The sequence below is a fragment of the Rissa tridactyla genome, chromosome 2 (genome assembly GCF_028500815.1).
Source record: "Rissa tridactyla isolate bRisTri1 chromosome 2, bRisTri1.patW.cur.20221130, whole genome shotgun sequence".
Classification (NCBI taxonomy): Eukaryota; Metazoa; Chordata; class Aves; order Charadriiformes; family Laridae; genus Rissa; species Rissa tridactyla.
In genome coordinates this window covers 49,918,185-50,062,363 of record NC_071467.1, presented here as the reverse complement: position 1 = coordinate 50,062,363, position 144,179 = coordinate 49,918,185, and the positions used below count along the sequence as shown (strand labels likewise).

Here is a 144,179-nt window from a genome sequence, read left to right as displayed (position 1 = left end):
GCAGGGGAGCTGTGGGAGTGCTGCAGTGGAACAGGGGGCGCTGAGGTGGTGAAGGGGGAGGTTTGAGAAGTAACAAGGCAAAACATCAGAGGAGAACAAGGTACCAGAAGCAGAGGGAAAAGAAACCATGGGAACGCAATCTTCAAAACAGGTCTAAATATAGAATATTTACGAAATAATGACAATACTTTAGTCACCCTCTTACTCGAAATGCTGTAGCAATACAGAGCAACACGTGCAGAGCCTGGCTTGCAGTGGAGACAGCACAGAAACGGCCAACTAGCTGTTATCTGTTAAATGCTGCACCTTTGATCAACAATCCTCTTTCACTTTACATACACCTTGGCATGAAAGCCATATGTGTCATCAGCAAACACTAAACCTGATGACATTTAGCCTCTTTTTTAGTTTTGTTCACTATTTCATCTTTTTTTTGTTAGATGGGGCCCTGCTTGATGCTCTGGACATGAAGCCTCAAGCCTGCTTTCTAAACACGCCACAGCGTACAGAGTTAATGTTTTCTTCCCGTGTCTCTTTTTCAGGGAAAAGAAAAAGAGAAGAACAAAAAAAATCAAAGCAGCGCCTCCCCCAACCCCTCCTTCCCAACATCAGTGTGCGAAACAGAGGGAAGGCAACTGGTGTTGCCGTAAGAGGGCACACTGCCGCTGTAGCTTCAGCACAGCCCAGCAAACCTCTCCCGGGAATGAGAAGTGCCCGTTGCTTCCCCTCGGAGGCTGTGCGGTGTGTGCACAAGGGAGAAAGTGCAGGAGGCGTTCTGTTAAGTTTCCCAAATGCTTGTTTGCCTGCTGGCTTCTCCCTCCCCACCCTGCCCCTCACCATCGCGGTCTTTCTTTGGATGGCTTTTAAGCGACCGTTTCAAAGCTTGCAGGACTGTTACGCGTCAAGCTAGCATTTCTGGGCACAGTTTTAATGAATCTGTAATTTCTCTTGCTTAGTGTATTACATCCAGGGAGCGCACAACACTGCTTTGAAGAGTGTGCTATAGTAAGTGAGCAGAAGGCAGCAGGTACATCCAAAGACATCCCATCTTGGGGTGAAGAGATGCAGATCTCTCAGAGGATATCACAGAAGCCATGTCAGCAGCATTTTTGCAATGAGGACCAGGCTTTATATTGTTAAAAAGATTCTGACACTATCGTTATCAGGGCTGTGGACAAAAATAAGAAAAATGATCAATGAGGTGAAGGGATCAACATGTAAATCAAGAAGAACAGGTGTTCTTTGGTTAAAATCATATTACCAAACCCACATGATATTTGAAGGCCATAAACTTACCGCATAGAGAGAAACTACATAGCTCAATAGAAACAGGGCCTAGGAAAATAGAAATAAGCAGAGGCTACTACAAATCTACTCCTGACTTTCAGAGCAAGAACAGCAAAGTACTTTTGCAGGTAGGGTGGAAAACTATTAATATGTGAACTGTTCGAAACAGTCTGTCCCTGACAGATGTACTCAGCATTTTTTCCCTCTACTTAGTGACTTTGATAAGTATACAGGGAAGAGATTAAGGATGAGTTGTATTCAAATGGTACTTAGCATAATGATAAAGGATAACATTTTTTTGCAACCGAAAGCCCAAACATATTCTGTGTCATTCCCTTTCATTTTCTAAAAACTCTGGAAACATATCAAATTCTTACGTGTGTCCATAACATACACATTGAACTTAGAGTAAAAGTTCAATCTATTGGAAGATTTCTTGTATCAGTAAGGCATTTCAGAAAGTTGAAGAGAACCTCCTGCAGCTCACACCTGGTTTGATGTGATCCATGTTTTCTTGTCTGCCTCTGCACTGCTTCATTTTCCCTCTGCTCCCCAGGGCTGTTTGTTTTACCACCGTTCCAGCCGATAGCCCACTAGTTTGGATGTCAGGCTTCTGGGACAAAAACCATTCTTTGTTATACCTCCACACTTTCTAGCACAGGGGAGCCCTGACCTCCAGGTTATCACACAGTGGTGAACTCCTAATAAGGATAATCTGACCAGCGGGTACAGAATTGCATGTAATAAAAAGTGATAGACATCTATGTCAAAGAGCAAAACTCACAGCCTTCCTAAATAAGTTTACAAGGCTATTACCATGTGTCTAATTGCTAGAAATGCCACAGCCCCTGTATATTGTTTTCAGCCTTGTTGTTCTCAAGAAGATGAAACTATCTGCTTTCAAGTGTTATGACACTGGTGCTCTATATCAGGGGTCCCATAAAAATACTTGGATAACACTTGCTGCTTGCAGACATTGCATGCTATTAGCACACACTGCATGTTGCTTTTCTATCCAGCTGGCTGTGGCAATGGTCAGACAACCTCTTGAAGAAGACTCTAAGAGTTATTGGACATCACTGGCATGTCGTCCCTTTGCCACCTCCTGAGCAAAGCTCCTAGGACTCATCATGTGAATGGTCTTCAAACGTATCAGTGCAAACTCTGTCAGCTTGCCATAAATAATTGTCATAGATCGCTCAACCAAGGTTCCACTGAAGAGCACTCACTTGCTCTTTTCCAGGTTCTGCGGGAGATGGGTAACCTGGAGCAGAGTGAAGGAAGAGGATAGTGATACCCAAATCCCACCATATCTCTGCAAACATGTCCAACTATCTGCTGAAGTCCCTTAGTAGTCATTGTTACTCCTATGAACACTGGAACTATTTCAATCTGTGGCGCAGCAAGTACACTCAACAGCAGCATACACAAAGGGAAATGGCTTAAAAAACAGTTGCCTGAAACCCATGCAGGTGAGCACAGACCGTGCCTATCAGGTCGGTCATTGAAAACACACATGTTGACAATTTCTTCTCAAGATCCCACATCCTTTGCCTGTGTTGATAACAGAGGAAAGGACTCACAGACCTTTCCTTGCAGCTCTAGAGCCCTGACACCTAGGTTCAAGAGGCTTGCTTCTTCCAAGGAGCTTGGCTGCTTTACGGAGCACACTTCAATTGGCTATAACCTCAGTTCTGGTAACAAGGACTTAAGGCACATCATCTTGTCATTTGAATAATTGATTTTTGCTGTTACTGGAGAAGATACTGACTTCTCCTCACAGCACAACGTTACAGCTTTGTTTCCATACATTAGTTTGACTGAGTAGGTGACATCCAGCAGAAAAAGGAGATCTCATTTCTTAATAGAGATTAGAACAACCTATTGCTGCCTCTGGGACTGTGAGCTCATCTTTGAGTTGGCCTTACTAATTAGCAGCATAAACTCCTGCCTCCCATATGAAAGGTTTGCAACTGGATTTTGACAGAGGCTCTGAGGGTAGCATAAGGAATGTTCTAGGGGACTCTTTGGGATGATAGATTGAAAAAAAAGTACTAAAATACAGTGCAATTCCTAATGTGAAACACTTAATGTGAGATATTGCTTGCTGTGAAATGTCTTTTGAAGTGCCTACTTTCATGCTCTTTATTTTACCATCTATTTTTAAAACAAATTTTATTCTTCACGCAAACATTTTTCCCATAGTCTCTTTGAATTTATGTTAGCAGGGTCATGCTGCACAGAGCACCACCACTTCCGCAGCATCTCTGGCAATTTCTGTTAACTATTGCCTGAGACAGCTTTCAAGCCACCTGAGGCCACCACCAAGTCCAAGACTTCTGGTATCAACAGATCTATCCCCCTCCAGAAGTTTTTTGAGCTCCCCTGCATTGCTGTGAGAGGAATGGCCACCCTTATCCCCTAACTGTATTTAATCCCAGAGTTATCCCCATCCCTATCTCCCCGTTGGAGATACCTCTGCTTCATTTGTTACAGAACCACATCATTGAAAAGAAAGGACTGATGCAAGTGTATAATAACATCATTGCTACTTGTAAATTGTTTCACTATCAGTGCATGATCACATGAGGTTTTAAAAAACAGAAAACCAATATGTTTTTAATTGAAAACTTGTCTGACTTTTGAAAGAGAATATTGGGATTCTGAGTCCTACTGCACAACTGGTAATATTTCGGATTTGGCACACCAGTCATTGTAAAGCTTTCCCAATGTTACTGCAAATCCGGTCTTCTTGTCTTGTTTTCGCCACGTAGCACAAATCAAACTAAACTAAGACAAACTGAACCTTCCCCCTATTTAACAGCAGCTATATGTCCCCAAGTACTCATTAATGCTCCTGTTCATCCCCAAACTCATATTTGTGGGTTTGGGGCAGCTCAATAATATCAGGCCACTCACTGCAGCCTTTTCAGTGGGGAGAGCTGGCAGTAGTGAGCAAGGGGAAGGGAGCTCACTCTCATCAACCAAAAAGTCACACCTGTGACTGAGCAGGTTTTTACAGCCCTGCCACTGACGTTAAGGAGGGACAGGAGAGGCACAGCCACAATGTAAATGTATATGATCAACATTGTACTTTTGGCACCGCCCTTCCTTTAGGTTCCTATGTAGGTCGGTGAAAGAAAAATAGCTGACCTACAGAAATCACCATACAGATGTCTCAAGCATCAACCTCACTAGTAAAGTTTGGTCTGTAAAAAAAGGCATTTAAAATATCCCTGGGGTTATTTTTGTTAAATGGATTATCACCACTAGAGGCGCTCCAAGCAGACAGAAGGATCCACACACAAAAAGAAAAAAGAAAAAAAAAAAAGAAAAAAAAATGGAAAAAAGAAATGTCTGTATTAGATTAGTTGATGTTCTGAAGGAAAGGATCTGGTAAGACCTACAACCGTGGCTGGAAACAAACTGGCTGATCTTCAGGACTTCCTGACCTGGTTTGCCTTCGAGAGGGTACAAAGCAGGCAAGACAAAACCATCATGTTTCTGCAAAACCAAGTTGTGTTATGTTTACTCAGGGCAGGTGTTCTGATTCAATATTTACGGAGAGCATTTGTGACTTCATGTTAAATCAAAGCACAAGGAAAATGCTGTAGCAACCATGAGAGCAGACAAAGATTCCCCTTTTCAGATTTATCTGCAGAATAAGCACTTTATGTGGGCTGGAGAAATGTTAACACTTGTAAGAGCAAAAATACCAATGCTCAGAAAAGACGAATGGGAGTCAGGGTGCCTGTGTTATCTTTCCTGTTAAAGTTAAATATTAAATCTGTGGGGTAATGAGAGCACTTCAAGACTGCTTAACCATTTGTAATATATGCATATATATTATTTACATGTACACACATATATGTGTATGTATATATATGTAAGAATGTATAAATATACATAACATCTATATTATATACATACATATATATCTCTAAATGTAAATATTAATAGTAATAGTGAAAATACTTTTAACCGTTTCCTAGAACTGCAGGACTCAGTACTTGAAAGCTGCTTCAGCTACAGGATTTTCTTCTGGAAACTGGAAAGGTTATTGTTATTTAAATCCTTCTACCACAACCTTTCTTGGAGGTGGAGGTAAGAACTCGGTTTGCACGGCACTACAGGAGATGTCTCGGGAGCAGCCCAGAGCAACGCAGGTCACTTCTTGATTTGTCAAGTGTTCGTCCCCTTCTCTGCCTGCCCTCAGCTTGCCTCCTCATCGACTCTGGCCATGCATGACCCTACATCTATTTTTCCACTGTTGCATCAAACCCACAAATGAGCTCAGACATGTGAAGTCCTGCTTGCTCTGAATCTTTTGCCTATGGAGAAACTCTGAAGAGAAAGTACCTCTGGTCTTGGCGATGGCAAAAGAACCTTCTAACATTTAGATAGATGTATCCTCTGAGCTGATTCAGCCCAAAATTGTACATTTGGCAAAGGCAATTTTTTGTACATGACAAATCACTTGGGAGCCCTTTCCAGGGTTTAGGGATGTGACCTGGACTTCCCACCCTCTGACTGCAAAACTGGAAAGTAGCATCCAGGTTTTCACCTCCTGTTGTTAGGAGTATACCTTTCCCAGTTGACCCTGAAACCTATGTTTCACTGTTGACTAAAGTTTGTGTTTGCAGGGGTATAACATGACAAATTTCAGGCTCCTTCCAGCACACGAAACTCCAGCTATGCCATATATGACTGCCAGAATGTGAGTTTTCTCCCTTTACACAATGTTTATATGTTGTTGGCATAGGAACTGCTAGCCCCTCAGACGCTGAAAATGAGAAACAAATGGAAGGGAATACAAGAAACACAAACATTATTTAGGCAGTTGTCTCAAATATGGAGGTTTTAATGATAAATTCTAAATAATTAGATAAATTCTAAATAATGAGAAAATGGATTAAAAAGGCTGGACTCAGAAGAAAAATGTAGGTCCATCATGAAATAAAGTTAATGGAAACTGTGTATTTTATTACAAAAAATACCATCTAAGGTGAAAATGAAGAACCTGAATCAGAAATTCAGATGCTTGGAGCTTTGTTGTAAAAACCTCAGCAGTCCCCATAGGGTCCCAAATTCCTTGGAGGGACAGCTGTCTATGCAGGAAGTATAGACAAATGAAGACCATGCGATGGAGGCTGCCATCAGAGTAAAGACATCAAACAGCCAGAAAAGTTAAAGCATCCTCAAATGACATTCTTTTTGACAAAGGAAAAACAAAAGGATAGTGAAAGACTTTGCTAGATGAGAAAACGAATTGTTCTCCTTGATTCCATAAAACGTTTGAGGATTCAATCTGTAGAAAAGATAAAATAAAGTGTGGACGACCTGAAAGAAACAGAGCTATATAAGAGGAAAAAAGAACAAACTTCCCCCACCTCCAAACACACAGACCAACACACAAAGCAATTTTTCTAACTGGGGAGAGAATAAAATCATTTTGCTTTGACCTTTTCCTCACCACTCAGACACAATAGCGATAGCTGCTATATATAAACCTTAGATGCTCTTCATCTGTGCTCAACCAAAGGATATTTATTTTAACTCAGAAAGGCTAGTGGTAAAAGAAGTTGGGGGATATTTTATTTACACAATGATAAATTAACCTATGGATCTCTTCTCTAAGGGTAGCTCTAGGAATGACTAGGATGCAGAGAGATCCAGATGGACTTTTTGACCTCCTTTGTTAAAGCTCCCTCCATGGTATTTGCTGGGCTTTTTCAGAGCTAAAAGGTTGGAGGACACAAAGCTTTATTCTCACATTTTAGTCTTGACGTTAGATAAGCTTCTGCATTTATGCCCTAGCAACGTTTGCCTCCAGTAAATCTGAAGTATGCTGGGCAGCTGTGGAAGAAGGGAGAAAAACAAAAAAGCCTTGTGTCTGAAACATTTGTGTTTGTGTGCATCCTACCCTGTACAGCTGGTCTGACTCAGCTCTGAGAAGAGGCTGTGCAGCTGTTTCTCTGGAGCAATACCGGTGGGCAAACAGCAGCAGAGTCCAACATCTATGTACATCTTCCTGATCTCCAGAGTTCATTTTGTCCCTGCTCTGTCATCTTTAATCATGAAGCGTTAGACTTTTTCTTACTGGATATTCATGTGCATATGTTCAGAACGCACAAGGCCAATCAGCCATTGTTCCAGTTTTCCTATTGATGTTTTTCTTGCAAATCAGAGCCCAGGGACTTGCCACAAGCCCAAATCCCATCTTTTCAAAATTGATTACTTCTTTGCTGGGTCACTGTTTACTCTACTGGAATTGTCTGAGACTGGGTTCGTCTGGTGCAAACTGACTTCATGTCTTCTGTGAAGCTAAGGCGGGATTTAGCCTGTGCGCCGTACAAGGCAAGTACGGTGGCAAGTCAAGGCAGATGAGATGTCCCCGCTCTGGGACAACTCTGCTGCTGCCTAGGGAAAGTGGCCCCAAGTCCAAAGTGGCAGTAGCAGCTTGAAGAAGCTCGGAGAAGGAGGCTCTAGAGACTAAACCGTCTCATTCTAGCTCTGATGAGCTCATTCAGCTGGAAAGGCAGGGAATAAAGCAACACAAAACAAAATAAGCATGAATTCTAGTCTGAAGATGGGACCACCAGGCAGATAGGTACTGAGATACCACGCAAATGGAAATAATTAGGCACTGGAAGAGAATAGTGGAGATATCACTGGAATTATCAAAGGATTTTTTTGAGGAAAAATGGATGAATCTCCAATATCCTGAGATTTGCTGTTCCAAAGTAAAACAACAATCCCCACAGAATAGATGGGGCTAACCCTAAGGTAGCGTGGGATAATGGTAAAATATTTCTCATGCTAGAGGGCTCCAAAATGTGTAAGGTAATCAATTTTTAAATGCTTTGAGTGTGGGGAAAAAAAAAAAAAGCCTTATGGCAAATGAAACTTGGGCAGAAGAGCAGCAAAACCCAATTGGCTCCATGGCAGTAGGAGACAGCCATGGCCCCTCTTCATTCAGAAAGCCATATTGCTCACAAATAAGTGGAAATCAATGACCAAGTCATTCGGATCCCAGTGGGGCATGGAGCAATCTGAAATGGCAGCTGATCTCCCATGGTTTTACCCATGGATCTTGTCCACTGCTGGGAAGAAGTAAATGCAATGGCTGTGCACAGTTGTGCATCTCTGTGCATCTTTTACACACATGTGTGCGCACACATAGAGTCTATTAATATGACCTTTGAGACATATTGTGAATTCCAGAGCTTTCTATGAAGATTCATATCAAAAGGGAAGTGGGGAGGGAACACCACAGGCAGGTCGTTGCTGTGCGTGAGTGGAGAAGAGCAGTTGGGAGCTCTTTGTCAGGTGCACCCACAGAAAGCCTCTGCCTCTCCCCATCACAGGTGGTGAGGTGAGAGACAAATAGTACAAGCTCCTTTCGCCTTTCAAAAGAACCTTGTGATAGCTTTTTTAGCTAGATTATGCCACAGCCATTGTACTTGTAAGGATTGCTTTTCTAATGAGGCAAGGAAGGTCAAAAGAAATTAATAGCCAAGATAACAGTTATCAGTCTGATATAAATAAAGCGGCTTATAACGTTTGCAGTACATCACAATCTGCAACAGATAAAGAAGTCTAAAGGCAAAGGAGGGTTTAAAAGCAAGCTGATATTGGGAATATCTGCACTCTAAGTTCTCTTTTTAAGCAGATAACTGGGCCAGAGTTGCTGTTTGTAGTTGTTGCTGCTGAAGCCAGACCTGCCACTGAAGCTTAGTGTATGGACATCACTCACCCAGCATGGCTCAGCCTCTCCCACTTGATGGCTCACATGTGATCCACAAGCCTACGCACATGTCCTCATACAAAAGGAACTATGTTTTAACCCCATAAGTGGCACCACAGGGCCAGTAACCACTGGGTAAGAGGTACACTATAAAGATCTCCCTTACCTGCACTGTTGCTTTCTTGTTCTTCCCAGGACGCTTCTTCATCTTGACCCTGCAGACATCTACATCGCTACTTGTTCGCCCTTCTAACTCTCCAGACACCTAGATTCCTGTTTTGTGAGTGTCTCAAAATGTCCAAGGGGATCCTGCCTTATGTGATTGTGACTCCAAAATAATTTTACTAGTCCTGCCTAAATTCCCTTGGGAACCTGTTTCAGTAAGGTACAGATCACATATGTAATAAATTATATGCCACGCACACACGTCCCTGTCCCTCCCCCCCCGCAAAGTCTCTTGAGAGGTGCCTCTGGAGCTTGGATATGAAGAAGCTGAAAGCAAGAGCCAAATCACTGCAAGGGGTGAGCTTCAGGCATGAGCCTGCTCTCAGCCCTTCCTGCTGATTAGATGCTATCCCAGGGGATGGGTTTTCATATTAATAATTTTCAGGATCCTAATTTACCTCCATGAATGTCATACGTGTCTTAGGAGCTAAACTTTGCATTCCAAGCAAGGAGCCAGACAACCAGAAATGTAATTGCTACAGGACCCGATTTCCATTGTTGAAGTTCCTCATGGGAGCTTGGTCTCACAAGCCAAGCTTTAGCGAAAGGACTCTGAAGTGCCAGTGTCATATTGATCACTTTTCAAAACCTCAGCTCTCCACTAGTCCTATGAGTTTTAAAACCATCTGGCAAAATCAGTGATGTACGTCTACCAGCATAATTTTTGCCCTATTTGGTTTAGCTCGTTTTCACAAAGATATTAAATCTATTTCACAATCATCTCTCTTCACTGATGAATATTTTTCCACAGTAAATCATTCATTCTCAGTTGCGCACACTTCCACACTTCTCTTGGACATGTTCTATTGGCTGGATTGGGATTTTTCCTTATATTTCAGTCCTGAGCTTTAGGATCATTAAATGTTTCCAGTGACCACAAGATGCTTTTTTTTTCATTTTAACAGAAAATTTATTTGCAACAGTAGAGTGAGATACAGTAGAATACAAGTGGGAACCAGATAATCATGTATTATTTTATAGTGTATTTTTCAGTAGATTATTGCAAATGTTACATATGGAAACTTCAAGTCCTATAACATTAGTTCTGATATCACGGTGACTAAGCACTTCAACAATAAGCAGTCTTGTGGAAAAATCCATGTACACTGTTTGCTTTACCTCATTTGTCCCAAATTACAGACCGCAACAGCATGATTTAGATCATGTAAGCGGATAACAAATAGTTCAGTCTATATTTGCATCTTGTCTATTTAGTAAGTCCTTGAGAAACTCAGACACACACAGGTTGATTTGAGATACAAAAAATTGTGCATGGTGTTTTCATCTCTCACCTTGGAAAGAAAGGTTCACAATGTAAACTCTCACATATTTTATTTAGATTAAAAATATTGGATGGTGTATAATATCCTGAATGTGTTACACAGACTGCAGAAAAAATGTTGCAGAGCACAGCAGCAAATGCTCTGCCACCAAGCACTAGAAAGGTGGAAAGATGAAGGCTATCTAGCTTTCTGAGCAGATACTGTGGCAACTATTAATAATCAGAAATAAAAAACATTTTGAAAAGCTCATATGCAAATACACGTGACGAGCCTAAACACTGCATGAGACGGGTCTCGGTCCTGCTTCCACTGAATGAATGAAAGACACAGCTCCCAAATGCTTCAACAGGAGAAGGGTTATGACGACAACTCAGATGCTGCAGGGTTTCTTTTTTTTTTTTTTTCCTGAGAATAGTTAGAATTTGTTTGATAAACTCCTCAGAGTTCACACAACCCAAAAGGTATTTGTGTGCCTCAGTGTAACCACCCTTAGCTTCCATCCATCCCTTCTTTTCTGAAATCCAGTGACTAAATCTTTTGAATGTGTTTGTTAAAGTGCAAATATAGCATTGGAAACAATCGTGCCATCATGGAGGAGTGAGAGACTCATTCGTGTTTTTTTTTAGGACCTCAGAATGATGACGTGCCTGGCAGACTTCCTGTGATATCCATTCACCGTCATAAACAAAACACATTTACCATTTCCTACCCCAACGAAGAAATACTTGAAGAGGACACCAAGTTATGTTATGAGGTGCAATTTCGAGTTGAAGGTCCTTAGAACATAAATCTCACTCGAACAGTATTAAAGTACATATTTTAAAATCATATTAAAGCAAAAATATTTCCAATCCATAAAAAGGTCACGCCAGTCAATTATTTAACCAAATGTGACTATGGTACAGTGATGATACCACTGCAAAACAACCAGGAGAAACACATATCCCTGCAGGTCAAAGCTGAATCAAGTCCTAAGGGATGCTGAAGAGTGACATTCCCTTACATGAATGGTGATCTCTTGTGGTGGGGCTGAACCATCTGTGATGATGGCCACTCCTAAGCATTTACTTCAGGGTGGGTCATAAACCTCAAGTTGAACGCATGTCCTTCCAAAACTAAGTATCTTGCTGAAAGACGCTGATTTTGGAAAATGCACAGTGAAGCACATGAGAGAAGCCATCACGCCCCCCAAAAGCTTAGGATCATTTCCACTGTAGTCAATGACAAACTCCTCCATGAGTCTCTTTCTGTGGGAGCAGGAGCAGACTTCTCTTATCTTGCTTTCCTACTAATGTCCTATGCCATGGCAACATTCTTTACTGTCTAGTGGTTTCTATCTCAGCTTCCCTTCTTTTCCCTAATCTTCTCAGAAGCCTCAGTACCTTATCTCTGATAGTCTCCGAGCGAGGAGTTCTCCTGGGACTGGTTCTGAGTGTTTGCTACACTTCATTAATACAGAGTGTTTCAAGGAAAAAAGTCCTCCTAACTGGGGTGGCTGGTGCTGTGCTTGTGTTATGCTCACCTCGGCAAGAGAATCAGGCTGCGTGAGGAAAATACCCATCAAGCCATTTGTATAAAGGACCCTTAAGCATAAAACAAATCACAGCTTCTTATTTAAATAACACAGTACCATGCAAAATTCACAAATCAAGAGCTTCTAAGGAGTGTCTTTAAATACAAAAATGCAAACCTTTGCTTAAAAATCCACCAGTGCTATGTGTATTACTCTTTATTTTACCTGTTTAAGCCATGCAAAAGGTTTAATCAAAGTGTCCCTTTAACAAATACAGCATTTGAAGGGAAAAAAAAAAAAAGAAGAAAAAAAAGCCAGAACAAACGTCGAGATCAAAAAAACCAACCAAACCACAAGTTTTGATCTTTCTCATTGAGTCTATTTAGCATGGTATTTACCCATCTGAGCAGAGGTATGCAGGGGTCTAAACCACCACGCCTCTGTTGCCCTTCCCCAGGAGACTTAGCCCTTGCTGTGGGAAGGAGCCCTTATCTGCTATTTGACATTGCCCCTTGCCAGTCCCTAACCATGCTCGTGCCCTTGAACCGTGATGCTGCCGCTGTGTCGGGCCACAGCTGAAGACAAATATCAGCTGTTTTACTAGTCTCAACAGGCAGCCACTGCTGTGATGCTGCAACAAGTATGTGACGGGGACCGTGCCTGGCAGTAGGGCTCACACGTCGGGAGCGGGGCTGTTGTTGGGTCACCCAAGGAAGCCCTGTCCCACACCCATGTGTGGTGCCCAGGGGGTGCAGGGGAAGGGAGCGTGGTCCAGCTGCAAAGGCATGGAGGAGTCATGAGTTTCATGCTCCATGCGGGGAGCTTGCGACACACTCTAACAGGGTTTAAGACAAGAAAAGCGTGAAACTAAGAAAATGAGTATGGCAGGACATGCTGGGAGTTGGGGTAGTAGAATTGCCTTTGGATCATAGTGCACAGATTTGAGTGTAGCAGTGGTTTATTATCTCATTAGAAACGTCTAATTCCCTGTAATAAAGATTGCACGTAGAGCATGTCAAAGAGCAGACAAGGCTATTACAGCCCACAGCCAGGACTAATGCTTTTTTTTCCCTCTTATTGCTAAATAGGCAGAAGTAGCTTTTCAATTTCAAAATAAAAACTATACAATTACAGTAATAGTACCATGCTCCTGACTGCTCTGCAGCTGCATATTGTAAAACTCGAAGCCACTGATCAGAAACAAAAGCAGTAAAACACAGTAACAGCTTTACAGAAATGTTCTGCTGGGGTGAGTACGTCTGTCAAAATACTTGTATACGGGAAAGATTGATTACTGAACATATTTCGTGTTCCTTTCCCCCTAAAAAACCCTGCAAGTGCTCGCATCTTTTCCTAACGACAGATAAAGAAACCTTTGCCAGAGGTGTAATTAAGACCATATGAACAGTGGAACAAGCATGAACCCTGTTCAAATAGTTAGGCATCGGTTACAACAAAAAGCCAGAAGCAGTCATATTTTTATCATCTGTTATAAAAAAATATTTCCCAATCAGTGTTTCAATACAGTTAAAAGTTAAAAACCCTCTACATTACTAATAAATTAAAAACCCATATCTCCAACCATCTTGTAAGAAAGTAGGTAAGTAATTTAAACCCTTAGTTTACATAAATTAGCACAGAAATGTGTATTTGAACAAGCGCACTGAAAACAGATATGCCTTCTTTTCTTCTGATATCTTTTATTTAAGTTATTAAGTAACAGGAAAGCCTTTATATTCTTTGCATGACCTTCAGAGTCTGCTTACACTAAATGGTCAATAGTCAAACCCCAGGAGAATGTTTCACCAGATAGACAATGACAAGAGGGAGCAAGAAGTACAGTTAAATGCTTTGCAGCCTTATTACAGTTCAACATTCAGTTTGAGCGTATTTACTCCCGGGAAGGGATGAAGGTAATATATTTATACTGCAAATCACAGGAGTGAGATGTGATGGGTTGATAGAATTTTTATTTTTTTTTTTTTAAACGTATTAAAGTATCATTTTTTCAGAGGTAGTTTGCAAGGCAACAGTGATGTACCTGAATGGAAACAATACTCCTTTGCTTGACTGTGGATAAAACTCTTAAATACTGTTGGTGCTGTCCCTGAACCTCGCTTAATGGATAAGATGTTCTAATCGGAGCTGACAACAGCCAATTAAGTGTCAGAAGAACAATCTGATAAGTAGGTCTTTATGTCTATAGGCATTTCCTGGTATGTCTTAACTGTCAATCTGAATGTTAAACATCTCTATCTTTATCTCATTATTGACTGATTTATTAAAGGAGAATGCTTTCATCTCTTTTTTTTTTTGATTTTGGGGTTGCTCCAGAAAGAAGGAAAGGAAAATACTAGGAACACCTCTCGATTTGGAATAATAGAAGGGGAACACTAATTATAGCAAAGGCCTAATCTTCCAACTGAGCCAGCGTATGGTTTGGTGACACCACTACCACGCACACCATACCTGCTAAGAAATGGTAGACACTCAGTCTAGAGGAGATCTGTTTCTTTAATAGGTGGAAGGATATCTGTGGACGTGCTAGCAGGCTGCTCTCTGCTTTCAGTGCTTCTTGCTAGTCATACAGAAGACAACACCTCGCTGGATGGATCTCTTCCCTTCTTGTCCTCACCCCTGTCGATATCAATCACATGAACTATGCCAGGCTTCAGGATCAGGTCGTCGGTCTCTACGTGGCTCCTGTTATCGTCCACCTCAATGTACTTCCCTTTGGACGGCTGGGTAGCCTTACTGAAGACATCTTTAAAACGGCGCTTGAGTTCAACGTCTGGGCAATAGACGTACTCATAAAGAGCACCAGCAAGGACTGCTCCTATTATTGGCCCCACCCAATACACCTGCAAAAAGAGGTGGAAAAGAGACAGGCATTAAGCTCTACAGCAAATGAAAAAGCCAGGGTACCACAGAAAAGCATGTTACTACAGACTTCACTCGGAAAACTTTCTGCAAAATATCCTGGCCCAATCGTTCAAACTGACTCTCCAGAAATGCATGGTCACATAGTTCCCTGGCTTTCATGAATGAACTGGGATGAAATATGCCATCGTACCAGTTTATGTGACAGAGAAATGTAACTACCATAGATGGTGACCGGGAGCTCTGCAATTAAGTGACTGCTCTAAAAAATCACATATGAAATTGGTCAAAAGGCAGTCTCTTAGGCAGTTAATGGCATTAGTCCTAGGTCACCCCTTTGTTTTTACAAGAGGTCTTGTCTAAATTTTCATTGCTTATTGCCAGCTCTAGATAACCTATATGGACTGTTTGCAAAGATGACACAAAATAAACATCAGTGCAGAGAACTGATTTCCTTTTGCATTTTCACCCAAGACGAGAATGAAATTTTAAGGAAACAAAACCTTTCCTAGTGTATAAACAAAAAATTCTACTTCAGAATTTCAGACTCACATTTCCAAAATAATCCAAATTTGGCTTCTGATCCTGCCGAATCCAACAAGCAGTCAGCTACCTGATTATCTAATTTGAATAAGCAAATACAACCAACAGACACAACTTTGTAGGGTACCTATCTATTTCTGCGTGATGGGCAGCAGTTCTATAACATTAGTAAGTGCAGAAGCCCATGTCAATGGTATGCCAATGTCACTGCACTGGAGGAGGAGAAAAGGCCATCTTTCCAAGGGACTGGGACAGTAGCTAAGCTTTTCCTACAAGTTTCTCCATGCTACATTTGTTTATTGTTTATGGCTTTAGTTATAAATTACAGGCTCCCTCAGAGTATGGATAATTAATCTTGTGAAAAACTACAGCAGTTTTTCGTATGAACAAGCCATTCACTGATAACTGGGTAAATCTGCCTCAATAGGATAACTCTTGGGAACAAAGTTACACATGGTATCGTGTTTGCAGAACTGGAGCCTTAGGGCCTGAAGACAACGCTATTTCTGTTATTAGCTGCAGCGGGAGCAATGTGGGCTTCGTACTTTAAAAATCAAGAAAATCCTTATATGCACTGTAATATGCAGCTCTTACAGCTAGCATTGAAAGCGTCCCTAGAAGTGCCTTCCCTGCCTTTAATTAGGTGAGGCCGAGCTGCAATCCATCTCTCTCTTATAAAATGTGAATTAGTTTTTAATAAGTTTAATAGTGGGATGCTATAGAAAAATGACTGCATCATTCACAAGCTGTTTACCAAATTGTTTCCTGCGCAAATGCTCCTAGTTAAGCTGACGCTTTCAAATTGAAGCAGGTAACATCTGGTCTGGTCTGCAAAGACCAGACTGCAACCCCTTCATCTCTCACTGCGGGCATTTGCCGAGGCAGGTTCTCCCCTGGGAACCAGATCACAGAGGGTCCCCGCTCTCATTTTACACGTCTGCCCCAATTTGCCGCAGAACCAGGTGAAACGTGAAGCCGACGGAATTACTTCCATAACTTCTCATCAGCGTGGCCGACGGGTTTGCAATCTGCCTCGGAGGATTTTTCTTTCCAGCAGTTCAATTCTTTCAGTCTCGCTGGATTGCTTTTTTTGTTTTGAGCTTTTTGTACGATTTCCTTTCTACGCCAGCTACTACCTCCACAAAACGGCCCCTGGACAGCAAGATGCTATTCCAGCCCACCGCAGTCCTGGGCGAGGAGCTTAATTACACCAAAGCTTGTGGCAGGTCAGCGCCTGTCTCCCTCAGTGATGGTCTCTATGGGACATACTGGAATAGATAACCAAAAGCAAAATGATGTATGAAAAATCCTGATAGCCGTTTGTCGCTATGGCGAAGGAAGCATGAAAGCAGAGTTACCCATTGGTTTTCCCATCTCCCCATGATGACGGCAGGCCCAAATGATCGAGCTGGGTTCATACTGGCACCAGTGTAATTGATCTAAAGCAGAGACAAAATGTTACCTGTTATTAAAGTCATGAAGGTAGTTATTCAATTTCTGCTGGTCCTTGTACTATGGGGACACCCTGGCTTTGCACGGCTTCTAGTCTCGACGGCGAGTATTGTCACTCTCCTGAGTCTTATCACAAAATTAACAAAGTCATCACATACATAAACAGGCAGAAAAGCTCTGATGCAACACCCTACCCAAAGGGACCCTCCTGCTACTCCAAAGGGTTTTGGCGTGGATCCATAAAGAATATAGCAGCTATATAGCTACAGCAGCCATAAAGGCCACGGAAGTTTCCATTTACTTCTGAAGTAGTCATAAAGGGACAAAGGGTCTATTTTTTAAAAAGAAGCCATTAACTTACAGCAAATAAATGTCCAATTGCAACAGAAAATCCAATTGCTAAAGCTACTGAACCAGTGACATCACTTCGTTTTGAATCACAGCTGGCAAAAATAGTAAAAACCAGCTGGAATGTAATTATCAACTCCACCAGGAGTCCATGGCCAGCGGAAAGATCCCCATGTACCTGGAAGAAGGGAAAGAAATACCGGAGATGAAGCAAAGGTGATTTTGTATGTGGTAGCTTTCTGATTTATGTTAATTGTATTTCAATGAAAGATATTTCTAAATGGTACACAGTGAAAGTATACAACAATGAACTTTTGGAGGTACAGATTCTCCCCCAAACACCCTTTTCTCCCTTTTTTCCTAATTAAATTTTAAATTTTTTTATTTTATTTTGAGAGCCATGGAAAATTACTGCTGGACTGAGAACAGAAGGCTCAACAGTAACACCCAACAAGAACTTCAAAGTTAGACTGCAGAAGAATAGTTTATTTTTACACAGGGATTTGCAAATGCTGCACTTCCCCTTCACCTTTTTTTTTCTTGGGAGCACTGTAATTTACTATTCAATTATAAATTCATTAATTAGCCCTGACTTAATTAATTTAAATTTCAATTAAAAATTAAGCAGTGTGCGGCTCAAGTGCATTTTTAATAAGTCCTGCAACAGGGCTAACTGATGGCATTCCTTATTAGTTTAGAACAAAGCTGAAATCTAAGCCACAATCTATTTCAAAAGTATGTCATTTTAAATTGATGTTTTTTCAATCCCCATCATAATGGCATAGAATTAATTTCCCCCTCCCCAGCCCATATAAAAATGGCATTTCACGCATATATTATTTAAATTGTGTATGTAAATTAACATTACCTGCTGTCATCAGATTTGGGGAAGTTCTAGGAAAAAGAACTTCTATTAAAAGAACAGCTATAGACATTACGCTGCATAAACCCATCCTAAGGAGAGCTTTACGCCCTGTCTAGATGTCGTAAATAAACCAGCAAGCTCTTAAAAATCTCTACTTGAGCTCTCTTTATTCTGCGTGACACTGATTATGTTTTCTTAGGCGCTAAGCTAGTCTAGTTCAAGAGCCGGAGGAGAAGCGATTACCGCAGTGACTCCCAGGCCTCCTACCACGCTTGGCGGTGTGACGAGGTAAAGGATGCCTGCGCCCACGATGGCTCCCAGGCACTGGGCAAGAATGTAGAAGACGGACTTGGCGAGGCTGATCTTCCTTGTGCAGACCATTGCCACGGTCACAGCAGGGTTAATGTGGCCTCCGCTGATGTGTCCAAAGCACTGCACCATGGTTGCAATGCTGAGTCCAAAGCAGAGGGAGATAAGGACCATGTCTACAGGCAGGGGCTTCTCTGCTCCACCCCAGTTGATCGTGGAGCCGAGGCTCAGGAGGACAAAAATGAGCATGGCCAAAAATTCTGCCGAAACGGCTTTCCAGAAGGGCTGTGTCCAGACTCCTTTAAAGGCCACCATGATGCTCTCAAACTTACACAGACGTCCACACTTACTGAAAAGGAAAACACAGCTTCATCAGAAGTCACCAAATAAGCCTTATGCTCTCCTGTCAGGGAGCTGCTATCCAGCAGACCTTGGAGAGAAGGTGGCGACGCTGAGTATCCTCAGGCTGGGACAACCAGAGACTGAACTCTCAGAGCAGACTGCCCTTAAAACATAACCGGTGTTCGAGTGTCTGCAGGACACTGGGTAATCAACCACCCCTTGAGAGAACTCTGTCTGTGCAGCTTCAGTTCACAAAAAGCAACCTCTGTATCTTTTGAAATAGTCAGCAGAGGCTGACCTCTGCCTGACTTAGAGTCTGTACAGCCCCACCACTTCCAGGGGCCTCTTCACCATCATGCTCATTACATGGGTAGGTATCCTCTTTTTCTAAGCAAATCCGTACTTTTCAGAAAGCAGGTACGATCAGTCAATAAAAACCCAACATCTTAGTCAAACCCTAGTGGTTTTGATAACGGTATAGTATTGGGAGGTTGTCCTGGGAGCTGTAAGAGAAAGTCTATTTGTTTGAACACTCGCACACACCAATATTTCAATTTATATTTATGCAAAGAGCAGTTTCTTCACTATGGATGTAGAGTAAAAATTGAATTCCGACAGGAGAATAGATGCAACCCTAAATCCTGACCTTTAAATCAATCACACAATCAATAAAGCGCTTTCTTTTTGGCTATGGGTGCTGAGTAAGCTGTGGAATAGAGCAATATTTTCTGTATGTGTGGTGCGTAGAACTCTGTGTGGCAAAGAAAGAAGTGTCTTGATTTTCCTCTCTGTCTGGAGATTCTATTTATTAGTCTACACTGCCTTCCTGATGAGTTGCAATTTTGCTAGATGTTCAGATGCCTATGAAAGTGGGTCACCAAAGAAAAGTTATTTGTGGTATTAATAAATGAGGAGAATAAGCCAAAAGGGAAGCATTTTAATGAGTTTCTAAGGAATGCTAACAAGATTCTTCTCTAAAAACAAAAGCAAAAATCCTCCAACCCCTCCAAAAAGTAGAAAACAAAAGGAAGAATATTCAGCTGCTACATTTGGGAACAGAATTTCAAGTGGAAGACGGATGAATTTATGCTCAGTTATCTAAGGTAACGGAGATACAATGCATATTTAATACCACTTACATCAGAAAGAAGCATAAAAGGCATGTCTGCCCTTTTCAAGTTATTGCAAGAGGAATGGCCCATGAATTTCTTAACAGCTGCAGTGAGTTAGGGAAAGGCAATTTAATCCTGTGACTGGAGCAAATAATTTGTTTCCCTGTCTCATTTCTTATGCTAATTTACTGTGTATTTTGGATAGGTCATTTGAACTCTATCTCAGTTCTCTAGACTCTCAGATGAAAACAAGAATTACATTATCTCCTGCAAATGGCTGTTGTAAAGTGCTTGTGAAGTGATCTGAGAGACTTGAGCCGGACTTGCTCTGCTAGAGAAGAACTGAAGACAAAACCTCAAAAGAAAATAAAACCATCCCCCAAATCTTCTGATTTTGGGTCAAACTCAAGACAAACGGAAAGATGTTTTTGTAAGATCTCATACTAACAGTCAGTTAATGACCAACTATCTAGACTAGACCTTTTGTTCAAAATGGCCCAAAATCATTGCCTCCCCCAATGCTGAAGCTCTTGGGTATTTGGTCATCCTTACCTTTGAACCCTATGCCCAGATGCTCACTGAAACCTAAAGTCTTACCTCTGACAGCCTTACTATTTTCTCACGAATAATTTATTTTAGTGGCCCGAGTACAATACAGGTGCTATATTCATACTGAGAAAAGCTCATTTTCCCAGGGCGTGTCCAAGGTGAACATTTCATATAGGGATGAAGCATATCCTGAAGCCCATGGAAAAGAAACCTGGATGCACAGGCAAGGGAAGCAGCACTCATCCACCGTCTCACCCCCAGCCCAGCTGGGATGCAACCTGTACTTCCCCAACCTTTCGCTCGCTAAACAAAATGCAAGCCCCGGTGTTACATTCCAGACTTCTGCAAAATTTCCAACCACAAAGGGCACTATGGGGGGGAATGTAGGGTTTTGGAGCATGGGAGAGAAGGTATGGTGACTCCTGACCTCTTTGTCCAGCTGTGCCTGACCATCTCTTTCTGTACGCAGAGAATAGCGAGATCTGCAAATGAATTTCATTTGTTCATCCTGTAGAAGTGGATAGAAAAGGGTGTCTGTATTTGGTATTAAAATAGTGCAGCATTAGCTTCCTTCTAGTTGGGGAACATCTTGGAAGAACATATTAAGAATATGTGTATGTGCCCATGTATGCAAGAGAGAGACAGGGAAGATGCAGAAGATCCCACCTAGTGAACTGCTGATGGGCCTGTCTAGAAGGAGGCTACCACTTGTGAAGGACGTACCGCTACTCCAACTGAGACCATGTGCAATTAATTCAATCAATATTATTTGCAGCCCTGAAAATGCAAAAATGTTGCATGCAAGCCAAAAGCATCATAGCTCAAACACAAAGGCTCGCTCATCAATATAAAGAAAGTTTCTGTTCTTCTAAAACAGCGTTCTACATGGGGAAAAAAAATCAAACTGGCAGAACTACACTGTCAGCCATACTTTGATAGTTAATGATCTAAACATCAATTTTTAATGCACACATGTTTTTCTTAGAATCATAGAATCTTCATGGTTGGAAAGGACCTTTGAGATCATCGAGTCCAACCAAATAACGTACAATCTCTGTCACTAGAGCATGCCCTGAAGTGTCAAGTCTAGACATTTCTTAAACACCTCTAGGGATGGTGACTCAACCACCTCCCTGGGCAGGCTGTTCCAGTGCCTGACCACTCTTTCAGTAAAGTAATTCTTCCTAATGTCTAATCTAAACCCCCCCTGCCGCAACTTCAGACCAGTCTGTTTTTCTATGATTTCAACACCCAGCAAAATGCCCAGCTGTCACAGCCAAATTTTTCTTTCCAACTGTACACCTTTTTTCCTCACAGCAAAACCCCCTACAAATGTTAATAAAAGCTTAATACTGTGCTTGAGCCCTGAGTCCAAGTTTTCACTTAAATCCAAAGGCTATCAGCAACTTAGAAATCAACACCATCCCCAACACCCACTAGTTTTTCAGCATGCATGCAGTTAATTTAAAGGCTTGAGATGAGACAGAGAGTGATGGCTGTGCCAGGTGTGAGACCAAACTGGGACTTTCCAGCAGCTGAGATTTGCCATCAAAGTTGCAGAACAATTTTTTGGAGTAGTTCATGTTTGCCTTAGATAAATACAAAATACAACAGAAAAAGAGAAAGACACTTCCACGTTATGGTCACACATTAACTTCACGTGTGGCCACAGCTGAAATTCCCTGGTCTGGACTACAAGATGACACAGTGGACTGTGTCTGATAGGATGCAAGGTAGGTTTTTACAGGTCATGTTGCCGTCAGGGCTGCAGGCACGATTACGGTTTCAAAGCCGCAACACTATCAATAATAACAAAGGCTTCACTACAAAAGTCGAATGCTATTTTAAAAATTCTTGCTTTTTCTCCCCAGTAGCATGTCAAGGAGCAAACAGCCGGGAGGTGGGCTGGCAGCCAGCCGCTCCACACGACACCGCTGTGGCACAGGAGTTTCGTGCGTGCGGCGGCTATTTCCAGTGACATCTTCGCAGCAGACCCAGCTACTGCCCGACCTGCGCTGGCACCGCCGGCGGTGGCTCAAATGGACACCGGGCACCCGCTCGCCAGCCTCGGGGCCGGCGGGGGGGGGCACAGGCTACTGTTGCAAAACAAACGCACCACCGCAGGGCTCGCTTCTAACCATTGCGCCTCATTCTCCAGCACGATGCTGAATGAGCGACTGACATGGATGTCTCCAGGAGGTGGGGAGAGGGAGGCTTGGGAGCCCAGTGCCGCAACTTTCCGGCTGTGCGGAACCTGGGCTTTCTGCACGCACCTCTCCCCGTCCCAGCACCGCAAGTGGCGAATAAAACAAAGTTGTAGGGTGGGGGAAAGGAGGGGGGGTTGCAACCCTCCACCCTCCTTCTCACCTCGGGTGTGAAAACCCAAGGATGACTGAAAGGCTCCGGTAGTGCCTCCGGGGAGGGGGAGCCCGCTGCCCTGCGAGCCGTCCCTCAGGGGCAAAACACCGGGGAAAGGCAGCACCCCCGAGCCCCCCGACGGCGGGCAGGACAACGGCGGCGGCGGGGGAGTGTGTGTGGGTGTTCTCCGCGGGCGCGGAGAAGGGGCGCCCCTCCCGCAGCCGCGCACACCCACCGTCCCATAAAGTTATCTTCGGTTTGGGATGGGCTGCCCCCTCCCTTCTTTCCCTCCTTCCTTCCTTCCTTCCCTCCCTCCCTCCCTCCGTCTCTCTCTCCCTCCGCGCTCGCGGAGGGCCGCGCACTCACCCGCGGCGCGGAGCGGCCGCTCCGTCGCTCATGCCTGCCCGGCGGGCGCGGAGCCGCGGCGGGGCGGGCGAGCGGCGCTCGGCGGGGTGGGCTCGGGGGGGGTGGTGGTGGTGGTGGTGGTGGTGGTGGCACGGCTCCCAACCATGCGACTAGCCAGCCCCGCGGTCCCCTACCTGCTGCTCGGCGCGGGCGAAGGGTACTTGAGAGCCAGGCGACCGGCTGCGGGTCATTTGCGATCATGTGAATATGCAGATTAATTCAGGGGGGTTTCGCGGCTGCTTCTTAAATGAAGAAGCCCGGGGCCGAAGCGAGCCCACTGTGCTTCTGCAGCGGGGGGCTGCACAGCATGGGGAGAGACTCACAGGTTTCTCGGTTTCTTCTCTCTGCCGCACACTGTATCGAAGGGGAAAAAAAAAAAAAAAAGTCTAAGCAACTCTGCAGCCAGGGAGCTTTATCCATCATTTTAGATGGATATTAGAGCCTATTAGAACTCTACTGGTGACAAAAGTGTTTAATTTGTTGGAAGCTGCTAAATTCAACAAAGTTTTGCCCAGCATGGAAAGCCAATGGAGGCCACTGAAAAGAACTGTTGAAATTAGACCATGATGCTGCTGAGGACATTCAGATGGTCCTCACCTTGAGCGAAACCCATTGAATCTACAGCATGAACACAAGCAAATGAAAAAGCAGCCCTTTACATAATAAGAAAAAATCAAAGTCACCTAAGTTGCCAGGCACAATTATTTTGTTAGAGAATGCATGGAAACTGTCACTTAAAGGAGGCAGGCATGAAAATGGAACAAAGTATCTAGAAAATCCTTTTTTCCCCCCCCCCCACCCCCCCCCCCCCCAGTGGCTTAGAACTTTGCATACGGTAAGAGTCTGTGTGTAAGTTATATACAAAATATTTTAAGGGACACGTTGTTCAAATGTTAAAGCAGGTTGAAATGGCATGTACAGAGAAACTACATCTCCTGCCATGTGTCCATGCAGCAAGAGAAAGAATCAAAATTTGGCATGATGATCAGCCAGCCTGTACTGGATACACTGTACCAGATAATCTTTCTGAACATTCAAAAACAGTGCAAGAGCTGAAGATCTTCTTTGGTCGTGGAAACCATGGACAGAAAGTCCTCTCAGCTTCTGCTAGGAGATTGTAGGTAATAATTTACACCAGGAAAAAGAAAGTATAACGTATAACACTATCAGTTCAGGATGCCCTGGGCAAATTTGTACACACAGCAATAAAACAAGTCATGCCCCATGTGTTAAATACTTACCAATCACAGTTTATGGTAAATGCAAGGTGATCATAAAATATAAATGTAGGTGTTTCTCACGTTTGCCTGCTCTTTCCCTAAAGCCGTGTCATAAAGGAAACCAAGAGATATTCACAATTTGATAGCAAAAGAAAAACAGGCAGCTGGATATTTGCCTTTCTTGTTTTCAAGCTTTGCTTCATTTGCTTAAGTCTTGAGCTTAGTCAAGAGGGGGTGCAGTCATAATCATGCAGCTCTGCTCTTTCATTTGATGTGTTTCGTTTTTCAATCTACTCCCTTCACAACCTGCTACAGTGATTCCAGAAGTAACTTCAAGCCCTCACACTGTCTTACTGACACCTAAGCCCATCGTATACTTCATAGACTCACAGACCGACTTTTTCTGTCAAGGCTGGAGGAGGAGTTCCTCGCAGTGAGAGGATTTCAGTTAGGATGTTCCTCTGCAGAATGTTTGTTTACCCCTATTCCCCTTTTCCCCTCTGCCAGGAATTACTGTACAAAAAAATCTCCTTTTTAGTGCCCTGTTTCAAGCACACGTGCCTTCCCTTGGTGTGGCTTGAATGTGCCATATCCTTTCCCACTTGCATTTAGTGAAGTCATTATCTGATTATTTCAGCCTCTTACGCCATGGCTACTTCTGTCATACAAATCCTTTCCTCTGTTGTTCCAAAAGCTACAAAAGGCATCCCTACAAACCTCAAATTTCTTTCCAGTTTTGGAGCTGGCTATTTCACATCAGGGCTGAGTTTGCTTTCAGAGCTTTGCCCTGACAACACACTTGTTCTTTGGCACCTTGCAGACTCTGCTCCTGCAGCCCGTTTGTTTGTTCACAAACAAAATTCACTTAGCAAGACCTCTAATTGCTTTTCCTTTTATTGCAGGTAGCATATATCTGCTCTTTTTTGATCTGCAGAGCAGATCACTGCCACATGGAGAAGCCAGAACATTAATACCTTCTGTCACTGCTACCATTCTTATTATGATAGATCTTCTGGAGGATTAGGCAAAGATTGTGGCCACATAAACAGAGAAAGGCAATGCTTCGGGCGCAAACCTGGAGCAAACTGCACTGTGCCAGCTCTGATCAAGCAAACAGAGTATGTTCTGTTGAAAGCACAGAAGGCAAGGAAGACATCCCTTGAGATGGCTCTGAAAAACAAAGGAAAGCTGCCCCAGTTTGTCTAGGGATAAATTTGGTGATGTCGGGAGTTGGGAATACATAGGTTCTTTTTTTTTTGGCTTACATATTTTCATCTTTTTAAAACCTGGGTTAACTCATTTTGGACTTCTGCCCAAGGATGGAATATTCCTCCTGCTGCTGTGCTCAACACAGTTAAGGGAATAACTTACAAAAGAATATAAAAATGGTGTTAAAGCCCAATCCATGTCTGGGGAGGGAAGGGGGGGAAATGTGCAGTAGAATCTCGCTATGCCTCTGCTTCTCCTTCACTGAACATTAAATATGAGTTTCTACAGTCATTTTTAGGGCATCATGAATTAAAGATTTCCTTAGGAACGTTAGCCATGGTGAGAAGATGCTGCAACACGTAAGACACATCCCCATTCCGAACAAGGACTTCCCAGACAGTTGAAGCGTGCTGGATCTGGGATTTCGGTTTGGTCTGTTATGGAGGAGAGGGCACACTGCCAAAGTCAGAGAGGAATGTGCAAACAGCTAATTCCAGCTAAAACAATATGAGGGAGAGAGGCAGAAAAACTCCCAGCACTAGATTCTGTCACCTCAGTGAATAGCAGTGTGGGAAGAGTTCCTTCGCTCCTACGGCGAGTCTGGTGGATATCCATCCTGGGCAACGCCGTCAGACTGTGGGGTTTGTCAGACAAGACTGAAGAAGAGAAAAGAAAGACCAAAATAAATAACAAAAAAAGACATAATTTATATTCACTGCGTGTTTTCTCAGTGCCTTAGCCCTTTTTGACTTGTACCCAGCAGATCTGGACTGTTCTCCACTACGTTGTTGTTGTTCAGCTCCTCAGCTCGCTGGGCTCCTCTCGCAGCACTTCAGGCTTTCAGTTTGCAAAAGCATCGAGGGCTTACACGCGCGTGCTCTCTCTCTTCCCCTCTTTTTCTCTGGGTGTTTCTGCCTTTTCCAACAGATCTTGAACCCACCAGCCAGTTGCAGCTACAGTTGATGAAGGATGAGAAATCCCAAAGTTGTTCAGGCTCCTGCCAGCCCCATGACTGTGAGTGACTGCAGGTAAGCGCAGGGAAAGGGACGCTCGCTGCCGCTGGCAGGAGAGGCTCCAGGAGGATTTTCAGAAGTGCCTGAGTGATGGAGGGAACTTAGCTGCTGTTTTCAAAGTGGTGCAGGCTCCTAGGAGACTAAATTCCTTTGACCTTCCTTAGCTCCTGTCGGCAAGAGCATTTGAGAGCAGGCTGTAAGCCTTTCAGAAACCATGGACGCTTGCAGAAACTCTCAGACTTTCTTTTCTGACCGACTCAAAGTTTCATTCTGTTGCCACTAATAAATCCCCCTCCCCTCACCAATTTATGTTTTATAAATTTGGGTTAAGCTTTGTCTACTAAAAGGATCTTACATAAAACACCGCTTACTGAAATGTGATCTTTGCACATTTCTGAAGTTTTAATTTTCCTGCGGTGTAATCTTGTTACTTAGGTCATTCATTTTGTCACGCCCTGGTATCAGCCTGGTCCAGATTTGGCTGCAGGGCTATGTTCTCCTGACATTTAGAGCAAGAATTCCCTGGGAAATCAGTCAAGGGATTTGACATTGCTGCTGGCCAAGCTCCAGCGGGTTTAGTTTTACTCTCCTTCTCTATTTATTGTGGAATCTGTCTGTCCACAAGCTGCACATTGAGTTCCATGCTAGAGAAGGAGAACTGAAAGGGACAAAATGGCCATTCATTTGGGGGATTCATTGAGGCTTTTCAGAAAGGTTTTGCAAGAAGCTGTGCACTTAGATGACTGCTGAGCTTCCTTAGCCCTGCGCTATTACCTCCCTCACGAGACAATTTGGATTGAGTGCTTTTTCTTTGCTCTCTCCCCCACCTCAGTAGGCAGCAATTACAGTTGGAAAAGCGAAATTAAGATCTAGGTAGTGTAGGAACCACCTGGAGGCTTTTCATCTTTAGAAATAGTTTAATTTCAACATGGCATGGACAGACCTTTTGCTGGGAATATGGAAAAAAAAAAAGGCCTTTTTCTCCCCTCCTGCCACAAACTGCGGCAACTCCTGGTGCAAAAGGCTGCCTCAGTGGCAGAGACAGCCAGGATTTGATGATCTGGAGAGGAAGAGCAGGAAAGCAGCCCTGGGCACTCATGGTGAGGACAGGAGAGTCAGGGGAAGAATCCCAGGTCAACTGGAAATGAGGGAGAGAAGTAGCTGTCTTGTGGATGGGGGCAATGACATGCAGCAGCACAGGGCAGGATGCAGGAGGGTCTGCATGTGGCAGGAGGGAAAAAACAGCCCAACATGCTGGTGGTCTGTGTGCTGAGGGTTGTGCAGTCTTAGCCAGTGGGGCCAAAAGAGATTTGCCTAACTTTGCTGGGGGAGACACTGAAATCCGGTTAAGCGCTTACAGATTTTATCAGCCACAGAAAATGTAGTACTCCACTTTGTATATACCACTGTTGTGTGCTCTTTAACATCCAACCATCTTTTCCTGACCAGTCTGAGTTGGTCTCCCTTACAGTTCTGCTGCTGTTTCTAAGCTCCTCAGCTCCAAATGCTCAGCCTCTTCCCTCATTATCGCTTCAGTTTCCTACAGAAACAAAGCTCAGTCAAAGAATCATGGAGTTTAAGACTAGATGGCAACATAACATTTTCTACTTAATATATCGTAGACCATTATGCTTTACCTCAAGACACATTTCATGAGTTCAGTAACTTATATTTGGTTAAATCTATTCTGCAAAAAGCATCCTTGCTTGATTTGAAAACTCATGGGATAGAAAACCCACCCGTTCCCTTGGTAGCTTATTCCCAAGACTAATCATTTTCATCACCAAAAATGGTCTTTGTCTCTAAACTGAGTTTGTATGCATTCATCTGCCATATAGTGGTTCTTATTATGCTGTTCTCTCTCAGATTAAAAAGCCTCTTGTACTTCTACTGTCTCCCCATGAGGATACTTATATAATGTGAGCAAGTCATCTCTTCATCATCCTTTTGATAAGCTAAGCAGACTGAGCTCTCAAAAGTCTCTCACACTGAAGAAATTTCTCTAATGTTTTTTTTTTCTTCATCTCGTGTTTGTGCCTTCACCACTTTTTCAACATGCTTTTAAAAATGCATTTTTGATATCGGACTCCCATCAGGCATATTCTGAAATGAAAGCATTTCTTGTAGCACACCTGGGAACTGAATTAGCCATTCTTACCTCAGCATCACATTGAGGAAGCATTCTTCCTTGCTTCTCCGCAATAACTCCTCAAACCTTCTCTGGGTAAGTCTCGGGATAAGTCTTGTGTCTGTAGATAAGTCTTGTTTCACTCGGAGACGTGAAATTTTGCAGACGTTCTGTCTGAGAGGCATCAACGCTAGAGAACAATCCAGTCGGCTGGATTTGGCCATCCTTTTCCCAACCTACTAATTTAAGTCATGTTCAGATGATACTGGCAGTGATTCTATATTTACTTCCAGATCTACTCACTGAGGAAAACCCTGAAGCACATGAGGCCTCACAGCAATCCCTTCAGATCCCTGCCAACTGCTGCCATTACTCCTCCATTAACTACTTTCAGAGATCTGTCAACCAGGTCTGAATCCATTCACCGTTCTCTGGCTAATGCAAGTGTCACTCGGTATTGTGGTAAAGCCTCTAGAAACACTCAAACGCATTGCTCCATACAGATACCTCTGGCAATCAGCATGTAATTTTAAAAATTAAATCTATTCTGTGTTGTTATTGGTTGGGGTTTTTTTTTGGCAAGGCAGAGGCCTGGTGGCATAGTATATTTGACATGTGGGGACAATGCTAGGAATTTGTTTGTTGTCCAAGCCATCTGCTGTATGTAATATAATGATAATATGTACAATACACATATAGTTCATAGCCATAGGATTTATACACCTAGTGGAAATATATGCCATGAATGGGCTTATGCAGCATGTTCTGAGAAAGACAAATTTGCTTCAGATCACTCAGGCTGTCTTTGTAGATTACAATAGTAACTGTCTTCTTAATACTATGTATTTTACAGGGTTTTTCTTCCCTCTCAACAGTAATACCTTCTAAAAGCTGAAACCTCAGGCCACAGAAGTGATGTTCATTTTTTTTTCTATGCAAAGGTTCATCTTTCATTGAACTAACTGAAAGGCAGGGTCTGACTATGAATATTTACAAGTTCAAGCTCTTTTGTCCGTAAGCTTCTAAAGAAAATCTGACAGCATGTTTTTCTCAAAATCCTTTGTAGAACGCTAGTTTCATTTCTGGCAGTTTTTCATGTTTACAGCTTGGAAAAAAAAAAAAAGATGAAGCCTAATACCTTGTGATACAGACGCCACGTTTTTACTGGACTAGGAGAATGATTTTAAACTCAGAAATGGCATTTGGAGTCATTCAATCTCTTTTATGGCAGAAGTTGTACTGTTTTGGAGATTCTTGTGTTGGCTCAGTTGCCAACAAAGATAATGGAGATTAATACAAAGAAACAAACGCTTCTTGCTGCCATCTTCAGCTTTACTCATACCAGCTTATAGCCACTGCATGGATGGATGGACAGTTGGCTGGTGAATATATGAGAACTGATCAGTTACCAATGTTTTGTCTTCAGCTACTGAATTCCAGTGAGCGTGCGCCGGGAGCACATGCAGCCATAGAAAACAGCCTTTTGAGGCCCATAGCTCTAGTCCAGTATCCACACTTTTCCTGGCACCCAACAGGAGTGGAGAGTGAGTGGTGGATGCAATCTGCAAAGACTGGATGAAATCAAGCACGGGGCCAGAGGACTCTCCTGCTTTATGGGCTACTTTCACATCTCCTGTTTCTTTCTAAGCAACGTTTTCTGGTCTAACCCCCATGACTGCCTTCTACGGGCACTTATAGATCAGCAAGCTGCTATTTTGCAAAGCCAACTGAGGGAAAACAATCTGTAAGCTCTGTGAATAACTAAAAACAATACCAAAAGACATTAATTCCAGAAGACTTTGGGGATAAGAAATACTTTTTTGGCTTACTTGCAGACTTATCTTATTAATACAGAGCAACTAGTCTGACACCATTCTTCGTGGCTTACCTCTTTAGACTCATGTGTCTTCTCTTTTCCTGCATCCACACTTTGGATAGACAGTAGATAGCCATGTTATAAGTTGCTGTTTACAGTGGATTTCATGAGTTTCGTGGAGAGAACTATTTTTGTGAAGACAGGCATTGTGTTAAACTACTGTTAAAAAAGGAGGCAAATATGGCTGATGATACCTCTTCAAGGCTTCACACCAAAAAAGTCTGATCCCTGTTAAAAACAGAGCTACCTTTATAAGAATGCACGCGGAGAAAGGGAAATTTCTGAAGGGTTTATGGTTTCATATATCCCCTTTCGTACAAGCAAAACATCTGCAATACCCATCTGAATTTCAGTCTCACCCTGCATACTTGACTGACACGAGCACAATTTTCTTACCAGCAGTGCGGCAGAACCAACACGCCAGTGAAAGGGATTCTTTTCAGCTACACGCCTCATCGGCACCGTTATCGATGAGGCTCCCGCCGCAGCGTGGCCGGTCCTTGGGGTGCCAGACAGGGCAGAAAACCACCCAGCCTAGTCCTGAGTGTTGCAGGTTGGAGTTTGCAGAACGGGCTCTTCCAAAATGATTTTTGACTTCTAAATTGAACCTATTTGGTAGGAAAGGCACAGAAGGGCACGTCCACACGGTCTCGCAATGCAGTTTTTGCTGTCCAATGTCGAAACTCGTAATCCATCCTTAAAAGGTCACCCTAATCCCAACTCCATTGCCTCAAAGAGCTGACAGTGTACCTCAGAAATTCTAGATATTTCCAAGTTTCCAAAACCATGAAGAGTTATAAAATGCATATAATGTTCTAATAGCCGGTAGCCAAGAAAGCTTAGCTTTCCTTTTTCCTTCCCTTCCCTTCCCTTCCCTTCCCTTCCCTTCCCTTCCCTTCCCTTCCTTTCCCTTCCCGAGGATGCTGAAGTGGAAGAATGACTGAGTCTTGGTGTGTGTGTGTGGGAGAATAACGACCTGAGTTACAGGCAAGGGTAATTTATTGAAAAAATGGAGAATTTAAGCCACATACAGAAAACAAAGTGAATGTAAAGCAAGAGAGATCATAGTGTAGCCCAAATGTCAAATAATTAGAAAAATGTGTCAGAGATTTCTATGATGATCCAGAGCAAGGAATTTTTAGACAGGAGTCTGTCCTGATTAAACACTGAATACGTAAAATACACATCTTTCCCTACTGTTTCTTTGTGTGTTGGCGATACTGAAAGTCCTAGAGCGTTTTAGAAGTTTGGGCACACCATTGATTGACTTGAGTTTTGTGATGAGGCCAAAAAGGAAAAAAAAAAAAAAGGAAAAAAAAAAAGAAAAAAAAGAGCCTGGGAAACCCTTTAACTGTCCAGTCTCAGTGGTTTTGTTACTGCGCCAAAATAAGGGGTCAGGACATAATAGCACTAGAAAAGCTCACTTGCTGTAGATTTTACATAACGAGTTCCCAGCTTCTCTCATTCAGCCTGTGCCCGGTTCTGCAACCAAGACAGCACAGAGAGCAGATTTCAGCTATAAAGATGTCAGTGGAAGAGCTTGTTTTCCTTTGGTATATTGCAATAAATTAAAGGAAAAAAAACCCACAACAGTTCTGTAAAGCAGAACTGAAAATGCTAGAAAGAAGCTCTCAAAATGTCCTGCAATAGTCCCTCTCCTCCACGGCTCGCTCACAAAGGTATGAGTTTGGCAAAGCAGCCTCTGCTGCTTCCAGTTAAAGTATGTTTAGGGATATCTTTTTACACGAAAAAGCTGTTAGGCATTGTTTCCTAAGTCAGGTACTTCAGCCACACTTAGGAGTCTCCCTTGGGGCCACCCGCTTCTCAGAGGTGCCCCTTGCAGCTCCTATTGATGTGCCTGGCAGCGGCGGCTGCTCAGCCCACCTGAAAAGCTTTGCCGGCTTCCTCCAACCGCCGACTTGCGGACTGAATAGACAAATGTGTATCAGCTTAAGCTGGAAATTGCAGCCTTCGCATGACTTTTAAGTAAAGCAGGGCAGAAAACACATTGTGAGCCAGATTCCGGCTGATACCAGCACTTCCATGAGGGGAGTTTCTATGTGCAGGGGCAGTGCGGTGTCCTGGACCCACTGCGGCCACCTGGTTGGAGACAGCCGAAAAGATTCAGGGGGAAACTGGAGAAGGGGATTTTTTGGCAGCATGGCTGAGACACAGAACAATTTTGTCTAACTGTGGTTCTGTGTTTGTGTTTTCCCTGCCATTCAGGAGGACCTGCAGGGATCACGAGGGTTTCGAGAAGCACCACCCTCCATTGGAGCTGAGCTTTTGCAGTGCTGCAGTCTTGGGGTACTTTCATCAGAGATACAGTAGCAATGCAGCAATTTCTTATTGTGCACTGTCACCTCCAGACACAATTAACATCTCCTTTTCTCATTGGAGGCTTTTCCTCTGTCCATTTTCGGTTTTTCTTTCTTTTTCTCTTTTCTTTTTTTTTTTTTAAGAGAATAGCAGAAGTCACAGCAAAGGTGTCAGCTGATGTCTATTGCTTGGAGTGCGTTATAGGTGGTAACACCATAACAGATTCCTTGAAAGCAGAGAGATGCTGCAAACTCTCGCCCACTTCCTCCCCTCCCAAGTTCCCTACTGTCCTCAAACCAGGACACCCACCAAAGAACACCCCCCCCCCCCCCCCCCAAGACTTGCAGCTGTACCCATGAGCAGAAGCAGGTGCAGGTGCCCAAACCATAGACCCACAGACCTGGTAGCACCCTGTCCCTGACAAGCTGACGAAGCAAAAAGAAAAAACCTGCGCAAGAGGTGAACTTGCAGTCCCTGCCAGCAGCTTAGGTTCATTCGGAGTAATGTCGTGGCTCTGCAACACGCTAATAAAACATTTACATGCCTATACAGCATGTGATACCTTTGCATATATAATGCTACCATATTCATTCTCTGCTGTAGCCAGAGATGAAAACTGAGTTAATCTAAGTTCTGTCTGTACATCCCAAGTGATGAGAAGTCCGTTTCTTGAGAGAATATATCTCTCAATACACACTTAAGATCTTTAAAGTCAAATGCAGGACTTAAGCTAAAGCGGCCGCACGACCATTGTTGAGAAACATTTGGCTGAACGTTAGGATTCACACTGTGTGTGTGCACCTGCATTTATGAAACATGTGCGTGCGTTTTTATACATGCGTTTGTGCAAGTTTGTAGGGGGGGAACTGCTACGCAGTTGAACTCATCTCTCTGAACACACGTTGTTTCTCAGATGAATTGTAATTCATTATCATTCCTGAAACTTAAAAATTTGTCCCAGCATGCGTCTGCTTTTATCAAGGATGAGATAATTCAATAGGCAGGTGCTAGTCTGCCCACATCCAGTTTTTATACCAAAGTAACTAGCTTGGGAAAATTAAACCTTTAGCATTTAATATCCTACTGACATGTATTTACAATCCATGGAGTGTTGATTTACATCTCTGTGTGCTCAAATGCGCAGATAAACCTGCTCTGCTCCTACACCTTATGTCTCCAAATGCTGTTTCTTGAATGCAAATGACACGGGACGCTTCAAATTTGCCAATCTTGGGAAATGAGCAGTATCGGGAGGTTCTGTGGAAACTGCGCTTTCTGGAAGAAATTTAAGGGAAAAAAGATCTGACAGAGGAGGCACTTCTACAGGAAAAGGACAAGACAGATATGTGTGCACAGATGGTGAGTGACAGTCCCATACTCTCAGGCAGGCTTATTAGTGCAGCCTCAGTGCCATGATAACATAGATGTGCTGGACCAGAGCTGGCTTACGCTCGACAGCGGAGAGGGAATCGGCATTTGGTCGCACCGATTTGTGCCGACATACTTACAGAGGGCAGGAAATTGTAGGTGAGAAGACAGAGGAAAGGAAGAAACAATTATATACATTTTTAAAAAAAGTTATGATTGCGGCCTTGAGATTTTCCCCTTTCTTCTTGTAAGGACCCTTTCCCCTCTCTCAGGGTTGTTAATCACATCACTTTTAGAAGGCGAGTAGAAGAAAGCAACATAGTCTGCATCAGTACAGTCTCCCTCTTATTAGTAGCCTCCTCAGAGCCTGTGGAGTGGCTATCGCAGTAGGAGATAAATCCTGAGGGTCTCTAGCAGCCAGGTGAACTGGAGGCTGTCACAAGGGTTGGCAGGACCTCAGGAAGGGCTGGGGGAACGTGGCCCTGGGTACCGGGTTATGCAGCCCTGGTGTTTGAGAGAAGGCAGGAGTTTGCATACATAGATGGGATCCACGGCTTCTGCAGAACCCTCCAGTTGAGCATCGCTTTATTTAGGGCTACTGCACCAAACTAAAATAGCTTCTCTTTATTTAGGCTCAGAATAAAATGAGACAACAAGATTCTCAGCCTGTTCCTGTCTGCTCTCCTCTGTACAAAAGGAACCGGAGGGGCACTTTCCCCTGGTCAGACAACCTGGCACTGGTTTTCTGCTGAGGCAGTGCCTGGGCAGGCTTGACAGATGCACAGTGTTTTGAAACAGAGCTTGCATTCTTAAGGCTGCCAACTGCCCAGAACAGAGCTGAATGATGCACTTCTCGGCTGGAACAAAGCTGGGAAGTCCTTGGCTTCCTCTGAGCCATTGGAAACAAAACATAAAGAAAGGGGATGATCATCCTATGAGTTAAATTCCATACTAACACCTATAATCTAAACGTGGCTATTTATTCACAGAGTTCAATGATTTTAGCAGAAGCCACATGGTATAATTACCTTCCATTCACTGGACCACTTTACCAGTTGGGAAACTGAGGCAGAGAACAGTTCCAGTTTGTCCAACAAGTCCGTGAAGTTAGAGGATGTAGAGGAGGATCCAGGTGTCTGATGGATCCAGCCACAAGAAGAGCTACAAGAAATCTGTGGGACTCACTGCAATTAGCTACAGCACCAAGAGCTCAGCAGTTCTCCGCCAAAATATTTTTTTTTATGAATTCTCATTAAATTAAATAATATAAGTGTTTCCCCCCAACCACCCACATTTCAGAAGGCAGATCAGTCCCAGGCATCTGGGGTTATGGACTGATTCCCTTTGCAGAGTCAGGCAGTAACACTCCCTGGAACTCTGTTCCTGCCCTGCCCTCTGAACTGTAAATGATGCAGGACAAGCGCATCTGTATTTTTTCATAAAGTGTAATAATTTATGGTCTGACTTCAAACATTAGGTTCCAAGGCCAGATTCATTTAGTTTTAAAGGCATCACAGCAGGTTACACAGCTGATAAAATTGTATTAACGTTACGGTTAAAAATACTTATCTGATGCATTGTTAGCCTGAAGGCACATAAAACAAAGACTTTTATATATAACCTACATCGACAATACAAAGCTCTATTAAAATATTTTCCTCTCAAACTTTTGCAAAGTATCATATTGTAATTTTCATTTAAATTCAAACTACAGTTAAAATTAAAGTGGTGATCTCCAATGACACATCACTAAGATAGAAGAGCCCGAGGCAGGAGTAGCTCCAATAAATTTGGCCTTTTGGGGCACTTACACCAGAGGACATTTCAAGAGGATGGGCCATGCTTGATTGCACTGTAGCTGCACACCTCTGACTTCCAGCAAGCAACAATTTTTAGAAGAGATGAGTGTAATGGCTCTGTCTCAGTTTTGCAAGCCAAATCCTACGTGGAAACAGGAAACTGCCTTATATGGGCAAATATATCAGAATTTGAGAACGCACACCCATGCAGTTTATTTTATATTTTTATTTATATTTAATTCTTGATTCGTTAAAATATTTCAACTTTATTATTAAATAAAATAATTTAATTTTATTTAACACTGATTCATTTTAGAAGAAAGGCAAATATGGAACTATCTTTTCCAAAAATCAAGTTTTGATTTCAGGAGGTTAAGCACGACTGTCTGCTGTTTGGAAGAGACAAATGAGCCAAGGGAGCACTCTCATCCCCCTCCAGCCCTCCCGCGGACTCGCTGTAATGCCTTTACAGCACATTTGACTTGCCCTGACAACTGACCTGCATTAGAGAAGTGCTCAGAGATCTTCAAATGAAGAAATGTTCATAACTAAAAAGCATTTACTGTAATGAAGCCCCTCAAAAGAGGCTCTGCATGCTGCAGCTGATCTTTCGTGTAAGCGTAATTGCACCAAATGTTGCGGAGTGTATTTTCATTCCTCTTCTGCACACGTTCAATATAATTTTCTGAGTAAAACAAACATCTGTGCACAGTTGTGGAGGTGGGATTTTACACTAGTTATAGCAGATGACCTTCACTTTTTGTTTTTGCCTAGAAGTTTTACAAAACATAAGCCAAGTTACAACCCAACCTCACACTTTGACCTTTTAAAATTTACTTTTAAAAATAGAGGTTATCTTTTATGCCGCAAATTATGCCTTTATCTCTTATAATCCCATAAGTCAGATATCACAGTCCCACTTCAATTATGCTAAACTCTTATGTTAATTTTAAATCATGTAACTTAATTCCTGGCAAAGCAGGCTGGTGATTTTCAAAATGTGGTTAATGAGGCAAAGTACAATCTAGATTCTGCTACTGAGATCATCTGAATCCCTTAGGTCGCTGAAGATGACTATGGAGAGGCTCTTCTTTACAAAAGTCTGGGTTAGATTTTCAAAAAATGAATTTTTAAGTGCAGTTAGGGGCTATGAAATTTGAGGTTGAGCACACAAAGAAGTCAAATTACTTTCACCAGAGCCATAGAACAACAGTGCGGCTAAAACAATTACACTTCTGTGCACATACATGCTTTAAAGTCCTTAAGTAGTGTCCTCCCCTTTTAAATCACAAATGCAAACTCTACCAGATTTTCAAGATGACAATCCAGGGACCTGATGTCTACGTCCACGGATGCATGCAAATCAATCTCATCTTCCCTCTCATTTGCAGAAGCCAAACATTTGCTAATAACTTCTTTCACCCCTCCCTTGACTCAAACAATAGTTTTTTCTAAGATCAGTTAGTAGATGAAATCTTATGAGACTGTACAGCTTTTTCGATACAATTACATCCTCCCCCTGAAAAATCTCTTTCATTCCCTGATCAGATGCTGAAAGTTTGTCACTAAAGAAAGCTCAAGGTTAAGCTTAAGTTCTTCAGAGACTTTGTCATTTACTACTATTTATTTCTCTGAATTAAAGAATTAATATGAAACTTATATATAAATTGACCTCCATTCTTTATTAGCATGTTAAACTTTTTTTTTCCTCATATATTGGTACATAAGCCATCTTTTCATCTGTAAACTAACAATGGATTAACACACATCCACCACAGACAAGACAAAGAAAATATATAGACATCAAAAGTTGGTGTACACTTATTTTTTATTTAACATCTTCAATGGCCTCCCTACAAGGCAAGTGAGATTCATTCAGGACTTGAGGTGGGAATCAATACTTACAAGAGCAGAGGATCTAGAGAGCTCTGCTGCGTCAACGGAAAAGATGCTTTTTACACCAAGGTCAAATCTAAGTGAAATCTAAGGCAGTTTTCACATGAATTTGGAAGCTGGATGACACAAAATCAAAACTCTGGCAGGAGCCGCTCTTTAAAGTCCTAATGCGTTGTCCCACTTGAGAAAAACAGTCATGATATTGCATGGCTAAATTAAAAAAAAATAATAATAATTTGTGGTGGGTAAAGATACATGGGAACTCAATAACAGCCATTAACTGGCACAGCGCACAACACTGCAGCAGCAGCGTACTAGAGCCCAGCGTGACAGCTGCTGCAAGGAGCCACTTCTCCAGCATGGTGGCCTGGGGACCAAGCCTTCAGCCATGTCCTGTCCTGGTTTGAGATGCCCTGGGCAGAGCCGCACAGCTCGGGGGCTCCCTGCTCTGGGATGGAGCCCATAGGAGAAACAGAAGTGGTTTCTCTCAGGGGAGGTGGGAGTCAGACACCATCTTGACCGTAAAGGGGGAGATTTAGGGACACCTTGTTCACCTGAGGAAAGGCATGCATCAGGGCAGTTCAACAGTTGGATATCCCATCCCAGACACTGCTGGTATTGACACCTAGGGGTTCTTCTAGGCACACCAACAGCTACCTATCCGGGGCATCCCTGCACCTCCACATTGGTGCTGAACACCTGCACCTCTCTCCACATGGTGGAGATGGTGGTGAGGGCTTGTGGGCTTTTTCCTTCTCCTCGTGAACAGGCTGGCTTTGCCTATAGGTGCTGCTGGTCACATACAGCACCACCTCTGACTTGGGCTGCCCAGTATGCTTTTACTTTTCCCCCCCAGCGCGGCTTGCCCTGATGCAAAGAGAGACATGCAGAGTCTGCTTGGTGACGGTCTGGCACTGCAGAGGCTGGAGGTGATTTTTTTACCTCTTCTGAGGAGAAAACTGAGGGAGAAACAAGCAGCGAGAGTACGTAGGAAATGGTTTCTCCTTTCGGAAGGGACCCACAATTACTCCTTTGGAAGGACTGAAGCCGTACGTTTGCCTGAGATGAGGGAAAGGACAGCAATAGGGCTGGTTGTGATCACTGGTTGGGAATAGAGGAAAAGGACATTTTGCTTGCATCAGTTTTACTTGCATAGTTTAGAATTTGCTATACCAAGACGCTGGAGCAAGATGCTCCAAACCACCCCAGGAAGCAAAGAATAGGTGTCATCTTTACTTTGGAAGGGCACAGGGATTTCTCCCTATCCATTCTACAGGGATTTCTCCTCCTCCTGGGACACCCTGGCCACCCATCCTACAACACCGTGTGCAACTGTGGGTTGCAGGAATGACTGCCTGCATTGGTCAGACAGCACTTGAGGGAGGAGAGGGAAGAGGACTGTGGGACTCCGGACACAACCACCTCTAGGACAAATCACCAATACTCGTCCCACCAGACTGCAGCACCCTCCCCATCCCTGGGATTTGCTGGCTGATGACAAGGCAGGAAGGACAGCAAACCCCACATGACTTCAGGGAGCTCTGGGGCAAAACCAGTCCATGGTCTGGGAGGCAATGGGTGCACACACCTTCTGTGCAACAAATTGCCAGGAGCCGGACTGATGACTGGACACTGGCAGACCAAGAGTGGTCACAGCAGTTGCAATGAAGTTGATTCTCAGTACAGACCTTATAATGATCCATGGCTACCACCCTCAGACTTTGCCCTGCCGCTAAAGATGGAGACTATCTTGAATATTTGGACCAGGGTATGCATTGTGTGGTTGACTCCACTGTAAATTAAAATGTTAATTTTAATGTATGTGGCAATTCTCTGAAAGGAGGGTCATGTTTGTCAACTCTAATGCATCCATCAAAACGGGATAGTGGAGTGTGACTCCAGATCGCAGGCTTACCCAAATTTACTCTGCTCTACAGTTAAGCTGCTGTGGTATTCGTAGTTTTATGCATTTGTATTCAAGAGCACCCTTCAATAAAAACCAATCCAGTCTAAAACCAGCTACAGTCTAATGGTAATCAAACAACCAAGCCTTGCAACTGAGAATGCTGCAAACATTTTAGAAAATTAGCCAATGCTTCTTTATTAATAAGTGACAGAAAGTAAAAAATACATTCAAAAATAGTTTCAAAATCAATTTCTAAAGCAGACACACCGAAAAAGAATCATGCTACTCTGAATGCTTTTATCTTAAACCATTAAAAGAACATTAGGTAAGCTAATGCAACAGCTGGCTGTGATACCACTTCCACAGTATAATCCATAATAGTAAAAGTAGCTTTTTCAGGCATTTTAGTGCAATTTCTGCTGTTTACAGGTCTTTTTTTGGTGCATTCTCCTATAATTTAATGTCGATTGATGTCACTCTAGCTTATAAACCCCCCACTAAGTCAAGACAACTCCACTTAGCAGTAACTTTGTTTTCTTTCAGGGCTAATATCAAAGTAGTTGTTTTGAATCCCAAAATGATAAATATCTAATAGAAGCCCGAAGCTATACAATTGGTGATGTATAATTGAACATTAAGTAATCCAAGTAATAGAAGTCGTAGGTCAGCTGTCTCTCCTCCTTAGACAATTCCTTTAAGTATTGCCTCACTACTTCTGCACTTGTTCTCTCATCAGAGGAATGTCTGTCTTTGAATTTAGGAAACTTCAGCTCAGCTGGAGCACCTACCAGCTGCAAAAAGTAATTGGCGTCTTCTTCCAGGGTTTCAAACTTTCCTATAAAATCATAGTTGATAAGGCAGGGATAGCAGAGGTTACTGACTTGCTCCCAATGAATGTCCATTCCTACTGGGCGATGGGAATCTAACAAATATTGGATAAACTCCTTGAACTTAACCCCTGATCCTGTTTTCAATGCCTCTTCATTTGCATTATGTCTATACTTCTTTATTATTGCCTTCCCAAATACTGGATGGTAATAGCTGTTTGGATGCTCAAACTTATCCCTGAAGGCAGATACCAGTCTTTCCATAGGATCACGTACAAATATAGTCTTGGTGTACGTGTTCAAACGTGTGTATATCCCTTTTAGGTCATAACTGTCCAGTTTCCTTAGATGCTTTCCATAGTGCACATCATCATGGGAAATGTTGTGTGCTGAAGCGGCGAGACCATTGAGTACCATGAGGACCCTTTTCCAATTGGAGCAGCCTGCTTTCGGTACTTCGCAGTACAGGACCTTGTGCCTGTCCTCCACATAAATTCTTGACACCAGGTGCACGAGGTGAGTTCGCAGCTGCTTTCTGCTGTTGTATTTCTTACAGAAGTCATGCAGGAAGGACCTGCGCTTTTCCTGGGCGCTATCCACATCCTTCCACTTGCCACCCTTGACTAACGTCTTGTTTAAAGGGCGCAGAGCAGGAGGTAAATACACCCCTCTGAACCAGCTGAGAGGTGACTCGCTCATCTTCTGCTGGTCAGACAGTTGGCTCACCAAGGATGCAGCCACCACACCGAAAGGGTCAGCCTTGCCCCGCCAGTTCCTGCTGCCCAAGGCGGCCATCTCGTGCTTACTGAGGCCAGGAGGAGCACTCCTGCTCAACGCAGCTCTCCTTGGCATTCCTGGAGGTGGAAGCGTGAAATCCTGCAAACATGGAAAGGATCAGAGCTTACAGCACAGCGACAGCCCAGCCCAGCCCATTCACATTGCAACAGCAGCAGGATGGTGGTGCGTGCTCAGGACCAAGCCACGTTTAGTACTATAAAGTCTTTTCTGAACCACTTGACGGATACATCTAATTTAGCAACATGCTGGGCTAATTGCTGAAATACATGCTTCTGAAGCTTACCCGTTAGCACACAGTAGGTCTTCCTACAAAAATAAATAGCTTAAGACACACCTTTTAAGAAATCAGAAGAGGTTCACATAGGGAGGGTGACAGTCCTGGTAGGTGTGGCCAGGTGCTTTTCTCTACTGAACACATTTTCCCCCTCGATAGCACTGGTTGAGTTGCACGGCCACTAACAGCTCTCTGGAGCACACTGGCACAGTCACGCTAACAGCTGCTGGATCTGCTTCCACTGCTGTGACTTGGAGCAGACCTTGTCCCCCAGTGGTGGTAGGGGACGAACCCAGGGCTCCTAAATAGCTGACATCAGTGGGTTCGAGTGGGGTGTGGTGACAGACGAAATCCTCCCGCCAAAAAGGTCCCACTCCTGTCCTCCTACAGATAGATCATGGAAGTGGGATACATCAGACTGCATGCACATACAGGTGTTTGCAACATGGATGTCTGCACCTGAGCTGGCTACTTTCACAACTGCTAAGGCAAAATAGGTGCCTTTAGAGCCTATTCCATCTGACTTATTTAAACATCAACATTAATGACATGAACCAACTAACCATCAACTAGTGACCCTGCGAAGAATGTGAAAAGTTGAGACTTTCCTCCCAAACATCTCTTTTAATGTCCCCAGTCACCATGCAGTCCACAAGCTGCAGAAATGGCAAAGCTTGGATCTCTGTTTCGCCATCAAATTCTTTACAGTCTTGTATCACGCAAGTTGACTGAAGAGTTTCGTGCAGTTTGGGGATTTTCACTCTCTGATTCCCAAGTGGATTCTTGTATGTCTACTACAGCTAGTAGATTTTTTTCTCCTGTCAGTAGCCAAGCCTGCTGCATTGGGACATCGATGCAGCTGCCTATTTTCATTAGACTTCTGGAGAGAGGGGACGCTGATCAACAGGTTTTTAAACATCCTGTTGCAAATACCGCATAGCCAAATGGTTAGATGGACACATGTGCACAGGCTGCCTGACTGCTTTTGTAAGTCTAACTTTTTTGGAAATCTACATGAAAAAGACTCTTCTACCATAAACTGATTAAACATTTACTGAAAAGTTGATTTGTGGACTGGCAGACCATAAGTGTGGATTTGGGAGGATGTGAAAGTTCATAGGCCGACTCAAATAAGACTGTTAAAAATTCAGAGGAATAATGTAAGAAATGGTAATGCATGGAACACAATTTGAATTCCAGTTTGAAACAAAGCCTATGCAAAACCAAGCAGTTCCAGGAAAAGTTAGCCTATCTTTGCAGTGTAATTATTTCCAATGACAATAACAAAACTGGGGGACCAGGCTGTTCTGTATTGCTGCAAACCACTGAAGATCAGGTCTTTGTTTTCACTGAACTGAGTAAAATGATTTTTTGTATTGGTGAAAGCAAATGAAAGAACAGAGCCATGCAGGGCTTGTACATCTGTGAGAGAGGGCATGTTGGTGTTTTTAGAGATGCAAAAGGATACTTGAATTCTTTCAGTTTGATGTGGTCAGGTTTTCTAATATCATTTGGTTTTTTAATTCTGTTGTCTAATATTTAATTCTTTAAAACAAACGAAACATATGTGCCTAGAGATTTCTCCCTTCTGCCCTAGGACAGAAAGAGCATAGTTAGTGTGTAATAACCGAAGGTAGTACTAGTAATAGAACAGGGCATGACTATAAACCTAATGGGAATTTCAGCATGACGGTGAATGGCGACTTACTGCAGAACCACAGACTTACAAATAAGTTAAATTATTTGACCTTTAAAGGAAGACCTGGAACTTAAAAAGTTGAAAATGAAAAATATGGGATACACAGAAATCAACCCCCAAATACCAGGCTCAGCAGAAGTAGCAATAAAGTTATACTACAATGCTAAAGTAACCAAAGATTGTAAACTCATCAGTGTGGCTCTGGGAATTTTATAGTTTAGAAGACAGTCTCCAGTGATATGTGACTGTACTGGTGTTCCCCAATGCAGAGAAAATTCAAGAGAGAGCAGCAGTACCTCACGACTTCCTATGGCATGTAATCTGAATTTAGCAGTCTATTTCAGGAGATATTTCAGTGCTAAGACACTTAAACCATCTGAATTTCAAATTAAAGCCACCAAAATGAGCCCGACACTTCAGAGGAAAGTTCAGCCTCCTGAATTCAGCCTGCCATCCTGAACTAGTGGAAGATGCCTTGGTTCCACCAGGCCCGAAGGGAAAAGGACAGACTGAAAGGTGTGTGGTCTCGATTTTGTTCCATTTCAAACAGTCCGCATGGGATCCAGGACCAACCTCAGGCGATAATCCAAGGAGATACCAGAAGAGGATTGCATTTCAGTCTCAGAAACTGTGAATGCAGCTGTAGGAACCACTACTGAAGGATTTTTCATGGGATTAAAGACTTCAGAGAAGGATGGGCAGAACTATTCAGAGAAATCTCAGGTAACACCCTAAAGGAACAACACTGCACAGTGGGAGTCACTTGAAAGGGGCTCCCTCCAAGCGAGATGAGGCAAAAGAAGAAAGAATTTATCAGGAAAAAAAAGCCCCAACCAGAAAAGTAAAAAAAAAACAAAAAAAACAAAACAAAAAAACACCTAGGGGAAAAACAATGACACAGGAAGTTCTGAGGACAAAAAAATTATCTAAATATGTAAAATACTATTAGTCGCTTCCCCTCTCCACTTCCCCTTCTCATTGAGACACATATCCCGTAGTGAATACAACAGTATTGGCTAATAAATGTTATTATAAGCTCCACGAGGGATAGTGTGCTTGCAGTAAATGCTGGCTGCAACCTCCTCTAAGAATGGCAATGGATAATGACGATTTTCAAAGGCATAAATGGCTGTTACATTGCTATGGAAGTTTTCCAACTCAAAAAAAATATAATAATCAAACCTTCCTGTACCCTTGCCAGGAGTAACTAGGTTAATAGCTAGTCATGATAAAGGGATGAATCAGCTGTTACTTCTGATGAGAAATATTTAATTAGAAAGTTTTCTTGGGAACTAACAGAAATTGTTTAATAGATAGTGCCATATTTCTTAAGCGAAACTACCTGACAGTCTGGCATATTTAGCTGCTACCACTGTTATGTGCATGAGAGCTGAAAGCCACACACTCTGAAAGGATTTTAATGTTTTATGATACTAGGTTTACACAAAGTGAGGAGCCTCCTTTGGCTTCCTCTCCATGTACATCTTCATGTTTTGTTGATTTTTTTTTTACAGCGGGAAGAGGAAAAGAAGAAACTTGTAAAAGCAATAAGCATTTTTTTAACAAACCCTCTTCCATTATATCTACGTTGCTAACAGGCCACCTCACAAGCTGCTGAGCACTATTATTTTGGAAAATGCCTGAACATACAAAAAACAACAGGCAGCATGCTGGTAATCCCATATCAGTCACTGACTCTGGATACAGATCTTCCCATACAAGCAGTCGTTACCAAACTCTTCAAGCCAAGTGTCCAAGTACAGGGATGACCATTCATGGCTTTCCAAAGAGCTGCTAAGTTTGGGAACCAGCTGCCTGGCATGGGAGATGAACTCCATGGTCACCTTGGTTAGACAGTCCTTGAGCCATGCTGACAACCTACGCAGCACGTTGTGTACATTTCATCCGAGAATGAAAATCCAGTGAAGTGTTACACCCTTGCCAGTAATTACACAGAGTGCCTTGCTGTCCGTTTGCATTAACACACTTGAAAGGAAGTTAAGAAATGGCCACGTGTCCAATTCAGAAGAGTATGCACATCGCCTCTGTCTCTCTTTAGCTAGGCAGGAAGTGAAGACAGATTTTAAAATTAGTTTAAATACAAGGGGAAAAGGCATTTAACTGAGTGTTAGTGTGGTATTCGGCTACTGGCAGGCAACTCAGTGAAGCTGCTGAAAGAAAAGGCATTGAGTCATTAACGGGTTCATGGAATTTTTTTTGACATTTTTATTGCTGGAGATTCCCTGCTTCTCCCCATCCACAAAAGGATTTCTCCTCACTGTAAGAAAAAGGAGGCAATACCTTCTTTTACACACATTGATGCTGTCCTTTCCTTTAACACCTTCGCAAGCCACTGGGGTTGAAGAGATTGACTACTGCCAAGAACGGTTAAGACTCATCCAATTACACTTTGTGGTGGTTTTACAATGCACAGGTGGGATCTCATCTAGACAGTTTGCAATTAGAGCAACCCGCCATGCAAAAAGATAATGATGTATTGGAAAGGATGATATTCCAGGGCTGATTTACAAAGATTTAATAGCCTGCAGTGCAGGCAGTGCTGTGTTTCCGAAATGCTTTAGTGCTGGATATTCATTCTTACTAACAAGAATAATAAAATTAAGTGAGCCCAACAGAAAATGTAGGACAAAGAATAGTGGAGGAAAGAAATATTCCGTTTTATCATGCTTTTCTGTGCTGCTAAATAACTCCATTGTAAGTATTAGTAATGTATGGTTTGGTTCTCAACATCTAGCTAATACATCTTCTGCCCTAAAATGCACTTCCTGAAACAGCCCTCTAAGATGCTTCTTAGGAGCAACGGCATGAATCATCTGGGAGCATACCGTGCTCTGTTTTTTCTGTGGCTTGCACTTGGCTGTTGCAGTTTGAGAGCCCTGAGGACCCTCTCAGCACTGTTATACTAAATAGCTAATATGGGTGCTCTGCAAACACAAGCGTATTCAAAGATGATGAAAACTTGCATTCTGTAAGACAAGAGCAGGTTGAAATATTTTTTTACAGACAAAACTTATGAAAAATAATTATTTACAAGGACAGAGCATTTGTGTTTTCTGATCAACTCAGGCAGGGGTTCTGCAGTACATACAGAAACTTACCCATGAGAAGAAGCAAAGTCCCCCCCAACGATGAGACAAAAGGAGTTTGAAATACATGCTCGGAGTATATTGTATCTTTGCAGATACACCCCAGACCTTTGGTACCAGACCTGCTCAGGCAGTGCCAAAGTTCAGCATGAACTGAGAGCACTGGATACTTTAATATCTTTATCAATGATCTGGATGAGGGGATCAAGTGCACCCTCAATAAGTTTGCAGACAACACCAAGTTGAGCGGGAGTGTTGATTTGCTTGAGGGTAGGAAGGCTCTATAGAGGGATCTGGACAGGCTGGATCGATGGGCCAAGGCCAATTGTATGAGGTTTAATAAGGCCAAGTGCCGGGTCCTGCATTTCAGTCACAACAACCCCATGCAGTGCTACAGGTTTGGGGAAGAGTGGCTGGAAAGCTGCCTGGCAAAAAAGGACCTGGGGGTGATGGTCGACAGCCGTCTGAATATGAGCCAGCAGTGTGCCCAGGTGGCCAAGAAGGCCAACAGCATCCTGGTGTGGATCTGAAATTGTGTGGCCAGCAGGACTAGGGAAGTGACCGTCCCCCTGTACTTGGCACTGGTGAGGGTCCACCTCGTGTACTGTGCCCAGTTTTGGGCTCCTCACTACAAGAAAGACATTGAGATTCTAGAGCGTATTCAGAGAAGGGCAATGAAACTGGTGAAGGGTCTAGAACAAGTCTTATGAGGAGTGGCTGAGGGAGCTGGGGTTGTTTAGCCTGGATAAAAGGAGGCTGAGGGGAGACCTTATCACTCTCTACAACTACCTGAAAGGAGGTTGTAGCAAGGTGGGGGTTAGTCTCTTCTCCCAAGTAACAAGTGATAGGACATGAGGAAACAGCCTCAAGTTGCGCCAGGGGAGGTTTAGACTGGATATTAGGAAAAAAATCTTCACTGAAAGGGTTATCAAATTTGGAACAGGCTGCCCAGGGAGGTGGTTGAGTCATCATCCCTGGAGGTATTTAAAAGACATGTAGATGTGGCACTTAGGGACATGGTTTACTGGTGGACTTGGCAGTGCTAGGTTAACAGTTGGACTTGATGAGGTCGAGGGAGGTGATTCTGCCCCTCTGCTCCACTCTTGTGAGATGCCACCTGGAGTACTGTGTCCAGCTCCGGAGCCCTCAGCATAGGAAAGACATGGACTTGTTGGAGAAGGTACAGAGGAGGGACACAAAAATAATCACAGGGATGGAACACCTCTCCACGGAGGACAGGCTGAGACAGTTGGGGTTGTTCAACCTGGAGAAGAGAAGGCTCCGAGGAGACGTTATTGCAGCCTTTCATTACTTAAAGGGGGCTTATAAGAAAGATGGGGACAAACTTTTTAGCAGGGCCTGTTGCCATAGCACAAGGGGTAATGGTTTTAAATTAAAAGAGGGAAGATTTAGACTAGATAGAAGGAAGAAATTTTTTACAATGAGGGTGGTGAAACAGTAGAACAGGTTGCTCAGAGAGGTGGTAGATGCTCCATCCCTGGAAACTTTCAAGGTCAGGCTGGACGGGGCTCTGAGCAACCTGATCTAGTGGCAGATGTCCCTGCACATTGCAGGGGAGGTTGGACTAGATGACCTTTAAAGGGCCCTTCCAACCCAAACTATTCTATGATTATATGAAAGGTCTTTTGTAACCTAAATGATTCTACAATTCTATGATTTATTTCACTGTACAAATTTTTTTCTTTACATTGCTTCTTGTGTGGGGATTGTATTGTAATGACCACATGATTTCAGGACCTTACTTGTTCCCCAGTATCTCCCTGTAGAAAACAGACAGAGAAAGGCTGTTCTGATTCAAGAGTCATTTTCTGATTCACTCTCTGATTCTTCATTGATCAGTTGATGGAAATCAGTTTCTTAATTTGGGTGTTCAGATGAAGGCAGCTTGAATACTGGAAGGCTATAAAAGAAACATCTTCTTACTTGGATTGTAGGTGCATGTGAGTCTTTGAAACCTAACCTCATTTGCTTAAAATATCAAGTTTTCTACAGAAGTGGGCACAGTTAGAAGGATTTCTTCAACAGAGGTTCATCACTGCGGTAGATGGTTCAGAATTGAAATTTAGTTGAAATCTGAGGAAAAGTTTGCCTGACTCCTTCAGTGAAGCCTGGAGCTATTTCTACCTCACTTTAACTGTAAAAACATGTAGAACTATACTTACACATGTATGTGCAAGTTTTCTTAAGCCTGCCAAAAATAGGGATTATCCTTAACTTTTTTGTGCTACAAGACTATTTGCAAACCGTAATTCAGAATGGCCAGACTCATTTACTACAATGGTATCTGAGCTAACATATAAATATGCTCATAACTGGAGGTTTTTAAAAGACGGGTAGACATAGTGCTTAGAGATATAGTTTAGTGATGGTTTTTGTCAGAGTTAGGTTGATGGTTGGACTAGATGATCTGAAGGGTCCCTTCCAACCTAGGCAATTCTATGATTCTATAACTTTCTCATATCGTAGCAGCTGTGTAGTGTAATGTTGATGAGCCAAACAAATCCCTACAGGAGCTCCCAATGGAGAGACTATCCAGGCTGTCCACAAGTGACAGGAAATATTTGCTGATGAGGTGTTTCACCTTCTGTGCAGTGGAGATAAACTTCTTGATTCATCAGTTGTGCTTAAAACAGCTACTCCAGAGACAGGCACCACTAGCTCCTCACCTCCCAGTGGAGTCACGAATTTTTGGCTTATCTAATTTATTCATGGCAAATCACCACTGCTGCATTCCTCACAAGCCAGAGGTGACCTGTATATTCCTTGTGAACACTGCAAGTTTACTGGAGGTACTTCTGTCAGAGATACCTTGTGGCTCAGACACAATTCCATTATGGAAGAGGAAGAATGGAACAACTGTCCTTTGAACTTTAATAGTTCTTTCTGCCACTAAAGTTCTCAAAAGAACACAAAACAGCAGCAAGCTTATCTTTCCTCTGAATTAAGATCTAGGAGTATTTTGTATATGCAACCATCAGTGCTGACAGGCAAAACCTTACTATAGCAGACACCACATTTTCCTATGAGATATGTATCCCTAAAACACACGTACTTGTACCAAGCATCTCTAAGGTTACTAAATGAGCTGGGGGGAAAAAATAGAAAAAAGAAACGAGTATAGGAGGTGCTCAGAGCTTCCTGCAGAGACTAAGAGGCAAACTTTATAGTTTGTAGCTGAAATACAATCAGGTTCAAGAGACAGACTTGTGAACACAGACCCAGACACAAATGAGAATAACTGAGCACAGTAAGAAAAAAAAATACTGCAGGTAAATTTTAATCAACAGACACCAGTCATTTTAAATGCTGCTTTTCAAAACACAGGTTTGTGAATCAGTGACTATTGCCCCTTGAATCTGCTAGCAGAAAGTTCAGCATCTCACGGCAGGGTGATTTGGAGTCTGTGCAAGGGCACAGGCAAAATGAGTGAAGAAGGAAAGGGCAGAGGCAAAGAGATATTTTTTTTATGCAGTGTGGCCAAGTGTCAGGTGATGAGCTGGTGTGGAAAAATTTGAAAGAAGAGCATCAATCCAGAGATGGTTTTGCAGGAGAACAATCCAGACCCACAGGCAATGGGGAAACTGGAGAGGCTCAATATATAGTAGTCTCATCCCCATTTAATAAGGGGACAGAAAGAAATCCTTTGTCTTTGCCCAAGACCCACACAGATGGAGGATTGCTGGCTTTGCACAGTAATCTGTGCAAATTATTTCTTAATTTGGGTGTTCTCTCCCCTCTTCCTGCCCCCTGCCTTCATCTACAGAAAGCACGAAGTCACCCATGCTAAATGAGGCAAGACAGTCTGCACGAGCCACTTCCACAAACCAATTCATATGGTCAGCAACTTGGATGTAGGAAACTAATCTCTAATTTTACTTGCCAATTCTTGTTCAAATCGGGAATTAACTCCCTCCTGTTTCTGCCTTCACAGTCAAAACATTTGGTTTCTCCAAAACATGCTCAGAATGGGAAGGATAAGAAAGATCAAAGCACGGCTAAGAGAAAAAGTACCAATAAAGATGCTATTGTTATCAGAAACTAAGTAGCATGTAAGTTTGCATGACAGATTAAAGATTCACCAAGAAAACAGCAACCAAGTATTGAAAATAAAAACAAGCAACCTACCCCCTTATTACTAATAAAGAAATCATTGTCAAGGTCGATTGACAGTAATGATAAATTGGCCTCTGGATAGTGCAATGCTGATGCTGCTTCTCTAGCTTTCTGACAACAGTTTCATGGGGCTGTTTTTTTGCAGTATAACTTACAGACTTGTAAATAAGCACAGAGACATTGCAGCCCAGACAGCTTGTCTTTGAACAGAGCCTGCATCCAGTTTGCACGGAGTGCCTGTGCCTAGACGGGTAGCTAAGATGCACTGTTAATAAAAGGCAACCTTCAGCTCATGGACCACTTAACACTTGGCCGTATTTAGCCCAATGTCATTCCTATGCAGTCACACTCATTTTGGGTACCAGGATGTTCAAACAGTATTTTAATTCTGAGCTCAGTCCTCCTCCTCTGTGTATACTCTGTTAATAAAACCTAAGTCAGCTTCTGCAGTCAGTGGCCATAAATCTTCATCAGTACTCACTCTTATTTCTGTATGGAACGATGTCATAGCAAAGCAGCTTAAACAACCTGAAATTCAAAACGGACTCAAACTAAGCAGGCGATACTCATTTTATGAAAAATAATATTAGAAAAAGACTCTTAGGTTCCACTGACTGGTAGGTTTACTGTATGTATACAGGGAGTTTAAATCTGGAGATGACACTTTCAGGTAATCTTTGTATATTACATCTTGGTTTCTTATTTGAGTTCATTAAATAATGTTATCGTGCCTACTTTTTCATAACTTAAAGCACAGAAGCAAGTCAAATAACCTAAACAGTTCCCTCTATTGACAAATGCAATTCTCAAAATTGTTACTTCCAAGTTCACGGTAATTCATATAAAGTCATTTTATGCAGAAGAAAATAATAATGCCTCTTGCATGTTCACAACGCAAGCCAGGCAGGCATTTTTGAGCACATTTCATATTTTAAACAACATCTATTTTCCTCTCTAAAGACAAGGGCAGATGCCTGAGGCTAGACACCAACATCTTTTTACCCAGAGGTTTTAGGGACCGTGTATTGACACTTGCTGATCAACACCCACGCTGCACAGGGGAGACCCAGTCCCTATTGTCCCGTCTGCACGAGTAGACCTATTTCCTGGGTGGGTGACTGCTGGGCATTAACCCTGAAGGTTAACTAACCCTGCATGCTGGGACTGAAACCCTGGCTCCCCTTGTCCAGGGAGTGCTCTAACCACCAGACATTGTACGAGCCTCTCCCTCTCTCTAGTTCATTTTTATATACTGGAGTGATATAACATGGGTCTTACAGGCAGAAGTTGTAGGCATGAATCTGCCTGGGCAGGGGAAGAAAATGAACCTAGGCTTCCCTGTCTCAGGGAATCATTGACTTAGTTTTCACGGGCATCCCAACAGCATGTTAAGAAGACCGCCCAGCCTACCTGTACCTCACGTGGTTCAATTTAGCAGGTGTGAGCATTCCCGGCGAGATAGCCATTTCTGGGTTTCCACCACACTGAGATAAGAAGTGCCTGGATTGGCTCAGTCCTGCCAACACTGGAGCACACCTGTACCCACAGAGGAAAAAGCCTACAAGCTGCGTCCACTGGGAGGTGATGAATGAGCAGAGGTTACTGGAGATCGGGACTTAAGTTTCCTTCCAAACCTGTCCCCCCTGAACTGTAATGAAGATATAGCTGCTTAAATAGTTGCTTAGATGTCTGCTCTGAGTAGCTGAATGTGGAGCTTGGATGCCCATGAAGATATTTGGAATAAGAACAAGGCAAAGCGTGTGTGTTATACGGGGAAACAATGTAATTCTAAGCCCAAAAGGTTTCAAGTCGGGTACCAAATCCTTTCTTCAATTAATTTAAAGGAATTATTTTGGCTGCAAATGTCAAGCTACAAACAAGATGTTCAAGAAAATATTCTTACAAGCGGTGACACAAGTGGTAGCCTAGTTTTGGAGGTGTTTCAATCACATTTCCCCATCCCATCCCATCTCTCCCTGGCCTGTACTTCCAGCTCCTGCCCATACCCAACTGGCAGCAGTGGGCAACGCGATGGCTCACCACCTGCATTCATGCTTGCCAGCCAGCTCTCTGCCCTCTCCTGAAATGGATACGGAGCTGAGATATGCCTTTTCCCTAGTGAGGACAAAATTTCCGCTCTTGCCAGCGACCACCACCCTTCACATCGCTGAGCTCTTCTCTTGTAACTGTACCAAAGTTGGCTAAAATCGTCCCAGGCTTCAAACATTACTGCAGGAAGACTGAGAGGGAGATGGCCTGGCAGCGTGACTGAACAGATCTCCCTAGAGCACCCAGGGCATTTACAACCAGTGAGATGTAAAAATGAAGATGATAAACAGCTGTATTCCTTCCCCACAAAACCCACCATCCCCTTTGAGAAGATAGGTCCGTAATGTAACGCTGTGCTTCTGCATACATGGCACTATTTCTCACATTAGTGGCTGTGGTAAGATCCACAGGGATATTTTGCTGGTAAACAGAATCCATTTCTATCTTGTCTGCAGGTAAACACACTTATCTCCCAGCATAAACGAGACATCTTGCTCTTTTAGAAATGGTAAGAAAAGTTCCAAATGAAACTATGTTCAGCTGAAGAATATTAATGTATATTCAGGCATGAAGAATTCAATTTCCCCCAAATTGCTTTGGAAGAGACAGTAAGATCTCTAGAGGTCTCAAAGCATTTTCCCCTCAATCACAATTAGCATTTAATTCAAATTAGATGACTTTATTGGTAAATAAAAAATAAACAGAAATGTATAATGCAATGGCAAATATCTCAAATCTGTGTTTGCCTACATTCATGCACTTTTAAACAAATCCATGTGTTCAATTTTACAAAAAAATATTAATACTTGAGAACTGATTGCACACGTAAATCATTCTGGGACAAAATAGGCAGTGAATTTACAAAGGGGGTTATCCACTGCACACTCCCTCCTTACACTGACTGAAAGGCAGCATGCCCTATTTTCACTGAAGGGGGCTAACTCATGTTTATCAGAGGTAAAAGAAAATACCCAGTATATTCTGTAGCAGTGTTTTTGTATCGCTATCTGCTTGGTATGCATTAATCTGCAAGCAGTGCCACAGATGATCGGTGTGCCACCCAAACACTAACTAGTTCAAGCACCTTGAAGCAGAGGAATAATGAGAAAGAACGGCACTGTGGCTAAGGGTGGGCGCACTGGCCAGAACCACAGTGTTTGGTTTTGTAACTTTGAGCAAGTCCCTTGACCTTCACACTTCATTTTTCCATGTCTGCAAAACAAGCAAAGATAATAATTGCCTACCCAATGTGAATATTGTGATTCCGAACTTCTGATTAACACTGGTAGAAAACCCTTGCAATTTTACAGAGTGAGAAGGGACACTTAGAAATCTGAGAATCAGGATTGCAATCCAACTTCCCAGCCCGTACTGCCTTTCATTGCTCAAACCTCACACCACTTCTTTCAATACTTCTGTTGAACATCCAGTCTTCTAAGTCTGTTGCACACTCTAAGACTCGGTTGTTTTGGCTTTTTTTTCACAAGACGAATAATCCTTCATAAAATTGAAGATATTTTTATCTTCAAACGCTGCATGTATATTCCTGTCTATATAGCCTGAGAAATGGTTTCCTCCAATAGGATACTGAAAAGGTTCTCAAATAAAACTGCCTGCTGTTCTTATATGAATAATACTTCCTCCTGCATTTTTCTGAGATTCACTGTCTTGGTATTATACATTATTTAATCAGTGAAGGACTGTTATGTTATCTGAACTTGAAGCGGGTAGAGGATGGTGCTTCAGGAGCAGCCCTGATCAGCCTGGAAGAAAGAAAATGTTATGTGTAGGGCAAACCTGAACAATTTTTCCTGTCTGATTTTCCTATTTGATCAGATATCACATAATGAATGGAGAATTGATTTAAAAAAAATGCTTACTGGTAAACAAAATGCACAGAGGGAGGTGGAGGGATCTCATAGTCAACTAGACAGGGCTCAGAGGTGACCACTTCAAACATATGCATGTAAACAAGTACCTAGAGGACAGCATGATGGGGGAAGCCCTCATACGTTCTCTGGGAAACCCGCATGGCTGGGTGCCTCTCCACAGTGCCTGTACAGGGCAAGCTGGACAGGGAACAAACAGGAGGAATTAGAGGTCTGTGTGCAGTCTCACTGGGATCAGAGAGACGCGGTGGGACAGCTCACAGGACTGGAGAGCTGCCATGGATGGATACAGGCTCTTCAGGAAGGGCAGGCTGGGACAGCAAGGCAGGGAGTCACCCTTTCAGTCCGAGAGCAGTGGGGACACATGGAGCTCTGCCTTTGGACAGATGAGTCAGTGGGGAGCTTGTGGGTCACAACTAGAGGGCAGACCAACACGACTAACACTGTGGTGGGTGTCTGTGACAGAACCCCTGATCAGGAAGAAGTAGTAGACGAGGTCTTCTGCAGACAGCTGGAAGAAGCCTCATGTTCGCAGACTTTGGTTTTCGCAGGAGAATTTAACCACCCCAGTATCTGCTGGAGGAGCAGCAGAGCAGGACACAAGCAATCCAGGTTTGGGGAGTGTATTAATGACAAATTCCTAATGAAAGGGATCAAAGAGCCAACAGTGAGAAGATGGATGCCAGACCTCACAAACACAGAAGGACTGGTCAGAGATGGGAAGGTCATGGTGATGACAGTTGCCATTAGAAGGCAGAGTTCAGGATCCTGAAAAGAGAACAAGGCAAAAAGCAGGATCACAACTCAGAGAGCAGGCTTTGAAGCCTGCTTCAGGAGAGCAGACTTTAGGATGTTCAGGGACCTGCTTAGAGGAAACTCGTGGCATCCTCCTGGAGAGGAGAGGGGTCTGGGACATCTGGGTGAAGTTCAAGGATCACCTCCCCCAAACTCAAGAATGGTTCATCTCCATGAGGAGGAAATCAAGCAAAGATAGCAGGGGTCTGCATATGTGAAAAAGGAGCTTCTGAAAAATATTAAACATAAGAAGGAAGCATACCGGAGGGGGAACCTGGGACAGGTGGCTTTGGGGAATATAGAGACACTGTCTGATCATGCAGGAATGGGGTTAGGAAAGACAAGGGAGGGACGTGAAAGGCAATAAAAAAGGATTCCACAGGTCTATCCACAGCAAAAGGAAGACTAGGGAAAATGCGGGCCCACTGATGAATGGGGATGGGGCCTGGTGACAGATGACATTGAAAAAGCTGAGATACTTGACACCTTCACTGCTTTGGTCTTTACTAATAAGACTGGCCTACATCAATCCCATGTCCCTGAGACCCATGGAAAAGTCTGGAGCAAGGAAGACTTCCCCTGGTGGAGGAGAATCAGGTTAAGGAATATTCAAGCAAACTGGACATAAAAAGTCCATTGGACTGATGGGATGCACCCATGAGTGCTGAGGGAGCTGGAGAATGTCACTGTGAGCCTGTTCTTGATTATCTTTGAAAGGTCATGGTGATGGGGGAAGGTTTCTGAGGACTGGAAGAAAGCAAATGTCACTTCTGTCTTCAAGGACGGCTAGTAGGAACATCAAGGAAACTACTGGCTGGTCAGCTTCACCTCATGTTTCCTGGGAGCATGACAGAGCACAGGATTATTCCTCCCCAGGTGCATTTCGCTTTGCTGAATTTCACGAGGTTCCTGTTTGTCCATTTCTCCACACTGTTGAGCTTCCTCTGAATGGTGGCACACCCATCTGGTATCTCAACTACTCCTCCCAGTTTTGTGTCCTCTGACAGCTCGCTGAGGGTACACTCTGTCCCATCATCCTAGTATGTAATGAAGAAGTTAAACAGTATTTTATTCAGCTGTGACCCCTGGGGTACTCCACTGGTGACTGGCCTCCAGCTGGACTTTGTGCTGCATAGATTTATGAAGGGGAAATCATGCCTGACCAGTCTGGTAGCTGTGTACAATGAGATGACTGGCTCAGTGGGTGAAGGGAGAGCACTGGATGTTATCTCAAATTTAGTAAGGCTTTTGGCACTGTCTTCCATAACCTCCTCGTGAAGTACGGGCTAGATAAGTGTTCAGTGAGTTAGACTGAAAACTGGCTGAACTGCTTAGGCTGAAACGGTTGTGCACAAAATGCAGCTGAAGGCCAATCGCTACTGCCACAGGGTCGATGGTGAGTCCAAAACCGTTTCACATCTTCTTTACTGACCTGGATGATGGGACACAGTGTACCCTTACCAAGTTTGCAGACAATACAAAATTGGGATGAGTGGCTAACACACCGGAGGGTTATGCTGCCAGTCAGAGGGACCTTAACAGACTTGAGAAATGGGTAAATTGGAGCTTCATGAAATTTGACAAAGGGGAATGCAAAGTCCTGCACCTGGGGAAGAACAACCCCATGCACCAGTACAGGCTGGGTGCTGGAAAGCTGGAAAGCATCTTCATAGGAAAGGACCCGTGGGGTCCTGGAGAACAAGCTGACTGTGAGCCAGCAATGTGCCCTCATCTCAAAAAAAGCCAATGGCTGCATTAGGCAGAGCATTTCTACCAGATGAGGCGAGGTCGATCCTTCACCTTTGCTCAGCCCTGGTGAGACACACCAGGAGTTCTGTGTCCAGTTCTAAGCTTCCCAGTACAGGAGGCATGGACGTACTGGAATGAGCCCAGTGTATAAATGGACATGGACACAGACATACTGGAGTGAGTTCAGTGAAGGGACACAAAGGTATTTGAAGGACAGGAACATCTGACATACAAGCAGGTGCCAAGAGAGCTTGTACTGTTCAGCCTGGAGAAGTCTCAGAGGGATCTTATTAATGTATATAAATACCTGATGGGAGGAAGTTGAGGGAGTAAAGAAGATGGAGCCAGACTCCTCTCAGTGCTGTCCAGTGACAGGACAAGAGGCAGTGGGACTAATTGAAACACAAGGAATTCTATCAAAATATAAGAAAATATTTTTCTGCTGTGCGAGTCTTGACACTGGCACGGGTTGCCCAGAGGTTGTGGAGTCTCCATTCTTGGAGGTACTCAAAATCCAGTTGGTCATGATCCTGGGCAACCTGCTTGAGCTGACACTGCTTTGAGTAAGAGGGTTAAACTAGATGATCACTAGAGGTGCCTTCCAACCTCAACCATTATGTGATTTTATGAAGCATGTGAAAGTGAAACAATAGTTCAGGTTTTTTTAGTGGACTAAATGCATTAGCTCTCCTGAAGATTTTCAAACTCCTAATTCTGGGGGAAAAAAGTAAGTAACACTGAGGAATATGACCCCAAATGGGGAAAACAGGAGCAAGGGACATACCTATTAGATAACATCAAAGTCACAGCACTTGGAAGCTGGCACACATGAACTGAACTTTTCCTAGCTAGGTCATGTGAGAGGATGAAGGCAATAGAGGAGAGTACTGAAGTACAGCACTGCACAAGGAAAACCAAGGAATTTATATTGAGCTGTGAAGTTTTCGCTCATATTAATATAGGTTTATTGCATCAGGTGAGTACCTGAAGCATCCTTCAGGTCATAAGTCTTTCCCCAACATGATCTGTGCAACAAACTTCTTATCATTTATTAGAGGTTTGTTTTTTTATTCACCTCTTTACTTTGGCAGAAGGTGTATACATGCTGACAGTACACCAGAGCTGCAGTTATCCCTGGCCCAAGCCTAGCTGTAGAAAGTACATTGCTTCATCACAGTCTTTTCCTCCCCAGCCCCAGGTGCAGAAAGGGAAATGCTCCCTGACAGAGAGGTAAAAAGACTAAGAGATGGATATGCCAATGCAAGAGAGTCTGCTTTGAGGGAAGAGCTCCTCGGGGACAAAACTGTGGGACAGATAGGGTGGAGCACTCTCACCTGCCTCCTGACTCAACCTGCAGCTTCACTGCAGAAGGGACAGGCTCAAGTCTGAGCTTAAACATAGCTGGAATTTTAACCCAAACGTCTGACTGCGCAAACAAGTTCAGCTTCTAAATGCAAGTACGCATGTTCTTGTTAGTTCTTCAGAGCTTCTGAGAGGCAAAACCACATGTAGGAGTATACATTAAGACCACAACACAGACAAATCTAAGTGGTAAGGATGAAACATAAAGGATCGCCTTCAGACACATTTTGATTGGCGGTCTGTAAGCTTTTTTTAGCCAAGACTTACACAGAAGTGCAAGGTTTGTTCTTGTTTCCTTGCATTTCCCTTAGCAGTAGTTAACATGCTACAGCTAATCAGGCTGTACATCAGTGCCAGGATTTACCCTGAAGTTGCCAAGGTAGTTAAAAATAGGTATTGGAAAAGCAGAGTGCATGCCATTTCTGCATGTCTCTGCTCAGGCAGAGTGGTAGATGACCACTGCTGTTAAATGAACATGCATACCTCTGTACATAAATGACAAAAAAGGTGCTCAAGGAAAACCAGCAAACACCTTATGATCAAAGGGCACAAGAGCCAGTGAAGATGTTAACTGTAGTCAAAGGTTTCTGGAAGCAGATACTACGTTAGTGTTTTATCTGTGTCATATTTCACCAAACTTTGCTTAGGCTTTAGAAAGAGCTAAGAACCACACAGAAGCAGCAGTGGTCTTCAAGATGTGAGAGGTCCCAAATCCCCACAGAGAGTGAGGGGTTTACCTAGCAGGACATCACCAGGACAGAAGCTTTATCATTTCCCCATCCCCTCTCTGTTTCATTCACCTCTCAACTAGACGTTTCCTGCTCTTTGCCCCTTTGCACTCCTGCTCCTGTCAAGTCGTAAAATCCTTCATCTTCTGCAGAGCCACTTCTCCCTCACTTAAATTTCTGGCAGCCAATTTAACTTAGTGTTGTTGCACTGAGTTAAAGGGGACTCCAGGATCTTAAGCCAGATAAATATCTTATCCTACATATAAAATTTCAAGTTCAGTATTGAAAATAAGTAGGATCCTTCTATGGGAGATATTTCATTAGGATCAACCCCAGTTCAAATCTTTTTATTGAAGTAATATTACTACAAATCAAATATGCAGCACTTCTGCATTTATGCCATAAATTATAGACTTGAAAAATGAAATTTGTTTCTAATTTGAAACATTCTTCCATTTCTTGGAAGTCTAAAGGAGGTTTGTATGGCAAAGGGCATCACTAGCTTCACTAGTATCCATTTAAAAGTGTCTACCATTTGTCCCCAAATCAACTTTTTACAGCTTTATTAGATATCCACATATCAAGACAATGCAATTTTCTTGAAAAATTACATCTTCTTAAGTTAACAGCAGAGACGGACCAGGTGTGCAATTCAAGGAGGGCAAGGCAGTGGCATGCAGGACAAGACCAAGACTGGATACACAAAGTATGGCACCTAATCCACCTTTTGCAACTCCGACAAATGCCCTTTTTATCACAATATGCTCTCCCTCAGAAAAGGGCAATGTCATACACAGAGCTGATTTTGTCACCCAGAAAACGTGCAGAACTAGGTCTCCAATCAGCCATCCACAGCGCTGTCAACGTAGCCTCCAGTTGTGCTTTAAAAATACAACTGCCCCCCCTTCTGGCCAGTAAGAACTCCCAAAAGTGATTTTGCAAGGCATTTTAGGCTAATTTTCAAATGCGGTTCAGTTTATAAAAGTTAATTTGGCTTCTTTTAGGATACAAACTCTCAGCCAAAACACAGAACTTCCATTAAGTTTCAAAACATTTCTACATTTATGTAAAAAAAAAAGCGAAGATATTCCTTTGCTTACGTAATGCCATATCGTGGGCTAAATATATTCACCCATCAATTACTGAAGATAACAGGAAGGTTGTAACAACTGTGGCTATTATTTGGTATCTCAGAACCAGGCTTCCCATAAGCTTCCAGACATGTAAGGGCTTACTCCTTCAGTGGTGCCTGCTCAGGCCACTGGAAGTGACACAGTGACATCCGTGCCATGCTCTGCCATGCTGTAAGACCCAAACCAGGTTGCCTTAGGTGGTCAGTCCACCTGGTACGTTCGTCCTCCATCTAGATATCTTCTAGATCACAGATAACAGGGACTTTATGACGCCTATGCCTATTTATAGCTTGGAAGGAAAACTACTTAAGGGAGGGTGATTGCTGGCAAACAAACATTTTAATGACTGCTTTTCAAGTGACTTTTCAAAATGAATCTCATGAACAATACAGATACCCATTTATATGCCGTCTGGATGACAGCATTCAGTAAGAGGACAAGAAGCTGAGAATGAGAAGTAACACAATGCTTCTGTACAAGTCAAGTCCTTTCAATCTGGAAGAGCATGTAATTTAGGAAAGCAAACCCTGGGTTTCCTCCTGTCTTTCTGGTTAGGGGAAAACGTTTTTCAGTATAGTTCCTATATTCTTTTCCCGATGATGAAATGCTAAATTGCAATATATAAAGGTTTTTTTTTCTAAATAATTATTCCTAACTGATACAGTAATAAAGACGGAAAAGACATTGCTCCACAAGCAATGTTTACTGAAGCCTCAATGAAAATGCATGGCAGAAATGAAAACCTAAATACATTCAAAACACCGCTTACATGTGCCGTACATGTATTTAGTATTGATAGCTTTCCACTTTTTAAAAGGTATACTAGCAAACAGGAGAAGTATTACTTTTTTTATTAAAAAAAGCATAATTCTATGCTGCAAAATTTGATGCCAATGAACAAATCACCTCTAGGCTTTGTCCTCACCATCAACACATTGAGAAGTAGACACACTAAATTGCTTAAATGGCAAATCTTAGGTTTAAATCAACTGATGTCTACTTTTGGGAATTCAACACATCTGCAGAGCCAGGCAGTTGTCTGATAGGTGGTCCTTGGCATGCCTACATAGTTAATATCAGCTTGTCCTGTGAAGTTCTACTCTTTGTAATTGCTGCAGTTCTTTTACATGAAAAATTGAGTAACAAAAAGTATGAGAGTGTCAAAATACCTGGTTAATTATCTGTTGCTGCAATTTTTCTCCAGACTCTGAAAGAGAAAGAAAATAATTAGTTTGTACATATTTTAATGATTATAATCATGTACATACAGAACAAAAAGCAGTGAATTCAGCAAAAAAAAGAATCAAAACTTATAATTAAGAAATAGAATTTAACATGTACAAATGACTTGAAACTTCAAAATGGAAATCCACCTGAAGTAAAAGAAACACAAGCCCCTTTTAATAAAGATGTGATAAAAAGAAGGTTGAGATAGGTAGCCAGTCTTGCTAACCTGGTACCCCACAAGGAATGATGACGTTCAAAGTGAAGTAAACAAATTTCAAATATGTGCTATGAAGCATCTTAATTAAGTTGTGAGAAACTGGTGGCGTTCAGCTCAGGATTTGACCATTGGAGGAGAAAAGCAGCTTCTGACATTACCCTAAAATAAAATTACGTGCCTCTGTCAAGGCTGAGGTTAGGCACCAGCTGGCTCAAGGAAGAAATTCTATCCTGGTAACATCCAGAAAGTGGCAAGTTGAATTATGGTCTTGATTCCTTATTCTGGCCTTCTTCTGCAGTGTCCTTCAGTGTGCTCCTGAAGATATGATCAAAGCCTAGACAGAATATTGCTTTTCTACAGCCATCTGGGACCCTAGCAGCAAGGACACCTCAAACCTATTATTTTCTTTTAGATCAAAAGGGACAGTAATTTTGCCTCCTTTACTGTTCCCATGCACTAGTTGTCAAAAGGTCAGCTGGTATCAATTACCCTCCCTTTGCTACTGGAGATCATCCACATGTATTGGGGAAAGTCAGGAATTTCACACGTACCTATCCAGCTAGGCTACATGTGCTCATCGGAGGGTTTTTTTTAAGTAATAACGATAGGACACTGTTTACAACCTGTCAGTATCACTGTTAACCATCAGGGGACCCTGTTTCTACCTAGCACGGGTGGCTGCCTCCTCCAGCACTGGAAATATACTCCATTTCAACAGAATTTCTTCATACTGATGTGTGTGGCACAAGATCAAATTTTTAAAATGAGGTGAAAATATTTTAAGTTAAAATACAGTATAAAGGCTCTATTCATTAAGGAAAACGATATTCCCTACTTGTCCCTGAGAATACTTCTCTTCTCAAGGAAAGCATTATAGATAATTCAGATAAAGATAACCACTTTAGGCTATATTATAAGATTGTCTCTTATGATAATTATTTTCTGCATGCTTGTGTTCTGTTTTTATTTGGTAAATATGAAAATTATGCTTTTTTGGCTAACCCCCTCCCCAACTATCATTTAGGGGAGACTTCTCAAAATGTATTCCTTTGTTCATGGAGTTCATCTTTGGGAGAGATAGAATTTATTCTTGTAACTAATATTTTAACCAAATAGATTGTTGGCAATAGAAGATTAAAGGCGTATGTGTTTTTAGCATTCTCTAATTACATACAAGTTGCTAGGAAAGCAGAGTGTTTGAAATCTCTGGTTAGATCAACACTATTTTGCTCAAAGGTTTGTGGACTTTGAATACTGATGCTTTCCTGTTTCCCAGTACATTTGTTTTTAGGCTATTTTGATTCACTTTAAAGGAATTTTAATAACTTTCTGTTGACAGCATGGACAGCTGGTCTTGAGAATTAGTGAAAATTCACTTGCTGACTGAGGAAGGAAGTGACATCAATGAGTTTCTAAAGTCAGCCCAGGGGAAAAAGTGCGCTCCGCCAGAGTAGCCTTTCATGCCATTGTATTTCCAGTGATGCCTCGAGATGCAAATTGCGTTATCAATCAAACTTACGGTTTCTACCTCAGACAAATATAAAAATGAACAGAAAGTCTGGGAAAGACCTTTGTGGCCATTTCTGACACCGCTAAGGAAAAGGTGAAGAAGAATTTATGGTAGTTCTTTCCTTGTTCACTCTTGGCTCTTTCTTTTGGTGATTTCAATACTACAGTATCAAGGAAAAGGCAGTTGCAGAAGCGTCCGTAAGATACACCAGTAATGATGACACAGGTTAAACAGGACAGAGATTGTCTAGGCTGTTAAGGATAGAAGAGAGATCAAATTCAAGGTCACCAGCAAATTGAATACTGTGTCCTCCATTTAGTCGATAGATGATCCTTGTCCTCATCACAGAACAGCTACATGAATTTGGCAGAGTCAGCAGTTGTGCTCAGAAGAAGCCAAGGTCTTTAATAACAGGGATGCTGCAAATTAGGGTGGAAATACATTGGCACCATTACATGGGGAAGCCTGCAAAGTCCTGGTGTGTACTGTACTTTTGGTTTAAGGAGAAAAGCTACAAAAAGCAGTGAAAAAACATAAACACATGAAACAACATCTTCTTTCTTAGCCTGAATAGAATATTGCCCTCTTCCTCACTGCTAATAGATCATTACTACGTTAAAAAGAGAAATTCTTTCCAAAACAGCAACTATCAAACAAAAATGTCCCTACAGAATTTGGCATAAAAAGATAAAGGATTTTAAAAGGCACAAGAATGTTACGCTGTGACAACACCTACAGCGTTGAAAGGGGGTTCAGTTTCTGGCTGATGGCTAACAGTAGGGCAGTAGAAGGCTTCACCATTTAAAGTAACCAGAATTTTGTTTGTCCTGCTTTTTTTTTTTTTTTTTTTTACAAATCCCGAGAATTCTCTTACAGTGACTCATCACTAATATTTTGTTTTATTTACGGCACCTTCAATTTCAAGAAGGATGCTTCTATGATTCTATTCGATGTTTCTGTTTCGGTGTATCATGATCACTTGTGGTGACCACAGCATTCACTAGAGGGATTCAAGAAGGAACACTAAAGAGCGCGCTCCAAATTCAAAAGACATGAGGCAACGGCACACTGATAAAACCAGAACTGTCAGAACATGATGGCCAGTCCCACAGACAACACCCACGTTACTCTCATGAAATACAGGGAATTCTTGAGACTTGCCAGAAGTTTCATTACCGGTGGACCTACACATGCTAAATTCAAAATTTACAACGTTATATCCAGAGCTACTGCAATGAGGTAGCAGCTTATGCAATACGAATGGATGCAAGAACATCAAACTAACTGGGAATTTTACTGCCATCTGGAAATTTGCATGGAAACTGCCCAGCAGGTAGCTGGTGTAGTGGAAGAGACTTCTGCAATTCAGACTGCATGTGAATGGCTTGTTCTTCTCCTGTATTGCTCTGAAACTTCCTTTTTCCACCTGTTATCTGGCATACTGTTCCTAAGTGGGCTTCACTGATACTTTGATTGAAAAGATGTATTTACCAGTAAAAACTACGATTCTTATTTGCTAAGGCTCTGCTCTCGTACCGCTCTAACTAAGGCTAAACTGGTGCAACTGGATTCCAACAATGTTTTTGCATCAGGACTGGAGAAACAGACCTCCCTCAGTTCATTTTTAGTGATTTTATTCTGTCTCTCCGGGTGCAGAAAGTGTAAAATAATACCTTTATGTGGTTTTCAATGGTTGAGATAAATGGCCTTCTTGGGTTGACCTCAAGCTATATCACTTTAGAATAAAAAAAAAGTATTACAGCAAACATTCTTTAAAAGATTTCTCTGTATTTTCATGCACTAATTAGTGTACTAATTCCTGTTTCCAGGGCAAGTTGGGGTTTTCAATTTTTTTTTGCTTGCTTGTTCTTATTATAAGGATGATTACCTTACTGAGAGCAATAATGTATGTTTTCTAATGTAACTGACCACTGTGAGACACAAGAGCGTGCCATAATTGATGCTGTCACGAGGAACTGCAACACCGACTCCTCAGCCTAATGCACACAACCTACACAGAGACCAACACATAATTATGCACACTATGCCCTGCTTACCTCCATACAAAGGAATGTGATATTTGTGCAGGTTTACAGATTAATCTGCTGTAATTCCTTTTAATGTTAAACTACTTCCAGCTCAAATATAATTAAGATCACCGGGTACAAAAGATTCGGGTTGGAAACGTGAGTACACTCCAACAGAACAAATAACAGCTTGATGTTGTTTCTTATGTTCAAATAGTTGGATACATCAAGGATTTTGACAGCATGTTTGTTCCCTAAGTATGTAGCAAAAGAAAAAAAAAAGGTTTCATTTCAAAAGGCAAAAGACTACTACTGCATTTAATTAGAGTGTAAAATCCCTTAAATACACAGATCTGCCAACTTATGTGACGTGACTGCTACAAGTCCTAGCAACAAAGGATTTCTTTTTTTTTTCCTCCCAAAAATCAAATCCTAATTTATACTTCAAGCAACCATCATCAACATCAATAAAATGAAGTCTTTGGAATATAAAGTTTGTTTGCTTAAGTCTTCAGATAATCCTACTAATACTTGTGGCATGTCAGCAAGGCAGGGTACAAACAGAAATTCCGGATCTCTCTCCCCGTTCCAAGTGTCTGAGGGTTTCCAAGCAGACTGAGAAAAGTGGAGAGAATCCGAGGGGGCAAAGGGGACCCCTCAGCCGTGTTCTGAAACAGCCATATGCATAGTCTGAAACAGCCATATTCACTTAACCGCTAGTGGGAACAGCACTACTAGGAAATCTGAAGAGGGAATTCAATATTCTAGTACCAGTTTAATTTTGTTTTTCTAGTTTGTGACAGAAACACTAACAGCTTTAGATTTTACTTTATTTCCGTAGACCTAAATAAACACATAGGCGACCTATTTGGTTGTGATCCGCCCCACTCTCATCACTGGTTTCCTAAACTACCAGAGCGGATTCTGAGAAGCGAAAGGAAACCAAAGCCCTTATTCGTGACAAACTTCTGCAGCAATTTCCCATGACACCACAGCCTGAGGAAGAAATACTCAGATTTGTTTTTCAGACTTAAAACTGAGGTGGTGTGACGCTAACAGATTATCTTCTGTGAAAGCCTGTGACTTGGCACACAAACATTAAAATATTTAGGACAGAACCATACATTTCCTATAAATTATCCGCAGAATCTCTGAGATCTGTAGGCAACACAGCTCCTGCAGATGTGCACAGCATTTTCCTCCTCCTTCTCACAAGGAATTCGAAAACAAACTGCTCATTTATAGCATTGCCTTCTAAACCTAGTTTAGCTTACTTTTGCACCTCTGTGATAATAATGCAACTGAATATGGTTACAGTGGCCTAAAATATATTAATCACATCTTCACGGTATTGCATAATCCTTCTCAGTTGTCACAACGCCAGCTCATAAGTTGCCCTGGCAGTAGGAAATATAAAAAGAAACCCAAGTTGATACTGATTGAAGCAAATGAAGGGAAGTTGGCCATCTCAAAACACTTGAAACTCTCACGGCATTCCAAGGTTTCCGTAGCTAATTTTTCGTGATTACTTTTGATATGAAAACAGACCTTTAATTGTCAGTCTCTAATAAGGATGCAGAACTGTTCCCTGGGAGGTTCAAAGGACCCTGGGAAACTAAACATTTACGAAAGCTCAAGTAGCCAAATGCCTTGTGTTGATTAACATACACCATTCAGTTTCCACCTAACAAAGTCATAACAAGAAGAAACACCAAAGGAAAAAAAAAATTGGACTGACAAAGAAACATTAGTCTTAATAGGACTGAGGGCCCTCATTCATTAATTCTGTTGTGCGTAAAAAGGAGGGGGAGGGTGTAACTCAAATCTGTTCCTGGACCAAATTCTGCATTGACTAACATTGTGTAACTGTACTTCAGGCAAGGAGATGTTAGAATATGTTAATTAAATATTTGAAGTTACCTGCCCTCTGCCTCATCAACACTGATAAATATTTTCAAATGACACAGAATTGCCTGGATGTCCACTAACAGCATTAGAAGGCAGACTTGTTTGCCAGTTTTCTTCTAGAAGGTTGTGATTTATACATCTGGGGAAAGGAAAAGCAAAAATTTGTCACCTTTTTCCTTTAAGGATGGAAGATTAGAAATAATGGAAACATGCCAGACAGCGTATTTGGTTTTAACATCAACACAATATTGATATCATGGTTTGGATGGTTTCCAGGTGAACGTCGTGCGTATTTTCAATGCCTATTTGGCATTCATCCTGTATCCAACAACAAGAATAGTTTGTTTCAATTCTGGTTTACAGCTTGCTATGCAACTGCTTGGAAATGCTTTTTCCCTTTATCCAGGTACTTCACAACTGTTTCATATCCCTGCTCTCTTAAGGAACTGAATGGAGCAAATCGTGGATTCCTACTCATCTGCAATTAGTTAGGCAAAGATCAGTTAATTATGGTTTAGCAGATACTTTTCCTCAAATTCTATCACCATCAAATCCTAAGGTAGAAACTGCCTCAGTTCTCACACTGCAAGGGCCATTGCTTTTTTATTTGAAATCACATGGACCACCAACCTCCACTTTCACATTGCTATTTATGTATGGTGCTTTATGTTATGATCATCTAGAGGATAGGTCACATAATCTGTTAAAATGCCTTTTTGACTATGCTCCGGTATTGAGCTCAATTGCTTATGTGGTTATCTTCCACAAAACAGGCTTTGACACAAAAGAAGCTGTTTCTACCCCTCAGCTGGTCCATTGCAGTTTCATGTATCACGGTTCTTAGTATGTGTCAAATGAGGGATGGCTGACCCTGATTTTTATCCACTGAAAGAAAACTACCTGGCGTTTACTCTGAGAACAGTGCGGTAAGAGCTGTTCATGATGGAAAAGTCCATGGAGAGCAACTAGAGCTTGAATCTACATACTCAGATCCCACACAGAAATAAAGCCGTGGACATACAGCTATCTCTTTAATATACCCTGTTATGGTTTTAGACAGCTGAAGCTTTGCATTGCACTCACAGTAGGGCTGAAACATTGCAGTAGTTTGGCTTTGGTTTTGGTTCTTGCTTGGTTTCTTTCCATATTAAGAACATATTGTTGCCCCCACCCAGACGAGGAATGTGACTGCAGTTGAAATTTGCAGTCAGATTAACCATGTTGAGGCAAAGCCACACAGAGTCATGACCATCCAATCTGGCATATCCTAAAGAAGGTCCGCTGTTGGTTTTTCACTTGTAGTGAAGAGGAGTTATCCCCAGCTCTGAAGCACGCTATCCCTATATAACCTTAATCAGAACACCCTGGAAACGGTATATGAAAACGAAGGCACCAGTACCAATGGGAAGCAGCATACAAGTTCCTACAGGGTTATGTCCACAGAACTTTATTTTGACTCACCTGCTAGGACAACTGCACCACAAACAGCTGAGCTATAAAGCTTCTCTGGTGTGAATCAGAAGCAGTGGTGTGCAAGATGAGCGCGCAGCAAGCCCAAACAGGGGTGGAAAAATCCAGCTTCTTGGCACTAATTACAAAGTACAGTCCCACAGCAAAGTCTCCATGGGAAGCCTTAGTCTACAGTTTCTGTATTTCAGAAATAAAAAGGAGATGAATTGTCTATAGAACATAAGGCCAGGAAGTGACTAGTGGTGATGAGAGCAAATATTCTTTCAATTTACTACTCATTCTGAGTTATGCCTACATAAATAAATTGTACTTGTTTGAATCTGCCATGTTTCTTTGTTTAAGGTCTAAATTTGCCACTCTAAGGCGTGCTCTTAGCACACTGGCCTCAAATAACTTCTCTGAAATTACTCCATTTGGAAGTAAAATATTCACCAATGAGAATATGACACTTACTCACAGAAAGACACCACTCACGTTTACAAGGAAGATTACATGCACGAGAATCTGCAATTAATCCACTGGTAAATAACAAAGGGGAAAAGGAAAAGGTGAAATAGGAGCCCTATGAAGTAGAACCTTAACACCTGGAAAACTAAAAAAATTCTCTAAACGGGATAATTTATAGTGAAAGAAAACTAGGAGGAGAAAGGTAAAGAGAAACAAAGCCAGAACATAACCTTTCCTAATGCATGGCTCTGAATTAAGATTGGTCAGATACAATAAGTTGCTGCAGGGAGTACAAATTTACCTGTGTTTTGTATAAGTAGAGTATGACCTTTTGCGACCAACTCTTGTGCTTGAATTCAGCTGTAGTTATTGGAAGTCCTTTGTAAAAGGTCATCCACGACTGAGAATATAACATGAATCCAAGACGCCCAAGGGTTCAGGTTTGTGCTACTCAAAAGAAATTCGGGAGAGAGCAGGGGGGTGGGAAACTCAACCACTGCTACAGATTTGGTTCTCAAATGGATTTGGATAGTTTCACAAGACTATTTAATCTAAGTAGTCAATTTCCAATATGCGAATGTGAATTATTAGACAATACGCAGTTTTTTATGTTTGTCATTGATGAGTATGCTACTGAAATATGCCAAAGGAGGTTATATTACCAAATAAGGCTGCTTATTTCCTTATTGCAATTTGAGTCAATTTTTGATGTCTAGAGCACCGTAAAACCTTTTCTTTCCACTGTTTCTCCGTTCTAAGAAAAGATTATGAATGCTCAGTTTTTATTGTTATAAAGAAATAAGGTTCTCAGGTAAAGATGGGAGTTTATAACCATATCAAACATGTCTACCTGTCTTTCTGTATACACAACTTTAGTAATGGTTTGTGTTTTTTTTTAAACAGTACTAAATGGGTAATATTTTAAGGATCTCTTTAAAAGAAGAACCTATAATGATGTACAAGCAATCCTCAACAAGAAAAGTTCAATACACATATAGAAACATTTTAGTTATGTTCTCTGAACATGTTCTTTGAACATCAGGAAATTCAAACTGTATCCTCCATACTGACAAGGTGGTTGACTAGAAAAAAAAAAAGACACAGTAATTTATGGGTTGAAGTAAAAGAAAATTCATTTAAGAGAGAACTGATACTAGTTATTTAATCAAGACTGTGTGAGACCACCTCGCCGAAAATCCAAAATCAACTCTGTAGGCCAGTCTGCAAAGGATTCACCATCACTATATTAGAGCACATTTAAGCTTTTACAAACAAAAAATCTCGTATGCTTAATGTCTTCAAAGCCAAACCTGCAGCTCAAGCTTGTAATCTGCCCTACCACTAACTTTGGCTAGCCAAGTAGCAACAGAGTGTACATTGCACATACTGTGGCTAATTGCAGCCACCTCCTTTCCCACAGGTGAAGCGCCCTGATGCTCCAAGCCTCACAAACAGCATCACACTCTGCTTTGGCAGGAGTCTTCTGCTTACTTTAGAAATTCCCATTGTGCTTCCCTCCGCGTGCCATCCTTGCTACACCAACTTGGATATTGGCTGTGCTCAAAAGTGGAAAGTGGCAGGGGTGATGAAGCAAGTTCAGCCGGAGAAATCATGATGAGAATTGAACTCACATACGTCACTGAAAACACGGTTAAATGTTTCCTTTTAATTAAACAGAGATGGAAAATAACAGCAGTGAGGTGGTACCCAGTACCCAGGAACTGCAAAGTACCCCAACGCCAAAAGCATAAATGATGCACTGTATCAACTTGATCACTCGGGCAGAGCTTAAGCAGACCTTCTCAGGTACAGCACACCTTGTTCATGTACAAAGGGTAAACTGTCAAATGGGCTTTAAAGCCACACCTGCAGGTTTTGTACACGCAAGCATTTTCTGCCCACAAGATATATTGCTGCTGCTTGCAAAGGACCGTATGTGTGTACCAAAAGCTGATACCTAGGTACAATTTGCATCCATAAAACATGCAGGTGCAGTTTTATGGAGACCTACGAGAAGAACGTGACCATGTAGAACACAACTACTATTTACAAAGCAGCCTTCAGACAACAAGCTGAGTAATCTTCCCATAGGATGTGACATGCCAAGCACAGCAAGGGGAGGTAAATTTTGCAGCTGAAATCACAGCCATGTTCATGACTGGCAGACTGATTTAAGAGACAAGTCTACCCAGTCCTGGTTTGCAAACCACGGGTGTGTACTAATAGTGGTAGCAATGATGATACCCCAACTGAGGATAAAATGAATGTGTCTTCTGCAAGGGCGAAACAGGAATTCTGAGAGAGTCCTTACCACCAAGTGATTCAAAAAATTTTTTTATGACCGAAATAACGCACGCTGTTTATTTTTCCCCAGTGAACTGTATTCTTTTTCAGGCATGAAAAAAAGAATCCTGCATGCCTGATGTGAATCAGCATGTGAATTACTGACCAAGTTAGCTTCAGTAAGTACTAAGTGACACATTCATAATACGGTGCCTTTATTCACATGTAAATTACTAATTTCTACTGCACTGAGCACTCAGGATGAGATATTTCTCTATTCTTCTGACAAGGGAACACAGTCAATATTGTATCTGATTATCAACAAAACTTGTTACTGGCTTTTTGCTAACTGCAGGGAAAGGTCTCACATATTTACACAGATTAAGGGGAAAAGGCATATTTCCATTTAGCTTATTATTAGTGTTTATTTATAATGGGCACAATTCTTTATATGAAATCTAATTAAAGAATGTGAAAAGAAACACAACAGAAAGGTGGAAAAATTCTCTTCAGATTAGGAAGTATTTTGGACTAACACCACACCAATTGCTCTTACTTGAATAATTAGTGAAGAGTAAAAAACCCAATTTGACAGGACTGAATTTCCTGCCTTCTGAGGGATCTAAAAAAAAAAGTGATAATTGAGCATCCACCCCACACATAACTTTTGAGCTTCACTAACATATTGACCTATTGCTATAATGAAAGTATTTTGTGTAATTTGGATTGTTTAAAATATAAAGCCTAGATCCAATTATTGCAAGTATATGAGAAGCAAATCTTCAGAAAAATTAATTTTACGTCTTGGCTGGCAGCGAAAGGAGTGGCCAGCATCTTTAAACAGATGGTTAATTAGACGTACAGGCAGAGACTCTGGAATAGCAGAGCTGCAAACAGCTCAGAGTTTCAGATTTCTTCTGTTCACACAAACATATCGGTAATGTCTTTACTTTCAATAATACTTTTTGTTCCCTTGGATTACAGGTAACTAGCTCCTAGGATCACAGAAAAAAATAATGGAAACACCACTGGTTTCTACTGTATAGCACCAAACAAGTTAAACATAGTAATAAACCCACTGGAATAATGGAAGCTGGACTTATAGATCACAGGAGAAAGCCATACAGACACAAAGAAAATAAGTCATAAAGAAATCCCTCAACTTTTAATTCTCATTTCTGAGAAGAGGATAGACCAATTCTATTAATGCAACGTGGACTCCTATTTCTTTGCTGGAAAACAAATGGCGTCACGCAACCACCTACTCATATTCAACACCCAAATAATCTTAGCTAAAAATACCACTTCAGAGAAGCTACAGACACACAACTTTTCTTAGGGTTTGGTTTCATGACTGGCTTAAGCTGCTCAATGCCTGGCAAAAACAGACAGCCCAGCTCTTGCCGCAGTGTAGTGATGAGCTCCTCTTCCTCCTCCTCCGTTGGGCCAGCACTAGCGCAGATGCATCGCGCAGTCAAGACACATCAGAGTCCTGATTCAGCTAAAAATTGTCATCTTGCTTAATAGGCTGATTTTCAACCATATCAGCTCAGCTCAGCCGCATCAGCTGCGCAGGTAGAGACGCGTGGCTGGGAACAACAGTGGGGGCAAGGAGAAGTCCCCTTCTAGGGAAGCTCACGTGTAGGTCAGCATAAACCTGCTGTAAATCCACATCCTCAGAGCCCTCAGCTGCCCAGCTGCTACTGAACCATCAGCACCAGAATACCAAGATTTGTCACAAATGACTGAATAGTTCAGGTGAACAACAATAACAAGTCTCTTGACTGCTTGCGTTTTCCTTTCAGAGGTTGCATTGTATGGCATTTCTTTTTTTTTTTTTTTTTTAATACTCAGATACATTCTCCATTTGGCTTTCCAAAAGGTGTTTGATAACATCTCTCTCACAGGATTTCTTAAAGAAACTTAAGAGGCACAGAATTAGAGGGAACATATTCGCACAGATTTAGAAAAGCAAATGGTTAAAAGATAGGGAACAGAGGATAGGAATATGAAAGAGAACAGTCAATTCTCACTATGGAAGACAGTCACTGGTGGAGTCCTGGTCCGTCATGTTGAGGACCCATGCTCTTCAACATGTTCTAAAAATCACCCGAGAAAGGTACCAAACAGGGAGATAACAATGTTTGTTAATTATACTAATTTATTTGGGGCAGAAATGATGTCAGCTAAGGAACTTTTTAGATGAGTAAGTTGGTAATAAAATGACATTTGAAATGCAATTTATGCAAAGCGATGCTAGGAAACTTTTAGGGGAAAACTTTTAATTTAAACTCAAAAGCGGTGGACTCTGAACTGAGTTCTGAGCTCAGTTTTACTCAGGAATGAGATTTTGGGGTGGTAAAACTTCTGCATAAACATCATCTCTGCGGTCACGAGTTAGAGAAAGCAAATTGAAGACTAGAGGAAAAAGCAAAAAGAAACCATTGTGTTTCTGTATATACACACACTTGCATCTTCAATATTACATGCAATTTTGGTTCTTCTGCTCATGTGCAGAATTGGAGAAGAACAAAGGAGGGTAAGGTGGTGGACTGAAGCTATAGACTGGCTTACAAGGAGCAACGGCTTCGGAACCTGGCAAAGCAATGATCCAGAGGAGATATGATAGAGATCTGTAAAATCATAAGTGACGTGGAAGGGGTGAATCAGAACTGACTGTTTGCTGCCTCTTCTAACACAGGGCCGGGGGCATCAGATGAAGCAGGCAGATGGCAGGTTCAAAACAAACATGAGGAAGCAGCTCTCCACGCAACTGGGAAAGGAAACTCGGGAACTCTTCGCCAGGGGATGTTAACGGCTGCTAAAACTTTACATGGATTCAGGGGACAACTGAACAAGCCGAGAGACGGGAAATCCTTTGGGGGTTGATAAGCAAACAGAAACTACCTCTGGCGCAGGAAGTCCCTGAAACACAAACTGCTGGAGTTTGGGAAAGTCACGTGAGGAGGTTTCACTTTGCTGCTAGGATATTGATCAAGACGGAGCTCTGGCCTGATCCAGTATTGCTGCTGCTGCTATGTGCAACGAAAGACACTAAAAAAACAGGCCCCAGTTTAAAATACTTCTGAGTCTGGACACCCTCAACAGGTAGGTCCACCACAGCTTACTGACACGGCCCGCTGGTGGCAGGCAAGCAAGAGAAGAGTAAAGCTGTGTTCCTTATTTCACACTGCTCTGAACAGTGGGGGTACATCAGACAACTACTGAAACTATTCTCAGTTCTTGACCACCGGGCACATAAAGCGTTTATTATGCTTTTTCTCCCCACCCCTCAGATCCTATGCATGCATAAAAGTTGTCTTCTGGTCACGCCAAGGACCCCTAAACCCTGGCAGTGATGGGCAGTGAGGCAGCTTGTTTATACTTAAGCTCCACCAGGTGTCACAAATTAAATGTTTCCCCTTTGCTTGTTGTGCTTTTAGGGACCACGCTATGCTACAGGGAGGTCTCAGAGCAATAATATTTTTACCCCAGTTTTGTTGCTAGAGCACATGTGGGATTCCTTAAACATGGGAGGGTATATTTCTCCCCTTTGCCAAAGGGACATAGTGATGTCCTGCTCTGGGGGATGTCCTACCTACCAAGGTCTCCTCACATAGGATGCTTTTGACCTCTCCTGTTGAGCTGATACACACACCTCCAACCACAGGAGACTGACCAGTGCTTAGATAAATTTCCAAGGAAATGAAAGAACAGATTTGCTGAATATTAAAAGTATTAGGCTCTGTGTGCAATGAAAAATAAACCCAATGACCTCAGTGATTTCCAAAGTTACCTAGAAAGCCTACTGAGAGCAGGGTATCAATACCTGCAGTATCCTAACACCTGCCTTCCACGCCACAGGCTGGAAATGTCAAGAGCTTAGACAATTTTACAGGATTTTTTTACCACCTGTCAATTTGCTGGTTTTCTGGTTTTGCTCCCTTGGGACTGCACAAAAATTACTAGAGAAAAAAAAGCAAGCCTTTTTGGGAATCCCGTGTTGGATTTTTGTTCATAAAGCAGATATTACTTTAAAGAACACAAATAGCCCAGCAACCATAGAACAAACTCTTAAGCACTATTTCTAATTATACTGCATTGATTAAATACAATTATATTTTAATTAAGCTTTGTTCATATAGTAGTCCTCCTACAGGTTTTCTCCTTTTAGAGGAGGAAATTAATCTCTTCTTCTAGAGATTCGTTTTCATGGCAAATAATGCGTATCACTTCATTTATTTTAAAAGTGAAAAACAAAATCTGCACAAAACACTGAATACCTCTGTTGCGTTAGGCAAAATCAGCTATCAGCTTTAAAGTTCACCTGCACAGAGAACCCTCAAGTCAATGCCTGCAGTATTTTCATTTCTGATTCTTAAGTCCTACCAGAAGGCCCACTTTTAGCAGTCTAAGATGCTACAACTCCAACTGCTGAGTTGTGTTAATGAATTGTGTGAGTGCTCCTCGTTGTAAAATCAGGTTACCTACAATCACAGCTGAAGACTATCCAAATTATTTGCCCAGCACTGGTACAATAGAGAAGATATCCTGAATGTTAGCACCTACTGCCCTCTACCTGCTCCACTTAAAACACATAGGCAGCAAAACTGGAGAAAACTTCATTTTCCAATTTTTTAAATTCTCAGTCTTATAATTAAGCCGGTCAAAACCCCTCTGATTGTAACTGATTTCTAATCTATTGCTTTTCAATTACAAGAGTAAGGAGTGTTATTCCCCTCTAGATTGCAAGCTACAGGAAGGAATGCCATTATGAAATCTGCAGGTATTTATTTCTTGCATACTTTTATCCTGTTTTCATAAAAACTAATTTTAAATTTCCTTTAAGAACATCCAGTGGGGCTGTGAATTCAGATGTCCACCTTATCTTTCCAGGAAACGTGGTGGGAGCCGCACTGCAGTGAAGTTCATGACAGAGATAGAAGAAAGAATTTCACCCTGTAAATCTTTGTCCTGCAATACGATCTGCGCACCGAAACACTTATACAGGCCATCTGAGCACCTGGCACATGCTACAGAAGGGCAGACCCTAGTGCCTGCACACGAGACTGTACCATAACGGACAAAGCTGCTATAAGCCGTAGCAGATAGCCAGCACCATGAATGGGGACTCAGAAAAAGTTGGTCTGAATAGTTTTGACCTGACATCCAGCCTAAGTGATGCTACTATAATCCACAGTTACCATGTCTGAATTGCGTTTTAAATTCTAAATTCGCCCAAGAGAATTGTTTGAAATTCCTTAGCTATAGAGAATCGTCAGGAAACACCTCTTTTTTTGTTAGAGGGTACACATGTGCGCTACTCTCTGGACTTTAATGCTGCTTCCCTCTGAGCTGCAGAATAGAAAGTATTGCCATGTCCATGTGGAGGGACAGAAGCCACACGGAAAGGCACTCAGAGAGCCTTAAGTTCATGCATGCAAAGGCAATGCTGTAGCTGTGGGTATGCATGTCCACTAATCATGAGCAATGGCTCTAAACCAGAAAAGATAAAGGAGATCATGGCAATTTGTTACAATTTTATTACCCCACCTGTGGGTCTTCCAAAATGCACCACAGAAGCATTCCCTTTGTGTAAGGCAGGAGATAGAGGGAAATATAAATGCCCACTTAAATATACAGCTATTCAATGTGTGTTTTTGAAAATGTATACATTCCCAAACTTCAATATGCTTCCAACAAAGACTTAATCTGAGGCAATTCAGTTTCAAAAAACCCCAAACACATGCTTCCAGCTTGTTGGTCCTTGTCACTGCCGCTTCTTTTCCCAAGCTCTGTCACTAGTGGTCTGGCATTTACCATCCCTTCCCATTTGCAGACTCATTCAGGTTCACATCTGGAATATTCACCCATGGCTCCACCCTCTCACTACAGCTGATTAATTTCATAACTAACCTGTCAGATTGCCCATAGCAGCTAAAAAACCCCCAAGTAACACTGGACCGAGGCCTTCTGTGGCAAGCTTTGGTCAGAAGGTGAGGACAATGCTGACAGACACACTACGACCGCATGCCGTGCTCGCTGAAAGTATGTGTAAATTAATACTTGCGTTCTGCATGCCTCAGCATTAAGCTGGCCTGGCAGACGTGGTCCCCGAGTGCCTTCTTTACTCTCTGTGATTGGCAGTAACAGCCAGAAAAAAAATAAATAAAAATACAGCAAACCCCACCTGCTTGGGACACCCCTTAGTTAATTCTCCAGCCCGCTGTGACTGTTTATCCATCAGAGGGGTATGGAGAAAAGAGGTCCCATGGCAAATTCTCACAGCCACGCAGCCAGCAGATAAAATCCATTATTTCTCAACACAAAAACTGCTTTACAGGTGTACCAAGAGAATCTTAAGTGCCAGCGAACCTTAAGCATCCATCAGAGTATCACTGGGGTACAGTGGGGCCTGGCTAAACAAAGCACCGCAGCATAATGTATCTAGATGGTACGCAACGAAGTGTCAAGTATTTTAAACCCTTTTATAAAAGTGTACTCCACTTGGTATCTTATGTGCTTCGTGACTGGTATGTGTAAATGAGGGCTCTGGTTTTGTCTTGGTTTTGTTTTTGTTTTTGTTTTTTTAACAACAGGAGTTTTTGCATTTGTAAAATTATAGCAGAGAGATTTTGATACACAAGAAATGTATCTGTGTTTGTGATTATTCCCCCCCCCGCTGCTAAATACGATAATTTGTTCCACTTCAGCTTTTATTAATTAAATTAATATTAATTCAGCAGCCTTTTGGTATATTTTTAGCCTGAGCGGTTTTTGCGTTAAATCCTGTAGACGGTAGCCTCTCCTCAGCCTTCCCCCTGTTCCAGAGGAAATGTTCCACTGCAGATCACCACCCTCAAACTCTTCTGTTTTGGTATAGCCATAGATATTTATGGCTATACATGCATACTCTTGAATCAATAATAATAATAAAAAAAGATCAACAGATATTTTTAAAAGATATTTTAAAGAAAAGACGCTTTTACCAAAAAAAACCCCAAACCAAACACGGCTAATTTTGTGTGACTAAGTGCCCCCTAGTGACAAAGTCCAAATCCAAACAACTTTCACAGCCACTTCCAAGCCTTACGCAGTTTTGGTTCTCAGTACCTCGAACATATTTTTTGCTTGCTTGGTTGGCTGGTTTTGTTTAAAGAAAATGAAAAAAAAACAGTAAACAAAACTCTCTCTCCAAATAAAAAAAAAAATAAGAAAAAAAATATCACTGTGTTAGCCTAAAATCAGCCTTATTTATTGAAGCGTAACTCCAAATGCTTCAGCCTTTTCCTGCATAGGTAGCATCAAAGTCAGTGTGAATATTCCTATAACTGAGGCACAGTCAGCTTCGTGGTGGGTTGTTTAAATTACACAACATCCAATGAACTGTTTTGCTTCTGTTGCTTCTGAGAGCTGTCTGCCACTGAGTGGTGATGCTGCAGATGCAGAAGAGAGAACTAACTCTGGGCCAGCCCTGCAACCCTTGCCTCCGGTATAAATCCCTCACCTCACACTGAAACCCACCTCAAATCAGTCATTCCTCCCCCAGAAGAGCCCACCCATGCGCTGGAGCAAACCTGTCTAAAAGGCATGTAGCTTCATCTGCTCAGTTGTCTTCTCCAAAGACCTAAGTGGAAAACATGTACTTAGAGAAGCCTGGCTTACAAATTAGCTCTTAGAAAACAAAAACACATCCAAAAGGAAAAATCCTATTTTATTTTTTTTGTGTCCTCCAAACATTTTTAATTTGGAAAATTACAGAAATCCCAGAAAAGACACTATCATCTTTCCTTGGTACCGCTACTCACTAAGGTGAAAGCTGAAGATTCACAAACTATTCTCAATCCAGAAGAAAACTCTGTGTATGTGTGTATACATATATCTCGTATATCACACACCACACACGCACACCCTCTCCAGATCCATTATCAGATCTGTGGATGCCACTTCAAAACTATTCATTGCTCTTCTGTAAATAGGAGTTCTTCCACATTTTTTTTTTTTCAAATATCGTCTTTGGCTTTTTAATGTGGAGAATCTCACACTGACAATTATACTTCAGTTTGTAAAACAGCTCTGGGTCATTTTTTAAAAGACCAACAACGACTAATTTAAGTAATCCTGTTGTCTGCGATGCATTTTTTTAAAAGAGAATGTCACTTCAGTGAAAACATATTTTTTGTCTCCACACTTAATGAGCATGAATTATATTTTCCAGTTTTTCTAATGAAGTAATAACCCTAACACATTAATTTTGTTTGCTGCATCCACTGTCTTTGCACTATTATAATCAATTATGTTAGCTAGAAAAGCAGTTTTCCTGTGTGCTCACAAGTTACTCTAAAACTGGGGTTTTAGTCAAAAGTACTCTTATATTCCTTTGGAACATTAAATCGAAGGCTTAAAATACGGCTTTTCCGTAAGTAATTCCTTACAGAAGATAAAGAACAGCTCATAAAACAAAAAAGACATGGCAAAAGAGACAAATTGTTCAAATGCAGGCAACATAAAAATGCACTGAAGTAAGTTCAAAACTCCTAAGGAAATTTTGCTTCCTTAAAAGCACCGAACACCAATACTAAGATGCTCTAAATTGCCATTTGACCTTTCAAATTACTGTCAAAGAAAGGTACAGTTTTACTGTTAGTACCTGTTCTCAAGTTTTAGCAGAGTACTTACATTGCTGTCTCTTTGTTCATATTCAACATTGGCTAATATTGGCTAGAATCGACATATAATACCAGGGACCATAAACACAGACTAACTATCCACCCAGGGGAAGGAATAAACCGCCCTTTAGTATTTTCTCAATCATGACAGAAAAATCCAGTGCCTTTTTAAGACTAATAAATGTAGACAAGAAACACGCTACTCTTACACTTTCATGAGACATAAAGCTCTGCAGTTCAATGTCTGTGGAAATTTCTTCTGAACATATTAAAATGATCTTAGGGCTCTACAGAAACCCTGCTCATGAAACAAAAAAGCTAGGGTAGTTAAAATTAATACATCATAAATAAAACATGCATTTCAGTATATATTAAGTGACAGGTCTCAGAAACTCCACTGCCACGCACACGTTCACAAAGCAGCAAGAACACACACAATTCATTAAACTCACTCAAGTGTGCTAGTTCTTCCTGGCATTATTCATAATTGAAACATTTCAATTTTAGTTAACAGAAAAAAACCCTAATTTAAAAGTAAAACAAGGAAATTAGTTCTGTGTTTCTGGATTACAATCCCATAGTGCCTTCAACTACCCACATTTAGCCTCAGGGGGTTTAATTAAAAGAAGTTTTTTTTAAAAAAAAGGCAATGTAGCCCACTCAAACAGAAAGCTTTGCAGACACAGATCTCTTAAATATTTTTTCCAGTATGCCATACAAAGCCAGGCAGAAAAATAATAACAAATATCTCAACTTATATTTTAACTATATACCTTGAAAATGGAGTTCCTGCTCTGTAATAGGCATAGGGAACAGACTCTCCTGCAAACGGGCTTCAGGTCAGGTTCTCACAGAGGAGAATCCACTGCTTGTAGCAAAAAGCAGAGTAAAAGCAGTGTATCGTGCAGGATTTAGTACTGGGGTGACAGATGACAGGATGGGGGTGACAGTCTCTTCCCCCTTGTTCACCAGCTTTAACCCCAAAAGCTCCCTGCTGAGCACCTGCACAGCCTCGACGTGGTCAGGACACCTCCTCTGGACAGCCTATGCAAAAGGAGACAAAGCACCCCGAACGAAATGGATTGACTTATTACTGTGAAAACGAATAGCTGAGATTTAGGCTCTGCATCTCAGACTCAATATTCACAAGCCAGAGGCACGCACATCACAAGCCCTGAGCCGGGTCCACCGGTACTCTACGTTTGATTTGATTTGATTTGGTTTTGTTCACAGAGATGAGCGCGGACGAAGCACGTTTCCCTATTCTTGGTCTGTTTTAGTGGCCCACTGGGGCTCCACACAGCTGTCCTCAGACACAGACCCACCCTCCAAAACAAAAAAAAAAAATCATAAAATCACACCAAGATATAGAAGACCCCACGTGAAACACAGGCACACGCTGTGAGACTAGACTCTATAATGCCCGTAAGTCTCGTCTCGCTGTCTATGTTATACTACTGCCCAGGGCACCAGCACTTTGTGGGCAGAGCTGCCCACACCTTTCCTAAAGCCCTGCTACGTTTCAGTGCCATTCCCAGAAACACCACTAACTTTCCTCCACGCTGGGCCTTCCAAAGAACAAGGATAAAAAAAATCTTTTTTTTTTTTTTTGAAGTTATTCTGAAATCTCATTGGGGTGTTACCTAAGTGGAACTGGGAGAGCCCTGGGGGAAGGGAACAAAAATTTTTGCTTTATTCCTGCATTCTTCCCTTGCAATCCACTTTCGGTTACCTGCTGGACACCAGATAACTGTACTCAGCAGATTTTCTGTCTGGCCCGAGGCGGCCCATTATTGTTGGGCAAACAAGCAACCAAATTATGTCCTGCTTATATAAAATCATATGAAAGCTATTCCAGCGCAACACCAGATGCAGGAGGAGACCGTTATTCTGGTGATGAATCAGCTGATGAATTCCTGAATTGTAGCTCCGTGTTGTTTCTGTTACCTTTTGTCAAGGAATAAAAAAAGGGAAAAAAAACCCCAGCAAGTTCCATGTGAAGATCCCAATTTCTTTAAAAACCTGGTCTAGTATCTGTATCATCTCTTCTCTGTAAATTAATATTTTCATTATGTGTACAGTGAAGCAAAAGAGCTGCACACATTTTTCTATTTGCTTGATAAAGAATTAATTTTACCTGAAAGTGGGTTGATTCCACTTGATTCCATCAGTCACACAGCACCAGAAAAAAACCCACAGGTACCATGTTAAACAATTCCAGCTTTTAAGTTTTGGGAAATTAATCATTGTTATTATCCTTTAATACGGCAATATCAGTATATCTTTACAAGCCTTTTTGATTTTTCATTCGGGAGAATAAACAGTTCTGCAAAAAAACCCAGCTAGAATATTTATCATGCCATTGTTTAAATAACTCCCCCCACAAATAAAAATATGCTGACAAGTCTACGCATGTCCACGGTCCACGCCTGCGTAAATCAAAAAGACAGGAGAAAGTCATTCTATTAGTTTAATAGTCACACAATATAAGAAAGGAGACAAAAACCTATACTCTTAAATTTTGCTCTGTCTCTCCATAAAATCATTCTCATGAATTCAAATAGCAAGCAGTTTACCACTGGAAAGCCGGGTACGTATCTAAGTGCCATGACTACAACACACCAGCAAGGGGAGTAGTAACACTTTGAGAACTTCTCTCTTCAGCGATAGTAAACTATACATAAACGTAATAATGTACAGCATATTGATGCTGGGCTGTATAGACAGTGGAAGGGAAATTTATTCTACTGAAAGACTGAGAAATTTTTAAAAAACCAAACGGAGTCTTGCAATGCTGTTTGTTTTTTAAAAGAAGGTGGAAGCACGCATAAACAGTCTCAGATCAGCCCAATGTGCCACCCAACGTAAAACCCAGGACGGCAAGATAAAATCCTCTCAAACCTAAGACTGTTATTTCTGATATATTTTCTCCTTTTAAACAGCAATGTATACACATTCCTATGGGAAGGAGAGCCACTTTCTAGCTTCCTAAGGAAATGACAGTGTGGCACTGCTGGGGCTGGAAGGTCGGAGGGCGGCGGCATTCTCAAGCCTAAATTGCAACCACTGCAAAGGAAAGTAGAAGGTGAAATTTCCTAAAGCAGGCTTTCATTCCTGGATTTCTTAGTTACAGGCAGATAATTGTCCCTTTTATAGAAGAGCACATTTTATAACTGCTGGTAGAGTGATCTTTTAAATGCTCATGCCCACAGCACTGACGCGGTTCTGCCCATGTGGTGGTAGGAAAGGAAGAGCCGGACATCACCGAGCTCCCAACACAACAGGAGAAGAGGAAGTGCGAACACTGCCTCTGCACTGCGTCATGCCCCCTCTTCCCTTTCAATCCCATGCGATTATAATGTATAGATACCTCTGAGCAGTGGCACTGCCCAACACTACAGCCCCACCACTGCAGAGCAGAGGACCTCGGGTCCCAAGCAGGGAAATGCTGCACTAGAGAAGCAAAGCTGAGAAGAAAGGCTGTTCCCTGCACCTGGTTCATCACTGCAGCCAAGGTTCCTACATTCATACCTTTTCTACACCACTGTGAGATTTTTAGAAAGTCACAAGAACCCCCCTCCCTCCAAAACGCTGCAGCCTTGTAACAACTGCTTCCCAAGTAGGTAACCAAGGCATTTAATCAACTTGTAAATACCCAAGTGTGAAGACATCCTAAGTACTAATCATGAAATTACTATGCATGACAAAACTCAGAATAGTGTTTTGCTGTAATTGTGCATAATTTAACTCAAAAAAGCAAGAGGAGTTATATTTGGATACAGAAGAAAGAGGTCAATTTGATGAGGGGGAGAAAATGCTGTCATTTTTACTAGTCTGATAGAGAAATTCTTCACCCAGTGTAAGAATTTTAGGATGTTGCTTCTCCAATGCGATGTCAGGAGAACAAGCTATCAACAAGGGGGCATCTAATAGAAGAACTGGTGTTTCAGAGCTACATTTTTAACAAAAGAAATCTACTTCTGTTACCTTAAAGTACACTTATAAACTGCGGTTTCAGCCATTAGAGGCAGAGACCTGGATGTTATAATCCCAGAGTACAGATATTACAATAAAGCAATATAAAGTTTTCCTTCCTTATGATAAAAAGGAATAGAAATATTAAATAAAAAAACAAACAGATGGTCTCAGCAATTTCCTAATGATTTCCTAACATTTCTGAACAATGATCTCAGTAAATTTCATAATTTTGACTTTGTAAATGGATGCTGATGGGGTCAACTCCAGGTCTGGCTCGGATAGTTTCTTGTTTTTCTCTAAGGGAGCAGATGTGGGACACAGGGTGGCATCTGTCTGTGACACTGCAACTGAGTCAGAAGTGGCAACATGACCTACCCAGAGCCTTCCAGCGCAGGTTTTGAGCTACCCAGTGGAGGAGGAGCTGTTCAGCTAACCAAGACTTTGTATGAATTGCCAAGACCAGATGAAGAGATAGAATCATAGAATCTTCTAGGTTGGAAGGGACCTTCAAGATCATAGAGTACATCACTTAACTAAACACTGTCAAAACCACCACTAAACCATGTCCCTAAGCACTATGTCTACCCGTCTTTTAAATACCTCCAGGGATGATGACTCATCCACTTCCCTGGGCAGCCTGTTCCAATGCTTGACAACCCTTTTGGTGAAGAAATTTTTCCTTAATATCCATCCTAAACCTCCCATGGTGCAACTTGAGGCCATTTCTTCTTGTCCTATCACTTGTTACTCGGGAGAAGAAACCAACCCCCACCTTGCTACAACCTCCTTTCAGGTAGTTGTAGAGAGCGATAAGGTCTCCCCTCAGCCTTCTTTTCTCCAGGGAGAAAGGTTAAACAATCCCAGTTACCTCAGCCACTCCTCATAAGGCTTCGTTCTCCAGACCCCTTACCAGCTTTGTGGCCCTTCTCTGGACATGCTCCAGCACCTCAATGTCTTTCTTGTAGAGGGGGGCCCAAACCTGAACACATTATTTGTGGTGCCACCTCGCCAGTACTGAGTACAGCAGGACTTCCCTAGTCCTGCTGGCCACACTATTTCAGATACACACCAGGATGCTGTTGGCCTTCTTGGCCACCTGGGCACACTGCTGGCTCATATTCAGCCAGCAGTCGACCATCACCCCCAGGTGCTTTTCTGACAGGCAGCTTCCCCCAGGCTGTAGCGCTGCATGGGGTTCCTGTGACCCAAGTGCAGGACCCAGCACTTGGCCTTGTTGAACCTCATACCATTGGCCTTGGCCCATTGATCCAGCCTGTCCAGATCCCTCTGTAGAGCCTTCCTACCCTCAAGCAGATCAACACTCCTGCCCAACTTGGTGTTGTCTGCAAACTTACTAAGGGTGGACTCGATCCCCTCATCCAGATCATTGATAAAGATATTAAACAGAACAGGCCCCAGCACTGAGCCCTGGGGAACACAATTTGTGACCAGCCACCAACTGGAGTTAACTCCAATCACCACAACTCTTTGGGCCCGGCCCTCCAGTCAGTTTTTTACCCAGTGAAGAGTACGCCCATCCAAGCCATAAGCAGTCAATTTCTCCAGCAGAATTCTGTGGGAAACAGTGTCAAAGACTTTACTAAAGTCCAGGTAAACAACATCCACAGCCCTTTCCTCATCCACCAAGCGGGTCACTTTGTCATAGAAGGAGATCAGGTTTGTCAAGCAGGACCTGCCTTTCATGAACCCATGCTGACTGGGCCTGATCACCTGGTTGTCCTGCATGTGCTGTGTAATGGCATTCAGGATGATCTGTTCCATAACCTTCCCAGGCACTGAGGTCAGACTGACAGGCCTGTAGTTCCCCAGATCCTCTTTCTGGCCCTTCTTGTCGAAAGACATCACATTTGCTAACCTTCAGTCAACTCTGGTTGAAAGACAGAGCTCAGAGGGTCGTGATTAGGGGCACAGAGTCTAGTTGGAGGTCAGTGATGAGTGGTGTTCCCCAGGGTTCAGTACTGGGTCCAGTCCTCTTCAATATATTCATCAATGACCTGGACGAGGGGATAGAGTGCACCCTCAGCAAGTTTGCTGGTGACACAAAGCTGGGTGGTGGCTGACACACCGGAAGGCTGTGCCGCCATACAGAGAGACCTGGACAGGCTGGAGAGTTGGGTGGAGAGGAACCTTATGAAACTCAACAAGGGCAAGTGTAGGGTGCTGCACCTGGGGAGGAATAACCCCATGCACCAGTACAGGTTGGGGGCTGACCTGCGGGAGAGCAGCTCAGCTGAAAGAGACCTGGGAGTCCTGGTGGACAACAGGATGACCATGGGCCAGCAATGTGCCCTTGTGGCCAAAAAGGCCAATGGCATCCTGGGGTGCATCAGGAAGAGTGTGGCCAGCAGGTCGAGGGAGGTCATCCTCCCCCTCTACTCTGCCCTGGTGAGGCCGCATCTGGAGTACTGTGTCCAGTTCTGGGCTCCCCGGTTCAAGAAAGACAGGGAACTGCTGGAGAGGGTGCAGCAGAGAGCTACCAAGATGATTAGGGGACTGGAACACCTCTCTTATGAAGAAAGACTGAGGGACTTGGGTCTCTTCAGTCTGGAAAAAAGACGGCTGAGGGGGGGATCTTATCAATGCTTATAAATACTTAAAGGGTGGGTGTCAGGAGGATGGGGCCAGGCTCTTTTCAGTGGTGCCCAGTGACAGGACAAGAGGCAACAGGCACAAACTTGAATATAGGAAGTTCCATCTAAACATGAGGAGGAACTTCCTTACTTTGAGGGTGGCAGAGCACTGGAACACGCTGCCCAGAGAGGTCGTGGAGTCTCTGTCTCTGGAGACATTCAGAATCCACCTGGACACGTTCCTGTGCAACCTGCTCTAGGTGACCCTGCTCTGGCAGGGGGGTTGGACTAGGTGATCTCCAGAGGTCCCTTCCAACCCTATGATTCTATGGTTCTATGAACTCCAACCTCCCTGATAAATGATGGAAAGACACGTGTAGACAGAGGAGTATGAAGGTCTGCACACCCCTGTTAGGTCGGCCTGTGTCCATCTGAACTCTGTTAACAGGGCACCAGCCATGAAGAGGAGACACGGGCCTCCCTCAGCAACACTCAAATGCAGACTTTGTCCTCCTTTTGTACACTTCCCTTTGTTAGCATCAACCCAAAACACAATTACATGTAATCCCTTCACCTGTCGTAAGGGCAGCAGGGAAAAATGAGCTGACGTGCAATCTCAGGACTTGCATAACAGAGAATGCAGGGAACACTCCGCATGAAGTGCTCTCCACCAAGAAGAGCTTGTCCCACTGCATGGGTCCAAGCAGCCTAACCAATGTTTTATGGCACTATCTTGAGGATATCACTCCTTGGGATGTAATTTTTGGGCAAAAAGTAGAAAGAATATGAGAAAATTGATGTCCTAATATCAGGATTAAGTGTCTTTTCCAAGTAACCAAACTCAAAAAGGGGTGCAGAGAGCATGGAAGCTATTGTAACAAACTGTCTTGATGCTAATGCAAATGGTCCTGGTTTCTTCCAAATAGACTCTAGCACTTGACCTTTAATATATAGCTTTCCAAAAAAAATGTCCTTATTAAATCACAATCAAAATTCCTTTAGATTTATTTTGAATAAGACAAGTAAATTGCATTAGCATAAATGCATCTCCATCTTAAGAGGCAGACTCCTTGATAGGTAGCTTTCAATGCACACAGACTGCAAAAACACGAGGATTTAAAGACTGGCTTTAAAGGCCAGTTTACAAACTTGCCTAGACTGCAGCTCAGTTGGTAACTCTTTGAAAAGTAGTAAAATGAATGTATTTTTTCCACTGAAGGTATGTACCTTTTCAGCTTCTGGAGACTAAAAATGTAATTCATCGATTATGAAGATCTCTGGAAAAATAATCCATTTTGGTTTATTTGGAAAAGGTAGTAACAGGATATCTTTTCAAGAAACAAGTATGTGTAAATTCAAAGTTCTCTATGCAGGCATGATATATACCACAGCCATGCCTAAATTCTCATCCTGCAGTCTGTATAGACTTTGTTCATAATCTAAAATAGATCCCATGATTTTCATGTAACCACAAAAGGTTTGCTTTTTCCCTGAAAGGACGATGGCTTTAGACATTGTGCTACGTGATTTTACCTGCATATCAACAGCCCCATTCATAGACAATCCACTTCCTTTTGCGAATAACAATTTGGACTCCTCAGGCCACGGGCCTTGCTGGGTCAGTCCAGAACAGACAAGCTCAGGCAATCCCACATCCCTGGATGAGAAATGCCAGGCATGATCCAGATCCAAATCTGCTAATCCTTCTTTTTGCCCATTTCTATCTTCCCAGTTTTCAGTCTCTGTATCACAAACAGGCTCATGGTGACCCAGTTTTCCCTGTATTATTCTTCTTCTTCCTTATGTAAGTAAGCCTGAAAGCATAATTTAATTTGCAAAAAAAAAAAGAACAAATATTCAAACTCATATAAAAGACAGGATGCTGGGCAGAAATGCTCTGGGATCAAGCTGTAATATGAAAATGAGCACAGCCACGGCTGGCTTTTCGTCTTTCCATCATCATAAGAAGACAGACCCCTCTCTGAGTGTCCTAGCTATGGAGTTTCCATATACGTGCCTTACCTTCCTCCTTCCTCTTTAAGGTAGCAGAAAATTTTGTCTAATTGACTTCTCATCTGCTGGACAAAAATCCAGATTCAATGACTTCATTTATTTTAAAAAAATATGTATTATTATCAAGAATGTTCCTAATTATCAGTTACCTTAAGAGCTAAGAAACACTTTTCCTATCCTGGGAAAATATTTGGGTTTTTTTCAAAACTTTTCTGCTTCAAATCAGAAAGAAGACTCTAAAATTACAATGATTTTACAACAAAAAAACCACTTCTGAATAGCTGAAACTTCCAAATAATTTCAAAACATTTTTTCCTTTTTCTTAGGCTGCGGACTCTGACAAATTCAGAATGACTAAGAAAGGATCCTTTTATTCAGAAGATGTCAAAACAATAATGTCAAGACAGTTCTCCAAAGAAATTAATTTAAACACAATATTCATCTGAAACTTTCTTTCCCATACACTGTTTCGCAGTTGCACCGGATCAGCATTTCTTTCTGAAGGAGAATATTCTGCCAGAAAGATCCCTGACTTGCGCTAGGGCCCTGTGCTTACTTGTATTTTAGCAACAGGAGAATCAAGGCCTGAAAAGATGTTTTTCTACAGTAAGTACTGTAACCCTCCTCCTTTGGGGTCCTGCTGCCTGTGATCCCGGGCCCAAGGCCGGTACGGCACAGCTGTGCTACCTTGGCTCAGACTTCTGAGAAAACCGCGAAGTTGTGAAGCAGGGATGTGAGAAAGCACACGGGCTAGAGCCCCGCAAGATAAAAATGGCAAAACTGCCGACAGAAGTACAGCTATTCAGCTGGATGCCGTTATGGGATTCAAGAGGAAAAACACTGACATGAAAAGGTATAAAGTACTTACGGTGGTGCAAGAAAAATGCAGCATCTTCGGACCCCTCTAATTTCCTGAACTAATGACTATTTAAAAAGAAAATGCACAAAATAGACAACTAAACTGACTGCAGTGAAAGCTCAATTATAATCTAAAGTATTAGTTCATCTCTATAATTTTAACTCATTTCCCGTTGCTAAAGCAGATATTCACTATATATAAACGTGTAAAACAGTATTTAGTATTACCCTCAAATAATCTTTTGGTATCACACTTAATTTTTTATTTTCATGCTCCCATGTATCAAGGGTTCTAATCTTACCTGATTATTCTCATTTTACTGCATCATTTATCCTATATCCTCATTTCATAGCTTGGAATGAATTATGGTAAATCTGTACATCTAGTGGCTTCCTGATAAAACACATTTTCCAATATTATTTTTAAGCACTTACAATACAGTGTGGCTAGGGGCACTATGTGACAGATGTTATGGAATCACCAAACATTTGAAGATTACTGCATTAATTTTATAAGGAGTGTTATACATATCCACACGGGCTTGTTAGTGATTGTATTACTGCCTAAGTGGTTAGAGGAGATGAGTTAATGCAGAAACAAGTGATCAGCGGAGGTTGGGGATACTGATACCAGAAAAAGCAGGTTCTACACCATACTCAGAGTAGTCTACAACAAGGACATGCATTATTTAATATGTATTAATTAATTCTTCCACTGTAGAAGGCAGATGACCTGCTCTTGACTAAGCATGCACATAGCTTATTTATTTTCTCTTTTCTGAATAAACTTTTTTTTTTTTTTTTTTTTTTTGCTTTGCCTACTGGTCACCACATAAACCTGTTTTTTCCAAAGCCGGTTTAATATAAGGAAAGATGGGGCAGGACAGGCAGATGAGTCGATTACCACCATGCGATCCAGGTGACGAGATATCTGGATTTAGCTGGGAGAGCCCAGTCTGTGGGGCTGAATGGGAAAAGCTGTTTCTGACCAGGGCTCTGCAGCATGTTCTGCAAGGAAGGGGATACTTCGAGGGTGTCAGGGAATGAAACGCCTTCCAGGTGACCAAAAAGATCAGGTGAAAGGTGTACACCAGAGCCATGACACTCATCAGTGCTATGGCCCTGTGCTGGGCTTGGCTCTGCACTGACATCAAAAATTATTCCATTTGCTCTCGTAGCTTTAGTTCAAGAAACAGGATTGTTCTGTTGGATGTTCTGACCTCTCATTTAATAGCCAAGACCAAAATGAACACAGTCAGTTCCTTTTACTTAACATTGAGCTGGGAGGACTTTTCCAAAGCGCTTTCAAGAAAACAGGCAGTCCCCATGTATGCCACGCCTCCAGCTGATCTCAAATAGCCTCCCTAGCCTTGAAGAGACGAAGAACTAGCTCAGGCATTAATGTATACTGCAGTTTCTTCAAAAACTACAAATACAGGACTTCATTTTCTGAACAGCATCATAGACGACACACTGCAGTACTGGATTTGTAAGAGACAGTAGTCAGTTCCTCTGGAATTCAACAGGATGCGAGGGTTAGACGTACAACAGGACCACATCAGTTACACTCTGCCGTTGGTATGACAGTGGATGATAATTGGCTTAATAACCATGAAAAATAAAGCAAAATGTTCATGCTAATTTATTGGATTAGACACTGAGTTGTTTGCATTACAAAGTCATCGAACAACTGCTTCTAATGGTGCCAATGTAAATTATCACAAAAACAAATCATTTGTTTCACAACTGAAATTGTAGAAGTGTACAGTCCTACCAGATATATGTCGAATACCAAACAGTTGTCACTCTCTGCCAGTCTTTCAAACTAATTATTTTGTTTCCTTGTGGCATTATATAATTATATATAATCTATATGCAATTCACATCTTTTACTATTCTATTTTCATTCTTTTTCTAAATTCAAGCTATGCACACAACTAAAGCTATATTTTCACATTTGATTCATTTCATAATCATTTGTGTTAAGTCTGCTCCAACTCAACCTAAAAGATGCGGAGGAAAACAGTTTTGTTTTTCTTTTAGCTTAGATTTAGATTTAAGAAGACAAGCAGCAGCAGCAGCGTGAGACACATATAATAGGGTTTAATTACATCTCATACAGGCTTAATTACAAGAAGCGGCAGAAAGAACCTGCAACATTTCATCGCTAGAGAAAAGTTATCAACCATGTTTCCCAAACTTTTAGTATAGAAGTACTATTAATTGCTTACAGTCTGCATGCAGGATTCATATGTGCTATTCAGGCTGATATACATACGACAACTGCCACAAGAACCGGATAGCAAAATTAGTTTGATGAATTTTGTAATAATAAAGCTATAATTTCCTCAAGACATTTATGGCATTGAAAGCCTGCATTTACAAGTTCGGATTTCTGCAGCAGCTGGTTTGCCCTTTTTTCTTTTAAAATTCAGGATAAAATATTGCCATTGTTATGTCCTTTGATTAATTCTCAATGCATAGACAAGATATTCTATATGCCAACTTAATAAGATAGTAATTTCAGAACTAGCTGAAATACACAATTTCATCCACAGAGGTAATTTTAAACAAGGTGGTTTGTGGGCATGGAAACTGAGGAGAAAAAAAAAAAAAAGCCCCAGTATCCCATACGACAATTTTAAGAAAATTTTTATTGCCAACTTAAATTTTCCATTATTTCATGACATATCAATTGCAGTTGTACACATATATTAAGGTGCAAATGATAACCTTTCATCACAACCCAGGAGGGACAGATTTAGGTAAAAAACCCAGTACTGTGTTGATTACTGTATCATTGACAGATTCACACAGGCTTTTAGCTAGACCACTTGTAACACACCATTATGCGTTCACCTTATGTTATGCATTATGTGATTTGTAAGGGAATTATTAGCTATTGCCTAATAATATTTTAAAGATACAAACAAGTTCCAGAAAAATTGAAATCATTATTTCAACACTCATTGGCAATCTGTCAAAAAAAAAAAAAAAAAAGTCTTTCCAGCAGTGCTGATTTTAACAAGAAAAGCACTTTTCACTCAAAATAACCTGACAAAAGAATTCAGAGCAGGCCTAATCCATTCCTGCCTGCTTTGACAGTATTTAGTATGGGATCATTTTGTAGACATGCTGCTATATTATTGTTAATATCTTTGAGCAACAGCACTCCAAAACTGGTTATTCAGCCTAAGCTATTTCCCGGTCATTCTTCATAACACAGCTGAACACTTTTGCTGTGCTGCAGAGAGCGTGTGGAAAATGCTAACTACGTGCTGACATTTTCATTCCATATCTTCAAGAAAGGACGTGCAGACACCAGGGAAAGACCACCAAATATCTGGCCCTGCCACAGGGTGTCACACCTCGTAGCGTCAGAGCAGGGGGTGAGAGCTGGGGTGGGGGTAGCACTTGCTATACGGGACGCCGGCAGTCAGTTATTTGTGGGTTAAGACCTGTAGACAAGGACTATAAAGAGACAGAAGTTACTCACACCATCTTCCTTCACTCAGCACATTTTATTGCTTTTTCCCAGTGCAGTGTGGGATGTCTCAGGCAGCAAAGCTTTACGAAACTTTCTTTAGGAAGCTCTTCAATAACTCGCAACACATCCCTGACGGAAAACTAAACTCCCTTTAATTTAAGGATTCCTGGAACCCAGCTGAACACTGCTGCTACTCCTCAGTCATCCAATTGTTTAATCCACTCTTCTCTACACCTTTCTATGGCTATCAGCATTAATAGCAAGTTCAGTCCCTCCTCTTGAAATAAAAAGATAATAAAATAAAAAAAAAGTATTCTTTAGCTTTCTAACTTCCTTCCTTCCTTCCTAGCTTCTAAGTTCTGAGCATTTCTAATAAACACTCCATTTGTCTTATGGCCAGAGCTAATCCCAGTGGGTGCCAATACTTTACTTATCTGCCTCACCAGCTTTTTTACAAGGGGAGAAATCAACAGCATGCTGAAAAGTTGCTGTAATGATGATGTTAAAGAATAAAAACTTGAGCTTAAATACTGACTCCTGCAGAGCCTCATTAGTACAATCCACCCCGTCTCAATCCACCGCCATTCACCTCTGCTCATTATTTACAGTCCTTCAACTCATCTACAGTCTGTATGACCATGTTTTTATCCAAGCCAACATGTATTAGTTGTGTATGCTTTGGTGAGATGGTATCAAAAGGTTTACTAAAATGCATGTATTATATCACTTGCCTTTCATCTGCTTATTTTGTAATCTTATCAGAAAGGTAAAAAAGCAATCTGGCTAGATTTATCCTTTCTAAGCCTATTTGTCTTATTGCTTATGGTTCCATTATTAAAGCTGAGGAAAATAATCTTCTTTACTCCACCTCTCAATGCATTTATCATTTGCCTGCTTTTTATAGTTCTAATTTCACTAGCTCTTCCACTCTTAAAAAAAAAAAAGAAGCATCTGCAGAATGGGGATAAGGTTTGTGGAAAGAAGCCCAGAAATAGAACCCAAGGTATAGCAAATTTTATTCCAAAATCCACCTCCTCCGACCTTAATAAACTGCGTGTGCTAAAACTTGGTTCTGCAGGAAGAAGCACAAATCAACCAGCCAGAACACTTCAGCACTCCCTTAGCTTTAACCACATGAAAAGTCCCTCTTGACTTCAGGGTCTACTCAAGTGTCACAAGCTAAGCACAAGCTTCACAGAAGGAAAAAATCAACTACAGTAAATCACAAGCCTCATTTATTAGCTCTGAGCCCCTAGCTCCTGCAGACGGAGGAAGAAAGAATACAAAGCATGGGTGGTGGGGCTGCTGAGGAACTCTTGAGGTCCACACCTGGCTCTGCACAAGCCAATTCTTCTTAGGCATTTGTCTGTTATTCTTCTTGGCCAGCGTTCATTAATATTCCTCTTTCTCTTTATTATTTGTTGGGTTCTTGAGCTTTGTTTTTGCCATTCCCTGGAAGGATATGTTCTATGACCTCCCTGTTACACTCTCCCCTTGCTACTAAGTTGACATGCACACAATCCCTCTCTGCGCCGGCAAACGACAGAAATGGTTTGAGATGTTATCCCGTACACTGCAGACCAAGTGAAGGTACTTCAGTCACCAAAAGCCCATCAAAAGTAAAGGAATGGGGGGCCTCAGTTTTAAATAGGCATGTCAACTTTGTCCGCAGAACCTTTGCTCAATCGAATGGGGCTGATAGTTAAGAGCTGCATTTTTATATGTCACTTTGCAAGTCCCATTAGACATTGCAACTTACTGAGTATACCTATAACATTTTTCCTTAAGTATATTTTCCTGGAGCCAAAATAAGTCTTCCCAGCAAAAAAAAACCAACCAAGCCACCTCCAAAAAAACCCAATACCCTGCTAAATCCCCCAAACCCAGCCCAATAGTCAAGGACAACACCAACCCACCACTACCACACTATAGTAATATGATGCTGTTTCTCAAATGGCCAAGGAAAAAAATAAATAATATAAACGAATTTTTATAAGCTGAAAGGGTAACAACATCTGCCAATTCAGTTTCACATGAAAAAACAGCTTCTCCTCTTGGCAGTGGAATGATGACACTCTCACAGCCCAGTTAGAGAATCGATGACAAAGAGCTGGATTGCCTGCAAAAAACCAAATGATTGAAGTGTTCAGCAACAGAAATGTGTGAACACAGTTGGGGAGGGAAGAGGAGAAAGAAGACTGAAGAAGTGAAGTCAAAAGAGATGTTACTTTTAATATTAAGACATTAAGGATATTAAAAAATAATCATGATAGAGACTGATCTAGAAGAAAATACACCCAACAAAAGGGAAGGCAGTGCAGGAACAGTTGAAATCAAGGAATACTAAGGCAAATGCTGATGAACAAGCAGCAACAAAAGAGCAACAGCAGTGTTCAGCCTGAATTGGATGCAGACACAATCTGAACCACTGTATTTACTTACTTTCTCTCTCTCTCTCTCTGCCCGCCCCACCCCCCCCACCCCCCCCCTTTTTCTTTTATTAAATAAACCACTTCTGCTTACTCCAAGGAAAAAGAAACAAACATTCAACATTTCAGACATCTGTGAAACTGAAAAATCTGCAAGGCCATCCAGGAACGCTGTGGGTATGTTGAAAAGGATCCAGTGAGCAAAACGGATTTGCTCAGACTTCTGTGAATATCATTGACCTCCAGAAGAATGAAAATATTAACCATTGCATCGTGTTACACCATCAAATAGATCCAGTGGACCCTTGGACAGATATTAAAGAGATGAGCGGCTCTAATTTGAAGACCCACGGAGTGTGGGGTCATGCTAACCCATAACAAGCAACGTAGGAAGTGGATCTCCTGGGTGGTGCAATACCTTCTCAACAGCATAGGGATCTCGAGGACATTTTGCAACTCAGCAGTTGCCAATTGAAACACCGGGACACCTGTTTCACTGATGGAAGTACAGAGCACTGCAGCGCCACTCAGAAAAATACATGAGAACATGTTTTGGCAGCTGAGGTAGAGGGCAGAGAGGGGCAAAACACACACATGCACGTGTTCTGAGAATGCCAAAAATCCCACTCATAATTCCTGGGACAGTTCTCAGCCAAACAAGTTCTGTAAGAAAAAAAGACCCACAACCATGATTCACACAGAAAGGATGCAGCTTCACACACTTACCACTTTGCTTCAAAATTCAGGTAAGATTTACAGGACTTTCAAAAATAGGTTCCTATGAGGTGTCTCGGTTGAGTTACAAAAGACACAGAGACATTCCAGGTCACACATGACTTCTGAAAATTTAGACTAGGGTAATGTGTAATAAACATGTAATTACTCTTTCGTTAGTAATTACTCAGGGGGCATAGAACTTAATTACAGTCTATTTCTTTGACTATTATTGCACTCACCTATTCAAATACAATGGGTTGTGGAGAAGAAAGCACAGAAATGTTTTCATATCTGGCTTTAGTCAATGTGAAGCTATATATATTTTTTAAAGCATTAGTCATTTTTAATTTCAGAATGGTTTTGCTTGTTTAGACATACTGTATTTCAGAGCTGCATTATAGAACAAAATCTTATGCGTTTGCAAAATTGTAGTGCACAGCTGTTTTGTTACTTATACTCCATCTTAAAACTGACTGGTTGGAAAATGAAGTTTGCCGGAAAACAATCACTTCTGATCTCATTTAAGTTTACAGAGCCCCCTATGAAAGTTGCTCTTCTTTGAGCTGAAAATGTGATTCACCAGCAAAATAAATTCTACCCTGAAACTGCAGTCCAGAAAGAAAGGGGGATTTCAGTTTCATTCTTTTCTTGTTTGGTGGTTTTTAACCAAAAACCTACAAATGTATTTAAGGGCAGAAGACCCGAGCAAACACACCCGACTCAAACTAGAATGTCAGTAAAGCTGGGCAACAGCTGCATGAATATCTTGCACTGACTAGAAGCTGTAATTCTCAGAAAATAAGTAATTGCCTGAGATACAAGTCAAACTAGTTTTGTGAACAGTCTTTGCTGAATGCTGTTTTAAAGAAGTAAAAATGTCAAAACTTGTTTGCGTAACTAGTTAGTTAGGATAGGTTCAAGCAGAGATTTAAAGAGATTTCATTCAACAGAACTAGAGAAATAAGGGCACCATTTTATCTCAGGTAAATTAGTGGCACAACTTACGGTAATTTCAAAAAGGGGAGTCTCAGACCTTGAGAGTAAGGATGGTATTTGTTTCCTAACCAGGAATTCTTCTCTCTACTAATACTAGAGAGACATGTTAGAGAAATCCCTCAAAAATGATGGATTTGGTGTTTTTTTAAACAAAGAAAGAAAAACTAAAGACATGCCTTTATGTCTGTTTCATCACCGTGCAGTCAGCCCCATATCCTTACGTACAATAGGCTGAATACCGGGCAACAAAATTAATGCCTGCCATGTAACAGGCAGCTGTAGGTGACTTCCACCCTCAAGAAGGCACAAGGAGTAACGCTAGGCAGCATTTAATAGTGTTTTGCCCCATCGTTTACTCCTATGACGTAAATTGAGAGTTACCAGCCACAAGCCTGACTGTGACAAACCAAAGGCAAACAGATTTACTCTTCCATGAGGGTCCTGTCACACCTCCTGGTGCCCGCTCCAGCCGTGATGGCTGAGGAGCTGCAGAGCCACTAAGTGACATGTTCACAAGGGGGTAAGAGGAGATGTAGCAGGTGGTACAGGGGAGGATACTGCCGTTGGCCTCAGCCAAGTCCAAATGGATTCAGGTGACAACTAAAAGGTGAAAGAGGAAACATCAGTTAACCAAGGAAGGAGTAGAAGATAAGGCCAATTTTATTTTTTTTTGGGGGGGGTGGGGGGAATGTTACAGAAGGAGTTTTCCAGCAGATAAAATTATCAGCTCTAACAGAAGCCAAATACTGGGGCCTGACATGCTGCAGGAGGGCATTTCAGCTAATGATGGGTGACTCTCTGAGGTATGAGGCAGAGATCCCCCACTACACCCCTAAAACACCATAACACGCCTACGCCAACATCTTTGCACAATAACTGGGGGTGGCAGCTGTTACAGAAAAAAGCAGCAACTTTCCTTCGAAAGAAGTCAGGACGTAAGCACACCTACATACTAATTCAGAATAACAACAATACTTCGACAGTAGGCTACCAAATATGAAGAAAAAAGGAAATTTCCTATTAAATGCAGGAAATCTCTCCTCTCTGTTTCTGCAACAAAACCTGGAATCCCACCAGGCACTAAAGAATTAAACTGTGTGAAGGAAAAATAAGTAAAGACAGAAATGACTGCTGGTGGATGTTAGCCCATGAAAATGCATCAAGACAGTTACAAGGTGCACAATCAACAGCTAACCTTTCGCAGTGTTTCCCCTACAACTTCTGTAATACACTGAAAGGTGCCCTTTGTTATTGAGCAGCAAATACAAATATATACCATCTGATGAACTGGAAAGAACATCCCTACTGATTTCACACAGAAGATGGTGCACAATCGGTATAATTAAGTAATTTGAAAACAGAAAAAAAAGCGGGTTCTGCAGGTTTTGAAGTGCAGGACAGAAATCTGTGCTTCTGCATTGTAATAGGTCATTTCTTCTCTAAACGCAGATATTTATGATTTTATGCCAGTCCGTGGGATTCTCTCAAGATAACCAGATCTTCTATGTTCAGCACACAAATACATTACTCCATTTTATTCCTATATAAACAGCAATTTCCCACTATTACAAAACGAGCATACAATGAATTCCATATTCACCCTACTCCCACAGTACGTCTTCGTTATACAAAATGAATACAAAATGGGAAAGAATTAAGCTTGTGTGGCTAACTCATATTCTAACACCTTTTGAGCGCTCGAATAGTAAGTATCTCCGATCTTTTATAAATATATAACATTCAAATATATACAGATAAAATTCAGATTCCTTTTATTTTTTTATATATATATGCACACGAAGTTTTAAGGAAAAATTAAATAATGCAGTGCCATTTAGGACAGAATGTCCATAGCAACTTCCCCTTCTTTTCTCTGCTTGAAAACTTTAATTATAAACTTAATGCCATATCCAATGTTTTGTGTATTTTTTAAGTACAGCCCTCAGTACAAAATCCATTTCAGGCCTAAAAACTCTGGTATGTTACTATAAAGCCATTAACTGTATATTAAATTATACTACATTTCATTTATACTACATTTCATTTTAGCTGTGATGGCCCAGTAATTACTACTGATTGTTTCTGATCTCTCACATATGAAAAAGCATAGCTGGTAAATTAGTGATGATAACCAATAATGAGAAGCAAGGGCATTTATACTTTCTCTTACTACACCATTTAATTGTTATTAAAAAAATCCATTATGGTCTGTGTTTTACTCGGTAAGGCAGATCCAACCCATTATATATACCTTTTATTTTCTCTCCTTTTTTTAAGAAAGATCACAAGATATTACCATATTACCTTTTCTCTCTCACTGCACTGCCAGGCTTTGGCCAACCAATTCTGAATTTGCTTTCACTTTCAGACATTTATCTGCATACAGTTAGGTGAAAGGTATTATTAATCATATCCTGTTGCTAGGCTACCTGGAGATGTTCATTTAAGCTTAATGTTTCTTTGTTAAAAAGTGCCATGAGGAACACAGATTTGAGACAAGAAAACTACCTTACAGAAGCTGCTTAAAAAAAAAATAAAATAGTCAAGAATCTCGTAACAGAATATGCATTAACAAGAAAAAGAATTTTAAAAAACCTAGCATAGTCTACAGTTTTTATAGCACAGCTTCATTTGGAATGTGGACCTTTTGCATAATTGAGATGCACAATTAGAATTAAAACTGAAGTTCAATGTTCAGCCTCATAGCTGCTGAAAGAGCTTTAAAGACACTACAATGTCTTTATTAGAAATAATTCATCAATGAGAGCATTATCTAACATTCAGTGAAATGAACAGAAACATGTTTACTCCATATAATTTGAAGAAAAAAAAATATATGCCTTGGTAAATTAGCATACTGTTTGTAAGTTTATTGGTATAAGCTTATGTGAAGACTTACACCTCTGCATCTCTGCATATAAATTCGTATTCATTCTATGCCTTTACAACACCGTAACACAAGATACTCATTTCAGAAACGCATTTCGTCAAGTAGAAGAAGCTGATGAAATCCCACCAGCCAGGCCCACCAGTCCACTTTCACCCACCAAGGGGTACCACGTAAACGTAACTACTCATTCTTGCAGACACTCTATCTGCCACATCCAGGAAGAGTCCCCAGTGACTTGTTGCAGGGTTAAGTTACACGTTACAAAGTTCTGTGTACGGAAAGATGTCAAGGAGCGCAAGAGTGGGATGTGACTTAAATGGCTCTATTTTTACCCAGTGAGTAGCAGTTGTTCAGCTGAATTGGAAAACACGACGCACACTCCCAGCACAGACAAGGCCACGCGTCATTTTGCTCCGAGACAGCAGGATGAAGTTCTCTGACTCTCTCAGGTTTAATACAACCTGCTCCCTCATTTAAAAACCTGCCAGAGGCCTCGTCTATGTTACAGCTTAAATCACTTTAGTGAACGGAAGCAAGACAGGCCACATTGTTTTCTGTCCACTCTGCCTCAGCTTGTCTACACAGAATTAAAGGCCAATTAACTTACACCGCGAAGCTGGTGTACATAGCTGAAATATGCCACTCTGGCTCAGAGGACTAGCTGAAAAAAGGACCTACTTGAATGACTTTCTAAGAATTCTGGAGTACTGATACCCATTGTAATTCAAGTGGATGAGAATAAATCCTATCTCTGTAGTACCCCGTTCCATCACTGAAGGCAGAAAGCATCAGCTTTGAGGCTATCAGTATCTGGTATACATGCCCATCTGGAAATTTGGGTTGTAACCCTTAAAAACATATAAAGAGCAGCACCTTCTCAACAAAGTGGACACTCCTAACACCCTAACACCCCAGTTCATCCGTTCTGCTGAAATGCAAAAATTCTGAATGTCAGCGTAGACTGTTTCTGGGGAAAGTAAGCCTTTTTCTGTAGTTTTGCCCCGAAAGCCAACGCAGCTCTTTGACAAAGTCATAGTAAGCAGTGCTACAGAGTTTTCAATACAGATTCCTGGCTTAGATACAGGTTATCACAGGAAAAACACATAGGTGCAGAAAATATCAACACCATAATGAAAGTAGTCTTCAGTCTTTACAGAATTAAGAAACTAAAAATGACCTTCAGAGACCAGCAGCGACACCGGAGTCTTTTTCTTTTAACTCCTGCTACCTAATGTTTTGGTGCCTTCCAAATAACAACTGCAGTTATCTTCCTGATTCTTCATGTGAAAAACAGATGCAAAATACTTCTGGTAGGCATTGCTACAGTGCATTCATGTCTCACCAAAAAACAGCACAAAAATGTCTGCAGTACGGAAGAGTAAGTGATTTTTCAGAGTTTAATTTTTTAATGAAATTATTTCCAATTAACTTTCATTTCTGCCCTGATATATCTGTAGAGAAGTTTGCATTCAGCATTTTCAGAAGTACTGAGCACTGGATTCTTAAGTGCCTAAGTTGAGATTATTTTTTTTTTTTAAAGTTGGGTTTATGTCATTTGGGCTTTGAAGTGTCTACTGGTTTAAAAAGAGTTTGTTTCAATCAATATTCAATTCTATTTATTCTTCATGGAAAAAGAGAAGAAAATGTTGTTTTCCAAAGTGAACTTAAGAGCCTGCAGGCATGTTTCCGGCACCAATTCTGGTCTAAGATTCCTAATTGCAGTTATGTTTCCCTTTGAGAAGGCTGAGATGAAGCCAAAGAGGCAACGCTGCGGACTAAACTAGTGCTGGTGATGTCATCGGAATTTTGATCGTTTGATGAAGGACAAATTACTTCATGCCTTTAAAAGCAGAGGACAAAAGTCCTGAGAACTTAATCATAATAGAAGCCTTCTCCCAGTCATGTTTGGAGAGGTCCAAAACACAACTGCAGCTGCTCTTGCAGAATAAGCGGAACCACACGCTACGAAGATGAATAGGGGACAGGAACATCTCTCTTATGAAGAAAGGCTGAGGGATTTAGGTCTTTTCAGTCTGGAAAAAAGATGGCTGAGGGGGGACCTTATCAATGCTTATAAATACTTAAAGGGTGGGTGTCAGGAGGATGGGGCCAGGCTCTTTTCAGTGGTGCCCAGTGACAGGACAAGAGGCAACAGGCACAAACTTGAACATAGGAAGTTCCATCTCAACATGAGAAGGAACTTTTTTACTTGGAGGGTGGCAGAGCACTGGCACAGGCTGCCCAGAGCGGTGGTGGAGTCTCTGTCTCTGGAGACATTCAAAACCCGCCTGGACGTGTTCCTGGGCAACCTGCTCTGGCAGGGGGGTTGGACTAGATGATCTCCAGAGGTCCCTTCCAAACCCTATCATTCTGCAACTTTGTGATAGTGAACAAAGGTCGGAAGAAAACGTCCTGGATATGACAGCATAAGATCTTTAATCTAAGGGAAGACAGCTTTAGAAACCTTGGCCAGTTTAGAGTCACCCAAATTGAGCATCAAAAGCTTAAGGCTGGTGTCTTGTCCACAGTACCTTATCTGTTGTCTTAGGCTATCTTTAGTGCCTAATGTTAGAGAGGTATTCACATCATTCCATGGTCAAATTCTTAGATAGAAATAGCATGAAAAACACAGAAAGAGACAACATTTTTTACTTTGGATACTGACTTTCAGAAGTGTTGAGTGAAAACATGCAGCGTCGGCACAAAGCTAAGACGGTCTGCCTGATGCAAATAGTGAGGAACTGCTGCTCTTCCACTCTGCAGAAGTGGCCAGAAGCCATGTCAGTTTAGGGAAGATGACCAAATGACGTCCTGTTAAGTTTTTTAGGAAAAGATGAAGAGGATGCAATACAGGCTTGGTAACTTATGCCATGTTGGTTGTCTTGAACAGGGGAAAAAAATCTGGCAGCTCAAAAATTCTTCTGCTTGGTATAAGCAGAGCTGGAGCAGCAAATTCAAAAGACTGGAGTTGAATCATGCCTAGGCACATAGTTAGGGAAGCAGGTAGGGTAAGTAATGAGCCCTGAATTATTTCATGCTGCAGCAAGACTGCTACTTACACACAAATTACCTACCTTGAAGCTAGCCCAAGGTGTTTCCAACACAGTGAAGTCGCTATTTGTGGATACAATTTAGAGCAGAGAGTAGTTGCCAAGTACCTATTTCCAAACAACCTGGTTGTTGCTTTGCACCCTTCATACGTATTTAAGTTTTGCAGCCCAAAGTAACATAAATGTATACAAATCATATAAGTGACTTGCCCCATATAAAAACTATTTTACATACAAATATATAAGCATATAACTACTTAGATTAAAAAAAAATCAGATTTGGTTTTAAAAGTGGAACATGCCAACCTCAAAATGCTTTACTGATCAAACACTTGTATATACAACATTGCTGACACTGTAGTAAAAGTCATATTGATGAAGACTTGTACCCCTGGCACCGTTTCTTATGGTCAGTGTATCAGATAGCTATTTCATCAATGAAGATCAATTCGGTTTAAAATCTTGCAAATAAATTGTTCTGACACTACAACTTTTTTTTCTTTTTTACATTAATTCAAGGAAGAAAAGGTTCAGTTTTATTTAGAAGATCAAGCATTTCTTCAGAGAGAAAAACTCCTAGAACAAATGCAGCACTCCTTTAAGTTTACAGGACTATGCTTTCTGGTTTGGTAGTTCTGCTTTAATAATGCTTTGTAGCAGTACTAACCCCACATCGCTACCCAGGTTATTTCTCCCTTGTACTTCAGATTTCAGGTGAGTGGGGGAGAAGAAAAAAAAAAAACCAACACAAAAATGCCCAGCAAAATATCCTTTCTTGATATGAGACACAATTAGATAAGAGCCTTTATTTTTAACTTATCACAGTCAGTTGTAATACAGAAAAAGTACACCAAAACATGCAACTTACAAGAGTTAAAGAGGATAGCTGTGTATATACAATCTAGTTTTAGTTTTGAAGCTGGCAACAAATACATTCTGGTAATTACACCTTACCAGAAGGAAAAAAAAAATAAAAAACAAAAAAATATAAGAATTTAAAAATCCCGCTGTGCCTGGTGGTCTGATAACTGCAGCTTGTCTTCTGAAACCTACCTCTCCATATGTCCTGATGCCTCAATCAAGAGCATAAATAAAGATTATGCTACAGCATGGCAAAAGCAGCATTTAGGTTCCAGGGCAAGAAAGTAATGATGGAGTTATGTTCTAACATTGCCTGACATTATGCAGGGGAAAAAAAAAAAAAAAAACAAAAAAAGCAGCATCATGAGATTACCACTAAGAGAACTAAGATACTATCCCACATCTGGTCTGGTAGCCTGTACAGCACAGGGGAACCCTTACAGTATAGGTAACAAATGTAATGTTTAATTTACCACTCTCTTCCTGAGTTTCCACTCCCACTTTGTTTTTAGAGAAAACTGCTTGATAGCTTACCCCTCTTTTTTGGCCTGTCCCTCCTTTCCTGAATAGCATGGTCCATTGATCCCACCAGTTTGTACCGGATAGGTCAGCTGAGCTTTGAAAAGGCAAAGAACAATTTGGTCTTGTTGCCAGTACAGTGGGCAACTATCCTGGATCCAGGCTAAAACTTTGTAAAGTTTTACAATGCAAAGGTAGTGGCTGCTCTCCCACACTTCAGTGTGGGACTTCATGGGTGGGAAAAGCTAAACATGGCTTTTATTGGAAAGGATTTCCTGGTTTGGAGAAAGGAGCCCTGAGATTTTGCATGCAGGTTTTTATCTCATTCACTAAATTTAGGTTTCTTGCTACCATACTCTCCTATAACTGTTGGTAGCTGTCTCAGCAATAAGACATTAGGATGGAAGAAAGAGATGACATGAGGACTTCAAAGGGTAGGTGCAGTGATATCCATGTTTTTTTCCCCAAGAAGCATCAGTTTGTCAAGAGGCAGCAGTGTCAAAGGGGCAAAGTATCGGAGGCAGACAGGAGATGTGGATCTTGTTCTGTTTAATAGCTGCTCTGCTTTAAATGCTTGAAAAAAATAAAAACCCATTGTTATCATTCCTTTCTATTATTTGTATGGCAGTATTTGGAACTGTGGCAACATTTTAAATAGGCAGCATCCTGTTGTAAGGAACCCTCACTAAAGCATACAGGGCAAATTCAGTAAAGGGCACATTTGCTGCAGCCTCAGAATCCCCAAATACGATAGAGAGAAAGCAGCGGATAGTTTCTTACCCAGTCAGAACATAATTTCCTCTCATCCCGCAGTCCCCAACATGGGGACCACACCAGCGAAGCACTGCTGTAGGCAGTGTCACATGGAGCCTCCTGTAGCCCATGAACATTACAGTAACTTGTACAGCCCTCCAGAACTCCTCAATTTATGGCCAGCAGCTCCTCAAATACGTATCCCTCGATCAGATATCTGTGAGAATGATTTAAAGCTAACTGAAATTACTTTCTCTCCTCATGGGCAGCTAGTTCTTCAAGAACCTAAACACACCACACCTAGTATTTTACCTAATGAGATGACTCACTAATATGATTAGTGAGTAATCCCCCTACTGATGGTATTTTGAATGACCAGACTTGACTTGAATTTCCACAAACTCAGCTATATCCTCCTTATGCTACCATCCTGAGCATGCAGGTTTAGCGCTGGCTTCTACAATTCAATGTCCTACCTGCAAGTACTCTATTTTGTGGTAATGCCTAGTGCATTGAGGCTCTCCACATAAGTAACAATGCCTTATTTTCATTATACACTTCCCATCTTACAACTTTGTGCTGGTTTTGTCTGGAATAGAGTTAATTTTCTTCACAGTAGCTGGTATGAGGCTGTGTTTTGGATTTGTGCTGAAACCAGTGTTGATAACACACCGATGGCTTACTTATTGCTGAGCAGTGCTTACACAGTGTCAAGGCCTTTTCTGCTCCTCGCACCACCCCACCAGGGAGTAGGCTGGGGGTGCACAAGAAGTTCTGAGGGGACAGAGCCGGGACAGCTGACCCCAACTGACCAAAGGGATACTTTATACCATATGAGGTCATGCTCAATATATAAAGCTGGGAGGAGGAGGAAGGGGGGGGAACGTTTGGAGCTATGACATTTGTCTTCCTAAGTAACCATTAAACGTGATGGAGCTCCGCTTTCCTGGAGATGCCTGACAAGGGGCAGCAGTAAATGAATTCCTTGTTTTGCTTTGCTTGTGCAACTTTTGCTTTACCTATTAAACTGTCTTAATCTCAACCCATGAGTTTTCTCACTTTTACTCTTCCAATTCTCTCCCCCATCCCAAAAGGGGCGGGTGGGAGGTGAGGGGGGAGTAAGCAAGCAGCTGCATCGTGCTTAGTTGCCAGTTGGGGTTAAACCATGACAAATTTATATTCAACTTTTTGCTGACTTGCACTTTTCTAAGGGCCAAGAATAGCTTTTGTTTCACAGACATCACCAAGCCATCTTTCTGACTTTTTTGCTCTTTATACTCCTCATTTAATTAATCAAACAAAATCTGCTTCCTGTAACAATGCATTCAGTGAAGTCCTTTCTTTGTGTGTAGGCTTTGTCTAAAAGATTCTAATTTCTCATATAGTACATATCAGGTCTATTCCTTTCACTGTTTCCTCAGATATAGGAATATCTCCTGCCTTGCTAGCTCTATGCATGTAGCTCAGCACCTCAAAAAGTTTCAAGTTCCTGCAACACAAGTAAGATGTCAGCTAATACCACAAGTGCATTTTCCAGAGTTACAGTCTATGCCCATCTTACAGCAACATCCAGATGTCTTGGCATGCTCCAAGTTTGAGGAGTGGTTCTTTTCTTCTGCCTTAATTGAAAGTGAGTTCTCTCAAATACAGTTTGTCCTTCTCAACCTTTGTTATCTTCATCCCTCATGAAATATGTCTTCTCATCTGGAAAACTCATTCCACTTGAATTCCACTCTGGTTCCACCTGACAGCATCCTTCTGCACTTTCCGTCCAAACAACCGCCGGTTCCACTGTCTCCAGAGATCTGGCCTCAAGATACTGCATTTGAGCTCTGATGGCCATGTACTACTGCTCATACCAGAATAATTGCAGTCTGAACTGACAATTATAATTTAAGCCACAAATAGTTGTTATTAGAGACAGAGGACTAACAGATCTCTTCCACATAGTAAAAAAAAAATGCAAAAAGACTTATCTCCAGAGTACTCTACAAGCATACCAGTTTTAGGACATGCTTTGAAACACGCTTTCAATTCAATTTTTGCTAATTACAAAATGTGAAGGTCAAGATATAGACTATACATCTTCAAAATGTTTATTAAAGTAGCACTGATCACTTAGTCATATCTGCAGTGCCATTTTTCTCCTGCTACCTTCCTTCTCTTCATGGATTTTCAGATTCACAGCACATTTTTTTCCAGTATTCCTCTGTAGCAATGACAACACAAAGAGCAAAGGGTTTCAATTTTTCTAGGAGTTACTGGACTATCCAACTATCAGTGCACCTATGAAGTGAAAAACATCAAAACAGGACTCAGTCTGACTAAAAGTACCTTTTTCAGCACATTTAAAGAATCAACGTCTATGTTGTTAATACCTGCCTTAAGGTAATGTTTGAAACTCTGCTGAAAATCAGATATGCCAGTTGTAGGTAGTTGTTATCAAACTCCTATAGCGTTCTGCAGTTTCTTCCAAGCCAAGAGTTTTTATCACTGCTATAGAAAAAACCTAAAGATCTAGAAGAACAAAAACTCTGAACAATAAAGCAACCCTGCCCCCTACTTCTAATGAAGGTCTGGGTATGCAAATCCTTGGTATCATTTCAGGCTCTGTAACTTAATGAGTAAATTTATGCTGGTAGTAGTTTCTAGGTACAGATTTTTCTGGAACTTCAGTGCCCATGGATAATGGGCATTAAAATACATTGTTTCAGCCAGCAAGAAACCAAAAGCCTTGAAGACCTCCCACCTTACATCACCAAGCTGACCAGATATGGAACTAACATCCAAAGTAGTAAACAATATGAAGTCCAGCTTCAGAGGTCAAATACCATTTATTTTTAATTTAAGGACAGAATTAGTTGTCCTGTTCAAACAGAGTTGCTGTTGCAACAAATATGGTCTTTATGATGACAGTACTTTGGAGGGCACAAGAGGATACATACAAAGAGCCATGCTTTGTATTTCTGACCACTAGCAAGAACATAGTTCTCCCCGACCCTGATTATTGGTATAACTGGACTCCTGTTTCACTTGAGCTTATATTGCAAACATTTTCTTTTAAAGTATTTTTGGTACAAAAGAACATCCTAGCAATAAAACATTACAGCATTTATGTAAAAGGAGGAGGTAGTTGGAGGCTCTTGGGTGCAGATAAGAAAAGCAAAAGAAGTTAAGGCACTTAAGCCAATTTACTCTTTAATTTAATTGGTGCCTATTGGTTTTAAATATTTTTTTTGCCTCCTACTTTAATAAACCTTATTATATATAGCTGTTGGAATTAAAATTATAAGAAAAGACTAGTCTGCCTGAAGGACTGAAAGAGAAACGGGAAAACAAAAAGAAACAGTGAAATCTGTCAAGCTCAGATAAATAGAATACTCAGAATTATGTGCGATAGTTTGCACAGAAAATTTAACAACTTTGTCTTGAGAAGATATATCCTTGATAATAAGAAGCATCTGTAGCCACGTCCAGTTGAGGAGTTAAACAACAAAAATCATCATCTCTGCCACTACAAGGTGCATTTTCCACCATCTTTGCTCAGCTCTTTGCCCCTTTAGAACAATCCTTCATTGAAGTCACCACTTTACAGCTCAAGTGCGTAGAAAACATGAACATGTCCATACATTTTTCCGTATTAGACTCAAAAAACCCATTAAAAAAATACATCTATTTGCCTTTGATAATGACAGGCAACAAAAAGGAAAATAGAACATGGTAAAAAATTATTACATGCAGAAGAATTTTAACTCTGTTAGGACTTAATCTACCTGATGCAAAATGTTTAAGTATTAACATTACCTCACAAAAATGTAAACATACAATACAGACCCTATGACATGTTAGACCACTGTGATCAGCACTAATACCTTTAATATCAACAGCACTGAAACATCTTCCTCCACCGCTCCTTTGGAGGGAGTGGATGCTGAAATACAAGACTAACTGTTGTATGTATTTCTAGTTTAAATTGTTAGTGAACTGTAAGCTGTATTTTCCCCCCTTCTTTTGGTCCTTATATGTGTGAACACTCAAGTTATACACCACTGCCTTACAGATATTAACATAGTATTTATTGAAAGTCTAATTGTGAAGTTATTGGATTGTGTTTTAATTTAATGTTTTATTTATTATTTAATGTTTTAATAAAAAATTTAATATTACTTAATATTTTAAACCAAGCAGTGCACAGTGTTTGTGGAGGTTTGTGTGTTTGGTTGGTGTTTTTTTTTTTTTATTTTGCTTTATTGGGCCTAATATACAAGGACATACAGAACCAGATAATTTGAGACAGCAAACAGAATTGGCTTCTAAATGCAGTAAACTAAATATTCATACTGACATACCAGTTACTGACAGTTCTTAAACTAGGATTAATAAGGAAGTAGTTAAACAATTCACATTTTATGTGCCACGTGACCATTTTGCATCCCTGCCTACTGAGCCTGTATACAGTAGCCATTATCATTTACAAGAAATGATTTTATCTGACTAGATGAGATAAAAGAATTGATGGTAAGAACTTTGTAAGCAATGAAAGCAGAACATAAGTCTTAAGTAATGGCAAAATCCTATCTCAGGATTTAATTCATAATGGCCAGGTTTTCAGAGTTACTAAGAAGTGGAATAAATAGAATTTCATCTTTCTGTACAGGATGTTCTCTTGCCTTTGTAAGGAACGGTCTCAAAGCACACCAAACATGAAAAAAAACTCTCCATTGAATGTAAGATGATATATCCCTGTTAGTATGGGATCCAAATACCAGAGGAAACTTGCAAAGTAGGACCTGGCATCAACCCTGCTTTGTAGACAGGCAATTGGGGCATAAGAGTTTTCTGTATTGTTGACAGTTTCTTAAGAAGTTCATGGCAAGTTCAGACAGAACGTTTTTTCTTCCACCTTATCTAGGACCTCAATTAAGAGATCCCCCTCCCTCCCACAAGTTTGTCCCATTGAGCAATAGAGTTCAATGCCATAAATCTCTGAATTTGATGTTTACCACGTATGCACCATCACATGTCAAGTGAAAGCCACCTACTTTCATAAAACAGGAAGAAGTTTCCTGAATGTATGTCTGAAAGAGGACGCAGTACCCTACGTAACCCTTCTCCTCGTAGCATTTCATGTTGCAGACCAATTTGGCATTATTTTTCCCCTCCTATTTTGACAGAGGAGCATCTGCACTTTGTTAATTAGTACCTGAATTGGTCTTTCAAAAGGATCTTAAAAATGTTAACTTGAACTATACAACATACAAAGAGTTAACTCAGCTAAATAACCATGGAAGAACCTGGCAAGCCTTTGCAGTTTTAAATAACCTGGCAACAAGAAACCTGTTTCTATTCTTGGCTAGATTTCCTTTGCACACCATCTTTAAAATGTTTATATATAGAGAACACAAACTGTAGTACCTCTAGGGGGTATTCACAAGGCTAATTTTAGGCAGAGAAAACCAAACTCTAGACTCTCTCTTAAGCCCCTGGAAAGTCAGCAGCTCCATAGGAGGTGTTCAAAAAAGGATAATTAAACTGCATTTGTAATTGCAACCACCAAAAAACAAGAAAAAAAACCCATTGTTATTTTGAAACTTTAAACCAGTAACTCACCTGCATCTGTACCTGCCTGCTCTCAACTCATTTTCAGCTTCACCCAGACAAATGTTCCTGCTCCTTCCAGTCTGCCCATGCTCCAAACAACAAATGCTACCAGCTCTCTGGCCCAGCCTTAGTGCAAATCAGTGTGTGACGCCAACCTCACTGATGTTATACTGCAGGAGAGACTGAGACCTGAAGTTATCTTGGAGGGCAAAAGGAAGTATCCCCCACTCCAATAATCACAGTGGTCAGGAAGATTAGCCTACTGCCCTAGTGTTTCTTTTCTAAATTCCCTCCTACACATCTTGTCCCCTCCTTTCTCCTGTGTTTCATGACACATGTGCCTAGGCTCAAGATGTAAATCATTATTTGAAACCTCTTTACATCTTTCCTTGACGAATCTCCATACACAATTTACAAAGCCTTCCACAAGTCCCCTTAGATCAGTACAAAACTTCTCCCTTATTCATGTGTCACCACCATGGTTTAACACAGCATGGAAAAATCTTATCTTGATCTTCTGCAACTAAATTGGGGGTCAAATGACTCCAAACCATAATCTACTAATTTCCCAGGCTAAAATACTACAGGAAATCTCAATTTTTATTTTTTTTAACTTAGGACCTGCAAAAGGAACAGCACATACCTGAGCAGTGGCATGAGAGCAGCACCAGCCACTACAGGACTATTTATATCCAAGGGCATCCAGGGACGCTCATTCTGAGATTCTACAATCAAGGGCTGAAAGCATACAGGTGTCTTGGTGGCAACAGCCATGTCATGTTCAATACCATGTGAGAAACATGTTACAATGCGTTATTGCTCAAATTCAAAATACCAAAAACTTTTCAGACCAAAAGTGAGCTGTGAAAGTGGTCTTATTTGCTTAAAGCATGAAGAGCATAACACTGAAGAAAGCTGACATTAACCTCATTTCCATAAACCACTGCAACTACTGACTGACATTCTGCAATTTAAGCAAAAGAGGAGTCAAATTCATCCTGGCATTTCTACTGTCAGGCAAAAAAGTACGAAGCACGCATAAACCTGCCATCTACCGCTTGTCACTGTATCAATGAAAAGCAAGTGCATATGTCACTTTTTCCTATCCATTTGCATTACATATATAGAAGGCACAATGCTCTGCATCTTCTCAAATGCTGTTTTATATTCAACCATAAGCCTTTACTGTTTCCGCATAGTATCCACTAGGACAGGCTGTTTAACAGAAACTATCAGGTTAGTAGTTGTCCTCAGAACAGTTGTCATGTGCTTAGGCAGCGGCTAGACTTTTTTTTTTTTTTTAAAAAAAAAAGAAGAAAGGTTTGAACTTCTTCAGCAGATATTCAGCAATCTGAAATATATATTCTTGCATCTCCTAACTAGATAGTTACTAGAAATAGTCTTCTTAAGGACTTCTTCCCCAAGAAAATCTACTCTTGAAGGATATATTTTGTCACAAACACAAGGTTTCTCCAAACAACAAATACATAAAAGAAAGGAAAAATAGAGTGAGGGGGCTTATGTTACTTTCTGAAAGCTTTAAAATGTTTGATCAGCTCTTCTTTGGAGATTATTCAATCTGTAACTGAACATTGCCTTTTTCTTACTTTCAGGAACTGAATTAAAAAGGAATGCAACCTTTATCTAACAGTTCCAACAAAAGACAGAACAGTTTCTATCAGAAAATGTAACTGAGTCAAATTAAAATAAAACCCTGACAAGTTCAATGAAGGATGGACAAAACTGATTTCTCTATCAGACTCTCCAACTCATGCTTCAATGAACCACACAGGCAGACTTTGCTCACAAAATTCTGAGGTCTCTTCATCTCAAATCTAAACTTAATCGATTGCTGTTGCAAGGTCTCTTTATGAGAAATCATTCTTTAGAGGACAGACCGCAAAACATTTGCTAATAGCCTATGAAGTATTGTAGCTAATTAAACAAAGTACATTTGTCAAATAAATTAAGTGATACATTATCATTTGCCTTCTCACTCTTAAATTCAAATACAGTAATCTATAATGCATCTGCAATATATCAGCATGAGTTTAAGGGGCCTTTATTACAGCTAGTAAAAATCTCAATTACTCTTCTAAAGGAAAGTCTGACATTCTAATTTTTTTTCCATTTTTAACAGGACACTGAATTTAAGCTACACATCATATGTTGCTTTGAATCAAACAGTTCCTTAAAAAAGCATAGCCAGAGATTAAATAATGCAGTTTTTTATATTTTTCTTTGAAATAAATAAGAGTCAGCCCCTATTTTTTTATTTGTATTTAGTTTCTACTTTGATAAAGTTATATTTTCCAGTAAAAAAAAAAAATCATTCTGAAAGATTTTAAGATAACTTTAACCTTAATTTATTTAACCATTATCCTTCTGGGATGCAAAGAAAAACCCTTACAAAATTCTAGAAAAGTCTTTACAATTTCATTTTTCAATTTCTGCTCCCCGCCCCCCCAAAGTGTAAACTCTTGTCAGGGAAATAAGTGAAAATTTTTATGAAAGTTAATGTAGTTACTTGCATCTATTTAGTGTTAAGCATGGTTTCTCTTAGAGCCTTTCTTTGACCCACCTAGGCTCGTGGGTTTTTTTTTCCCTCAAAAAATTTGTGGCTATCGGTGGTTAGCTAAATTGCTTCAAATTAGTAAAATTACTTTTTTTCCATTCATGCATCCCTCTCATCTGAAAATTTCATTCTGCGGTGACCCTTTGACATTACTGTCACCTTCTTCTGCCGGCTGGGACAAGAAAATTGAATTTTTGTCTGCTAAAGTTTAGGCAGTGGTTTCACAGCTAGAACACCCTCGGTTGCCGTCAGATGCTCAGTTTCTCTCAGCTGAAGAAGCGAATTGGCGTACCTACACCCACTGGTGACAGACAGCTCTCCCGAGATGAAATGGCAGCAGGTCAGTTCCTCTAAGCAGTCAAAAGGGTGATGGCAATAGCTTCACAAACACTGTTTAATCATTATTCTGTTCCCAAAGGTGTGGCAGCTGATTGATACACTAAAATTTCATTCTAGATGGTGATAAAAAAAAACAAGCCCGACAAGCTCTCCTACTATTCTATTCGCTATCCAGACGCAGCAAATGTTTTGCCCAACTCAGACTGTCAGCTCCATTTCTAATCACTGTACAAGCAACATTAAGCAAATGTGGCATTCAGAACACTTGATGTTTTATATAAAAACCACAGAAATCCTTACTTATGTATCTCCCTCTCAATCTTAGGCACTAAGAGATGCGTGTTTTTTCAAAAGCATAGAAAAAATATCCATCTAATGAAACACTAATCATTATTTCAGTCATGTTACTGACCTCATTGGCAGAGAAGTGCGGTGCTACCTGTCATTCATTTTTAAAAAATTCTAATCTTCCTCTTATGGAGAAAGTGCTTTATACACAACCTCCTCTCCCCTCAAATGTCTATCAGACCTCTGACCTGCTCTTATCAAAATCTTTCTCCTTGAAAGACAGTTTATTTACACATGTGGGAAGTCAATACCAGAACAGGCACGAGTACAGTTAAATAGATACCTCCCCCCCCACCCCTTGAAAAAAAAATAACTTGAAAACAACATTCTCCGAGTTACTATAAATTCTTTGATAGGTCCAAAGCTGAAGTGATACAGTCAGTCATTCCCGACTTAGAGTTTTTGCTAGAGAAAAGCACAGCAAAGTACCAAGAATGTAAAAAAAGTAGCCAAGGATGTTCTGCTGAGCCAATCACACATTAATAACTTTTTTATTTTATGATCAGTAAGTGACATTCTTACTGGGACAGAAGGTGGAAAATCTGTTTTAATGACCCAATGATATCATGCTCTGGTGAATATTTCCATAGAATTAAACATCATAGGAAAAATGCCACTAGGAGTCTCCAGTACACTCAAACTGGGCTCTCCTCAACAGAGGAATCCCAAAAGGAAAGGCATTAAGACAACACAGTACACACTGATGGAAGAAGGAATAATCCGGGGCTACTGACCACATCTCCAATCCAGGAAGCCTCTAAATTATAAATCACAAAGAGCAAAGTAAATTCTCTGAATTATTGTTATAAACTTGCTTTATTTTTACATTGTCTACTCTAGGGACTGTTGCAGAGAAAATATGCTAAGTTTGAAAGACCTTTGGACCTGACCTGGTTTGTTTTTTCTTCTTCTCTGCCAAAGAAAATTAACTTCATAAGCCTCTGCTTGAGATACCTGAAGCTAGAGGTGACCTCCTGTGTCTTACGTGGCAGAGGGTGATCACCTCACTACAACACTACCCTCTGCGTAGCTCAAGTAGCATTTCTCTTGGAAACTTAACAGCTTTCAGGTTTGTAGCAGTCCGAACGTCTCCCTTCACTGGTACTTACAGCAGCCCAATATTTTAAGGCTAAGTCATTAAATTATAAACACTCCTCATTTGAAAGATTAAACTGTCCTGTTCAGAAAAGAAAACTCTTGGGAGTCTGATTTGGGTTTTTTGCTTTTCCTGGACCCGCCTAGTTTATCAATCCCAGGCATTTTGGTTTTTCCCCCCCAAACCTATTTTACCTCCCACTCAGGAGGCTCTGCCTTCCCTCTCTTCCACCACTCCTCTTTCCCCAGCTCACATCACCGTCACAAGGCAGTGCCTCCACATACAAATGCTTACTGCTACTTTCCATTAGATGTTTAGACATCAGATTAGGCCTCCTTCTCCCCCAACAAATATTTTGGTTTATTAGTAGCTGGAAAACATTCCTAGATAGGTCTAGTTTCAAGTAAACATTTTTGATGATAGAGTATTTGGCAATACATGAAATGCAAACATATTTATTTGCTCAGTTTTATTGCTATTTATTTAAGAACAAAATGTGACTGTAGCAATAAAACTACCTGAAATGTTGCCTCTATACCACAAATACTTGTTGCACAAGTGTATTATCACATCAGAGAGAAAACAACAAAAGCCAAAGAAAAAGAATATTTTGGAAGGTGGCTAGGGAATGTTCAGGATCAGACCTTAAGTACTTCCGACTGGCCAAACTTCAGCGTTTCTTGCACAAAAAAGCCTGTTTGTTAATTCTGCTGATCACTTGTATGATCAGTAGAAGCATCATCATTCTCTGTTGACCTTTTTGGCACAGAGTGATCTTAGCATAAGGAAAATATTTTTACTTCTCACCATGAAAAAAAAAAAGAAGATGATACTCCTACCCATTCACCCATTGTAAGCCTTTACAAACTGCAGTTGCATTAGCTTCTTCCAGATACTTGGAGGGCAGAAAAAGAAATAGCAGTGGGAACGAGTTCTGGAAAAACTTAAAATATCAAAAGTTTTCTCAAGGCAAAAACATAGTTTTGGCCAGGTTAGTCATAATGCACCTGCAATATTAATTCTGCATTTCTCACCCTTAAGAATGGCTAACTGTATGATGACAGCCTTCTTTTAACGGTGTCACTGGAATGCAACTTAATGATGGAGAATTTAACTAATGATTGATGTGTGAGAAAACAGTATAGTCAAAGGCCAAAAATATTTTAGTGATAGGAACTGCCAGGAAATAGTTGGACCAAAGTAATACGTGACCATGAAAAACATTAACATGCACGATAAATACGTAATAGTATAAAATAAGTTTAGCACATTTCTCATAACAGAAGTCATAACAGAATAAGAATTAAATGGCTGTAGTATCTGGCTTACCCTCCTTTCTTATCACCAGGGAGCAAGAAGCCATTCCCTTTTCTTTGTCATTTTTGGAATCTCTCTCACTTTTCTGTGGATTACCTCAGGTGGTAAACAGTAACAAAACATATTTGTTAGTGAATGTGTCAACACGAACAAGCACATTACTGAACATGCTGAACTAGCCTTTTTGATCCTTTCTTGGATCTTTGGCCCTTGTAGGGGGGACAAAACCAAGAAGGCAATGCTCTTGCTCTGGAGTTAGGTATTCTGGCAATCCTTTAACCCAGAGGAAGTACCTACTTTTTAAGCACAAATGAACACTAAAAGGATAGCAAAAAATTCCAAAATAAACAGGTGATTGTCCAACAAATTAATACAAATGCTTTAAGTGGATACTAATCCACATGGATTAGCCCATTTAAAATACCAAGATTAGCCTCTAGCTTTCACGAAAGTTGATTATTTATTCGTACTGTGGCATTGCTCGTCACTGACTAGTCTTTGCTTAAATTGACTCTCAACTGTCATTCAACGATGTTTTATTTACAGCATATTAATGCCAGCTGCACAATACGCATATTTTGTTAGCTGGAGATGCAAGGCTGACTGCTGGCCTAGAATACCTTGAACCCACCCGTCAGTCACATCATCTGGTAGTTTTATCTGGGTTATATTTATATGTACCTCAGCCCTAAACCTGATGCCAATAGAGTTTCGTTATATTGCATGATCAATCATAACTTAAGAGGTAGCACACCTCAGCTATTTGCAGATTAATTCCGCCAGAGAGGAATTTCTGCTCAAAGGTTAAATAAATCATGAAGTATTTATACCTCACTGCAGCTACCTCAGCCTACATAAGCCCAGTCTCATCTGCCTGTTCATCTTCAAAATAGACACACTGAAGTGAAAAATTGTAACTGAAAAGAAGTGGGGTGAAATTAATTTTGCCATCTGTAAAAGGATAAAGCAAATTAAAAAAAAATAAATCCCAACAGTACAATAGTCATGTCCATATATTTCTTATGTTTCACATACACTTTGTGTTGCCCCACCAATCCAATGAAACTAATTTGAAAGTCAGGGGCAAAACCAGGCTTTTGCTTTGTCGAGTTGGTTTTTCGTTTGTTTGGGGGTGGGGGGGGGGTGGGGTGGGGAGGGTGTCGATACATTTATCATCTCTATCTCTCTGCCACCAGTCCCAAGACTGTAATAGCAAAACTTTGTCATCAGATCAAACAGAGGAAGAAGAAAAATCATTAAGTAGTTCTTGTAAAAATACATTTGTTTTAAATTTTGTTGCTTCACTGGATATCATTTAACTGGGGCCCAGTCAGTCAACTCTCACTCTAACGATTTTGCTCCTGCAAATAATTTTTTTAGGGATTAGGAGTTTATTCATATCAAATGGACTTTATTATTGCGTTAATTCATCAACTCCCACAGCAAGAGTAAAAAAAAAAAAAGAGAAAACCACTTCCAAGTAAATTCCAGTCCCTCTGCCAACCTCCCTGCCCTGCTTCTTTCCTTTCCATCACAGAACAAGACAGATTTGTTTCTTCCCCAGTGTCAGTAATTTACTTATTCAATGACCTCTTAGAGAGCTGCTAGTAGGCAGAATAGGTTAGACATCTTCAAGATCTTACATTTCTATGGAAATTTCAGTTTCTAAAGAAAACAAATTTCTGTCGCCTTTATTAATAACCATTTCATGGAGCTACTCAGCTTGAGTATTTCTAAATAGCTTATAAATCAAGCCAAAGTTCATGAAGAGTCTTGATTCTTTGGCCCTACATCAAGAACAGAGCTGAGATCTTTCTGGAAAGCATACCATAATTCTTGACTGTAATTACAGAATCATCTTAAAGCAATGATAACTAATGAATTATGTATCTAACATGTTCAAAGTAAAAGGCTGCATCTTACACACAATTTTAGTGTCATGACCTATGTCAACGGATTGTAACCCATTAGTTCTTATAGTAGACAAGGCATTCTGTGGATTAATGAAGCTTTAATGATACCAAGAAAGAGCCAGAAACAAAAAAACCCAAAAATAAAATAAATGCTTGCTTCATTTATCTTGTCATGCTTCACTTGAAAAGTGTATTATAATAATTTAATATATTGCAGTATGTTTTTTGAACACTATTGCAACACAAATTCCACTGCATTGTTTGGCCACTAAATGTTTTTTCAGGAATAAAGAAAAAGTTTTGCATAGATTAGCTGAGCAAAAAGTGAAATTCTACTGACCCAGCTTTATTAACCTTTTGGTAACTAAAGCCTCTCCTTCAACTATCGCTGTGGTGAGGCTAAAAATCAGGAAGAATAAATGTGAAAAGTAAAAGGGCTCAAGGGTATTTGGTGGAAAAACCCAAAAACTTCCATGACTAGTAGCCATCCTTTAACAAGAGCTACAGCTTTTCTTACTCCACTGTTGTCTCCAAAGCCATCTAGGAAGGACAAAGCTCACGGCTTTTCCCCTCCCAAACCCCATCGATAACAGCTTTTTGGCACTCTACTGACTGTTTGCGTCCCTCAAGAGCACAGACTTGACATTTTGCCCCCTCCAGTGGCGTAGCTGACCCTCCCACAAAGTTTGCATAGCGCACACGCCACTCTATTTTCACTCCCACTGAAATGCTGCCAAGAGCGGCCACAAGCAGACAGCTTCGCAAGCAAACAAGAATGGTGGGAATCACACTGCAATTCACAGCTACGCAGAGAAAACACTGTTGGCGCATCACAGCAGATAGGTCTCTTCACTGGACATCCATGACCTCCATCCTAACCCAAGAAAGCAAGACCCTTGTTCACATTAAGACTTGCATAGACACATGTCTGGGAACCATCAACTGCTCCATGGGAATGTGAACGTACTTTTCTCCTTAAACATAACGTTATCTCCTATCTATACCATTCTCTAAAAAGCACAGTGCAATTATGCAAAGTCAAAGTAACCTTTCATGGCATACACCTCTGAACAACAGAAACACTATGAGGCTTTGGCAACAAAAAGAATAATTCAGGAACAACTGTGTTTCTTTCTCTTCCTGGGGTTTGTGTGCTCTTTTCAAAAGTTTAAGTAGGAATATGGAATACGATCAAAAGTCACAGAGAAAACTGCCTTTGTACACTAGGTTTACTATGTTTACTAGGTTTATTATTTCCTATTAGACATATTTTCTTTCCTTCACAGAGCTATTTTGTGGATAATTGGTGAAGCATCAAGCACCGGTATTTTCCTGTTTCTATTTAATACAACTGAGTGCTTCCAGCTGCAGCTAACAGAACTCACACACCACGTCTCCCTAGTTGATCATAATCAGAACCAAAAATCCCCAAACCCTCTTTTCTCTTACAAATAATTTACCAAGATATGCACATACCTACAGCACAACTGCATGACTTTAAATAACCCCAAGTTCACTTGAGCTGTTTCTAAGTGCATGCTTGTATTAAGCCCAGATTATAATGTATCTGTAGCAGAAAGTATTACAAACCTTTAACAGCTTCTTCCTCCATCTATGTCCTTACACACGTACGTACAGCTGGGCAAGTTCTTCTATTGCTAGATTATAATTGGTACTGAAATGACCTGCTCCATTCCAATCACATTAAATATAAAATCAATTAACACCTCCTCTTCTTTCACCTGGCATTTGCTCACAGTGAAATTTAATATTGGTACTGATTATTCTTAACCTTAGGCTGCTGATCTTTAGTTACTTTTCTGGATGTTACCTAGTGTCCATGACATGCAGAACCTGTCCCCTGAGGTGCATGTCAAATTTTGTGGCTATTAGGTCATCATCCATCACGTTCTAGGGCAATGAAATTCTTTGCCAGGAGCCAAGTATTGCCTTGCTATCTCCGTTTCTCAAGAAACTCAATTTCCCAAAGCCAACGACTTTCTTTGAGTTTCCTCCCCAGCCGCCTGCCTCACAGCAGGTTTTGTGCATGTGAACCACACTCCTTACAACCACTCCTTCAACACCAGTTACCCCATATCCCACCTCTGACATTCCAGGAGCTTCTGTGCTATAGCATCCCTGAGCCAAAAAAAAAAAAAAGGTTATTAATTTGGAAAGGGCTAGCTTTGACCATGTCCTGCTTTTTTTCTTAGAATATTGCAGAACTGTGAACAGGAAAATTATTATAACATAGGTGAGGTGAAGTCTTGAATCTTCTTTGCTTAGCATCTTTAGTAACCTCAAAAAAAGGGAAGATTTCTATCATTCCTCAGATATTTCTATAACTCACGTCACTGTCCCTTGTAGATGGTGCTCAGTGTAGCTCCTAGGAAGCCAGAGGATTAAGAGACAAAAAACTGTTTCTACTCAGCCTGATTTTGCTAGAGCTCTGCACTGTGAATTTGCGCCAGGATCGTGTGATGGAAAGCTGCATGGTCAATATAAACAAAATCACTTGAAACAACAAAGCTGTGAGGGACAAATTGTATTTGCTAGCAGGTATCACACAGGTTTAATAGAGGTCAATGATAGTCTTGGATGTTGTTACCGTGGGGAGGTTCTCAATGTGGTAAGGAAACAATCACTTTTGGTGGATATGAGCGGGGCTGGAAGGAGTGGGAGTTCCTAAAAGACTACTGTAGAGGCAAAATGCTGTTGCCTCTTGCTGCCAACTGCAGCTTTCCAGGCAGTTCAGGACCCATCTTTGCTAAATCAAAATCAAACCAATCAAAATCCAAAGCAAATGGATGCGCGTGATATTTTATCCCCCATCACTTTACATCAAGTGAGGCTCATACTCGCCTGGGAACCATTTCATCTATATACAGGGCAATGCTTAAAATACAGCATATTTTGCAGTTTTCTTTAGCAATGAATATTTACAGTTTTACAAAAAGAAGAGCCTTTAAGCTGATTTGGCCATTGACTCTGATTTTGGATAGAAATGAACAAACTTTGGAGGGTTTTTCGTAGTGGTTTTTTTTTTGTTGTTGTTTAAACATAGCATTTGATAGTACCAGCTAATTCTCCTTTACAGCTGAAGACAGTAACATTCACTCCCACAGACAGAGCCACAAGGCTCAAGATTGGAGGAGCTGGGAAGGAAGACACTATATGCTGACGTAACATGAATCTTCCCAGTTTCAAACTGATAGTTATGAAATGCCTTCCACAGAAATATTGTAAAAATGTAGAAACATTCTTTTTCTTTGAATATGCCATTAACATAAATACAGCAAAAAAAAAAAATAATACAAGTGAGAGAGTTTTCTGAGGCAGCAGGGACCCAAACTTGAAAGCCCAGGCAATCTCCAAGCTACCACACAATAATGTTTACCTTTAAAAATAGAAAAGGACCCAAAATAAAACTAGCTTTTCCATTTAAAAAAAAAGTTAAAGGAAATTTTTTTTCTTCTTCCTTGAACCTTTTGCTCCAGGACATACATCGTGGTTTTTTCCAGGTAAGTCATAGACATCACGTGTAGGACATTAATACCTTGTACACTGAAATGGCTCCCTTTTTTTGTAACCTGTCAGCCTCCTGATCTTTAAATGTTTATTTCACAAATGTTGCAAGACGATCAAGAACTATCCCAAATTTATAGCAATAACCTGTTTACAGTAACACAAAATGAGTAAAACAGACACAAAGAGACAGAAACCAAGGCTCTTGAGAATGAACACCAAAACAATTCTTCCACACAAACTGATCCCCACGTATCCAAATAGCTGACTGTGGTGAGAAGATAGGTTTCTGTCTAAAATATTTCTCCCACCAGCAGTCCCTACTCCCACACAAAGAAGGGAAATAAAGATGATACTAAAAGTAAATATACGTGCATACATATATGTATATACACGCAAGAAAAACAAATACCAGAATTTCTAATTTAATTCTAGTAGGAAACCAAAGGTTTCCCTGGGAATTTTGCAGAGACCACATCACATGCTCTAACAGGACTGTTTGTAATCAAGCGATATATCAAAGCAGTTCAACACCAGACACAGAGGTAAGCAGCCTTAAATGTATTCCAGCAGCAGCCACCTTCTATTCCAAAAAATGGGCAGCACATTTAAGGAAAACAGAACAAGTCAGGAACAGAGAATTTTTATGTCAAAGTTTTTCTACTATTACTTCTAAATGATGACCTGCCAAGTAAAAATTACCTCTCCAGCCTTCTTGCTTTGTAAGGCTACATGTATGTCTTAAATGGTACTGCATCATACAATCAGTGCACTGAAGAGACAAGAATGCAGGGCTTCATTGCCTGAATGATGGGCAAGGGACTTTCTGGAACTGGACAGGTGCTATGGACTGAAAGTTATTAAAAAAAGCAAAAACAATGGTGGACAATAAGGGAAAACTGACCACTTCGCCCAATGACAGCACATCTTTTAGAGAATTAAACAACAGTTGAATAACTACTATATTGTGCAAAAAAAAAAAAAGAGCATAGCTACCTAATAAAAAGAAGCTAAGAGCTCCATGTAAAATCACATTCACAAACGTCATCTAAATGTTCTCCTCCAAGGATATGAATAACTGGAAAACAGCGTGAAGAATACCTATACGTGTTTCGTAACCAATTCAAAAGAGCATTTGGAAGACAGTGCAACTGACACAGCCTTTGCAGGAAAGGGGACACCCCACTTCATAAGGGTTCCAATACAAAGCCAAAAAACCCTCCAGCAGTAGTTACAATACAAATTACCAAGTGAGTTCAGTTACATACCTTTAGATATAAGAAACTTATAGTAGCCTCTTTTGAAAGTCCTGTTTGAAAATAGGTGCAAGGTAGTATGTTCAGGTGTCTTCAGTACAATTAAGATATGTGCTATACCTTTCTAGAAGTAGACCTCTGTGGTCTAGGTATGAGGAGCCACAAAAACCTCATCCCATTTAGTTTCTTTTATACCATTGGAATATGGAAGCTGAATACCAATGGATTACAACATACCACCAATTCAGAAATGCTCTTCTACGATACCCTCAAGAAAAGAGCATGGCAGAAAATTCTTTTAAGAAAGAAGGATTTCTAAGATTAGATGCAATTTGGCTATAGGAATGATAAAAGTAAAATGAATGAGATGCAAGATTGATGAGGGCTGCTAAACAGACAGATCTAGAAAAAACATCCCCACAGATAAATACAGCCTCAAATGTTATATGCTGCAATATGAAATTTTAACTTCTTTTATCTTAAAGCTTCTGGGTTTTCCAGCTGCTGAAGATAAGGTGAGACTCTATAATCACTAGCTCTGAAAACCATCATTTCTCATATTTAGCTTTTAGTTGTGTTTTTAGATCATTATGGTTTGACAAAGTATCAGTCTCTACCTGTTTCTTAATAGATTTTTTTTGTTCAAAGACAACTGTTGTCTCCCTACACTTGCACACACTTAAAGGAAGGAAAAAAGGAAACTATTTTACGTTTTATGGTGAAATTCACCTAATAAAATCTTGTAGTATTTCTGAGACTTCAAAAACTCTGTAACTGCTCACCAAGCAGCATTTACTGACCCTATTGAATCCTCTTTCTTTTGTGCTTCAATCCAATAACGAGGCAGATTTTTAAAAAACACAAAGAAACAAAAACACTTTACACAGAGAAGACAGCATATTCTGACCAGAAGGGTAAAATCTAAACGCACCCAGCCTCATTAGAACAGCCTCATTAGTAGCTGGGCATTGTAAACCAGGAAGATTTGCTTGTCGTACCAGTGGTGGTCTCCAGCAGAGTTAGCAAGACTCCCATAAACTACCCAAGGCTTCATCAACAGAAATATTTCAAGGTTACTAAAATAACTAAATTATTTGTGATTAATAACCGTTATTAAGCAGTGTCCCTTTCTCTTTTATTTACATACCTAGTCTCTACATTAGTTTAATGTATTTACCAAAGACTATGACTTCCGTGTAATTGCAATCCATTACCTATGAACTGTCCTTTAAGACACATCCATGTTCCTCCATTTAGGCAAGGTTTAAATAAGAATCAGCCCACACAAACAGCAAAGACTATATATTACCGTGTGCATGCACACATTCATTTGCTACTTGGAGTGTCAAAATATGGAAGACACTCACTCCATGGACTCAAAATATCTCACCAGACTACCAAAGGATGCAAGAGACCCCCCTGGATTACCAAGTTTGGAAAAGTGGGGAAAAAGGCGCACCTGCTTACACTGAGTAGTATGGATACAGCCTGTATGGCTACAGCAATAGCAGACTGAATTGATAAGGCTCATGCCTGTTCATGGCGTTTCAAACTTTTCTTAAAATTGGGATTTTTATCTGAATTTTTATTCTGATTCTTCACAAAAACCAAGAGCTGTGGCTGAGGAATGGGGATGAGGCCTGTGAGATAAAGCTACCCAGGAGCTGGATGCACAGAAGAATCACAGGAAAACACACAGGCTGCAGAAGGATGCCTGGGCACCCACAGGTTACTACAAAACTGGTACCCTGCAGAGCGAGGGAAAAGTGTGCAGAAAAACCCCAGTATCCTTAAGGTGAGATACAGAGCTGCTGGGAAAGAGAAGAAGGTAGTAAGCAGTCACACTAAATCATATCAGCCCCCCAAAAAAGGAAGAGTTTTAAAGTACAAAATTAGAATCCCTAACTTAAAACTCCAATTCACATACACAACATAGCAGGATTAAAATGCAAGTGTCCTTCGCACCCCACACCCCCCTAGTTCAGGTGATTCACAGTGTAAAACTCAACATTGACTCTGGAAGACCCAGCAGTTTGCTTCCCTTGTATAAGATTAACAGCGCTGGATATTACTAAGCATGTAATAAATAGTAATCCCTGTTTAATCACTGCCACAATATTTGATGCTTTCACTGAAGAATGTAAGACTGTATGGAGAACTGTCAAGTAAAGCTGTAGGATTTAGTTGAATTCACATCAAGCTTCATTTATATATAGGAATTTATATATAAGTGAATATATTTATATACGGAGAACTTGAAGTGCTCCATACATAGTACATTATCAGCATTGATGTCAATGAAGTTTTCAGCCAGATGAAGTCTGTATGTGGTGACACTCATGTTGGACTGTTCTTGACAAGTCTGTTCTCCTCTACTCCACTGAGGTGAACTGAAGACACCCAACAGAAGGGCTCTGCTACATCTAAGTAAGGATACATCATCCTGTCTTTAAACGCTCTACACACAGAGCCAAACCAAGAAACTCGCCTGTTCTCTCAGTCTGCTAATGTCTCTAAAAAGCCATCAGAGAGGACCACCATGTAGCTAGCAGCTGTTTTAGACATCTCCATATGAAAGATTTTCCCTTTTTTAAGGTATAGGGATGATGAATGTGACTAGAAATTATCTGAAGAGTCCAAGCACAGTGGGAGGGAGCAGAAGACATGGCTGTGCTGAGAGGCACATCCAGCTGCCGAGCCTGCAGGTGCATCTGAAGTAGATGGACAGGATGAAAGATTAGGGAAGGTGTTCCTGGGCTGGATAAATTTGAGTGATGAGGAAAGTTTGCAAAAGTAAACCAGAAAAAAACATGCTTACATAAGATCAGGTCTAGAGGAAAATAAGGCAAACGGGGGAAATCAAATCACAGTTGAGATCTCAGATGTGAAGAGCAAGTAGAAAGATGAGAGCCAAAAAGAGAGAAAGGAGTCAAACTATGAAAGAAAAGTGGCATTAGTTCTGGTGTGAAAAATTATGAACAGACAGAATGAGAAAAGGTGGCAATAAGAGTGGCGAGTGTGAAAGCAAATAGTCTGAGCTTAGTATCATAGGGCAAACACTAACAAGGAAATCACAAGTTACCAGAAAATTTTCTGATTCCCCACAAAATCCAAATCTGATTGGGAATCATTCACACCCCAGCTAGGAGAGTCTGAGAAATAAACACAAACATTACAGAAAACAATCGAGTAAAACGTACTATCTCTTCCAGTGATTGTGATTTATAAAGGCTCCAAATCAGGTATTAAGAGGAATGGCGGGGGGGTGGGGATGGCGGGTGGTGAGCAGCAGCACCTCACTGGTGCAAAACAGATACTTTCCTAAACTCAAACGCATCCAACTTTCCATCCTTCAGCAACTAAATGCAGACGCGAATGCTGTAGGTCTTGAGCAGGGCACCATGGAAGACAAAAATAGTTCTGCCTGCAACAAACACTTGTCCCTACAGGCTCATAGCACGGCAGTTGAGAAGCACGAGGTGCGCTTTCCATTTCTTAATGGAACATCAAATCACATGCTCAGCCACTTGCAGATTAAAACTAGCTGTCTTACAGCTGTGTGACTAGTGATACGATTAAAGGAGCACATAAAATCCTTGTAAAGATACTTGTCAATTTGGGATTCTCCAGACACAGCTCCTCCCCCAAAAAAGCCACAGCGCGCAACACATGGCAATAAGAAAAACACAGCAGAAGAGGGAAAGAAAAGGAGTGTAAAATGTCCATAACTAAACTAATGTATATCGTGAATATGCAAATATGTTCTATTTCATATCGGCTCTTAAGCAAGCAAACAGGGGGAATGTTAGAGAATCGAGCTGCAGAAGGTTTAGAGGAGATACAGGTGTTTGAAATAAAAAAGAATGGCTCTCTACACGTTAAATTGGAAGAAGAGGCAAGAGCAGACACCAAAGAATGATTTTTTGCCATGCTCTTTCCGACGCGCACAACCTAGCAACTGTAGAGAATGCCAAAATTCATTTTTTTTTGGATCTTGCTGAAGTGCTGTCACAACAGCAGTCCAGTGAGATAAAAGGGCACTCAAAACTGCAGTCACACTTTAAGCTCACTGACTATTCTGTTATTCTCCGATAGTTTCCATTTTATTACAGAAATGTTTTCACATGGAAATGACTTATGAGTACAAGGAGAAGCCTCTCTCCTGAAGAAGATTATGGCAATACATCAAAGAAAACCCCAAAGAAAGCATCTGGTTTCCCAAAAGAACACAGTATGTTCTAATTCCCCCTTTATTATATTTTTGCTGTTTCTTTTTAATGGTAGATAGATATAAACAAAAGAAAGGAGTGTAAAAAACACTGAGAAACAGTAACGAGGAGCACTGCAAGGAAAGAAAGGTTAATTACAGCACAAGAAAAGATGCAAGGAATGTGAAGAATGTCATCGAGTAAATAAATCAATAATCTACAGTCATCATCTACATTCCTGGACTACCTTGAAAGCAACGATATCTGCCCTTAACATTCCTGACAACGGTAGGGATTTTCAAGGAAGACTTCCCCCGAAGCGGTCTCTGTTTCTGCCAGCACCCTCGTGTCAACAGCTGATTACAAGGGAACCTTTCCGAAGGGAGTCTGTACTACTTCTTTGAACAGCTTTCTTAATACAAGCTTGTAAATACCTTGGACCAGCCCAGAAACATTAACAAGCTGAAATTAATGTTGTGATCATTGAACTTAGTTGAAAAGAACCTCAAGGTCATTGTCAAACAATTGCAGGAATGATGCACTAGATTCGTCCCTCACCACTGCTCTCTAAAACATACCGGAGGGAGCTTAGCAGCTCATATAGAATAAATGCACAGATCAATAAAGCCAGAAGACTAATGTGGTTTTACAGATGTATTTCTTCACCATGGTATCAGCATACTAAAAAGTAAGACTTTTACAGAGGAAATGGAAACTGAGCAATAGAGACAAGAAGACATAAAAGTCAGGATTTCTTAACAAGTTGGGAACGGTCCATATTGTTATGGGGGGGAAAAAACACACTAAAAAACCAAACAAAAACCCGAAAACAAAAGCATTAAACTAAAATCAAGGATATGTCATCAAGCAACATGGCACAACAAAAGTGGATCTGCAGAGCAAATCAGTGGGTGCTAAGGACCTCACTGACATCCACCCTATACGCACTTCAGACTAACTCTAGACTAGTCCTGTGAACTGAGCATCCACTAGAGGTTGAGGTGAATAGTCTGTTCCAGTTTCACCCAAAAAGGTGGATCAACCTGTGGTGCCAACTGAAGTATGGTGAATATGGGGAACAACAGAAATTCAACTCAGGAGTGTAATCCTGAGCCAATGCTAATACAGATTTACCTGAAGTTGCAATATGACTCTGGTGCTATATCTAAAAAAGGCTTGGAAGTCCAGTAGCAACTCCATCCCAAACAAACAAACAAACAGCCAACAGGATAGGGTGATTCCACATGAGCATTGTTGCATAGAAGCCCACTTTCATCTACAAGACGTAGCAGTAATTCTCCAAAAATTGCTTTGCCACACGAAGTGAAATGTACAAACCCCACAGAAAATTATATATACAGAACTATTTCTAGACTGGCCTCGCCTGGCTTCCCGCATCCACGATATGCTTTTGCAACACTTGCTTTTGCAAATGAAGCTGATACAATACAATTAGGTAGCTGGGGGCATCTTTTCATGTGACTCAAGAAACTTCTTAACGCTTATATGAAGCGTAGCAATTAAACCAAGTCTGTTTTCAATGCCATTCTACTGCCCAACAGAGGAACTCCTCCCAGCTGTCTCCCCAGGACTTCACAATCATCTTTTAAGTAATGGATACAATTACATTAAAAAAAAGAAGAAAGAAAGAAAACCTACTGTACCTGTATGTTGTTCTTCAATCCAGGCTTGCAGATACATGAAGAGGAGTAGACCAGCTACTCCAAACATCAGTACAGACACAAAGACTTGTCTTAGGTTCATGACCCTATCAGAGGGCTACTTTTCAGCTTTCAGAAGGACGCATGGCTCACTTTTCTGAACTTCTCAGCGTGCCTGCATCTTCTTCAGTATCTTCCCCTGAGGCACCAACCTGGAATAACAAGAGATGGAGCTAGTTCTCATGTTTCATTGTTATTCTTCACCAGAGACTGTGTAAACAGCATACTATATACAAGCTAGAGCTCTCACAAGCTTTGACTTTCAATGCTTAGGTTTCTGTTCACAACCACAATGATGTTTCTACCCTTGGATGAGTTCCAAAGCAGAAGTGTTTCTCAAAGTGGCTACGGTGACCATTTCACCTTCATGCTGCTGAACAGTGCCTGCTGCCTTAACAGAGGAAGGTGACATTCCAAACGAGATGCCCAGGTGTCACACCAATACACCACTGCCCACCAACCATCACAGCCGAGAAGCTGCAGCAGCAAGTGGAGGTCCCCCCAGGTGGCCGGGTTGCACCTCAGCGCTACCAGCCCCCTGCGGCGGGCAACCCACCGCCTTTGCTTCTGGACCGTATCCGCCCAAGGAAGGATGCCTGCCGTCACCCCCACAACACAACAACTCCGCTCGCAGTGCCTCGGCAGCAATTGAGCCTACGCTTCAGGGAGTCATACTCTGATGTTCACCCTCAAACATGAATCCAAAGTTGAGTGTTGCAGGGTTAGGGAATGTCAGCATAAGATGATGCCAGTAACGCAGCAGAAATGGAATTAATGAATCATCTTTTTACTCAGCTATTTTGTGACAGGGAAGGGCTTGTCAAGAACCCAGTTCTTGCCACTAAGTTCAACAGAAATGAGAACAAATATTAAATCTTACCAAAGAGATTACTTTCTTGCACAGCAGAGGGCCCAGAAAGAGGAAGTAATTTACCTGATACCCTATACCTGCTACAAAGGGGCCATAAAATTCAGTTTGTAACAACAGAACATAGAAGACACCGTGGCTCATAAAAAAGCCAACTCCTTAACATGAATCAGAATGTGTTCACTTCGAAAGCGCATTGCTAGAACCTGAAGAGCAGCTGTTGAAACTGGCCTGCACAGCAGAAGAGAAAGTGTTAAAATTCAACATAATGGACACCGTTTTAAGTGCGTATCTGATAGAGGTGTCTGGTAAAACTACCACAAAGGATGAGAAGAAAAACTCAAGCTTTTAAAGGCAGACAGCCTACTGAAAAATATTTGAAAGAGAAAGCTGTTAAAAGAACAGGGCTAAAGTACATGTGCATCCAACTACACAGAAAAAGAAAGTGCAGGAATTTAACAGTTATTCTGAAATGTACAAGTACTGTGTGTTCCACAAGTTTGTATTTTTAAATAACTCAGCACTGTTACATCTATAATTGCTGAGTTTCTAAAAATACACATACACATAAGGCTTAGCAGGAACTCCCATTAAAAATAGCTGTTGAATGAACAAAGTAACTACATTAGAAAGAGACAAAAGATTTCAAGAACAGAACTATGTTCAGAAGTTTACAGAATTTTTCCCAATTCTATGCCATTAAAACTATACACTTCTCTGAAGCCCAAACTTGCCTGCAGAAACTGTAAACCAGAGTTTAAATATTAATCATTTTGTATGTAATTGTACTGTAGAAGACAGATAGCTAGACATTAACAGAATGTAAGTGTTCTGTCTGAAGTCTTTTTTGTATGGATCATGAAGTATCTGGTTTGAACCCGAAACACAGAAGGAAGGTGAGTCAGTGCTTTATTCCGTCTAGTTCTCTCTGCCTTGATTCTGCAGAGGTGGAGCTTACTCTTACATACATGCACCTGTTTGCAGCTATCGTGACGATGCACAGGACTGGAAGAAAGCAGTGAAGACAGGGCAAAAAGGAAGAAAACGCTTGGGAAATTCTCTGTGAAATATCTTTTGCAAGGCTGTGGGCAGCGGAGCCTCCTTTCAGCCAGCTCTTCGTTAGCTCTTATCACTTACAGTGCCCTCAGCATTCTCAGACTTGCCGTCTTCCTTATCTACCCTAAAAGGTGTACTTAGGTCTTTGCTCCCAGTCTTTGCACCTAACTTCAGTCCTGCAGCAAATGCACTGTTTGCATGTCTTCAAAAATCACTCTGCTGGCGAGACAGAAGCTTCCCAGCGTAAGCAATGCTTCAAGAACCATTAGTCAAAGGACCAACGAATACAAACCTCTTCTGTTTTCCCCCAAACAAAAGCCGTGTTGTTCACGTAACAGGACATTGACAGCATCTGGATTAGAAAAAAAAAAAAAAAGAAGCCAAAAAAATAAGGCATGAAGGTCTGAATGAGTATCTTTGAAAGAAATGAAACAATTTGCAGGTACTAGAAAGCAGGAATCAGTTTCTTTTGGAAAAGTTGTTTGGAATTCGTGACTTTCTTATAATAAAAAAAAAAGCAAGCAATCCAGACACACACAATGAATGGTGGCATGCTTCCAAATAGGCCCACTTCTGTGGTTTTGTTACTTGCTTCCATCTCTGACTACACAAAACTCTCTCCTTTTCAGCCCTCCTTTCTGACAACCAATGTCCTTGAATGGGCAAGAAAAGCTGTCTCAGGCCACATGCATGATGCTGAAAGCAAAGGATCTCACAGCGCATCTCCATGAACATTCCATCACGTGTAGGCTGGCACTGCTGCTCTCTCCAGCCACTTGCTGTCCTCAACCCTGACTGCCCAGCTCTTCCCACCACCAAGAGGGCTTACACACCTGCCCAATAACACTCAGACAGCTCATCCAATTAAAAACTGCTCCAGAAAGAGGAAGCAGGGACCTTACTGCCAAAGGAAGTCAGAAAACACTGTTTTTACCAAACTACGGCCCACAAAATATATACCCAAGGAATAGTGCCACTGGTTTTTCCTTTAGCAATACTAGCCATCGCATGCATCCATGACGTAGGATGGCATAGCTGACCTTGTTTGGGCTGACCTTGCCCAAACACCACCATGGTTTCACGCAGCTCCATCATCACCTTTTGGATGCACAGCAAAATCAAGAGCACTTCCAAGCAATTTAATCTGTAAATAAGAAATGAGATGTTTTTTCTACTAGGCTAGTCTCAGTTTTGAGTGGATAGAAGTTCAAGGCGCCTTTTTTTTTTTTTTTTTTTTAAGAAAACTACCAAACACACCCTAAAGCCAATTTACTCCACAATCACAGTCACAACTATCTTTGTACCAAGAGTTTTCATGCTGCTTTCAATTAGTCTAGTTTATTTCAATTTAATTGATATGAAACTGTATTCTTTATTTAGGTATTGGCTAAGTTTTAAAATTAGTTTTAAACAAGAGTAACATTAGTTTCAATTAAGACTACCTATTTTAGCACAGGTTAGATTCTAAATATATCAAACCCATCCAAAACCTGAAGCTATTCTGCTACCTTATAAGATTTTTAAAGGCCTTTCAGCTTGAATCAGTACTTTAATTTATTTAACATAGTGATTTGTAACCCACATATGAAAAAATGATAGCAGCATTAAAAAAGTCTGTGTCTATGAGACTTCTAGTAGAACTTGAAAAATGGCCACGCAACACTGACAAATTTGCTCCTTTAGTATTAAAAAGCAACGGTTGTGGATAACACTCTCTAGCATCCTGGCAAAGAGGAAATACCTGCAAATATTCTTTAATCAAGATGAATGCTCTCTTGTGGCTGTGAAGAAAGAGCCAACAAGCAATTACTTTCAACCTAAATATTTTCAAAAGAGATCAGCTGCATCCAAACAGAGGTTCAGCATCCCTAGTTAAGCTGTAAATCTTTCTTTGCCCCCAGTCCCGGGCAACAAGGCTCCACCAGATGATAGCTTGACCATCCTGCTGAATAGGATGCTTGCTACGGGGAAACTACTACAGCCTAAGAAACTGCTGTGTCCCTCTCCCCTGTGCTGAGCTCAATTCCTTCTTCAGCCCATAGTGACCCATGCATCCCAAAATTTCAAGTCCTTTTGAGTTCTGGAGATAGACTAGTACATATTGTTCTTACCCATCATGGGAAAACAGTTAATCTGGCAGACGAAAACACTACATGCCGTAGATGACAACACAGACCTCTCTGCAGCAAAAATTTAGGAACTTAACAAGTTTATAATTATTCGCTTCTGAGGCCAAATTGTTTAATACCATTGTCAAATTTAAGAGTTTCAGGAATACACGTTCCACTAATGCAAAATCCTTACATTTTTCCTGGTTTGTGTTTTGGGTCCAGTTCAGAGAGGCACATTCCCATACAGGGCCAACACAAGCAATTGAAATACCACAGTCACTCGAAAAGGGGGAAGAGTGCATCTCCTGCTTTTGGCATGATTCCTCATTTTAGTACACTGTCCACCTTTCTCTTCCTGGCAAGCAAATATACCTGCAGCTGAAGAGAGGCACCTCCAGCACCCTTCCTGGCTTCTTCCTATTCCAGACCACACAAAACCAATGGCATTTGGTCACATTTGGTTAACTTAACATTTCCTTGCTACTTTTACCTTCACCATCATCTAGTTCTGAAATCAAAAACATGTACAAGCAAAACATTAGATTGTCTCTAACTACTTTGAAACCCTTGTTTTTAATCCCCGTCCACCTTTTTTCCTTCACCCTAAAAAAAAAAAAAAAGATGATCAAAATGAGTGGTTAGCCAGCCAAATACTTATGAAGAAAGCAGATGCTCTTTATAATAGTCAAAGCATTCACTCTAGTGTGGGTTACCACAAATTCCCACCCACTCAGAATCTCCTTAGACACAACTGAATTAATGAAAGCAAAATAAGAAAAAGGACACAGAAAGCTACTGCAACCACACACATGTTTTTTTTTTTCCTTCCTTCCTTACCCCTAGAAGCAATACATTTTCTAATGCCTCCAATGGAGTATCACGGCAAGAAAGTTTTCCACCAAGGAACGTCCTGCTGGACACTGTCCCAGGCTACTTTCAGCTCAGTCAGCAGGAGGAGGCAAGGATATCTTCTGACTTCAACACTCCCCCTCCTCCCTCACTTTTCATCTGTTACCTTGTGTCCTACTTCACGCGTAGCTGATCCTCCAGGATCACCTTTCCACTGTCCAACATCTCAACTTTCTGGCTTCACAACAGCTAGTGCAAGGCACAGCTCCAGCTCTGAACAATGCTTGCACAGTTCCTCATATCAGGCAGCGTTAGCCTTCGTTCTAATTTATTGCTAGGAATAAATATACATTATTTGCCGTTTTCTCTCCCCAGCAAGTTACGCTGAGTATTATGGTTGGGTGAAGTCAAAGTCCTTACAGAAATTTGAATTAAGCACATAACCAGACAAAGATAATCAAACTCAGTGCCACCAAGAAAGTTTGTAGAAATAAAGAGAGAAGGAAAAAAGCAACAAAGAACCAAACCAAAATTCCCATAATGTAGCCCTTCCTGTCCATAGCAATCTACTGAGGATATTGGGGTAGCAAAAATGGTTAACAATCTGTCAGACCTCGCTTACAGGGTCTGAATACAGGGCAGGGCAGTAATTAATTTCCCTCTCACACCATGACAGACACCGTTTCAACACCTGGTACCAAAGAGGGAGACACCCAGCATCCAGGCCCCCTGGTACATCAGTCCCGCTGACACCTCAGCAACTTCTTCACCCGACGAGCTGCTTATAAAAAGGTTGTGTTGAAGCGTAAGCGAAGACACCATCTGGCCTGCACAACTTTTATCACCGGCAATAACAGAAGATTACTACCTACCAACCTTGCAAATCATGTTAAGAGAATTTTGTTACAGAGTTCTATAAGACAAAAATAATGAAATATTTTGTATGAAATATGTAGGGATTTCTTTTCGAAGGAGAGCGCTGTTAAAACAAAGTGAGCATCCTTCCCTCACCCACTAAAAATCATGAAACAGTAAAGCCCCTTTAAAAAAATAGAGCTCAAAAATTTAAAATTTCAAAAGCAATCAGGAAATTCCAAACATCAACATCACCAAAGTAACTTCCCACCCAGCCACGTTGCACATATTTAACATTTTTCTAGTTCGCTCTCCCTTGTTACATAGCAGACCACAATGTTGTTATAGCAATTACATTCTGTTATTAACGCACTTTATAGCGTACAACACACTATACAAAATTAATGATGTGGCAAAGAAAATATGGTTTGCATTTGATTTGGTCATTTTAATCTGTTGAAGTCACTAGTTCCTTATTATCATTTCAATATATTTCCAAAGAAAAAATTCCTTTTAATGAAGCAATGGATGTAAACAAGATTCATTTTAGTAAAGAAGCATATATTCGCTTTTGATGTCATTAAATCTTTCCATAGGAATTGTACCAAGAGAATGAAAGCACTCCATAGCACCTGCATTGCTTCTGAGAACATGAACAAATACAGCCACTTACCTGGTCCCGCTCCTCAACCATACATCCCAGTGAACTTCAGATCGTATTAGTTTAACCCACACAGCAACCCTCAGCCACTTGTAGGTTAGTTTAAAGCTGCAGTTCTCATTATTATTCTTTATAATGAAACAAACAAAAGCTATCCTTGTGTTAACAATAGATAAATGCAGAGTTGTCCTACCCATAAGCACATAGGTTAACATACCAGCACCACAAAAAGCTTTACTTACTTAAAGAGAACAGAGAAGACACTCCAGTACTGAAGGTGACGGGTTTGGAACTTCACCAGTTTACCAGAATATTCAATACCAAGGGTTTCATCCTACAGCTGCAGGACACCTCGCTTCAAAAAGGAAAAAGCATTATTATTATTCTTAGCAGCTCCCAGTCAGGACTGGGGGACACTACTGCACCTCAGCAGACAAAGACAGGTTTGGCATGCTTAGCTCTTACCTGCTTGTAGCACTGCCTGAAGTCAGAGAGCAGTCCCATGAAAGTCACCTGGATTTTGGGAAGTTAAACAGAAACAGGGATCACGAGTCAGCAACTTGATGGCTCTCAATCTTCCAGCAGGGTTAGAGGTGGACTTTTCCCCCTTTTAGGATGGGGGAAGATTAGAGAAAGGACTGCATCAAAGCAAGATCTTCCCTTTTTTTCAAATTGGTGAAATTACACGATCTTGTTTATTGACTGCAGTGAACTGGAGTGTTACCAGCATGCCAAGCAGACTTGCAGTCTGCCCCAATCATTCACTCTACTGCTCGAAAACGCACAGGCAACACTAGCTTTTTTTTATTTTTTTTTTTATTTTTGGAAACGTGCCGCGAATTCCCTAAGTGTGACGACGGGAGGGGGGATGAGGAGTCAGCAAAAAAGTTGGGTCCTTCTGCGGAGCGCTGCCTGGCTGGGTGCCGCAGCGGGGAGCTCAGCGGCCCCCTCAACTGTTGGGGACGCTCCGGAGCCCGGGACTCCCGGGACAAGCCGCACCCCCCGTTTCCGAGGAGAGGCGACCCTCGGCGGCAGGTCCCCGGGCTGGGACCCACTTACCGCGGACGCACCGAGGCGGAGGAAGCGGGAGCTCGGCCCGAGGGGGCCCCGTCTTCCCGGGGACTGTCCGGGAAAACGTACCGGGCCGGCAGCGCTGCCTCCTCCCGCTCCCGCCGGTGAAACTCCCGGGGCTGGGGCGGTGCCGGCGGGTCGCCGCGACGGGGGAGCCGCTGTTTGCGGGGCCGGGGAGGAAATCCCGCACCAACCCAACCCAACCCAACCCGCCCGCCGGTAAAGAGCGCCCGCCCCGCCGCCACCGCCCCTCACCTGCCCGCCGCTCCCGGAAGGAACCTCTCGCAGCGGCACCGAAACTCAAACTTTTCACCGCAAAACTTCGGGGCCGGGCGGGGCTGGAGAGGGAACCCTCCCTCCCGTTCCAGGTGCCGAGCGGGTGGGTGGGTCGGCAGGTAAATGCGGCGTTTGGCGGCCCGCTCGCCCGCCCCCGCCGCCGCTCTGTCTGCGCAGCCCGTGTCATTGCGCGGGGAGCTGCTCTCCCTCCCCGCCTCTCAGCGCCCCTGGGAGTAAGCGCTCCGCTAACAGCGTTTGTTTGCTGTTACAGATCCGGGGGTAGGCTCACCCTGTGCTAACAAATAAAGGTATCCCGGGCTGCCGGGTAGAGGCGGCTCACAGCTGGAACTAGGTACTGTAACAGGTAGCGTATAAACTTTATTGTCATCTACGGGGAAACAGGGTGATGGAGAAAAATATTTAATTAGCGCTTCTTAGCACTTCTCATGTGCCTTGCAAACATTATCAGTTTATTGTGACAACAGACCAGCTGTGTAGGTAAATGACGTTATCTCTCTGTAACGGGCACATGGCTTCGTTTACGTTTCTTCAAGGAAGTCCTTGAAGAAATAGCTCTAGCTCTTGCTAAAACGGGGTAAGAACAGAGGAGTTCTGACTTCCCAGAGCTGTGCTCAAGCCACTTCTATCCGGCTCTCTGCCCTTTAGGCGTTTCGTGCCCTTAGAATTACCCTAGCATGCACTTTTGAAATGCTCCCTGAGCCACTGCCCCATCACTCACTTGTGGCATAAGCCATTTCTTGGAATAGCGGTAACGTAACACTTCGCGTTTTTACAACATCTTTTACCCTAACAGGTCTCAAATCATCTCACGCGCTGTTACAACCAGCAAAGCACAACCACCTTCGACATGAAGCTGATCATCGCCAACCAGCTCAAGACGGTGGTTCAGAGCAGACAGTACAGAGCTGTGTGCTGCTCTGATTTCCAGGGGGATTTAACTAAGCAGAGTGTAATTACCCTGACCAGAGCTTAGACGCTGGGGATAACAGGTTCATTGAAAAGTGCTCCAGGATCTGAAGCGGCCACAGGCAGCCAAGACCTGTGCGTGGGGCTGTTCCCTATGGATTTCCAATCTAAGCACTAAGCCATCTTGCTCCTGCTTAGTCTGGGTTGTGTGAGTACCTATAGCCTCACCGTGGTGCTATAAATTTTCTCTTTTATCTCACTAAGGATCTCTGTAGTCACAGTTGGTTGCTGAGGCTAGCAGCTCAGAGCAGACCCAGGGAGCAAAGATTTTTTCCTTTAAAGCCAACTGTGGATCCACTTTTAAAGTTCTGGTGAGCAAAGACTAGCCCTCACACCCGTAGCATGTCTGGCTCCCCAGTAGAAATAAAAGGGGAAGAAGCAAGGAGGGAAGTAGGTTTAAGAGCAGACTATGCCAGTTGTTTGCTGTTTCACTAGTTGGGCATGTTTCCCCTTTTAGACAACCTGGCAGGCACGTAATACTATCATAACCATATGTCCTAACAAAAAATGCAACCTCAGATTTAAATTACAGATCTATTAGTCCATGGTGGCCAGTGAGATTTTAGAGAAAAACAACATGCCTACAGAATTTTAGTTTCCCGAGGTAATACACTTAGAAGGTTGTAAAGAAGGTCACTGAAGCTTCTAAGGATATCCAGATTAACCTTCTGTGTGTTGTAGATTTAATTTCACTCGATAAGAACATGCTGCAAACATATTTCTTCAGATTGATCTACTCAGGCTGCACCCATCAACTGATTGAAGTTATATGTAACACTGAAAAGATCAGATGTCTTGATTTTTTTTTTCAGTTAAAGGAATAAATTAATTACTTTGGGATAAAGCCAAGTCTTGTTTTACAACTTAATAAAAAACCCTGTGCTTTTAGTTTATATAATACTCGTTCCACCACAGGTTCTTCTAGTGCAGAGGGCATATTCCAGCTACTGATTCAAGAATCTTTACAAGATTAAAAATTCAACATGCAGGTGAAATTGGACGCTGGATTAGGAAGCTCATCAACTACGTAAATGTAATCAGCACCTTCTGAAGCCTGACATGTAGTAAAGAAGAAATGAATTACGAAAGGGTGGCGGCAGTCTGTCTGTGTCAGAGGGGTTGGTACGGAGCCAGCGCCTGCATCAGAAACCCCATTCTTGGCAGGTTTCTGCATGTTTCCTATGACTTCTGGTAGACAAACAGCTCAACGGTTATAGTAGCAGAGTCATCTTCTGAAAGCAGCGAGGCAGCGGCTGATGGTGGTGCCTCCTCGCAGTAGCAGGAGTAGTCAGTGCAGTTGGAGAAGAAAGAATACAGGTCACTAATTGGAACCTGCCAAAAACTACAGGTCAACAGGTCAATTTGGTGAAATAAAAACACCTTTACTCTACAGTAAGACCAATTTAGGCGCTTTAAGCACATTTTCTCTGTAGATTTTCAGCTCGGCTTAGCACCGACAGCCATGGAGGAAATTTTGGTGTGGAGGGTAGGTCACAGTCCCCCATGTTCACAACTGGTTCTCTGTGGACTGATGATGCTCACTGCGTAAGCTTCCTAAATCCCCCAGGGGTGCTTGGACCGTTCCCCCATGAGAGGTGGGACAGAAACCATGTGCTGTGAGCTGGTAGGAAACCCCTTGGTCTTGCTGAACTTTTCACATAGCCCAGGTTTCCACTTGATATTTTTGAAAGTTTTCTGCAAAGCTAACTCAGCCACCTATGCAGATATACACATTTCAAGGAATCAGAAGTTGGGATTCTTGTGTCTAAAGAAAATTCAATATAAAAACCATGACTCAAGTAGCAGCTGTGGCAAAACTTTGCCTGTTTGGCCTGATCCTTTTCCGTAGGGGAGGGGAAGGATTAGACCTTCAGAGGGTTTTTTAGATTAGGCAAATTCATTCCAAGTGCCATTATCATTTACTGCAGTGAATTTTGGGACGGGCCACACTGGCACAGTTTCAGCACTGTGTGTTGTATATCAGTATAGAACTGATTAGACAAACTTTTGGTGATTAAAAGCATTTTATCATTATGAAGGTGTCTTTTGCTCTAGGGCATAAACCATTCAGCAAGTAGTTTCATTTTATTTCCTTGAGCTTTTTTAATTTACAGCTAATTAGCTAGGAATACGCCACCTACAACATGCTCCTTTTCTCAGTTTGGAGGCTAAAATTTGCCTCTACTAAGCATTGCTATGGGGCATTTGCTTGTTTCTTTAAAAAAACTGGTAGCAACTTGGTATAAAATTCATTTGCTCAGTAACTGGCGTGCTGGTGTAATTATCAAAGCCTTTCTAAGCAAGTTGTGTGCTCATTCAAAAATATTAGGCAATTCAACCTGTCTGTTGTTCTTCAGCTATTACAAAGTTTCATTTTTAAGCAGTCTCTAAAAAGAAACCCACCTTGACTTAAACACTTCAATGAGTTAACTGTGAAGCTATTTTATTGTAATGGGCTCCCGTCTCAAAAGACAGACAAAAGAAAACAGTAGCTGCAATCTTTTTTTTTCTTTTTTTTTTTTTTTTCTGAAGGTTAAAGCGTTATCTTACTCCAATTCTAAAATGTTCTTCAAATGGCAGCTACTACCCTGTCAAGTGCTGCAGGGCTGGAAAATGCCTCAGGATGTCCTGAAAATTGATTTTCTGAAAAAGTGAATTCATTCTGCATTTAAAAGGCTGGTGAGGGCTTCCAGTCATAGGGGTAAATGGGAAGGCTAAGATTAGCTCCCGTTCGCTTACTCCCTCTGCCTAGCGCAGGGTGTATGTATGTTACCATGCTGTTATAGGATACATTTACACCTTAGATAGACGTATATCCAGTTTTGCAGGCTCCATGCATGGAGATTTTCAAGACAGTCTGGATAAAGCCCTGAGGAACCTGGCCCGACCCCATGGCTGAACCAGTCATGTGGTGGAGGTTGGACTACAGGCTCCCTGTGGTCCTACGCTATGTGAGTTATCCTATGCTGTCTTCCTGGACAGCCCATCTGAAAATCAGGAGGTCACACTTTCACCCAAAATGGCTCGTCTCACTCCAAAAATGAGATTTGAAGACTGCTACCCTACCACAGAATCACAGACCTCGAACGAGTGAATGAACGAGGTCCTTAACGAGCATCTGTTGAAACATCGTTTGTAAAACAAGGAGGAAGTTCCTAGGAAAGCCTTCATTACTTCCATGAGAAAATTCCAAAAGAGGTCTGTTTTGCCAGACTTTTGGAATTGTGTTTGTAAAAGCTATGTAACTTTGTAATTTCTAGTTTGCCTCATTCTAGAGAAGGGGAAACATTTATTTTTGTTCTGCCAAATAATGCTTGATTATGGTACCTCCTGGAAAAGAATAGCCTATTGTATTAGAGTGCCTAGCTGGGAAACAGTTTCTTTGGTGTTTCAGTTATTGGTGTCATCGCGTTCACACAAAATTAATTGTGAATTTCTTAACTGTTTGATTTAAATTCTTTAAAGGCATTAATAAAGATCTTGAAGGATATATTCTTTGTGCTTGTCTTTCAGTTTTGACTGAAGGGACATAAGCAGATCGTCTTCATCCTTACTGTGGAATCTGTATTTCTCAGCTATGGCTGACTGCTCTTAGGCATTACACAGACTGAAAAAAACCCCACCAAACCCACTCTTAGAGCAGTTTTCCTATCTTTTACATGAATACTAAATGTCAGGAAGACTGAATATTGTGCTTTGGTCTCAGCACATCCCCTGAATGTGAGACAACCAAAATTCTCTTACTCCCAATAGCACTCTTGGTAGCAGAAAGTTCTGCACTGATTCAACATCTGTTGACAAGCTGTCTATATAAATCGACAGAGAAACAAACTGATAAATGAAACTGAGTGTGCCTCCAAACTGCGGTCTGTTGAAACAAGACACCGTACCATTAAATATCTAGTTCCAGTGTTATGGTTCCTTTGCATCCTAAAATACCTGGAATAAAAAGCAGAAATACGGTGACATGACAGTTTGGCAGCTGTCTTGAAGCACAGATAGAGGAGTATTGAATGAAATAAGACAGTATATAGTTCTCTTAGCCAGTGTCGGCATTGTACTACATGTTGAATGTTTGCATTGCTTGTTAGGCCAATGGACATATTTTGAACCCATTCTGACAGCACAGATTCAAACATTGAGCAAATTATGACATTACGGGTTTCATATCTGCCAGAAAAGAAAAGTTACGGGGAAATTCTAGGGCAAATGAGGGTGAAAAGTGGAATAAAGACGAGGCAGACTGACAACTAAACACTGTATAGTAAGAGAGAGACAAGAAGAGAACTACAGATTATTTATTTATTTATTTATTTATTAAAATCTGTTGTGGGCATTAGCCCCAAATATTTGGTAGTTGTTTAATAATTCACATGTGGCCAAGTGTCAGAACTGTCCTATGCCTTTGCACCTCTGCAAAGTATTATTACAGGGGCAGCCTAAGGAAAACGAGGGCAAATATTCTGTACTGGATGTAGGATGCCTGCTGGCTAGCCTAAGATTTGGAATCCATTTCCTTGTTCATCACGTATTTCCCTTCAGCTAGAAATTGAGATACATATAAAACAAAAGAGAGCTTTTGAGGGGCATATCCAAGAGGGGCCTATTATTGCCTGTTTGCTGCCAAAAATATTCTCACAGCTGGGTTTTTAGATGAAGATATTGCACTGAGACAATGGTGATTGCTCTGGTGGGCCATCTTCTTTTAGCTATAAACTTTTAGTCTAATTACTATGCTAATGTAGCATAGTCTGTTGGCAGTATTTGATGGACTTGACCATCACGTGGTGCTGTTTTACATGAGCTCTAGCAGGGTGGATAAAGCGGCACATCTCATTCTCTTTTCCCTCCTCCTAGCCAGATCATTGTTTGCAATTACATGTGCTCCTGGTTATGGGAACACCCTCACATATTAACAGCTCTTAGTTAAGATTGGGAGACAAGATGGATTTGGGAGTCAGCAGCATGCATGGGCAATTAAACTCTGTATCTTCATAATAGTGTAATCAAGCTTTGCAAACGCTAAAGTGCATAACTTTACACAGTAAAAGGAAGAGTAGCCTGGGAAAACTAAATATGCCTCTAACGTTGGACTGTTCAAAGAGGAGGAGATCTGGAGGAGCTGTTTCAGCTCAGGCTGGGAACTCGACTTGGAGCTATTCTGGAAACAGGGGTGATGGCAGAAAGTTCTCTAGCTGAGGGGAAATCCCTCCTGTCACATACGCGCAGCCATTTTTCCTGCCTTCAGGGTTCGCTGCTGCAAAATGCTGTAGAAGAAAGTGCAAGTGAACGCCATGATGGAGCCCCAGGATCATAAAATCCTAACAAATCTCACAGGTTTCCTGATAATTTCCCTTGGCTCGGCTTAGCTCAGCTCAACTGTATATAAACCATGCGCTCCAGGATTTGGCTTCCTCTCTTTCTAGTAATTAGGTTTCCCAGGAAAGTTTTTCTTTATTTTTAGGAAACTTTTCCTCATAACCAATCTAGCTTTCCCTCATTTATTTCATGCCCTTTTCTTCTTGTTCTTTTCCCAAAGGACACAGAGTGGCTCACTACCTTCTTTGTGGTAACCTGTTACATGGTAAACCATTGCTTCCTACTAAGGAAACCACGACCTAGAGCAAATTGTTTCCTTAATAGGAAGCAATCATTCTTTACCCTCTGTTTGAATTCATAGAATCATAGAACCATAGGGTTGGAAGGGACCTCTGGAGATCATCTAGTCCAACCGCCCTGCAAGGAATTTGTCTCGCTCATGAATTCAGCGTAAGCCAGCCTCTCTCTGTCTCTGTCTCACTGTAACCTGATGAACAAAGGTGGTTTTCTTAAGGATGCTTTAAATGACCCATTCTTCTGGACAGGACTTTCTTTAGATTTGTGACTACCTAACTCACCTTTTCCAGATGGTATCATAATTTTCCATCTCTGCATTTTTGGAATTAAATTTAAGAATAGTTGACAAGTAACTTGGGACAGATTATGAACTTCTGCAAATGCACTTGTGCAGTGCTTTCATTGCGAGACTGTTATTCCACATCTGGAGAGGGGAATATGATCTATGACTCCATCCATGAGAGAATCTAAAATAATTTTAGGGTTCATCTTTATATAGGAAAACATCTACGTGCACAATTAAGCGCTTGCTAA

General features: G+C 41.4%; 2 protein-coding genes across 8 annotated transcripts; both read right to left on the bottom strand.

Moving 5' to 3' along the window:
- Positions 1–10,144: 10,144 nt before the first annotated feature.
- AQP4 (aquaporin 4) lies at positions 10,145–23,419 on the bottom strand. The gene is given in 6 exon segments (XM_054192929.1): positions 10,145–14,916; positions 16,837–16,917; positions 17,292–17,456; positions 18,387–18,801; positions 23,353–23,398; positions 23,401–23,419. Coding segments are annotated over 6 exon segments (1,005 nt in total). The 3' UTR covers positions 10,145–14,637.
- Positions 23,420–40,110: 16,691 nt separating this feature from the next.
- On the bottom strand, positions 40,111–137,252 carry CHST9 (carbohydrate sulfotransferase 9). Of its 7 annotated transcripts, none has more exons than XM_054191878.1 (7): positions 137,022–137,252; positions 136,161–136,208; positions 135,938–136,050; positions 131,512–131,571; positions 129,239–129,447; positions 61,666–61,703; positions 40,111–41,655 (listed from the first exon to the last, which is right to left on the bottom strand). In XM_054191878.1, exons 5-7 carry the CDS (start codon positions 129,336–129,338, stop codon positions 40,558–40,560), a joined length of 1,236 nt encoding a protein of 411 aa, XP_054047853.1. In that variant the 5' UTR covers positions 129,339–129,447; positions 131,512–131,571; positions 135,938–136,050; positions 136,161–136,208; positions 137,022–137,252; the 3' UTR covers positions 40,111–40,557. The 7 variants fall into 7 exon arrangements, with proteins under 7 accessions (XP_054047853.1, XP_054047854.1, XP_054047855.1 ...); XM_054191879.1 differs by lacking the exon at positions 137,022–137,252 and adding an exon at positions 136,755–136,991; XM_054191880.1 differs by lacking the exon at positions 137,022–137,252 and adding an exon at positions 136,766–136,991.
- Positions 137,253–144,179: the final 6,927 nt, after the last annotated feature.

Coding starts and splice junctions, on each gene's coding strand:
- CHST9 (XM_054191878.1), bottom strand. CDS start 129,338: ATGAACCTAAGACAAGTCTTTGTGTCTGTACTGATGTTTGGAGTAGCT. Junction 61,704..129,238: donor GATTGAAGAACAACATACAG/GTACAGTAGGTT, acceptor TTTCTCTTTCAG/AGTCTGGAGAAAAATTGCAG. Junction 41,656..61,665: donor AGCAACAGATAATTAACCAG/GTATTTTGACAC, acceptor CCATGTTTGCAG/GATTTCACGCTTCCACCTCC.